Raw genomic sequence first — 144,179 nt, forward strand, 5'->3', positions numbered from 1 at the left:
CCGCCGGCGGCGCTCGGACACTCGCTTTGTAAGGCGCTATGGGATTAGTTTGGGCATTTAGTACTTGTTTCGGTGGTTATTGGATTAAGAACTGTAATATTGAAGGTCATGTCCTCAGCGGGACCGCTATGTAATTGAGTAAGTGTGTTTACATATTTGAAGATATGTTTCGCGAATGGTGATGTTAAGTTGATGGTGCAGTTTAGCTACCACTGTAAAAAAAATAGCTGTCTGCTGCTGAAAGAAAGAAAGAAAGGGATGACCTTGCCCCCAGACCTGATGGATGAGTTATTAGATAAGAGCAAGTGATAGTTGAATGATGGTACGTGTTCGAATATAGGAGTCTCTAAATGGCGGGGCGAGATTTTTTTTATGTGGAAATTTATGCAATCTATAGATAGTGATATTCGACCGCTAGTGACAACAGTTAAGAGTGGAAAAATAGGTACAAATCGAGCGCTGACAGAATGTTGTGGCAATGGTAATAATATTTAATTGAAGGTGGAGGTCATAAATATGGACCAGGCCTTGAATATTGGTGTGAGTGTCGTATGTGCTTGATGCTCTGTATAAAAGTTTGACTGTTTAATTGCGTTTGGTATTTCTGGGTGTGTGTAAAATTAATTTTACTGTTGAAAGTGCGAGAAAGATAAGTTGATTGGTGTTTAGATAGAGGCTACGTTTGTAATTCGAAAAGAGGGGATGAGAATGGTAAATTGATTGATGGGCATGGTTTGTGGAGTGATATATGAGTGTCAAGATAGGGTTGAGGACGTTTGCGTATGTTGATTGTGGGATGGGTGTGAGTTTAGGTGCGGTGGGAGGTGTAAATTAGATCTTATTTTAAAAAAAAAAATGTTGTAAAGTAAGAATAATATTGAGAAGGTTTTAGGTGGCTGGTCACGCGACGAGGCGAGAGCAGGGATGTGTAATTATGTTTAGTTAAAGGACCGTGTAATGTCATGTGAGGAGCAATGCGCAGTGTGCTACAGGGTCATAGAGGTAAAGACATGTGCTGCTATGATGTGTCTAGCGTATGGAGGCTGTGCTTTGATAATTGTGCTACGTTGATATAAAGTTGACTTTCACCCGCATTCGGTGGTAGCGGCTCGGGATCGTGGTTCTGGACGGACGTATGTGTGTGCTTTGACCGCTGACGAGCGCATTGACCGCGCCAACTCACACTTGCGAAAGCCGAGCAGGGGCTGTGCGAGGTCTGAAATGAGACGGATGGGTGACTTCACCATCCTGTGGGCAGGGTGCCGAGTGGGGGGTACCTGCGCACGTCTGCTGAGTTATTTTGCGAGCGGATCTGCAGGCTCTGCTATGCGTTATTAGGATAGTTTAGGAGTACTGAGCGTATCTACACATCTGTGTGAGGAATTATTTAGTAGCAGTTTGCTATAGTGTGTACTGAAATTATGATTTGGTGCGTGTCTGTGGGCCGTGCAACATGGCCCAGGGCACATCTGGGATTGGTGTTTTGTGATAGCGTGATAGATACACTGTATGGTTAAATAAGTTGTTCGAAAAAATAAATAGAGTGTTCTCAATGATTACACGTGTCTGCAGCGCAGATCAGAGTAATTGGTTTTCCGTCACCATCTCGGTTGCATGCGAGTAGTAAATGTTTTCCCGGCCGCATTAATCGAGTGTGTCAACGAGCTATGAGCTATTCTGACAATAGACGTGAAGGCAGGTCCAGACCTGAGACGCCGGCGGTATACATGAGAAGCTTTCACATGTGTCGGCTGTGACGGGCGCTCGGAAGCTGAACTCGGCTGGAGACTCTGGAACCCCCTTCCCCGCCGACCGCACGCGCGCGCGGCCTGCCTTGGAGCGTAATCTAAGGTGCATAGGCGATATCAATTTCTCCGGTGTTGGGTGCGAATGCGACTGTGTTGAGGTCATGTTTGGGGGAGGCCGAGCAGAGACTTTCGGTCGGTTTGGCAGCTGAGGGTGTTTGGGCGCGTCTGTTGCACTATTTTGTGAGCATGTCTGTGCAGTGTGCGGTGCATTATTTGGAGAGTTTAAGAGTACAGAGTTCGTCTGCTGATATTGTGTACTGCATTATTTGAGAGCTGTTTGCTATTGTGTGGTGAAATTAGGAGTTGTTTACGTGTTTGTGGCCTGTGTCAGATGACCACAGCCGGATCAGTGTGAGTGTTTTGTGACAAATATACTCAACGACTAAATAAAAGGGCTCCAAATAAATAGAGTGCAGCCCTTCCTTACTTCCCTGAGCAGCAGAGCGCAGTCTGAGTGGTTTTTGGGCAAAAACTGCAATCTGGTCAGACTGTGAGTGAGTCAACAAATAACTGGACAAATTTATCTGTAGAGGAGTTAGAGGTCTGGATTGGAATGAATATCCTGGTGGGTGTGGTTGTGTTGCCACGTATAGCGCACTACTGGAGTTCAGAAACTGCCTTATGTCAGCCTTACATATCGAAACCTATGAGAAGCAAAAGTTTCAAAAAGATATGTCACAAATAAATAAAGTACACTCGTTCCTCCTTCGATCAGCCTATGCTCTGAAATTATTGTAGAAAATTAGCGGTTGTTTGGCTATTTGGACGTAACTGTTTTGCATAATTTACGAGTGGTTCGCATGTCTGTAGGCTGTGCTATGAGCTATTTTTAACTGCTTACAATTAGCAAGCGTGTGCCTAGAGCATTATAAATGAATTATGTAGGAGTGTTTTGCAGGTCTGTATGGTGTGGAACATGTCGGTGTGATACATACACTCCATTCCTAAATAAAGTAAATTGGTTCCTCCATCCATGGGACTAGTGCAGGGTGAGTCCTTTTAGCCGAAACGTGTAGGAAGAGGTTGAGAGCTGGTGGCTTAGTTTGAAACAATTTTCTTAGGTTGGTGGCAGAAGCGCAAGTGAGCTTTGCTTACTTGCAGATTTCAAACTTGGCGCTGGTTCCTAGGAGGAGGAGGTGGCGGTCTGGTCCTCGAAAAGTAGTTGAAATTAGAGAGTTGAACACGTTTGCATACATTGTAAAGTGACTGGTGAGCTTCGCTGCGTTCCTTAGTGAAGTTTTACAGTGCATTATAAGTGACGAAGAGGTTCCTGGCCCATCGCGGGCAACGCCAAATACTCCATCCACTCCTCAGAGAAGAGCAAAGGGTAGCACACTACGGAGTCGAGAAAGAAATATAATTAGTAATGTCGCTAAATGCTGCGAAGAAGAGAGCAAAAATAAAAAAATTGCTCCACCCTCTTTCGCAGCCAATAACACGAACAGTTACTTATACAGTTCCGTGAAAAGAATACGTAGATTTTCTAAAGACAACCCTAGAAAATCACCAGAAACTCCCGACAAAAAAAGGTAAATTTCAGTTCAAATTTTTCAGTTCGACATTGCTTTGAATCTGCCTTACCGTTTGTCTGAATTACTGTAGTCGTTTTGTTTGTATGGTGTGAAAGAATTTCTTGTCCTCCAATGGGTATGTTAAATTGATTCTAAAGCTGTAAATTAGTCATCTCTACGTAATTTGCTTTGTAGCATAGCGGTTATGGTGCTTGATTGCTGTACCAAAGGTGTCGGACACAAATCCTGTTACAATTTTTTTAATATTAATAGCAAGGACTGTTATAATCATTTTCACTCAATTCAGTTAAATGTGACTGCATAGTACGACACCAGGGGCCATAACCTACTACACTAACTAACACTACTCTATAAGTGTTTTAAAAAAGTAGATTCTTCACCTGGAAACGTCACCTTGTTACTTCTAACTACACATTCTTACAGTCTGATTCTCTAACCCTGTTTTAAATTCTCTTTTATTTAGGCCAAGATCTACTGGAAAAATCCAGTTAGATAATTTCGACAGGACTGTCGTAAAACAAACAATCGAAGAGTTTTATATGGTACAGAAGATTGCTCCCAGTCTGAGAACACTTCGTCCTGTACTACAAGAAAAGATCGCCTGGACGTGGGGTATTACTTCACTGCGGAATATTTTGTTATCCGTGGGATTCTCATGGCAGAAAGTACAAAATAAGCGGTCTTTACTGCTAGAGTGTGGAGACATTGTTGATTGGCGGTCGCGTTTCATTGTGCAAATGAAACATCTGAGGGAAGCAGCCACAGAAATATTCTGTTTGGACGAAACGTGGATCGAGAACAATATGACAGTAGGTAAATGTTGGCAGAAGAGTGATACTGTCGGCGTTGTGTGTTGGGGAACGCCCTCCAAAAGACTGATTATTGGAAGCGTTGGATCAAGGAAGGGATTTGTCAGGGAAGCAACTGGAATCACTCAATAGAGGAAAGTCCACTGGACCTGACGGGATACCAATTCGATTCTACACAGAGTACGCGAAAGAACTAGCCCCCCTTCTAACAGCCGTGTACCGCAAGTCTCTAGAGGAACGGAGGGTTCCAAATGATTGGAAAAGAGCACAGATAGTCCCAGTCTTCAAGAAGGGTCGTCGAGCAGATGCGCAAAACTATAGACCTATATCTCTTACGTCGATCTCTTGTAGAATTTTAGAACATGTTTTTTGCTCGCGTATCATGTCATTTCTGGAAACCCAGAATCTACTATGTAGGAATCAACATGGATTCCGGAAACAGCGATCGTGTGAGACCCAACTCGCCTTATTTGTTCATGAGACCCAGAAAATATTAGATACAGGCTCCCAGGTAGATGCTATTTTTCTTGACTTCCGGAAGGCGTTCGATACAGTTCCGCACTGTCGCCTGATAAACAAAGTAAGAGCCTACGGAATATCAGACCAGCTGTGTGGCTGGATTGAAGAGTTTTTAGCAAACAGAACACAGCATGTTGTTATCAATGGAGAGACGTCTACAGACGTTAAAGTAACCTCTGGCGTGCCACAGGGGAGTGTTATGGGACCATTGCTTTTCACAATATATATAAATGACTTAGTAGATAGTGTCGGAAGTTCCATGCGGCTTTTCGCGGATGATGCTGTAGTATACAGAGAAGTTGCTGCATTAGAAAATTGTAGCGAAATACAGGAAGATCTGCAGCGGATAGGCACTTGGTGCAGGGAGTGGCAACTGACCCTTAACATAGACAAATGTAATGTATTGCGAATACATAGAAAGAAGGATCCTTTATTGTATGATTATGTGATAGCGGAACAAACACTGGTAGCAGTTACTTCTGTAAAATATCTGGGAGTATGCGTACGGAACGATTTGAAGTGGAATGATCATATAAAACTAATTGTTGGTAAGGCGGGTACCAGGTTGAGATTCATTGGGAGAGTGCTTAGAAAATGTAGTCCATCAACAAAGGAGGTGGCTTACAAAACACTCGTTCGACCTATACTTGAGTATTGCTCATCAGTGTGGGATCCGTACCAGGTCGGGTTGACGGAGGAGATAGAGAAGATCCAAAGAAGAGCGGCGCGTTTCGTCACTGGGTTATTTGGTAACCGTGATAGCGTTACGGAGATGTTTAATAAACTCAAGTGGCAGACTCTGCAAGAGAGGCGCTCTGCATCGCGGTGTAGCTTGCTCGCCAGGTTTCGAGAGGGTGCGTTTCTGGATGAGGTATCGAATATATTGCTTCCCCCTACTTATACTTCCCGAGGAGATCACGAATGTAAAATTAGAGAGATTAGAGCGCGCACGGAGGCTTTCAGACAGTCGTTCTTCCCGCGAACCATACGCGACTGGAACAGGAAAGGGAGGTAATGACAGTGGCACGTAAAGTGCCCTCCGCCACACACCGTTGGGTGGCTTGCGGAGTATCAATGTAGATGTAGATGTAGATGAAGCGGAACTAAAATTTTGGGCTAAATCAACTAAAGGTGACCACCATGGTCAGATGAATTCAGGAAATTTTGAAAGGTGGTTTTCAAGCATGGTGCTCCCGAAACTTCCTCCGAAGTCGGTAATTGTGATGGACAACGCTCCATACCATAACAGACAGGTTGTGAAAACACCCACACGGTGTGACACCAAAGTGAGGATGTTGGAATGGCTTCCAAATAGGCGTGTCACCTGTAATGAGAGCATGAGAAAGCAGGTTCTGTTCTCTTTAATACAAGAGCATAGACCTGCTAAAAAAACATATGTTATTGACGAAATGGCGAAAGAGAAAGGCCACATGGTTGTACGCTTGCCTCCCTACAATTGTGATTTGAGTGCGGTAGAACTGGCATGGACGAAATTAAAACGGTTGTTTAGGAAGCGCAACATTTCAGGGGACATGTCGAAAGTTAACCCTTTTGCGACAGCAAGTGAATCCCTTTTGTCTGTAACTGCCGATGACTGGGAAGGGTACTGCAGGAAGGTCCAACAACTAGAAGAAGAATATTGGACGCATGGTGGTTGTGTTGAACTAGCAATAGACGATATCATTATTAACACTGCCGAAACGGACAGTAAAGACGAACATGAAGCACACACAGAAGAGGAATACAATGAAAGTGATTCTGAGTGATGTATTTGAGTGTACAATACAGCGTAACAATTGTCAATAAATTTTCCAAATTTATTGCTTCGCTTTTTATTGCCACAATGTAAGTTTTTCTACTAGTTCTGTATAATGCCAAATTGTCCAAGAGAATTGTTACGACATTAGTAGCAATAGGCAGCATCATTCAATATGGAACTTTCGATTTCACTTCATGACGGTCAGCCGTCGAAATTGGAATATTGGGTTTTACACATAAATAATTTCACGTATCCTGCAATCTTTTATTATGCCGCTGTCTGCTTTTGTTCTAGTATATGCGCAACATTAACAGTTGCTACTGCAGCTAATACATGGCATTGTGTATACCGCTTGGAGCACAACTTTTATGTGGACGCCACAGTGTTGCTAGCACTGCATAGTGGTAGCGCGACTTATTACCCCACCAATATGCTGTGTGCCGGTGGGCGGAGCTTACCTCCTCTATACCCTGCACCACCCCCCCCCCCCCTCAGAATTAGCTCTTCTCTTTGTGAACAAGCAGTAGTGCATGTGGCGGGCCACTGAGGCAAGGTAAGGGGTCCATGTTACACGAAACACTGAATTGTGCATGTAAATTGGACACAACTGGAACACCACGTGAGGGGAACAGATCTGGCGTGGTTTGTAGTAATGGCGGCGTTGAACACGGCTTGACAGTAACTGATGTAACATGCTGGTGGGTAGCTAAACATGTGTTTGAATGGAGATCACTTTGTTCTTGAAACACTCGATTTGAAGAGACACAATTCTAAATATTGTTCAGTTCACATTTCACTGTCAGATGGGCATTATCCGGTGACACAAAGCCTGAGTCCATCGTTCGCTCTAATGGCGTAGTTGTCGACCATTGAAAACTAATGAGGTTAGCACATGGCATTGGTTGAGAACGCGAATCACTGTGCGTAAATGACAAATATGCCGTTGCGAAGAAACGATGAAACTCGGAGAGCGGAGTTGTGCTTCCACATCTTCAAACAAGGCCTTGTTTGGCATGATCATTGCGTAGTGCATATAACCTGTTGCATAAACACCGGCATGGAAGACGCAAAACATGAACAAACTGCGGGGTCGCCACTATGGGAAAAGTTTCGGTAATAGGGATATGGAAAACTTGGATGTGTTATGTTTGCTCACGTAGTGTTAACAGAGAAATTTTTTGTCAGGAAAGTCAGTGTTTCCTGTTGATTGGGATTACAGTTGTGGTTCATTTGTACTCGTATATTACTGCAACAGCACAAGGTTAGAAAGGTATCATGGCTAGTTGCTTGTCTGTCATCAAAGAAAGTTCATATGACTGATCATAAAATGTTAAGCAGTACCATCTGAGGATCCCCATTGGAATTCTTATTTGAATCTTATAAAAATTTATGGCATGTTTGAGAATGCTGATTTTACACCATATCACAAAAATCCACCATACTGCTAATCTTCGTGAACACTGGCTTAGCCAGTGCAGATAAAGTTTATAGGCAGTAATGGAACCCATTGAGAATGTAGTAGATGCAACAACAATATGTAACTATTTGTGAACATTTTGATTTGCCTGCCAACTTGAGATGTTTCAAGATTAGAAACATACATTATAATATTGCTCACAAGGGAACCTCCCCATCGAACCCCCCTCAGATTTACTTATAAGTTGGCACAGTGGATAGGCCTTGATAAACTGAACACAGATCAATTGAGAAAACAGGAAGAAGTTGTGTGGAACTGTAAAAAAATAAGCAAAATGTACAAACTGAGTAGTCCATGGGCCACATAGGCAACATCATGGACAATATGAGCTGAGGAGTGCCGTGGTCCCGTGGTAGCGTGAGCAGCTGCAGAATGAGAGGTCCTTGGTTCAATTCTTCCCTCGAGTGAAAATTTTATTTTCTTTATTTTTGCATAGTTATTATCTGTCCATTCGTTCATTGACGTCTCTGTTCACTGTAATAAGTTTAGTGTCTGTGTTTTGCGACTGCATCGCAAAACCGTGCGATTAGTAGACGAAAGGACTTGCCTCTCCAATGGGAACCGAAAACATTTGATCGCAAGGTCATAGGTCAACCGATTCCTCCACAGGAAAACAGATCTGATATATTCTATACAACACTGGTGATGGCATGTGCGTCACATGACAGGAATATGTTGTCGACCCACCTAACTTGTACACTTGGCGAATGGGTAAAAAGATTCTTCTACCTTGCCCGATTTAGGTTTTCTTGTGGATGTGATAATCACTCCCAAAAAAGTGATGAAAACATAAGAGTTTGTCACATAAACTGAAAATAAAAAATTAAACTTTTCACTCGATGGAAGATTTGAACCAAGGACCTTTCGTTCCGCAGCTTTTCACGTTACCACGAGACCACAGCGTTCCCGTGTTCCTACTCTCCTTGATGTTGCATATCTTCCCATGAACTACTCAGTTTGTATATTTTGCTTATTTTTTTCACAGTTCGACACAACTTCTTCCTGTTTTCTCAATTGATCTGTGTTCAGTTTTTCAAGGCCTATCCACTGTGCCAACTTATAACTAAATCTGAGGGGGGTGCGATGGGGAGGTTCCCTTGTCAGTAACAGGATCACCAGTGCACTCCAAATTTTATTTATTTAATCGTATGGTTAGGGACCCCCATTGGGCAGAACGTTCGCCAGGTGCTGGCCTTTCAATTTAACGCAGTTTCGGCGACCTGCAGTCAATGAGGATGATAGGATGATGATGACAGTACAACACCTAGTCCCTGGGCAGAGAAAATTCCCTGACCCAGCGGGAATCAAACCCGGGCCCAGAGGATTGACAATCCGTCACACTGACCATTCAGCTACCGGGGGCAAACAGCACTCCAAATGAAAATACGGTACTGGTAATTTGCAAACTTACAAACTTATAACAAACTACACACACACACACACAGACAAAATTAGATGCCTCTCTGAGTTGATGCTTTGACATAAAGATGTTATTCCACATCGGCATGTTTGTCACAAAATATCTTTCGGCAGGAACACTGTTCCATTAACTAGTATATTTAAACATTTACTTATAGCAACATTGATGACCTGTGGTATAAATTGTCTATTTCCAGTTATTCCTGCAAGGCACTACAGTAATTCTATACACAATATTACATTCAGTGTTATGAAAAATGAGCTGTTAAGAAAAACTTTTAAGGTCATAATACATTTACTCTTCATGATTAGCACTGAGAGTTCTATGTTGTGCAGGTATGAATTTAAATACAGAGCCCCTAGGTATAATATTTACTAAATTATGGGAACAAGTTAGCACTAATCACTGTAACTATGAACTTTGTAATGTTTAGTACACCAAACTGAATTCAGAATTTTTTTTTATTTTTATGATATATGTATAAGCTTAGTCCATTTCCTGTTCAAGCCCAGGCTTACAGAACTTCTCTTAGAACATGACTCTGCCAAAATTAGCTTGTCATGTTTTTGTTTTGGGATCATTCTCCAATATTCCACATGCTGCCTTCTGATCCAGTTTTGTAATTTTGATTTCACTGTCTCATTACAAGGAAACATCACCAACTCGACCTCATATTTTAAGGAGAAAAGTGCATACTTGCAACATATCAGCCCCAGCAATCAATCCCGTGAAAAAATTAGGACCATAATTCCGAAAGTATGCAGTTACCACCTTCTGAATGTATAGATTTTAAACTCCACGTGCACCGGCTGTTTGTCTGTCACTTCACTCAACTGTAGCTGCCTAATGCTTGTGTGTAAGGTATTGTAACTAGCGTGGAGTAAAAGGTTCATGATTATAATGTCAAGGAACAAATAAGACAGTGATAGTGCTTTGTTTATTGCGTCAAAGCACTCAGTTTCTAAACTGTAGTTTGTGCCAGAGATCTATTTGCTTTAAACACTTTTATGTCATGATTCAGAAATGCAGTGTTAAGTAATGAAATGAATGTGTCATTAAAGAAGTAGTGTAGCACTATTTAATGCATTGGCTGCCACATGCATCACAGGGATACGCAAGGCAACTTCACTGGCAGGCCATGCGTATCAAACTGACACACATATTCCTGGCCATCTGTAAAAATTGTATACATGGCTACGCTTGATTCAAATGGATATACAGGGGAAGGTTGCCTATATTGCAATTACCTAGGTACACTACCCACAGGTTACAACCACTTGCTAAACCCCTTCAACCCCACTTCATTCAAGCCCAGGACAAGTGGTTATGTGAAATACCCCAGGTATTTATTAAGTATCTAATTGAAACAAAATGTACTGCACAAAAAGCTACGTGTTGCACTCATTCATCAGGTGGTTTTATATTTTGAATAAACACATTTCATAAACAGGCATCATTTCAAATTTATAAATGTGTAAATGGTCTGAGTCAGGAAACGGTTTGCTTAAATTGGACCAGATCATAAAAATAATGAGTAAGAAGTAAATAATAACTGTAATATATTAAATAAAGCTTCAGTTCAACATATTTATTAAACAAACATATTATTCAGGTACTTAGGCTGTATTATACAGAACAAAGAGCTTTGAAATATTCAGTATCATTAAGATGTTTACATTATGAAATTACTGAAATAACTTTCATACTCATAATTATAATTGCTTCAAATCAAACTAAAAATTAACTAGGCCAACTTTGAGCTTGACAACATGTTAAGTGTCCTGTAATATATGTTAAAGACATAAAATCTAATACTTGAAAGACGCATAGAATGCTGAAACCTGGATTGTCCTTAAATAAACAATAAAACAGACAAATGACAGTGTGTTCCTTTAAAAAATATTGTATGACTGTTGCTCAGCAACATCAAATGTCTTCTGAAGAAGATTCCTCTCTAAATGTTTGTAGAATTGGGTTTCTCTAGAAAATTATCGTCACTTTTCAAGCAATCAACTGGTGAAATATTATGATCTGAAAACACATGCCTATTCACAGACCAAATTCCTGCTGAGCAGAAGGCACTCACTGCTATTCAAGCAGTTGGTGCTCAGCCATAGGCTTCATTCAACAGTCCAGACACCTGAAACTGTGTTATAGTTCTACCTATGGTTTCACATAACCACTTGTCATGGGCTTGAATGAAGTAGGTTTGAAGATGTTTATCAAGTGGATGTAACCTGTGGGTAGTGTACCCAGGTAATTACAACATTATAATACCATTATCATGAGTGTGCTGAACAGCCTGTAGATTTCTGCCGTGTGTTTTGTGACCATCAAGTAGCTGGAGCATAGGCAAATGCTTGCTACAGTTCACATGGTTTAATGTTTGAGCCATAACACAGAAAACTCACAATTCATGTAGCCAGTGTCTGAGATGTTAACTACACTTGCTAGTGGAACACTGATTTCAGGTTCTTGCTGCCTCCTCTTACACCAGACTATAATCATACGTGGAATAAAGTATCCAGCAGCACTGACAGCACAAATAACTGTGGTGTTAACTCCTAGCTCCCCACCTGTGACAGATCCCACTTGGTGCTTGCCTTTTGGCGTAATGGCATCTTGTTGCCTTTTTTTGAATCATTGTAAATCCAGATTTAATGATGTTAAATATAGTGTTAACTGTAAGTCTGTTCTCATTGTTTTTTCACTGAGGTCAAAGAACTGATTCACATCTTCTCCATTAAGCCCATTTGCTGCAGCAATTGCTGTTCTTTCTGGCTGGTGGTGGGAAAGCTGTGGATTTTGTCTCATAAATGAATAAAACCATTTTGTACCCACCATTTTCTTTTCTCTGCTGAAAGAATGAGATGGTTCATATGTCTCCGGTATGTCAAATGCAAGTTTATGAACACCTTTGATAGTAAATCCAAAAACCCTCTCTTCAAATAAAAGGAGGTGATGTTCGAGAAATATTTCCATCTCAGACTTAAAAGTTGATTGCTTTCTGAATAGCTTAACTTCATTTGAAAATGTGTTTTTACTATCAGCATATCTCTTTATTGTAGCTCTGGGTACACTCGTTAGGTCCATGCTCACTGTTTCTGTATGCTGCCATAGTGACCTGAGCTCTTCTTCTGTCCATTTCCTGTACATTCCCCTTTTTGTCATCTTGAAAACCTATTACTCATTGTAGAAGTTTTGGCATCTTGAAAATCTAAAAAGATTACCCCTACCTATTACTTACTGTGAAAATGCGCTTACATATTGTTTGTTATCAATGTCTCCGAATCTGGAACGGATCAGATTAGGAAACAGGCATTAGTCCAACTTCGGCAACTGGATGCCATATAAGTAAACATAATGCTACAGGAACACACAAAATTAAACTCTAGTTTTACAATGTTTAATTATTAATGAATGAAAGGTACTTATGAACTATACTGCAGATAATTTATTTACCTATTTGTACTATAGAGGTTGGTTGGTTGATTTAGGGGAGGTGACCAAACAGCGAGGTCATCAGTCCCATCGGATTAGATAAGGATGGAGAAGGAAGTCAGCTCTGCCCATCCCAGCATTTGCCTGAAGCAGTTTAGGGAAAGCATGGAAAATCTAAATCAGGATGGCTGGGTGCGAATTTGAACCGTCGTCCTCCCGAATGCAAGTCCAGTGTGCTAACTACTGCACCACCTCACTTGGTTTGTTCTGTACAGAAAAGCTTATGATTTGTAGCACAACACTTGCAGCAAGAATGAAAAAAATATAATAATGGCAACCGTTCTCGCTTCAATAGCTATTCCACTCAGGGGGCTCGTGGTTCTTTTGTGAGTTCATGCATGGCACACATGGGACCCCGAGCCATTGCAGCCCATTCTTCCTTCCCTGGCTGCATTTCCTTCACTCACATGTCTCAAGATGACTGCGTGTTTGTGTTGTTCTCATCATTTCATCATCATTCATGAAAGTGGCGAGTTTGGACTGAGCAAGGGTTGGGAATTTGTATGGGCGCTGATAACTGTGCAGTTACATCATCATCATCATCATCATCATCATCATCATCATTTCTTTCAGCCTGCCCATCCCTCCCTATCCTTGATCCTTCCCTGCTGCTCCCTCCTTCCCCTCTCTGTGTTCTGATTTATGTCGACCTGATGATCCAGCTGGCTCCCTCTATTGCTTTCAGTTTTCTTCCTCCTGCCTGTTCTCTTTCATCCTTTCTGGCGTTTTAGGTGCCTGCTTGAGGTTTGCGCTCCACTTCTAAATTTTCTGTTTTTAGTGTGAGCCACTTGGGGGGAGAACTCCCTCCCTAGCATCTATGGCATGGATTTCCCTCCCCCCTTCCTTCCCCTCTTCCTTCCTCACTGTATCCCCCCTCCAACCCGCTAGGTAACAAACACGTGTAGCCAGTCCATGTGGTGGGGCTATTATGTACCCATCTGGCAGAACCCCCTGACAACAAAGGAGTCACTCTACTGATACCTGAGCTATTACCTCCCCACACATGCCAAGTAGTGGTTGCTTTTCTTCCTGGAGCATCGGAATTCCTGGCAATGGCCATTGTACCAGGTAGCCCTTGCTGTGGATGGGTGGTGCCCATGGGGAGAGCCCCTGATCAGAGTGGGTGGTAGCAGGGTGTATGCTTGGTGCATGAAGCGTATCAAGCTGCAAAAATCTGTCCATTCTCAAATGGCTGTCTCTTCAAATGGTGAATTATCGAATGCTGCTTCATATGATGTGGCAGCCTTCCCGTCCCTGGCTACACCATGGAAGGAGGGCCAGGTTTGTCGTCTTGGGAGGAAATCCTTTCCCTGCTACCTCATCTGCTCTAGGGCAGAGGGGGACACATTCACTGCCCCAAAGCCATTGTTTTTTTGTGGAGAATATCAAGGACAAGTATGGTGAAGTGGAGTCTCTCAGTAAGATGAGGTCGGGCTCCCTGTTGATAAAAGCTTTTTCTGCCGCCCAATCTGCAGCTCTTTAGGCTTGTGATCATCTTGGCAATGTCCCAGTGTCTATTACCCTTCACCAGTCTCTGAATATGATCCAGGGAGGGAATTTTCATATGGACCCCATCCTGCAAACTGATGAGGAACTCCAGGCTAATCTGGAGCAACACAACATTCATATTGTTCGACATGTGCAGGAGTGTCATAAAGACAACCACACCAATTCTGGATTTTTCATTCTGGCTTTCAAAGAGGATGCCCTCCCAGTGTAGGTCAAGGTTATGTGCTACAGATGTGATGCGTGTACGTCCCACCACCCATGAGATGCTTTTGGTGCTTGCGGTTTTAGCATCTGTCTTCTCGCTGTACGGTGGACACTCTGTATGGTGACTGTGAACACCCACTCCATGAGGGAATGCCCTGTTTACCAACTCCTGTGTGTGTCAACTGTCATGACCACCACTCTCCTTGTTCACCAGATTGCCCAGTGTACAAGAGAGAAAAGGAGATCCAAGAGAACAAGTCCCTGAATAACTTGTCTTATGATGAGGCTAGCCAGAAATATGACAGACTCCATCTGGTGTCACTTCGTTGAACTTTTGCCTCTGTTACATTCTTTCCCTCCTTCCTCTTCCTTACCCCATCACTGTCCCCTCTCCCCTCCCCTTTCCCTGTAGTTCCCACACCCTCCCCTCTAGAAGCCCCTCCCCCTCTCTGGCCAAAGAAGTGCCCCCCTTCTTCAGCACCTGCTGGTGATGAGGCTCGCCCCTGGGCCCCCTCTCTGTGGTTTTTTTCAGCCCAGAAGCCTACTACCACAACTTGACCATGAGACACACTGTGCGCCCCAAGGTAGCTTGCCCTCTTTTGGTTCTGGATCTTGCAGAAGCCTGTACTCCCTCTGTGCCCTGCCCTCCTCCACCTCCAAACCAGGAGAAGAAGAAGAAGAAGAAGAAGAAGAAGAAGAACAAGAAGAAGAAGAAACTTAAGTCCCAGAAAAAGCTCCCCCCCCCCCCCCGGTCACACCCCCCTCCCCCTGGTGCCCTTGGAGGAGCCATCTTCGCCCTTGCAACCTGAGTCTGATATCTTATTTATGGATGTCACCCCACACTTGTCAGTGAGGACCACTGACTGAGTGACATGACCTCTCCTTGGCTTCTTTATGTCTAACCTGGACTCTTGCCACATGATACTATTGTCACCTACCAGAAATATAACGCCTTGTTACCTCCTATTCTGCGTTCTGTCTTGCTCTTCATGAAATGCACATCTGTGATGACCACTCTCCAACATTTCGCAGCTACTGGGTGTTCTTTCAGAACTCTGCCAGCCCCAGGATAGCATCTGGAGGGTTCTGCACTTTGGTTTGCTCCAAAGTCATTAGTGACTGGATCCCTTTTCATACCAGCCTGGAAGCAATAGTGGTTAGAGAGCAAACAACTCCAGTAATCACCATTTGCAATGTCTTCCTCCCTCCAAGTAGGCCACTTCCTTATCTTGAATTGTCTACTTTAGTACAGCAATTCCCCCTACCATTTCTCCCCTTGGGACTTAAATACACACCACCCCCTGTGGGAGAGTCCCACTTCAAGGGTAGTGATCTCCTAACTGACCAACTTATTACAGACTTTGATTTGTGTCTCCTCAATGATGATTCCCCAAACCACTTCAGTACCGCTCACAGCACATTTACTGCTATCAATCTCACAATCTCCTCCCTTGCTCTCGTGGCATCCCTACATTGATCACCCTATGATGATCTTTGTGACAGTGATCACTTTCTGGTGATTCTATCATTCACTTGCCACCGTCAGGCAGCCAGAATGCCATGTTGGGCATTCCACAGGGCAAATTGGCCTTTATATAAGTATGCTGTGCACTTCGACACTTCTCTTTCTAATTGCACTGATGCGGTTGTGCAAGGCATCTCTGCCATTATTACTCATGCTGCTGGCACTGCTGTCTCCCTATCCACAGGTCCCCCTTGTCATCGACTGGTACCATGGAGGACCAAGGATGTAGCAGTCACTGTCCACGTCCACCGACAAGTGCTACGGCAATTTCAACAACACCTTTCACAGATCAACCTCCTCACTTTTAAGCGTCTCCATGCAAAGGATCATTACCTCATTAATCAGAGTAAAAAGGAATGCTGGGAGTGCTATGTTTCCTCTCTGGGGATGTATTCCTCTTGTACATTTTGTCCAAGCTCCGTGGCCTTCTGGGCTGCCAGCGACCGTCAGCTGTCCAGGGTCTTGTACTCCAAGGTGCTCTGTGTACTGATAAATTGGTCCTTGCTGAACACCTTGTGACACGCTTCACGATGGTATTGTGGTCCTCTTCCTGTCCCACCACCTTTCTCCAGCAGAAGTGCCGAGTTGAACAGACCTCCCTCTGTTTCAACCCCCATCATGCTGAACCCTATAATGAACCCTTCACTGAATGGGAATTCTTGCAGGCTCTTAACTATTCACATGACATGGTCCCAGGCCCACATTCCATCCACAACCAGATGATTCAACACTTGAAGGTTCCCAGAGGCAACATCTACTCAGGGTCTTCAACTGCATTTGGCTCACGGGTGCTTTCCCATTGCAGTGGCATGACAGTATAGTTATCCCCATCCTTAAGCCCGTGAAGAACCCAGCATTTCTTGACAGCTACCACCCGATTATCCTGATGAACGTACTGTGTAAACTGCATGAGATAATGGTTAGCTTCTGATTATTTTGGGTACTCGAATCTCGGGACATTTTGTAACCGTGTCAGTATGGCTTTTGAAAAGGACAATCTACAACTGACCATTTACTCAGATTGGAAACACCAATCCAACAGGCTTTTACTAACTATCAACACCTTGTTGCAGTCTTCTTTGACCTACATAAGGCACACTACATAGCTTGGCACCATCACATTTTAGTTTCCCTCCATGACTGGAGCTTTCACGGCACCCTTCACACTTTTATCCGTAAGCTTTTATCCCACCAGCTCTTCCGGGTTACAGCTGACACTTCACTCAGATCCAGGTGAACAGTATCCCACAGGGTACTGTGTTAAGTGTCACACTCTTCCTCACAGCCATCAATGGGCCTGTAACCTCTGTTGGGCCTGCAGTTACCTTGGCATTGTATGTCGACAATTTTTTGCATCTGGTGCAGCTCCCATTTGGTAGCGTCTGCTGAACGCCGGGTCCAAGGCGCCATCCGATGGACCTCTGTGTGGACCACCTCCAATGGCTTCCAGTTTTCTCCCTTCAAAACGTGAGTAATGCATTTATGTTGTTGACCCACATTACACCCTGACCCAGAACTTTGTTTAGGTGACCAGCTCTTAGATGTTGCAACACAGTCCTGTTTCTTGTGCCTTATTTTTGATAGAAAGCTGATGTGGCTGCCCCATATTTGCCACCTGAAGACTACATCTGCGTGGAAGCTTAATGCTCTTTGCCTCCAGGGCCACACATATTGGGGTGCAGACCATGCTATTTTTCATATTTACAGTGCTCTGGTCTTGTCCAGACTAGACTGTGGTTATCAGGTTTATGGCTCAGTGGCTCCTTCCACTATGAAAATACTTGACCCTGTTCGCCACGGTGGGTTGCACCTGGCTATTGGTGCCTTTCACATTAGTCCCATTGACAGTCTCCTTGCAGAAGCAGGGATTTCCCCACTACAAATAGGACTGTACCATCTCCAGGTTTCTTATGCAATTGCCATTTGCCGATTCCCTGACCATCCCGTGTACCCTATCCTCCCTGCAAATGAGGAATGTCTTGTTGTGGCGTAGTAAGACAGCCACGCCATGGAAGTAGCCGAAAGGCACACGCTAAGCTCACGCAGATGGGCGTGAGGTCTGAAACAGGATACGTAACGAATGCTATAAAGAAAAGTACGTAGCTTCTGGAATACTTAACTTTAATCCATCCTTGGTACATCGCTATTGACGATACAAGTGAGACTCTATAGTTTCAGACAATATACTGCTAATGGCGCCTTGCTAGGTCGTAGCCATTGACTTAGCTGAAGGCTATTCTAACTATCTGCTTGGCAAAGGAGCGAGGCTTTGTCAGTGTAGTCGCTAGCAAAGTCGTCCGTACAACTGGGGCGAGTGCTAGTCCGTATCTCGAGACCTGCCTTGTGGTGGTGCTCGGTCTGCGATCACACAGTGGCGACACGCGGGTCCGACATGTACTAATGGTCCGCGGCCGATTTAAAACTACCACCTAGCAAGTGTGGTGTCTGGCGGTGACACCACATGTCTCGCTCCTGATAACTGCCCATGAGTGAAATTGCCAGTTGGAATGCATCTCATTTCCCTTCATTAGGATCTCCATCTCCACCCACTGGAAAGTGCACCGTGTATTTCCTCCCACACTCCTCCTTGGATGGTGTCTAGACCACGGATTAGGAGCGACCTATTCCAAGTTCCTAAGGTCTCTGTCGCCCCTAAGGTATTCCTGCATCTTGTACATTCCACCCTTGCAGCATTCCAGTATGCCATGATCTTCTACACTGATGGTTCTATGACAATAGGTAAGGCGGAATAGGCTTTCACGTCTTCTACTGGTTTAGAACACCATTTGTTGCTGGGACCATGTAGTGTGTTCACAGCAGAGTTGCTAGCCATCCACAGGGCCCTCCTTTCTGTTACTCAGGCTTCCTCCACAGAGTTTTAATATGTACTAACTCAATGAGGCTATTGACCAATGCTACTCTTGTCACCCTTTGGTCTCTGCTATTAATGATCTTCTCTCTGCCCTTGGCCGTGCCACCTACTCAGTTGTCTTTCTCTGGGTCCCAAGTCATGTAGGCATCCCATGGAATGAAGTGGCTGACCATTTGGCTAGAGAAACAGATACTTACCCCCCCCCCCCAATTCCATTTCATGATTCCAGTTGTGGATCTATGTCAGATACCTCTTTACCCAAAAGTGGAATGACATCTGGTGCACTACTGCTCTCAGTGATAAACTCTGCACAATCCAGGATTCTACTGTGGTTTGGCACTCTTCCTCCCACTCCTCTCGGGAGGAGTCTACTGTCTTGTGCCATCTACACATTGGTCATACCAGGCTCACACATTGTTTCCTCTTGCATAATGAACCACCCTCACAATGTGGTTGTGGAGCCAGACTTATGGTCTCCTAAATATTGGTGAAATGTCCCCTTCTTTTGGTCCTTTGCACTAAGTATAGTCTTCCACATTCCTTAGTTTTAATATTGGCAGACGATTCACAGATGGTTGAACTGGTCCTCAGTTTCCTCTGTGAAAGTGGTTTTTATTTTCAGATATAAAGTTTTGCTTTACTCCTGGATCAGGAGTAGGGTGGTTGTGGTTGGGGCCTCTCTTCATGTTTCCTCGGACTGGGACCCATGTCATTCCCCCCTTGCAAAGACTGCTCTTTATTCCTCTGTTTTCCAAGTTTTTAGATTTGGACTACCCTTTTATACCTTCTACTGTGAGGGTTTTAACTTTATCAGTTTATAGTTTGACTCCTCTGACTGGATCTGTCCACTTTTAGCGGACTCTCTCTCTCTTCCACGTGTAACTTTGGAATTGTGGAATTGATGACCTCACCATTTAGTCCCATACACCCCCTCAATTAATCAATCAATCAGTGGCTATTGTTGACTGCCCGCTATGCCATGTGATCTCAACAACATTTCTCACCAGCAGAGCCAACTTAAACAGTTTAAGTTACCAACACACAGTGTGGTGTACGGGAAGGTGTTGTCGTTGAGTGACTGTAGGAGGATACAAGATGACTTGGACAGGATTTGTGATTGGTGTAAAGAATGGCAGCTAACTTTAAATATAGAAAAATGTAAAATAATGCACATGAATAGGAAAAAGAATCCGGTAATGTTTGAATACTCCATTAGCAGTGTAGCGCTTGACACAGTCACGTCGATTAAATATTTGGGTGTAACACTGCAGAGCGATATGAAGTGGGACAAGCATTTAATGGCAGTTGTGGGGAAGGCGGATAGTCGTCTTCGGTTCACTGGTAGAATTTTGGGAAGATGTGGTTCATCTGTAAAGGAGACCACTTATAAAACAGTAATACGACCTATTCTTGAGTACAGCTCGAGTGTTTGGGATCCCTATCAGGTCGGATTGAGGAAGGACCTAGAAGCAATTCAGAGGCGGGCTGCTAGATTTGTTACTGGTAGGTTTGATCATCACGCGAGTGTTATGGAAATGGTTCAAGAACTCGGGGTGGGAGTCTCTGGAGGAAAGGAGGCGTTCTTTTCGTGAATCGCTACAGAGGAAATTTAGAGAACCAGCATTTGAGGCTGACTGCAGTACAATTTTACTGCCGCCAGCTTACGTTTCGTGGAAAGACCACAAAGATAAGATAAGAGAGATTAGGGCTCGTACAGAGGCATATAGGTAGTCATTTTTCCCTCATTCTGTTTGGGAGTGGAACAGGGAGAGAAGTTGCTAGTTGTGATACGAGGTACCCTCCGCCATGCACCGTATGGTGGATTGCGGAGTATGTATGTATATGTAGATGTAATAAAAAGGTGGTCCAACTTAGACAACAGTCAGACTTTGGCAACTCTCCCCTAATTTCCCTGGTCACTTTCGAAATTTGTTGGCGGACAATGTGCAGTAGAATCTTGTAGTTTGCCCCAGAGTCAACTGTTTCCTTGCATTTTCGACCTCTATTACACTCACGGTAGCTCACACAGTAACATTGCTAGACATTATGTACGTTTGAAGTTGTTTCCATGAATACTTCACCTTATTTTCTTGTGAATTTGTGACAATGTGTGGCACAGAGAAAGTTGTGGGTTGGTTGGACGAGGAAAGAAAATTCAGTGAGTGTGTGTCCAGTAATACTCTCACGAGAGTTCTGATAGTGTTTCCAATGATTCTGTTGCAGGTGGACTGAGGAGAGGAAAAAGATCAGCTATTGGGGAATCAGCCTGCCAGAACCGTCACCGAAGTTACTTGGTACAATGTAACTGGAAATACGAATGATTTTACCACAGCATTTAATGAGGGAATTGCTGATCATGTTAAGACAGAAGTGAATGGAAGAAGCGTTGAATTGGATTTTTATAAATTGTTCTTTGATGATCCAGTTTTGGAAATGATTGTCACCAAGATAAATCATTATGCTGAGCAGCTATGTATGAAAAAATGTACAGAATGCAGACCGCCACACTGTGAAGACACAAATAATGAAATGCTATGGTTTTTTACATTTGTTTCGTGGATTGGTTTGGATCAAAAACCTACATTCAAAAACCATTGGTCAAAGAATGTATGGTACAAAAATGAAGTAAGTAAGGCTTATCTCACAACAGATTTGAGGTGTTTTTGAATATGCTACATTATTTGGACAATTCTGGTACAAACAAAGGCAAACTGTACAAAACTATTAGTTGATCTAGTAAATGACAAATTTCACAAAGTGTATTGTCCTTATGAGAAACTGTGCATTGATGAAACTACAGCACCATTCAGAGGAAGACTGAAGTTTCACCAGTGTATTGCGGGAAAACATCATAAATGCGATCTCAAGCTATTCGAGCTGTGTATTCAGGAAGGCCATTCCTGGCATGTGAAAGGGTATGCTGGAAAGGAGATCACTCCTGCATAAAAAGTATTCCCATGTCGGGATCGAGACGATGGGAACATTATTGAATGTTGGACACTCTTTGTATATGGACAATTACTACACAAGTGTTGTCTTAGCCCGTAAGTTCAACGAACATTCAATCCAACTTGTTGTTACATTGAGGAATAACAGAAAGTACAGTCTGATGACCATAGTAAAAGGAAAGTTCAAGAAAGATGAAATAATGTGCATCCAGAGTAACACACATGTTATAGCAGGAAAATGGAAGGACAAAAGAGATGACTTGTTTCTGACCACTAAAGAAGTTTCAGGACTGGTAGCAACCACTTCAAGAAAAGGAATAGCCAAAAGAAACAATTCACTATTTTGAAATATAATGTCACAAAATCATTCATAGGTGTGCCACACGAAATAGCATCTTATGCCTCAGCTTTACAAAATGAAGTGAAATGGTACTGCAAGACTGTATTCGAGCTCCTCACAAATATGGCAGTTGTCAATGCTCATGCTATCTACAAGCGTGTAACTGACAAAAATGTCTGTGTAACTGAATTTCAAGAGAGAGTTGCTCTCGCATTGATAAATATTGAAAACCTGAAAGATGAACTGCTATCTGACACCTGCAGGGGTCACGGGCGTCATTCAGATGTTCGTGATTTGTTGATAATGTCACAAAAAATACAATTTGGATTGTAAAATGCATATTCTTAAGAAGGAAAAAGGAAACTGGATTCATTTGAAATTATATTTACTTTAAATGCGCATTTTTAAGATTGACTCTGATAGAGGTCGTCAATTTAGTGGCATGTTTGTTCCTGGTGTGAGAGAATTAGCGGTCTACGTTTATCATAGACGCCCAGGGGATGCCCGGATGTGTAGAAATTAGTAAGCGAAACACTTTTCCTGCTGCTTTTCACATTGGAAGGTCCATTAACTGCCATTACGAACAATATATGTTCGATAACTGACCCCACAAAACAAAAGTTTACACGCTTTGATGCTAGCTTAGACGCTGCAACTAGACTGAGTAATCGGACAGTGAGCGCGGACGCTTATAAGTGTCAGCCGCACTGGCTCCTGGCTTGTTGTGACACTTATAAACGTCAGCTGCAGCGAAAGTGTTAATGAAGTTCTGACTTCAAATAAGTGTGAAGAGATGTCTTTCATATAAAAGTCCCAGTCTATTTTTCTAGAATTCCTACAGGCCACGATATGTTTAACACTCATTTCAACCTCAAATTTAACATACGTGTGGTCAGCAAAAGATAGCTCCAATGCCACATGCCACTGTTTGACACAGTTACCCATTAGAATGGATTCAAAAGTTATCTCAATTACTTCTTCCCTTCTTATATTCCTGAACATAGGTTTCCTTCCCCTATTCAGAATCTCCAGGATATTTTCAAGTAAAAATTCAACAACCTACCATGCTTACCTCTGCTGTGAACAACTGTCTACAAATCTCCTCACTTCCTGTGAAGGATTCTGTCCTCATAAGGAAGGTAAGCTGAGGCCAATACAATTTCCCTCATGCTCCCTTCCTTACACTGTTCCATCCTAATAGTCATTAAATCACTGGAACAGAAGTCTGTCATTGGCATGAATGAAATTCCATTTTTATCATAAATGAATGTTCTGGAGTTCTGTAAATTCCTACCATAAATCAACTCCAATTCTTCTGAGGCTTAAAACTCCCCCTTTGTATAGATATGGTTCTTAGATCAGGCTGAAATCCACCACCTGTCTTTCTAGAAGATGACACTGAGTGACAGTTGCCCGTGTTGCAAGTTTTTCTGCAACACTTGCAGCCTTCAACTTGCTGCCACAGCTGCTTGTGATATCTTCAATTACCCTGTCAAGACCTTCTAGTTATGCACCCATACCTTATACTGTACATATAGGAGGTGTTAGGGGTATAAGTGTACATATTGTGATCATTGGTACCCTAATATGTACCCACTGAAAATGTAATAGTTGTTTTTCTCTCTGTGTCTAACTGTCTTCTCACAGACATGTAATATTACTGCCTGATGTTTTCTGCACAGTCGTAACTGCACCACTAAGTGGACTATGCCTCTCAGTATAAACTAACCATTTTGTGTCATTGCAGCCACACATCAACACACCACCTGCTGCCCAGGGGAAAATAAGCAATAATGGCTTGCTCTTACCGCATGTACTTCGAGATACTAACCAACTTAAAAACATTCTGCTCCTAATCACTAAATTATTAGTCTGCAAATTAGGTAAATATCAAGAAACAGCAAGTTTCACAACAGACTGGTGTGTCTCAGGGTTCACATTCAGAAAGTGTTGCCCAGTGCATGCCTTAAATTCAGCTACATTCTTAATTGGAGCACTGAACACATCTTTCGGATAACTCCACAGCCGCAGTCAAACAGATCAACATCAGATGATCTGGATGACCAGACTGTAGGGAAAGGATGGCTGATAATCCTAGCATCTCCAAAATCCCTCTGCAGCAGCTGCTTCACTGACTGTGCAATGTGCAGAGGAGTGCCATCTTGCATCCTGCCCTCACATCCATGTTGCTGAATGATTGGAATGAGATTTGTATGCAAAAGACTCTCATAGCACTTACCAGTGACAGTACAGGTAATAGGAGCTGCAGGACTCATCTTCTTGAAAAAATACAGCCATATCATAAATGGTGCCATCAACCCACCCCACAGAGTCACCTTTGCAGAATGAAGTGGCATCTGTTGATGTGAGTGCAGATTTTCCGTTGCCCATATTCTGCAGTTCTGTGTATTGACATGTCCTTGGAGATGGGCATGGGCTTCATCTGTTCCACAGCCATTCGTTGTTCATTTCTATGCGATCAAGAAATTACGAAGCGAACGCTTGTCTTGCTGGCGGGTCAGCAGCAAGCAGCTTCTGAACACTGGTGATTTTGTACAGATAGCAAAGCAGGATGTTTCGTATGACTATACCAATTACTCACAGGCATGTCCAATGTTCGGGCAGTTCACAATGCACTGCAAGTTTGCACACCACTGCTCGATCTCTCCTGCAATGCTTTGGCCACATTTTCAACAGACATCGGATCAACTACTTTCCTCCCTCTGCCACACAGCACTTCAAAATAACGTTTTTTCAAATTCTGTAATCATTTTCTCCAGACCCTTAGAAGACATCGAGCCAATGCCTTTTTTCATACCCGTGAGTGCCCAGAACTTCTGCAGGGCTACTGGTGTGCAGTCACCATTCTTGTAAAGAGCTTTATCAACAGTACACGATCCTTCATGGAGACAGTCATGTTGGATATTTTGGGCACAAACTGAGGAACAGCCATATGCGTCTGTTGGTGTGTATATTCTGACACTTACAACGCCATATATTGATCAAATCTTCATTCAATTTTCTTTTGTTCCATGATGTTTCCACCTGCATCAGTGATATGCTATTCAAATTTGATATTCTGAGCAGTGGTTCTTTTTCTACAGTGTTTTGAAACTAAAACTTTTAATTGGAAATATCCTGTACATCTCCTAAAACAGTTTTCAAGTTATGACATTTATTTATCTTTTGTTATTAACAAAAACAGTATTGGAAAATGATCTCTTACTGAAACTGGAAATATAATTCAAAATAAATTATCCAGCATCTACATGTTACAATACGTCATTTCTACGATTTTTGAAAGCTGTGGAACATAATCAACACAAACTATTTTGTACTATGAGAAGTTACTCCAGTAGGTGAACAATACTGACAACTGACACCTTCAGTAGTTTCTAAACCAATGAGTATATTAACCTCTTCTTTAGTGCAGAATAATTACAGGTCGTTGTCCTGCAGTCAAAGCGATTTTTGTGCAACTGACAAAGGGCCACCACAATTTTGTCCATGATTTTGTATAAAGAGAAGAGAGAGACAAGAATTGAGTTGCCACTCTGTTACATACTTGTGTATAATACCTTGAAAGGCACTCAGACAACTGAAGAACTATGGTATACAATCATACCTCATCTGCCCAGTGGCAGCAAGATTGATTATAATTCCACGTCAGACAAAAAACATACACAGCAAGCATGTCTTGAAGAAACAGACGGGGAAGACAACTGATCAGACTATACCAACTGGTGTAGTCCAGGACACGATCAATGTGTTCATTTTAAATTTATGGTGTTTCATGAAAATCCATCTGATTTTACAAGACCATTTCTTCTCCACAAAATAACATAATAACTTTGGTTGCATTTTAACTTATGCATCAAAACTAAGGTGTCCCACGAGAAGTGGTTAATATTCACGGAGATGACAGGAACACTAATTTTAAGCAGAAAACATATGTCCTATTCTGAATGGTTTCTGAGATAGAACACATTTTATGAACATTTGTTTTAGAGCTAGTGGTGTGCACCTGTGTGTCTTACCCACCCAACCTCCTTGACATTTTATTCAAGTCCCACCTACCTCATTGCTTTCAACCTCTTCACTCTGGATATCTTTCTGCCATTAAATTAGCCTGTTATGGTAGATGTGCAGCTGTCCATGGTGTATTGTGAGGGAAGCAATGCAAGGGATTGCAAGTGTATCAAAGAAATCATTGGTTAACTGTGTTTGGACACATGCTGGCCAAAATACAACACATCCACACTAATGAATATGCAGGTGTGGTGTACATTTATGGTTTCTGCAATGGTAGTGCTCCTGCTGGTGTTGAAGAATACCATCAGCACTTGAATTCCTGATCATAGAGTGTTTACCCGTTTTCTGCATGTTGTGTGAAACAGGTATTCTTCCAAATTTCCATCGTTCTTCTGAAGGCGTAGTTCAACAACCTATGATGGAACAACAAGACATTGGTGAAATGGTGCAGTGTTGTCCTACTTACCAGCACATGGCAACTTTCTGCATGTGTCAGTGTTCATTGTGATCCTTACATGCAGATAACTTGTACCCTTTCACATACAGCACGTCCGCAATTCCACATAGACAACACTGCCACTCAACTCAAATTTTGTCACAGGTTACATGACAATTGCCATTTGCTTCCATTAATGCTAATCACTGATGCAGTCATGTTTACACAGAATGAAATCAAGAACACACGCAATAATCAGCAATGGCCACAGGAAAATCCACACGCTACAGTGGAAACAAATTTCGAGGTTCATTTTTTGCTTAGTGTTTGGTGTGTCATAATCAGCAATATATTGATGGTTCAGTCATTTTAGAAGAGTGAATGATGGAGCAGAAATATTTGTATTTTTTGGAAAATTCATTTGCTAAACACCTTGAGAATGTTGCTTTGGCCACATGGACTGCAATGTACTTCCAGCATGATGGAGTCCCTCCACATTTTATGTGAGGGACCATCTGAACCACACTTACCCTAATCACGGGTTTGGTCATGGCAGTACAATTAACTGGCCACAAAGATCACCAGATCTTATGCCATTAAATTTTTATTTATGGGGTTGGATGAAATCTGAAGTGTACCATCAAAAGGTGAATGCTCTATATGAACTCCTTGGCTGCATCATGGACACTGCTGCCCTAATTTGGGAGCATACACGGGCACTCAAGACAAGCAATGCAACATGCTCTCCTAAGAGTGGACAAATCCAATGAAGTTATGGTGTGATATTCTAACATTTGTTGTGTGCTGTACAACAGCTGTATTGTGACAGGTACAGTAATGGTTAGAGATGAATGTGTTAAAAATACGTATTTATCAATCATTACTTTGTAAAATGCATGTTGTACATGTGTAAACCTGACAAGGTATTGCATAATAATGAAAATAAAAACAAACAATCCTGTTGGAAGAACATCCACTACTGAGCATTACAGCAGAGGTTGAAAATACTGCTTCAGTGGTAAATTACTTTATTTTCACGTGACCGGTTTTGGACTGTTATAAGCCCATCCTAAGGTGTCATAGTTGTGCTGTGGTCCCTGGAGTGCCGCATGTAACAGGCACCGTGTGCTGCCTATGAGCACAGAACAGGGAGTCCCTGTTCTGTGCTCATAGGCACCACACCGTGCCTGGTACACGCAGCACTCGAGGACCACAGCACAGCTACCACACCTGAAGATGGGCTTATAACAGTTCGAAACTGGTCGTGTAAAAATAAAGTAATTTACAACTGAAGCGCTATTTTCAACCTCTGCGAAAATAAAAACAATGTACAGTAAATGTGTTCTATCACGGAAATCTTTTGGAATAGGGTAGATGTCCGTATGAAGTTTTCTGCTTCAAATGATCATTCCTGAATATTGACTACTGCCCCTGGGACATCCTCCACAAGGAGATTTTCGAATTTCAGTTTGCGAGAGACTGTGTGTCAGATAGGTTAATTCTAAACTCTAGATTTTTATTTTACGGCTCATGTCATTTTTGCATAATCTTTCAGTGCTAGTGTCAATACTCATGTGTATTACGATATACTGTGTATTTTCGAACATTTGCGACTGACAGAAAAAAATTGTACTGTATCAATTAAAAAGTTTATTTATACTTTTTAGAAACTTTTGGTAACAGTATCCTCATTTAAAAACCTGCTGCCTAATTTTATTGTATATTTATGTGAAAAGAAGGTTTATTTTTGAGAATTTTCATACACTTGCAAACGTTTGTGCTTTGTACAACTTTAGCAGTAGCATCCTTGTTGAAACGGAAACTACATGTGACATTTTTAGGACTAGACTCATTATCAGAGTTGGGTGTAAACATGTAACTGGATCCTTCTACTGACCACCAGACTCACCCTAAGGTGTAAATGAAAAGTTTACAGAAAACCACAGTTGGCTAGTAATTAAAAGTTCCCCCAATCATACTGTGATCACTGGAGGAGGCGATCAACTGGGATAATTGTAATTTTGTTAGTTATTGGTGTGACAAGACATCCTGTGAAACATTACTACATGCCTTCTCTGAAAACTACCTAAACAAATAGTTTGAAACATCACATCTAAAAGCAACAAACAGACCTGACCTCTTTGAAGATATCCACATTGACCACGAGGCAGCTGCAAATGTAAACATCACTCAGGGATTAGGCCTTAGGCCTGTTCCAACTGCTGCCTACTAGACAGTACAAGGAGTGATCTACGATTGTTGGACATGTCATCAGCATATCGCTAATCCCTCCAGCTGTTATTGCTAGTACATAAATCCTGATGATGCCACTGGTCTCACAAGGCTGACTGAAGCCCATTCCAGAGCTCGCCCCATCAGAAAAAATTTGAAGGGGTACCAGCAATTAAACCAAAATCTTTCCACAATAGAGGCAGCGACGCTAATCATTCGGCCATGGAGTTGGTCTGAGGCAGTTATAGCAACAATAATTGCCAAAGTACAAAGGGCAACTGAAACAGGTAGGAAGTTATATATTTTCACCAAAGTAGATAAAACGCCAGTAGGGTCATATGTTGATGAGGAACTTGAAACATTTAGTTCAGGATACTAGCATGTAGAAATATGGCTGAAGTTTAAAAGCACAGTTGACCAGGGATAGAAACATAACTAATAGAACAGCTCATGGTGGCACAGACCTTCCATGGTCCAGTGTTCTTGAGAAGAAATTCTAAAGAAACAGACTGCAGCATAATAAGTGTAAAACAAAGCATAAGATTATCAATAGAGATGTACTGAACGAAACCCATTTGGCTGTCACAAGGACAATGTGCGAAGCCTTCAACTAACACAGGAGAATATTATCAAGACATCGCTCACAAGACCCAAAGAAATTCTTGTCATGTGTAAATGCTGTTAGTGGTACCAAAATTAGTGTCCAGGCATTAATAGATGAGACAGAAATTGAAATAAGGATAGCAAACCAAAAGCATAAACACTGAACTCCATTTTCAAATGTTCCTTTACAATGGAAATACCAAGTGTATTGCCCCAATTTAATTCTTGCACCACTGCAAAGATGAGCAATCTACATATTAGTTTCAATGATGTGGAGGGGGAAAAAATGATGAAACCACATAGTTGAATAAAGCTCCAGTGTCCAATGAAATCACTGTCAGATATTATACTGAATTTGTGGCTGAATTAACACTTCTTTAACCATACTAAACAGTTGATATCTTGAACAAAAAACAATCCCACTGTTGGAAGAAACCACAAGTCACACCTATCTAAACCAAGGGTAGGCAGTAGACACCATCCCTAAAACTCTCATTCAATATTTTTGACATCCATTTGTTGCAGAATCTTAGAACATATTATGAGCTCATGTCTCATGAGGTATCTTGAAGAGAATAACCTCCTCCATGCCAACCAGTGTGGATACCGAAAAGCTGTTAATCAAAGCAGTAAGGTAGATGCTGTGTTTCTTGACTTACTAAAGGCATTTGACTCAGTACCACACATACACAAATTATTTGAAGTACTATCGTATGGAATACCAAGCAAGATTGGTAACAGAATTTATGATTTCTTGTTAGGAAGGATGCAGAATATTTTCTTGGATGGAGTGTCATCAAGAGATACTGAAGTAACTTTGTATGTGCCCAGGAAACATTATTGGTACCATTGCTGTTCATGTTGTATATTAATGACCTTGCGGACAATATTAACAGTAACCTCAGAATTTCCACAGTGATGTAGTTATCTATAATGGAGTACTGCCTGAGAAAAGCTGCACAAATACTCAGGCAGACATTAATAAGATTTCATAGTGGTGCAAAGACTGCCAACTTGCTTTAAATGTTCAGAAATGTAAAATTTTGCACTTCACAAAATAAAAAAAAACTTAGTATTCTATGACTACAGTATCAATGAGTCTTAGTTGAAATCAGTCAACTTATACAAATACCTGGGTGTGACAGTTTGCAGGGCTATGAAAATCAGTTGGTAGACTGATTTTCATTATAGAACACTAGGGTTGGTTGGTTGGTTTGTGGGATTGAAGGGACCAGACTACAAGGGCCATTGGTCTCAAACACTAGGAAAATGCCATCGGTCTTCAAAGGAGACTACATAAAGAACACTTAAGTGACCCATCCTAGAATAGTTCACTAGTGTGTCTGACCTGCACCAAATATAACAGGGGATATTTAATGTATGCAAGGAAGGACAGCTAGGTTTGTGTGATGAAGGGGAAAGTGTCACAGAGATGATGAAAGAACTTAACTGACCAATATCTAATGATAGAAGCAAACTATCATGAGTTGGCTACCTACAAAGTTTCAAGAACGAACTTCAAATGATGAATGTAGGAATACACTACAGTCTCCTATGTATCAATTCTGTAGTTATCACAAGGACAAGATTACATTAACTACAGTGCATAGAGAGAGACATTTAAGCAATCATTTTCCCTGCACTCCATAAATGAATGGCACAGAAAAAAAGCCCTAATCACTGGTATAATGCGAAGTATGTTCTGGCATGCAAGTCACAATGGTTTGCTGAGTATGGATGTAAATGTATGTGATATTCTTTTTGTAGGGTTTGTGAAAGGCTCTGTCTGTGTGACTCTCCTTCCAACAGCTTTGTGTGAACTACAATGTCACATAGCAACAGCTGTGAATGCAGTAACTCGAGACTTGGATGTGAAACTATGGTATGAGTTTGATGTTGGTCTGGATGTTTGTCGTGCATCTGATGGAGATAAAATTGAACATTTGTGAATGGTAAATGAAAATTTATATCCTAAATGTCACTGAAAAAGTGCTCTAACTTTGGATGGGCACACACACAAAATATTTAGTCTTATAAAATCGGACACTTTTTTTTGAAAACAAAAACTTTATAGTCCCATGCATAAATTACACAGTCTTGAAAAACCTTGTATAACAAAACAAAACTGTGTCCTTGAATACCTAGGCTTCTTGTATACCTGTAAGTCAAACATTATTATGGACCATTAGAGGATGCAGGATAGGACATATTGCCGTCTTCAGATAATAATATTAATCAGTTTCACTCGAAGTACTGTGAAGGTCCTGTCTTACACGATTTCTCATTCCCTTCATTCCTTTAAAATGATTTGTGAAGAAGCAGCATTATGGTATGGCACTGATCATAGCGAAAAAAAGATACTTCATGTAACATGTATGTTGCAGAGCTGCTACCAGACGATGAGTTGTATCTCACCAGCTTCATCCTCTAGGCTGGCTATAAAGCTGGTCTAGCTGCCTGTTGTCTGCTGTCAGCCTAAAACCCTTCATGGTTAATAGCATCTATGATCTACAAAAATAAATTATTCATTAATACTAAAAGTCATAAAAATGGGCCCAATTTTGTATGTCCTGCTTCTTGGAAACAATTTTATTCTTTCAAATTTGAAAACCGCATCATACAGCTGGGAAAATGTTAGTTCCACTTTGCTCTGAGAGCACTTGGAAATGTATGCAATATCAATTAGCCATAGATAAACCTATTATTTTTATTACTACTATTTTTACAAACATTGCACATCACATCTTAACAGTTAAGAGAAAAACACAATTTCCTTTCCACAGAAAAGGGCAATTATTTTGTTTGCTTTTTTTCTTTTTCTTTTTCAGAAAGAAGTTTTTCTTCCGAAGTTTGGAAAACAAATTCTTTCATGACATCCTTAAGATTCATTTTCCCACCCTGTCTTGATGAAGGCGGCATCTAGACACTGACACTGTCGATTCGACTTAAATTTAAAGTTGTCACAAAACAATGAATGGCCTCTACGAGGACAATGATATTTGAACCGTCATTACCAGAATGATCAGGCAAATAACTCTCTGAAACAATTCTTTAACCCTACCACACTCAAGTTATAAGCTGTCTTTCAATAGATGATGCAATACATGATTGTACATCAGTAATTATGGTTCACAGTATTTTCAACTGCACATGAAGTCTGCTACGTATACTCCAAGCAACTATTACAAACATTGTATAGATGGAGAGTTAGTTCGTTTGTTGTTGTTGTTGTCTTCAGTCCTGAGACTGGTTTGATGCAGCTCTCCATGCTACTCTATCCTGTGCAAGCTTCTTCATCTCCCAGTACTTACTGCAACCGACATCCTTCTGAATCTGCTTAGTGTATTCATTTCATGGTCTCCCTCTACGATTTTTACCCTCCACACTGCCCTCCAATGCTAAATTTGTGATCCCTTGATGCCTCAGAACATGTCCTACCAATCGGTCCCTTCATCTTGTCAAGTTGTGCCACAAACTCCTCTTCTCCCCAATTCTATTCAATACCTCCTCATTAGTTATGTGATCTACCCATCTAATCTTCAGCATTCTTCTGTAGCACCACATTTCAAAAGCTTCTATTCTCTTCTTGTCCAAACTATTTATCGTCCATGTTTCACTTCCATACATGGCTACACTCCATACAAATACTTTCAGAAATGACTTCCTGACACTTAAATCTATACTCGATGTCAACAAATTTCTCTTCTTCAGAAACACTTTCCTTGCCATTGCCATTCTAAATTTTATATCCTCTCTACTTCGACCATCGTCAGTTATTTTGCTCCCCAAATAACAAAACTCCTTTACTACTTTAAGTCTCTCATTTCCTAATCTAATTCCCTCAGCATCACCAGACTTAATTTGACTACATTCCATTATCCTCGTTTTGCTTTTGTTGATGTTCATCTTATATCCTCCTTTCAAGACACTGTCCATTCAGTTCAACTGCTCTTCCACGTCCTTTGCTGTCTCTGACAGAATTACAATGTCATCGGCGAACCTCAACGTTTTTATTTCTTCTCCATGAATTTTAATACCTACTCCGAATTTTTCTTTTGTTTCCTTTACTGCTTGCTCAATATACAGATTGAATAACATCGGGGATAGGCTACAACCCTGTCTCACTCCCTTCCCAACCGCTGCTTCCCTTTCATGTCCCTCGACTCTTATAACTGCCATCTGGTTTCTGTACAAATTGTAAATAGCCTTTCGCTCCCTGTATTTTACCCCTTCCACCTTTCGAATTTGAAAGAGAGTATTCCAGTCAACATTGTCAAAAGCTTTCTCTAAGTCTACAAATGCTAGAAATGTAGGTTTGCCTTTCCTTAATCTATTTTCTAAGATAAGTCGTGGGGTCAGTATTGCCTCACGTGTTCCAACATTTCTGCAGAATCCAAACTGATCTTCGCCGAGGTCGGCTTCTACCAGTTTTTACATTCGTCTGTAAAGAATTCGCGTTAGTATTTTGCAGCTGTGACTCATTAAACTGATAGTTCGCTAATTTTCATATCTGTCAACACCTGCTTTCTTTGGGATTGGAATTATTATATTCTTCTTGAAGTCTGAGTGTATTTCGCCTGTCTCATACCTCTTGCTCACCAGATGATAAGAGTTTTGTCCGGACTGGCTCTCCCAAGGCTGATACAGACATACAGCTTCTAGATACAGACATAGTTTTCACTGAAACGTTTAAAAGATTTTAACATTACAGGCCCTCAGGCCGGACAAAATGGTACCAGTGACTGAACTATCGGATTTAGATTACATCGCCTGCATTTGCAATTCCGGAATTATGTCTTTCACAGTTATGAAGACATTATGCAATTGATCACAGCATCTCGAAACTTCCCCCAGAGCAAGATCGAAACAATCATTTCTGCAGTGGGTATAACAGTTCTTGAAGAAAGATTTCTATATTCTTGTTCTACCCAAACATATTAGCTGCATCATTGAAACAATGGACACGTAGGAACTCCATGTTCCTAGTGAGAGTCTTATGAGAATCTTTTTAACAATATTTGACATCATTTGTGCTCTGAACTATCTCAGATTGAATAAACCCAGAAAAAATTCTTTTACTCTGAATGTTTAAGGGTCAATGCAACATACACAGAGAGATCTTGCTTCCGGCCAGCTATGCCCATCATTGAATCCAATACAATTCTGTAAATTAGAGAATCTTATTTGCTGCACAATGTGTCTGTGGATCACATGGACAATAATTTCAGTGTTGCAAGGCTTCAGCCAGATCTTCAGTTCTGGTAAATAGGTCTTCCTCACATCTACAAGTGTTACGAGGTTTCCAGTGATCATTTCATTTCATGTCCTCTCAGTGTTTGTCCTGTCCACCACAGGAGCCTAAGTTAACTGATAAATTCTAGTAATGCAGTTCTAACTTTCTCCTGACCAGCCAGCAGAAGCAACATGGCTTGAGTTATCACAGGTGTATCTTATCTAAACACTTTTTGTTGAAGGGAGTTAAGGGGCACTGGCTGAAAAATGGGATGAAGGGAGGAGGAGGACAGAATAAAATGTAGCTGGAGTTACAAGACATTTAACATAGTTGGTAGCTTCAAGGACGTGACTGTTTCATTCAGTCATAACCAAGATTTGCTGTCAAACAAGTGAATTTGGGGAAAATGGGGGAAAGGGGGGAGGGGGGCATGGCAATGGCAAAACTGCAACTTGCTCATTCCCCCTTCCCGGACTTTTAAGTGGAATGGTATAAGTGGCTCCTCCTACACCGGTTGTTACAGCATTGGATCTTAAGGTAGGTTGGCCCTGCTACCCTATACACTCTCCATCTACAATCTAGCTAGGCTCCACAGATGATTTTTAGAAGTGGAGCTGCAGTGTTTTGTCTGCTCGTCGAGATCAGTGAAAGAGGCATTTTAGTATCTTAAATTGTTTGAACATTTTCAGTCTACACAGCATACCATACTTGGTACCTAAAACAATTTTGATTCCAGTTCTCAGAAAAAAATGAGCATTTCTATACTATGTTGGTGGAACTGATGTGCCAAGTGCTCTATTCTACAGCACTTTCAGGATAGTTTCTTATCCAATCAACACTGAAAAAAATATTTCACTGTTGTCTGGGCTGTGTGTCTGCCTTACTGTGTGAAAGCCATTTTCAGTATTGCAACAATGAGTAGCACATCTTCCAGAAATTCTCACTATGACTCCAATATTTATGTGGTAGAAGTTGACCTAGTTTAGGAACTTCCACAAACGTTTCTTTTACTCTTTATTGGGTGTTTTATAATCAGCCAAAAAGCTATAACGTTCACTGCAATGGTCTGCATTCTAACCAACATAGCTTCACTCACTTATATTTCATTACAGAATGACACCATGTGTCACAAAGATCTGGCTGACTTCTACGATTTCTAGAGGACTGTAAATTGATCACACAGTGTCTTGTAGAATTTTGTTTCTAATATTGTTCACTATGTCCTGAACATACAGTCTGTAGTCCAATGTAACTAGCGGAAAAGGGTCCAGTTAGTCATAACTTACCTCTTTTTAAGACTGCTTCACCTGAGAAATGGCTGTACATCTACTTCTACATGTGTACACTGCGAGCCACTGTATAGTGCATAATAGAAGGTTCTTCATAAAAATATTTGTAACTTTGTTTTATTCCATTACCAAGTGGAATGAGTGAAACATGGCTACTTTAGTATGTGTAATAGCTACTCAATCTTCTTCATATTCTCTCTCCACAATATATGACCGAGGCATATGTTCTCTAAATTTACCAAATTTTTCACAACAACAACAACAACATTATTGTACCTCCAAAGAAGGCCAAGTTCCAAGATTGCCTCTGCCTCACTTTTGTAGGGCTAAATTGACCTCTTATGATTCTCACAGCACATCTGGATATGTTTGAACTCATTCTATAAAATTTCGGTAGTCCAGCCAGATACATTCCACTACTTCTGATATTTCGGCTGTATACCATCCAGCACAAGCCAGGTGACTGACGTTCCAGCACTTGCTCCGTCCTTTTAAACCTGCAGACTGTGCAACTGCACACACAGTCACATATACATAAGGTGCCACCTGATTTCTTTTACAAACGCACTGCACTTTTGTAGGACCCTAACAAACTAAAGACTTATTTTTGCCGTCACATCCACAGCTTTCACATGTTCATCACATTTCATATAGCATCTTAGTACTAACCCTAGATAATTACACAACCCCAGGAGTTTACCATTTGTCTTGTAATGAGATACTATAAAGTTATCTCTGTTATTGGCATTGTCTTGCATTTAATGCCATTTATTATAAGAGAACTCCTATTCAGTAAAATAAAGAGAATTATTATCAAACACATTTTCTTTCCTTGGAATCATCCAGTGTTAATACTTTCCTATAGACAATAAACTCACCAGCGGGTAGAGTTGTGCTCTGCCAAAGCTTAGGTTTGGCAACACACACAAATAACATATAAATGGCAAAATTAGCTGTAGTAGTATTGGTAGAGTCGGTAGGGAAAGAAACATAAATGAATGTTTGAGGGAGAAACTGTTAGCCAATAACATCTTTCTTTTTGTTTGTTTTGCATGTAATTACAACTGCAGATCATTCCGTGTTAGTCCATTCTGTGTTTTATATAAATTGCATTTTATAAGCAATAACAATTAGTTGCTCAAGAAACTCTGCACTTTTACATAACCAGATCAATTACTTTTGATGCAAGTACAGTTTACATGCATAAACATAAACAATCAGTATAATTATGGTTGTTATTCCTCATGTTCAAAGGCAAGAATTTATTGTTATTACTGGTAAGTGCAAAAGTAGTTTATAACTAACAGAAACATGTTTTACATACGTTCAGTGAAGTATTGAAGTGATGTTTGACTTTCTTTTATTTCACCTTATTTGAGGAAATTGCATTTGCTAGCACTATATGATAAATCTCTTTTTTATTATTATTTTTACTGCAACATCCCTATGTTTCATATTACAAATCAACAATTTTTTAATAAAAGCTTAATTAAACATTGACAATTTCAATTTTGCTATAAATACTGTTTTTGTTAAGAAACAGAGAAGAGGATAACTATGTAGAACAAAAATCTTCCATAGCTTACGCAGCCCTTTATATAACCTCATTCAGTTTTTAGATGGTTAACAGCTTCCTGTTTCTAGGTGAATTTAGTAAACCACTGGTCACATACACAAATAAAGTGAATGAAATTAGGTCTAGGAAAACTACCATAGTTCATGCTTACTTATGATAGTCTATGGTAGCCTACTGCAGTTTTACAACTCTTCTCAGTGAGCAATCAGAGTGTGCTGTTGAACTCATCTGATAAATTATGTTGAGGGCATTAGCAACATTCTTACATGTCCTTGCGGCACATCAAATGCTACTTTTGTTTTTACTGAGAGTCTTCAAGACTTTTTGAAGATATGATTATGTAGATCTTCATTATCAATTATTGGAAATGTGGTACACTTTAGAACACATTTCAAAAGTCCAAGATGGAATATACCAGTTGATTTGCATGGTTCTGTGTTTGAGAAATCATGAAGTTGAAACTAGTTCATTAACTTTCAAGGTCTGTCACATTGTGCATTTTAATACATGTCAATCCCCCCCCCACATTGGTAGCACTTAACCAGTATCACTCTTGGACACACATGAAGAGTGATATTGATACTGGTGCAGGTACTGCCATTGTATGTGTGGAGGGGTAGGGGTGGGGTGGGGTGGGGGGGGGGGGGATGGGGATGGGAAGGAAACTGAACTGTCTAGCGAGGAATTTAATATTTTGATTTTCTGTCTTATCTCTTCAGTTTCAAAACTAAGCTGACCAATGAGATACTGGGTGGAAGGTTTGTATGCTTATTGACTAAGTCCAATTCTCCCAATAATTTTCTGATAAATCCTTTACACCAGAATCTGTCAAAACAGTTGTAAGCTTTGTGCACAGACCTCCCTGCAGATGCATAAGTTGTCCTTATGGGATTTTTTCCCCCCTTACATTCTCTTTTGCAGCATGGACAGCACAACACTATTTTCAACATTCTCTAAAATGGTACCATTAAACCAATGTCATTATTTCCTGTCTTATTACCTTACTTGGTGTGTATTTACCTACAGCATGATTTGTGTGTTGCAATTTTAACTATAATTATTCTACATCTGGACTAAATATTAGTGACTGTATTACTTCTACCAAACCATTACATTACTATGAAATAAATCTAGCTTTTTTTATCTTTTTATAAATACCTAACATCCAGATTTATTTTACAGATATAAAATCCAAATGCTGAAAATTTTCCTACTTTCTACTTCAGGTTTTAATCAAGTCCAAGTTCCTAGTATCATATGAGAGTGACTTCACCAAGAGTAATGTGTTCGGGGACTTTGCCACCAATACTGCAACAGTTAACAACCGATATTTTAATATTCACTTTCTAAATTAGGTATCTACACAATTTTAATAATTTTTTTCCAAGACTTAAGTTTTTTTTCTGGGCACCTGAGTTCTGTCTAACCTAAGAACAACCTCCAAGCATTCTACACCCACTCTTCCACACCAGTGGCCAGTCGTGGAATATAGTGCAGACCTGACTATCCTATCAAGTCACCAACTTGTGTGGATTTGCAGTAGAGCAGCTGACCTGAGCTGATCGCTGCACTCTGCATATGGCGTAGCTGCTGGTAGATTGCTCTACAGAGTGGTCACAAATAAGCTAAGGCACAACTGCCGTTCGTGAACATCTACTGACACTCAAGTGCAGAGCAGATAATAGTCGGCAACTCCGAACTTCTGTAACTCTTGTTGCACTCTTCCCCGGCGGGACTCTCCTGGCCTTAGTTAGGGACTTCGAAGACAGTACCAGGGACCCATTTACATAGGTCATCGCCATGTGCTGCAGGCCTTCTTTCTTCCTCCTGTGCATCCTTCAAGCACCGCGCGTTGCACAATGTGCGGACAGGTCATAGGGACTTGCCACTTGCGTAAGGCACATATTAAAAATTGTTTTCTTTTCCAAAAAAAGCAAAAGGTGGCAGATCACTCCCTACCTAATAAAATTCCTTGCACTGGGGAGATGTTGGACCACCCTCCCCGGTGGATCCCACCCAATTACCTGCAGCAGGGCTGCAGCATAAGCGGCAGAGATGCTGGCTGACCCTGCCAGTGTCTCAGTTGCACTCGCCACATTCCAGGTGGCAGTTGCCTTGAAAGATCGGCAGATCACCGAGCAGCAAGAGCTGATCAAGCTTCACACAAAAACATGCACCACATACATAAGCACCTGCTACAAGTACCCTTACACATGCCCTCTTATCACCTCCAGTGGCTCAGGCACTGAAAAAGCTAGAGGTGGAGCTGACAGAGGACACACACAATACAGAAGAGGAAATGTGGTGGCAGGTCAGTCCATGCCACAAACACTGCGAAGACACACAGACAAGTGAGCCCACAAACTCACAAGACAACTGCCAAGTGCTGTTGCCAACTCCGTCAGAGTCAAGTAGTAACACCAACAACACAGGTAACAACACAAACAAACCTGCGACTGCATCACACCCAAGTACACATGAAGCTACGCAGAACCTAAAACATCCTCGGCTGACTTCCCACCAGTCATTGTACACAACTACGGAGACCTTAGTCTCCTAAACAAAGAATTTACCAAAAAACACAACCCCACAACATATTATTCAAAACGCAATGGGGTCCATACCACACTGTATGTGGCGAAGAAGACAGATTATACGAATCTACTGAACTTTCTGAAAGAAAGGAAAATGGAACACTTCACATATAGAACCATATTGGAAAAGGCACAGCAATATGTGATCAAGGGGGTAGATGCTCGAACCCTGACCAAAACAGTACACAATGAACTGGGAATGTATTCACATAAATCAAATGAGTGAGTCTGGCACAGTTAGATCAGTCAAATCACACAACCTGCTGAAGATGAAGTTATTTCTTATATGGTAGTAAATGTAGAGATCCACAACATGCTGCACCCCCCCCCCCCCCCCCCGAATTGCTATTGTGAAGGAGACATTACTTACGCCTCAAAAACACCTAAATATCCCAGGTTACTGCATCTATCATACCAACCAACAGATGGCAGGAAGGGGGGCGGCACAGCCATCATCATACACAAAGACAAAGGACACACAAACATCAAGTTCCCTGCACTTAACAGACTAGACTGGAGGCTACAGCCATCAGGGTGAAGTTGGATGGATGGATGGTTATTAGTCTTTAACGTCCCGTCGACAACGAGGTCATTAGAGACGGAGCGCAAGCTCGGGTGAGGGAAGGATGGGGAAGGAAATCGGCCGTGCCCTTCCAAAGGAACCATCCCGGCATTTGCCTGAAGCGATTTAGGGAAATCACGGAAAACCTAAATCAGGATGGCTGGAGACGGGATTGAACCATCGTCCTCCCGAATGCGAGTCCAGTGTGCTAACCACTGCGCCACCTCGCTCGGTCCAGGGTGAAGTTCAACAGAGCTAACACCACACTGGTATCACTATACAACCCACCTAAAAACATAGCAACACATGATATCAGTACAATTTTCAACAGAGCACTGCAAGCAATTGTCACTGGAGATTTAAATGCATAACACCCCAACTGGAATTCATGAATACGCACATCCGACTGCAAGAAACTATACGAACATGTACTACGTCTAAATTACATTATACTGCGACAGGACGTTCCCTTGTACATGCCCGCACTGGCCCAACTCAGGCCATATGTGTTCGGCATAGCTCTCATCAAGGGCATCACATACACATTCAACCTGTAGCTGAAAATGATCTAGACTCAGACAACATGCCTGTAATACTTTACATAGAAGAAACACTGTAGGACACTGAGCTACAAGCGCACAAATGGACCATGTTCAAGGAAACACTTGATAGTCATATTTCAGACACTCACGAAATTAACAACATACAACAAATTGATGAGGCAGTGGGGGTCGTTACTGCTGCTGTCCAAGACGCAATGTCTTATGCCATTTCATGCACACCACCACAACAGCACTCGACAGACCTGCCCCAGGAAATCCTGGATCTTATCTCACTGAGGAACCACCTCAGGTGATACTGGCAGCGTCCCGGGCATCCGTTCTACGAACTGTATGTTAACAGACTCCAGGGACTATTACAGGAGAAAATACAAACATTTAGAAATGATCAATGGGGGGCAGAAATACACAGGGCTAGATGCCACATGTGCTGGTATATGGAAGCTAGCCAGACACTTCACCAGAGAGAAACAATATATTCCTACTCTACAATGCCCAAATGGCCCTGCATATTCTGCGAAGGGATAGGTAGAGTTTATGGCCACAACACTTGCAGTATCCTTCATGCTGAATCTGCCTCCTTCAGACCCAGTATTCATGCTTGAAACGGACCAGGAGGTTACAAGACTTGCAGCCCAGCCCATATGCAATGAAACCAGATGTACTAGCACAAACAAAATAACTTGAGCTATCCTGCATTCCAATGCTAAGAAAGCCCCTGGTCCCAATGGCATTCAAAATGTGTCCTCCAGGGATTCACGCATAGAGCCATAGAATACACACACAACTAATGCCATATTACAACACCAACACTTCCCTGACTTTTGGGAGTCGGCCAAGGTCCTAATGTTCAGGTAGCTAAGAGAAAACCACTTCCACCCACAAAATTACCGATCAATCAGTCTGCTGTGCTCTCTCAGCAACATTGGTGAGATAGGAATACTAAAACGCATCACTAGGCACTACATCACCAACGACATTATAAGGCCACAGCAATTCGGCTTTGAGAATCACCACTCAACACAACAACTCCTCCATGTAGCTGAACATGTAACACATGACTACAACACGAACAAAGTCACAGGGGCTGTGTTCATGGACATCTAAAAAGCTTTTGACCATCTCTGGTACAACAGTCTCATATGCAAACTAAGCCATGCTGGTTTCCCCAATGGGCTCATATGTCTCATACTCTTCTATCTCACGAACAAATGTTTCAACACTGGCAGGCAGACAATCAATCAACACAACACAGTATCCAAGCTGGAGTACCCCAGGAAAGCATACTGGGGTCCATCTTGTTCAACCTCTACATTAGTGATCTCCCTGTTATGCAAAACATGATGTTGGGCATCTAAGCAGGTGACACGGCCATCCTTGTGCAAGATTGGAAACTGTAGAACATAAATTCACAATTACAGACAGCACTCAGAACTGCCGAGACTTGGTCAGAACAATGGCATATTAAAGTAAACATCGACAAATGTGAAGCAGTTCTGTTCACACGAAGACCAAAACTAGTGCACAAACATCAACATTATATGCAGGTAACTCTACGTGCATGCCCAACACATTTCTGAGAGAAAGTTAGATACCTTGGTGTCTGGCTGGGCTGCAAACTTACATGGAGGGACAACATAGAATACATCGCCAATGGAGTGCACATGAGGCTAAAAAAACTCTACCTAAGGCTCAACAGGTAAAGCACACTGAATAGGAGGGTATCTAGGTGCATATACATGACAATAATCAGACCACTGATGACGTACACAGCTCCCGTCTGGGGATATGCAGCTCCTACATGCATGCACTGCCTGCAGATCATACAGAAGGTGCTACGCATCATTAGCAATGTTCCACACTACACTCACACCGTGAATCTTCACAATGAATACCAGCTTGAAACCCTCAAGGAAGTATTCTAAAAACTCATCATATAACTATGTGGGAACTCTAGACACACTAAAAGTCCTTTCATCCTATCTCTGGGGATCTATGATCACAACCATAGGTGCATGCATAAATGACCAAAGACACTACCAGCTAGGGTATAACCACTTATGGCAAACACACACACACACACACACACACACACACACACACACACACACACAAGCGACAACATCGGCAAGCCTTTGCATATCAGCAATACTGACTGGTTATGCCAGCTACTATCACAACCGACCAACAGCCAACAGCAGGGAAGCCGACAACCTCACGCACTACTAACACACAAACAAACCACCAACACTACCCTGCACTATGAATCCAGTATATGACCTATCTGACACTAACCAATGATCAACCCAACTGTTACAGGTATGCTGATGCCCGTCGAGAAGTCAACACCGTTACCCAGCTGCAGCCGCCGAGTAACAATGCCTCACAACAAAGGTATCTGCCTGCATGATACCCACGACTAACTGCCTAACCCTTGCATGACCTGTCACAGATAGAAACCAATCCATTACTGCTCTTACTACCTGACACTACTTTTGCAGAAGTTTTCTCCCTTGGCTCTTGCCTTGGCCTTTTTTTTCCTCTGCACTTCAAACCACTACCCTTCATCAGAGAAGCCACTGCTCATTCATGTAAATCTTCTCAAAGCTTGTTATACGGTACAGAGACTAGTGTAGGTAAAGCAACACTACCACTGAGGGTTCAAAATGTGTGAAAAACATATCTGGACTGATGAGCTGTGATACAAGCTAATGACAGTAAAAGTAAATACTACCTCCTTCCCAAAAGAGCACCATTCGGGGCAGGTGGTGGAGCTAGTTTGGAGTGGAGAATGTTTAGACATATTTCCAGCAAATGGTACAGGAATCTACTATATGATAATGTGCAGTTGTTTGTTCACACACAGCACCCTCTAGGCAACTTTTACTTTCAGCAAGACAGCAGAACAGCCCTGTTTTCATGCACAGTGTTAAAAAGGTTTCATAAATACTCGAAAGGACATGAGCACACTTGTGTGACCCCCCCCCCCCCCCCCCCCCCCAATTCCCCACTTTGTCAACTGATTTCAGTCACACTGAGCACAACTGAGATACCATTGTCTTCTAGATGTGCACATCTTGCATGCACCTGACCGCTCTCTCTGTCTGTAGTAACAATCTGAGCAGCCATTGGTAAGAAATTCTCCTCCACATTTTAGGTGTCTCATTGAGTCTCAGTGATTGTGTGCCATCACTGTCATCCAAGCAAGAAAGGATGATCTACAAAAGTAGGTATGCATCTATTATTCAACTGTTAATGAGTGTATCACTGAAGGTTCTAATGGCTCATCACATTTTAGACTGTGTTCCAATAATATATGATCAAAGCAGCCATTTACTAGAAACAGCTTTTTTATATTGTTTAGAAGTGTGAGCAGTATCGTTCGTTAGCTGCATATCTCCAATGCCGATGCTGACACATCTATATGCTGTATGCTACATAAATCACCAATTAGTTTTTCAGAATAGGTAAAGGTAACATATATTTATCATGAAAGTCTTTTCAACACGTACACATTCATTAGAAGTCTCACTAACAAGTCCAATACTACTAGAAAATATTAAGCTATATGTTGTGGAATTCAGCATAAGATGATATGATCTGCTGAATTCTCATCTGGATAAAAATATATGAACAATTAGCCCTGCCTCACTACATAAGTCTTTGATACTGAATTGGATGAAAAACTATATACAATATAATCAGAACAAACACATCAATGGAAACGGTCACTGCACATTTCTTTCCAATATCACATTCCAATGATTAACCAGACAAGTGTTATGATGCTGATTGTGTCATTTGTGCAAAAGTGACATGAAATCCACTGAAATGTACACAATGGGCTCAGAAAGGAGTGAAGTGGTGAAAGCAGGATTCACTAGAGCATAATGAATATCACTATTCCTTCCAGTGCTATATTTTTCAATAGCACTGTTGTTCTAAAATTGGCTGGATTCCTACTTACAAATTTCTTCATAAGATAAAGGTGCTATTATATTGTTTGGTGTCTTCTAAACTGTTTAAACAAATGTCTGTAAGATGATGTTTGAAACCCATACAGTGATTACTTTCTTCTGAGCAATAAATACATTTTGCTTTAGTTTAGAAACATACCACACTATTACACTGAAGGATAGCAATGGATGAAACTATGTAACATTAAGTTAACATACTCATTTATGTTTTGATGAAGTCAACATTATTATCTGGTAAATGTTGCAGAACCTAGCATTTTGTAAAATCTAAAAGATGATTAGCAAGTTTATTTCTCATGGATATGTAGCAGAACATTCTACCCTGGCTAATTACTTACACTATGTTTACTGACTAATGTCTTGTTTCTTTTTGCTTGTTTTCAAAGTTTCACAAAATGTCTTTTCAGAACAGCGGCCAAGTTCATCTGCAGAAAATTATTTACCAAGTTTCACAAAACTGTCATTAACAATTTTTACAAAATAATAATCACTGATCTTCTATGTTCGGCCAAAATGTGCTAACAATAGAACTAGCATCATCAGGAAAAATAACTAATTCTGTCTCTTGTTTCAAATAAGTCAATACGTCATTCACATGCAGAAAAATACAGGGGAAATCTTTTTGGAACATCTTTTTAATTTCTTCTAGGTGGAATAGATGGCCTATCAACAGGTTATTAGGTTTATATAGCATAGCCTTCTGCATCCATTTTCTTAGATAAGATGTAAATCAATCATTTTGTGCAATTAATACCATAGAAAACACACTTCCCTCATGCACAAACATTCTGAATAAGACAAACTTCACCTACCAATACACTCTCGTTAAAACATTTAGTTCATGGTCAGTAAACGTTTATATAGCTGTCCTGGTAGAATCACCCTTTAAAAATTGAAAATGTAACTTGCTCAGCATTTCACTATCATAAAGGTGGGTAACAACCCTTGAACACATTACCTATGCAGAAAATTCTGTAGTTTGCTAGCTGAAATTTGCATTTAACCTAAAAACAGATGTCTGCTGGAAGCTAACAGCAAGATGCATTCCTCTTCACATTATGGTGTTAGTCCTTCAGTACTCCCTAATAATACATATTCATAATAGTTACAACAGCCATAAAATCTCTCTCACATTTATCTCTCCTTTCAAGTATAGGATAGTGAGTTTCGTATACCCCAATCAGCTGGAGCAGCATCAATATGAAATTTTTACAGCTGCCAGAGTCCATACAGCTGTGTTTCCATGTCTTGCAGCAAAATTGACCTGGGGTCTGTCATGCACCATGAAATTTCCACGAAACTTACATCTGTCTTTCACTAAGTGCTACTATTTGATACATTTCACACCTAACATTAAAATCATAACTGAAAGCTATCAAACACACATACACATTAACATTACATTCCTGAATATGCTACAGTATTTTCATTATAATATTTAAAAGCTGTGAGCGTATTTAGTTTTAGCAAATAGTCAATCCTTAAATAACATAAGCAGGATTTTATTAAACAGAAAAACATTCACTACGTCTTTCAGGTATACTCCTGTAATCGAGACAATATCATTATTAATGATGATCCATCTTCGATTCTCCTTATACTCTGTACTACCCCAGATGACTACCTAATTTCAGAGATAAATTATCAGTATTATTCATTGTCAAATATTTTGACATTCCAACCACACAGACTCCAATAATCAAAATACACTGTTTTCAATAACATTTTTATTGATTAACAAAAAGCTAAAAAATTAAAATGCAATAAGTATTGCTCAATATAACATTAACCCTTTGCGCATACATTTCCTGCAAGTAACTTACTCTGGACAACTGGGACGTCAGTAATGTTATGAAGAGATTAAATGTAACAGCCCACAGTAACCTTAGTAAAGGTCTAAAAAAAATTTAAACCCTTAGTACAGACAAAAAGGTTTTTTGTCTAACACAGTGGTGATACTGTGATTAGAATCTTTTAAATGCTATAAAAAAGAAAACAATACATTTTATTTCATTTCAACAAAGTTAAAAATCATAACATATCCTGTCACGTAAAGAAAACAAACTAAACAATATATGCTCAGTAACTGCATTCAGTCAGCTGAATATATTCATTCATGTTAACTCCTTCCCATATTAATTATAGCTAAGGAAATCACAATTCTCTGCAAGCCTATTATTTCTCAGTGAACGCATAAAGCCTTAAGCACTATATGTGAGGACTACCATATCATTACCAAGAAAGATGGATACTAATCGTGTACCAGAGGAGACCTGTAGTTCACTGTAAACACCATCATCTACGTGCAGCTCCATCTTAATGTTACCTGCAAAGAAAAAAATGTAATTGAACAACAGTCTGCTGATATTCATACACTATGTTATTTCCTTCAAGAGAAAAGAACTGTGAAAGAGAGAGCAGTGAAATACGCTTGTCAGGATAGTGACTAAAATATTCAGAAATATGAATAGAAACTGTGTTAGAGTGAGTATTTTGAGAGAGAAGAGCATTACTGTGCAAAATAATTCTGTCTCAGATAGATACAGACTTCTCTTTCTAAGAAAAATTAATTGCTGTAAAACTTGGTTTGCCACAATTATGTGAAAAGAATATCTCCAACTAAATGTTTATAAATATAATAGAAGGAAACATTCCACGTGGGAAAAATTATATATAAAAACAAAGATGAGGTGACTTACCGAACGAAAGCGCTGGCAGGTCGATAGACACACAAACAAACACAAACATACACACAAAATTCAAGCTTTCGCAACAAACTGTTGCCTCATCAGGAAAGAGGGAAGGAGGAGGGAAGACGAAAGGAAGTGGGTTTTAAGGGAGAGGGTAAGGAGTCATTCCAATCCCGGGAGCGGAAAGACTTACCTTAGGGGGAAAAAAGGACAGGTATACACTCGCACACACGCACATATCCATCCACACATACAGACACAAGCAGACATATTTAAATATGTCTGCTTGTGTCTGTATGTGTGGATGGATATGTGCGTGTGTGCGAGTGTATACCTGTCCTTTTTTCCCCCTAAGGTAAGTCTTTCCGCTCCCGGGATTGGAATGACTCCTTACCCTCTCCCTTAAAACCCACTTCCTTTCGTCTTCCCTCCTCCTTCCCTCTTTCCTGATGAGGCAACAGTTTGTTGCGAAAGCTTGAATTTTGTGTGTGTGTTTGTGTTTGTTTGTGTGTCTATCGACCTGCCAGCGCTTTCGTTCGGTAAGTCACCTCATCTTTGTTTTTATATATAAATGTTTATAAAACAAGACATGATGTTGGACACCACCTATACAGTAGCTAGTGTTCTGTAGTACTCACCACTTCAACCAGGAACAACTTTGATGGATTTAAGAAACTAAATTAAGTGCAGCTGAAGTCAAAACAAACAACTCAGTGTATGATCCAAAAGAGGCTAACAGCTCTTAGTATATTTAATATTTCACTATGAGAATCATTAACAATGAGTATTCCTGTTCAAATGTGAACCAGGATAAAAGATGCTAAAATACACTATTGTCCATAATTAAAGATATGGGACATATAAAAACAGGCAGTAGAAGGGGAAACAGAAAATCAAGGGTAAATATCTTTAGAAGCTTTTCTGTTGTCTTCATACCACATAAGGTAAGGTTATATTTCCTGCTTTATTTTGAAAAAAGAACTTAAGTATTTGGTATTATCTCTAGCAATATAGCTGTGACGGAAATCTCACGGGAAGACACGCCACAGCACATCAGTAGCATGAGCTTTCTAGGCCTGCACGTCTCAACCTTGCAACAACACAACCACAATCTCCAAGTACTCTTGCAAGTTCCTGAACTGGGCTTCTGGTACATCACAGGTTGCATGAAATTACCGATTCCCTTGGCTGGAATTTGAATGTTTCCCTCATGTTTTACAGTAAATGGCTTCTGCAATACTGAAAGTAATACAATACATATTTTTGAACTTTCAGTTAAGTAACTGCTGTAAACAACACAAAATTCTTTCCAATTAGAGCATTTATTTCATTATTCTTATCATTGTGTAAGTAATGCAAAAAGAATTTTAAATATACTCTGAAGTTTCTATCCAGATGAAATCACAGAAACACACAAATATTTCAGCAGCATACTGTAATAGCATCATCAGTTTATTGGATGCACTGCACATAAAACACCCGTTTGTTGCCACATAGTATGTTGGTGAAATGTCTTGCAATTTCTACAGTTTCATCTTGTTGAACATTTGAAAACTAATGGCTCTGTGATGACTGCATATTGCTTCCATTTAGATAATGCAATTCTATGAATGGAATTAAAGAAAGAAAAAGTTTCTTTAACTACCATAAGCAGTTATTACATTTTTATGTCAGTAACACACCTGTAATAAAGCAACTTTAAATTGCTTTCCTAACCGATAGGCTGGACATTGATTCATTTCAATTTGATATCTATCCAAAAGCTAGCAAGTTTTAATTTTTGTTAGCAAGTTTTCTTTGTTTTTTGTGTACACCTGTCAACAACTCCATGCTTCTGCTTTTCAATGAGTGGTCTCCTTTGCTCCTAAAGTATTTATATTCCACCAGAACTTCCCTACTGTAATTAAAACTCAACATTTGCTTAAGGTATATTAGGTACAGCAGCATGATGTTACAGTATGTTTTCAGCCTGCATTGAGACGATGTTTGCCAAAACTTTTAATTACTCTTTGTTAGGTGGTTGGAGTGGGAAATTACTAATATCAAAAGTTACAGAATAGAACATGTAGCATACATAATTCATTACGGCAGAATCATCTTGTACTCAGTGAACCCTTTCATAAGCCACTGCAATTTATTTACCCATTTTTTGTTAAATAATGAAGGAACTTCCTGCACAGGGCTTGCTTTTTCCCCAACAATGAAGAACTATTAGCCAAATGTGCATCAATGACAGATTTTTCAATGCACAATTGAGTGCCAAAACTACAGTGAGGTAACTGGAGTAAACAGATATCAAATGTAACATGTTTGTTTCCAAACAACACAAAAGTAACTTTAATTTTTTACTAATAAAATGATATAAGTAATCCAAGGTGGTCAGGTAACTACTGACCCAATAGTTTAATTACCGAGTTGTTGACAGTCACATAACCTAGGCAGAACTTCTGCCTGCTAGCTTTCCAATGAACCTTATAATGTTCTCAGCACTGTTTATGTGTCAACTGATGACTTTGCAATTTGACTATTTCGTGAATTGCTACCTTTATTTCTTAAATTATTTATATCCCATCAAGGATTTTCCATTACCATTTTTAGATTACAATTTTGCTTACTTTTGTGTGTGCACTTACATAAAGATTTTGAACTTAACAATACCATGTAGCTTTTGCTTCTTATTGATGTAATTAATGTAATTTTTCAAATGCATTTTGATTTTTGTACTGGACTCAATTATGTTTCAAAGTAGCAGCAGATTTTATACTTTTCTGGAACAATATTACAGGTGTTCATTTTTTATTAATAATATATAGTAAGAGTGAATGTGTGTGCGCGTGTGTGTGTGTGTGAGAGAGAGAGAGAGAGAGAGAGAGAGAGAGAGAGAGAGAGGGGGGGGGGGGATTTAGAATTTAAGCAGCTCTATTAGTAATAGGTTTTGCTGTGTTATCTTACTAGTGGATTTATTAAGCTTAACATAGTGACGATATGGCTGTTCTTTGCTGTACACTATTGGGTACTCTAAACAATTACACACTTATTTGAAGTATTAGCAGGCATGTGAAACAAATAACCTAAGTTTCCACATTTTGATGACAAAATCTGAGAATCTAGCCACTTATCACTGCCGTGATGTTAGCTATATTTTATCTAACTTTAACTACTTCCTAGCCATCAAAATAAAGAAAATCTCTCATACTTAAAACAGATATTTCAGCTACATATAATGTTAGCATTTCACAAATATTTTGAAATATAATGCCTAATGGCAAGCAAAGTGGGACAAATTATTCTCTGTGTAATTATTTACAAAGTTCTATACTACATTCTCCTCTTTATTACAACTGTAGCTGATTCTCCTGCTCCACCTCCTCCTCCTGTTCTTTCTCCACCACCTTTTTCCCCATCCATTTAAGGGGTCAGCATCGTTATATAGGTTGAAGCAATGTTACTGTAAGTGCATGGCCAGATAACCTTCCTAATGCCACCACTCCACCCAGGACAGAATTTTGTGTATGCAATCTGCCAATGTTTAGAGTAAATCGATGTTCAAGCGTGACAATATTTTTCTAAATGTTTGCTTAGTGTGTGGCTGAGGCAGGATATAGGTGATGTTTGTACCAGATTGGTATTCACCAAGTTGGATGTGGGAAACCACACAAACAACCCCTTCCCTGCTGGCCAGCTCACCAGCCCTCATCGTTAATCTGTGAGGTAGATTTGATCTGGGGCAGGTTCACCTCCCTGCACCCTGGAAGCAGTACATTAACTGCTCAGCTATTCAGATGGGTCCATTTGTAGTAGATTAACTGGCCATTTTTTTCCTTTCTTTCTGCTATACTAGGAACAACCTTTTTTACAATAAAATTTTAATAACTGTGTTCACAAGTGCTAAGTGAAGAAAATACACTTTCTTTTTCACTGGCACTCAAAATGTTCTTTGGAACATGGCAAAATCCTTGAGCAGTTGGAGATCAGTGGTATACAAACATTTTTAAGTAAGTAAAAAGTAAATATTGTACATTGCTATACGAAAAATTCCACCAGACAAGCAATGAAAATTAATATAAAATCAGAAAAAAAAAAAATCAGGGGCAAGTAAGCACATATGTCAAAATCAGCATCCCCCGAAACTAATACTGCACCTCTAGTACATGTATGTATTACTGAAGAGATGATATTGTTGTGACAATCAACATGACAACAGCTAATCCAGAATCTGAGACAGCTGTAGTTCTGCAAATTGTGTATTTTAAATGTATGTAAGGATGTAGATATCGACCTTGTGCATACCCATTACCACCTGTTTACCTGAACCTGAATGTATTACGAGCTGTTTCCTCGTTTTCCACTTCCAGATGAATGTGACGAGCTGTAAAGGAAAGCCATATAGTTTATATTATAGAATCAAAGGTTCATTTTTCCACTTTGCAATATATCCACACAGAATTACCTTGAACTTGATCTTGATTTAGTTTTGTGGCTCTTTCCCTCATTTGTGGGAGATCTGGAACGGGAACGTGACTTTGAATGACCCCGCCTCGTTTTTGGGCGATTTTCTTTGTCCTTTTTTTGTTGTTCAGAATCAGCATCACTGTCATCACCCCAACCAACTAAGTCATATTTGGACAGATCAGCATCATCCTATAATAGAACAGGACACTTAAAACATTTGAAATATCTAATTTTCATGCAGCCATGGGACAAATGTTAAAGGTATGAAAATAAATGGCTCCTACTGCCTTCTGTTTTACTAAAAATAATAATGGCAAGAAATTAATATGCATTTAATGACTTATTATTCTGAGAAGATTAAAGATTACTCATTTTACTGTTCAGATGTGTACTGACAAAACAATCTGGAACACAGTAAGGGATGCATGTCACTGCTACAGACAAAGTCCATTCCGTTCGGGAGAGAAAAAGAAAATGTAGAGCTGACAAGAATTCTCAATGATAGCATCACAAAATCATTTTTTCTATGTTAACGTTTCCAAATATTTACTTTAGTCTCAACACTTATCATTCCACTTCTCTACTTGAAATTAAACACAATAAACCTGCTGATTAGATAATATTTATTAGCTACTAGGTCTAGTTTGTGACCATCATCTAGTAGATACAACACATATAAGCTGGGATGGTTCCTTAATCAAGACCACAGCTGACCATGTGTCCTATCCTCACAAAGCATGTTTTGTACGCTGTGTGTGTGTGTGTGTGTGTGTGTGTGTGTGTGTGTGTGTGTTTTTTTTTTTTTTTTTACACTGACAAACCCTATATCATGAGTGATCCTTGGTTGAATAAAGATAATTAAATAAAATAAATCATTACAACAAATACTTCCTTAAGATATTCCACAGTGGCAATATATTATCACAAAGTTGACTGCGTCGTTGTCATTACGTGTAGTCATATTCATGATAATGACATTTTTTATATAAGCATTACCTATAATGATGAAATATCCTGCCAAGTGATCAGTCATATGAGTAAAACTACCAGATAATAGACATTATTATGTGAACAATAGCTTTGTGTGGCTTATTATGGCATTTTTGAGATACATTCCAGATGCAGACCACTGTCTCCATAAAATTTCCCTACTTTCTTCCACCACAAATTGCTGTGGCCACACTGAAATTTCCTTTAACAAAAAGGAAACTTCCAGGCAGAGTCCCACACTACGTGATCTACATATTCTTGAGTTTCCTTTACAAATATGACACTGTTTAAGAATTATCACATATAACAATTGGTGTACAATTTTTTAATACTGCTATAATTACTTTTTTATAAAGTTTGTTATATTCACCTTTCACTTTTATACTAAATTTCATTTCTTCAAAATACTTTCCAATGGTTTATTATAACTATATTAGGCCTTTCTGGTTGTTTCCCTTGACTGGTCAACAGTTAACAGAACAGTGTGCCAACATTAGCATAAAATGCCTTTGACATATTAATCTTCTATTATTTACGCCAACATATATGCATCAACTGACTGACTAAGAAGAGCTATGTTCTTTGCATATTTCACATCATCAACATTTATATGCCACTGTGTCCATTCATACAGATAAACATGAGCTTTAAATAAAGATCAGGAGGCAATGAATTGCTGTCTGTTACCTCAAAAAGGGAGTAGCGCTCTTTCATTTCAGCAAAAATTGACATTACAAACAAGTTCCTCTTTGAAACTCCCTACTAGATTAAAACTGTGTGCTGGATTGTGGATCAGAACTGGAACCTTGCCTCTTAACAACATAACCTTCCACCTTTATACACTGACTCCATACTAATTACAACAAAAAGCTAAGCATTTGCAATATCCACAACTATACTTTATTCAGAACAATATTCACGAGGGCATTGTGTGTGCAATTTCAGCAAACATTCTTGTGACATTAATAAACAAGGACTGCATTGATACTAAAATAATAATAATTAATTATTACTAGTGAAATAATTTAATTTTCTGTGAAAATTATACCTCAGACAATACTCATGGAAAAGATAATGGAAATCTTCATCTTTTGTTATCTACGATACTTCTAGAACAATCTTTCTTCTTGTTCGAACTATTGTAGTGATCCGACGTGACTGATGACTTGTAGAACTGAGGTCGGTAAAAAACTGTATTATGTTGCTAAGTAATATTTGAAAAATAGAGTTTCTGTGTCATTGAAATCAATACATGTGTTTGAACTTTTATTTTAATATGATTCTTGCCCTACATAAATGTTAAGTTTTCTGTTAAGCTACAATGGAGCGCAGCCATTAGCGCCATTGATCTACAGCGCGGATTATTGGTAAAGTCCTCAATAATGAGTTATTAACATGCAGAAATACTTTTAAATGTTAATGAATACAGTTAACGTGTGTTTCTCAAATCAACAAAGATCTTCTGAAATTAATGAGATGGATAGCTAAAATGACCATTAATATGTCAGCCTTGGATAGAAAAAGTACACGAAAGGATAAAACCCGCTACAAAGGAAGGAAAAACAACATAAAGTGGGGGGGGGGGGGGAGGGGAGTATGGAGGCAGGGAACATCCCAAAGCCCTCTGGGGCATATAAAGTGGTTAGAGGCTGTCGTTCCTTGTCTGACTGGCAGGTTCTTGGTCATTATGAAAGTCTAGTGACAAGAGTTAGGTCAATAAAATGGTGGAGCACATAAAGTAACACCCTTAGATTAAAATGATGAGAGATGTAGAACGATAAATGAATTACAAGGTGGGATCAGGCCAACCTACCACCCACAGGCAGCCCAAGATACTCTGGGGGTGGGGGCTGAGACTACAGCAGTTGGTGATCAGCTACCCCACACCCATAGACTGGTAAAGGCCATATTATCTGATCTCGAAATAAAATTGAACAAGCCACACTATTGGATAAGGTGTAAAATCAGGTTTGATGGTTTGACATCAATAGGTAATATTGAGGGTAATAAGTCAGCTAGTTCAGTGTTTGCTTTATAGTGGTGAAAGTGGGTCTCTTATTTAAATGTGCACCAGTGATATAGGACCACTGGAACTACAATGACACAGAGCGGCTTGTTTAATAATGTATGCCTGGGTCAGTCTAGGGTGGTCAGTGTGGAGTTGGCAGTGAATTGTAGAATCCTGGCAGGACGTTCTGTATGAATATATCCATGCAGTTAGTCAGGTCCTGGTATCTTTCATTATAGGGCACCCATTTTAGTAGCCTCTTTGGCCAAATAATCTGTGAATTCGATTCCTAATATTCTGACTTTGTTAGGGGTACAGATAAATATAATCAGTTTTTTGATATTTTGGAACTCAAATACAAGGTCTTGACTGGAGAAAACCAGTACATGTCAGGGGTAGTGATTATGACTTCTAAGCTGCTCACACGGTCACGGAAAATTGCAAAAGACTCGTGTGAGCAGGTACAAATGTATCTAAGAGCTCACAAAATAGACTACTACTTCTGCAATAAAAACACTATGTTACTTCTGTGGTAGTGCATATTGTTCACTGCCACCTTAGTGTGTGAAGGCATAACCCATTGGCCATTGACACATGACCCATCATAATAGATTTGCAAACATACTGGAATGTTTCACCATAAAAAGACACTCGCTACATCCTTTGGCCCTGAAGGATGGCTTTAGACAAAGTTGTGGGGAACAGATCTTCCCAGGGGGCTGTTCACGAGAATGATCATGAGAGAAGGTTCACAGAAATGTCACATATAGCTAAGAGAACTTGGATTGTAGATACACCAGACCAAGGGCATTTCTGTGGAGGTCCCGTCCTTCTATCCAGGAACACCATTTGTGATTGTGGCAACCCTCATTACAAGTGTTTTGGAAGTAGTGCACTAGAAACTACTAGTAACAGGTCAAGATTGGGCTTTCCTTATGGTGCCCTGTAGTTGGCTCGAACTTACAATGAAGAACTGTGACACATGCTGAAGTTTTACAGGTGTAGGGAATGTGAAACTGTAGGGCCCATGGCTTCTGTAAGTTCATTAATTGCTGTTAGGAAAAATGTTACTTTTATTTGTGAGACTCCATTTTTCTGGGTATAGGGAAGATTTTGAGAAGTGCCTACTTGATCACAGGAGGACCAATGAGAGAAAAATTTCCACACAAAAATTGGGAGGGCATGTATAAAGCCCCACCCATATATAGTAGCAAGAATAGGGTGCTGTATTACATTTGTCACAATGTGGAGTGAAGAAAAACACTAATAGTGAGATGTTAGTAATGAGTGAACACCATTCTGATAGCGGATTTCAAGTGAATTAGGTGGCTGTTGGTATATTGGCTCTACCAAAATCCACTTCCATATTTGGTTATACAATAAAACACTTTGTTAATGCACCTCTGGGGACCCAAATATTTTTTCCTTATATGGAAGTTTTGCGTAGGTATACAAAAACATTGACTCAGAATCATAACCCAAGGATTCACTGTCACCGTTGTTGTCCCCCCCCTCCCCCCAACAACAACAACAACAACAACAACAACCACCACCACCACCACCACCACCACCTTACTGTTCCTTAACGAGCATACCACACATCATTCATAAAGGCATGCTGGAAAGTAATGTCTCTGAATTTTTTATTCTGGACTCAATATCGGCTGAGGTATTACATGTTATGCATATTACTAGGCTGTCTTTATTGCTTCAATGATACAAGTTGTAATCCTTTGGCATTAGAGGGCTCTGAATTGTAGCATGTAACATGGCGGTGTGTAATATAAGTATGCCAGTGCATGAGAAACACTATGTTACAATAAAGTTCCAACCATTGAAAACTGAAAGCATGAATTCAAAGAGTACATCCATGTGTGGAGCACCCTCCCCTTCAGCACACAATGACAGACAAATTAGAAGTACTGCGACATCTGCAACAATCGAATGCCTTGTGTTCACAGTCACTGATAATCCTCCATACTTGGCCCCATCTGATTTTCATCCGTTTCCAAAACTTAAAGAACACCTTCGGGGACTTCATTTTGATAGTGATAAAGTGGTACAGGTAAGGTTGTGGCTCCATCAGCAAAGTCAAACATTCTACAGTGAAGGCATCAACAAACTGGTCTCTCGTTTGGTGAAATATATTTGTCGCCAGTGTGATAATGTTAAGAAAAAAAATGAAGATTTTGGATGGTTTGTTTTATTTAAAATGCTTTTAAGAGCTTTGACATAAAAAATTAGAGACATTACTTTTCAGACTGTCCTCATGCGTCGATCTTGTGTGTGTAGGTCAGAACTTTGTCATCACAAGAAACAAAATCCTGGAAATGCACAGTTTCAGGAACACCCGGGATTCTACTCCATTCTTTCTGGACCAATGTTGTCCTTGACAGCAACTGATGTACCACAACCAGCCTTCATGAAACAATTTGACACAGTCTGTTGTTTATACAACAACAACAGCAACAACAAGAAACAAGCACAGCGTGTAGAATGGCAAGTCATCACTTCCTTACTTTCAAGGAATCTAATTTACTTCTGGACATTTGCTACTCCGTATTTGGCTTTAACAGTGTATTATGCCTAGGTCAAGAGGCTGCAGATAACTTGTGCTGTTTGGTGGAAGGAACACAACATTTACAGTCCTTGGAATGTACAGGCCATCATTCAATAGTAAGTACTATTTTTCTTCCTGTTGCACCCCTTTTGGCACCTAAAAGCCTTCTGACATCTTCTGGGCAAAGCTGTTGTACTCTTAAGTACAAGGTAGCATTTTTACATTTATAAAACAACTGTGAGTTTTGAATTTTTCTATTACTAGTGGACACAACATTTCACATCACTAGTTACACATAATAGCACAGTCACACTTTCTTTCCTTTTTTCATCTCTGTGACATTTTTCTCGCTGAACAGAATACATTTTGCAGGAAGTAAATTGCGAAAGGCACCTGTTTCACCTGCGTTGAAATTGGCTGGGCTTATAACCCTATATCAATTGTGGCAATGTAATTTTCTTCCAACTTTCTATTACCACAGACTCACTTTCTCCACTTTCAATCTGAAATGCAAGATTATCATGCTTTTTATATTGCTCTAACCAGTCGTTTGGTGCACTGAAATTTTCAACATGCATCTTTAGGATGATTTCATGAGCCTTCTCTTGCAGCATGTTTCTGCTGATAGGAATGCTGCCACTCCTCATTTCTTCAGACCATTAAAAAAAAATTTCCAAATCACGGAATGCTAACACTCGAATGTTCTTCCTTCTGCATCCAGAGGAACCACTAACTTCTGCATTTAACAGTGCTCCATTGCTGCTCGAGTAGGCCACTGAACAAAGATGGCACCAAATCTTACTTTTTTGCCATGTCCAAAACCTTTACGTACGAACGTCTTCATTACCATGGAAGATCAGCTTTTGCTAAATTGTATGCTTTCTACATTTACATGCAGTAAATACATAAACGTAAAGTGTACAACTAAAATATAGATGTGTGTTGATCAAAAAGAATCGATTACCATATGACACCATCACACAACTTTAAGTACAAGCTGTGTAAAAATGAAAGGAATCGGAAACTCATTTGGTCACATTAGGAAATGCATAAAAAATGGATTTTTATTTGCAGAATGTTCTATGTGTATTACTTAAAGTTGAAACTTTCTTAAAGCTGGGTTCATTAAAAGCAGGTAGGAGTAAAATCATTCCGATGGGAGTTCTGCATGGTGATTCGAGCACCACTATTCGATTATGAGTTGAGCCTCTTAACCACTGCATTAACCTCACAAAATATCTCATTTCCATCACATTTCCCTTTTCTCATCAAGCTCTCTCCATAAATAACTATAAATAACCTCAATAACCCTTCTGCTCTCATTAGGTGAGTGTAACACTTGAGTTTATGGCCAACTCTCACTGTCCACTTAACAGGCTCACACATCACTACCGACAATATCATATGACAATCCGAATCCGAATCTCTATTGCCAGCAAAATGTGTGTACTTCTGGGTATGAAACAAATTTGCACCATAGCCATTCTGTGACGTATCACATATCTGGAGGCTATTGCTAAAATCACTGCTGCCCTGATTATCTGGTCTCAACAAGAAATAACCAAATGTTGCCTGTACAACTTTGAACTAATTTGAAGATTCTGACCTTCATTTCCAGGTCATCTTTAACTCTCAACCTTCATATTTAATATAAACCCTTCCAGATGGATCTTAATTTCAGCCAGAGATGTGGTGTTGTCTGCATACTGAGAACTGTTTATGTTCTTGCCTACAATTTTTTAATCCTCTTCTGATAAATTTCACATGCTTTCTCTTGGAGGGGGGGAGTCGAAATATTGATGCACACCCAAATTTGTCTCTAAAGTCAGCAAGATATTTTTCCAGGCAGTTACCATGTCTTTGTTTACAGATGTGGCCTAACCAAAGATATTTTGTTAAACAATTTCAGCACATCCCTTAAACCTACAAAACCAACCAGTAAATGCAATAAAACTTTATCTTTTCATCTTTCTCTCACTTTCTAGAGCCATTGCTAGAATTACTGGTCCTTTTACAGGAATGGACACATCAGAGGGCAGTACATCTTATGAAGGAGAGTTACACTTTAAACAGGAAATTCTTTATACAGTATACTCTCTTATGGAAGTTCTTGGGTGACTGGAGTCAAGGACCATTTTATACAGGAAAGCATTTTAGGAAGGAAGATTAGGTTTAACGTCCCATCAACATTGAGGTCATTAGAGATGGGGAATGGTCTCAGGTTGGGTCAAGGAAGGGGAAGGAAATTGTCCATGCCCTTTCAAAGGAACCATCCCAGCATTTGCCTTGAGTGACCTAAGGATACCACAGAAAACCTAAATCTGGATGGTCAGATGCAGGATTGAACCATAGTCCTCCCGAATGTGCGTCCTGTGTGAAAACCACTGGGCCACCCTGCTTGGTAAAGCATTTTAGACACAGGCATCTTAATAACTGTATAACCTAAATTTTTTATTTAGCATACATCATCCTCTTCATCATCATCCTCTTCTTCATCTTCTTCATCACGGTCTACATCCAGTTTTGCTACTCTGCGTGATTTTTCTGGAATTGACTCTCCATTCTTTTTCTTCTTTTTTCTTCCAAACTGCAAGAACACAACACACAAAATCAAGTCAGAATAAAGTAACTTCATTCTATCTTTGATGATGGGGTAATCAGTGACATTAGCTTAGTATTAGCCATGTTCACATGACTTAAGCTATGTTACAGGAGTGAGTCAGAAATCTTTTTTCCAAAATACTGTCTGTGATTTTGTCTCTGTATGTACACTTGCCATACAAGTGAATCCGTAAATGAATGCAAACACACGTATATCCCAATGCCTACACTGTTTTGCCAAACAATTTGTTAAATATGTGAACGATTTTCAGGTATATACAGTTTATTCTATTTGTCAATCACGGTATAATATATTAGTGTGAATGGTAACCTATTTTCATGCCATAGCATCTATTAAATTTTATGTTATGCAGAAAATCCCATGTGAATATTTCAATGTATCAACAGAAGTTCCTGATATTACTTAAACTTCGTAACATACTGTAAAAGAAACAACAACAATTGCTGATTAAATATGAGCTTATAACAGCAAATCCAAGCTGCTAATAATGTGTGCAGGGTTTTCTCACTCCAGTGACATAACTATGGTCAATATTACTTTACAATTCTTAATTTCACATACGACAAGGCAAATAAAATCTTCACAAAAAAATATAACAAATGAACTAAAAGTATTTTGAGTAAGGTACCACATCATAATGTGAAAAACTATACTGGAGAAACCAACGTTTTGTCCACTGTTCAGTGACCTCCTCCTAAGTTTACTGTCACCAGGTTTTTCGAGTATAGTTCCCCCCCCCCCCCCCTCCACATTATGATGAAGTACCATCCTCAGAAAACTTTTGTAAACTGACTCTAGCTGTGGAAGCCTATGCAAATATAACATGTTTATGGGGTAGTATGTGCTGGCCAAACTGTAATACTTTACATACAGCAAACATTAAAGTTTCAAATAAACTAAGGTAACTGCTACACAAGATACCAATGTATGTTGAAGGGGAAGCGTATTTCACTAACTGGGGGGGAACAGCCACCTAGGCTCTAAAGTTATTTTAACCACCTTTAATTTATGTACATACACAGCTATTAATATTCTAGTAAAAAAATAAATTAACAGATAGAGGACCCACGCTCAGAATGACATCAAATTTGAACAGAATATTACCAAATAAAGGGGAAATGGTATGGAAACAAATTTAATGCAAATCTTACCACTAGGTGGCAGTTGTCCAGAATATGCAAAATATAAGACGTGAGGTACACAGCGATCCCTCAGTTCACGCCTAAGACACTCGTCATGACTGTCTCACTGCCAAAATTGTGTGCTGCTGGTACAGCCCTTTTAAAAGAATGTTAACTATGGACAAGTAGTTCTGCAGAAGTTTTGGACACACAACAGTATGAAAAAAAAGTATTGGCCTAATGTCTGTCGGAGAAAATGATGAAATTCTGAAAGACAGGTCTTTTCTAGTGCAATTTAGCAGAGGGAGGAAAATAATTGATCCAACATCAGTAGAAGATGTAGCCACAGCACTGCAGCAGGGATCAAGCAATGGTTTGCAGACATGCACTGGACGAGGAACAGCCTGAACTTTGGATGCGCCTGTGAGCAAGGTGCATAAAATTCTGCAAAACATCCTGTATTGTTAGCCATACATAATTACCCATGTTCACGAGTTGCTTCATGCTGACCTGCCACTAAGACGAACATTTATCCTAGAATTTCTTGCTTGCATGGAAGTGAACAATGAATGGCCATGGAACATTCTGTAGACACAGCCAATTTTTATCTCAAGAGCCAACACACAGAACTCCAGAATATGGGCAACAGAAAATCTGTTCGCCCATCAGCTGGTGCTGCTTCATTCTGCAAAGGTGACTGTGGTGCGGGCTGACGGCATAGTTTATCGTAGGACCATATTTTTTCGAGGAGATGGGTCCCATGGGTCCAGTGGCCTGTACCGTCACTCATAACTGTTAAGAGTCTTTAGCGCACCAGTGTCATTCCAACCCTTCACAGCATGGCTGTGTGGGCAGGGCCATTTTTACACAAGATGGTGCTCCTCTGCACAATGCACAGCCAGCAACGCAGCTGCTGCACAAGCATTTTGGAATTGCTAGAATTATCAGCCATTATTTCCTTACAGCCTGACTGTCCAGATCACCTGATCATAACTGCGCTACTTCTGGCTGTGGGTTTATCTGAAAGGTGCTGTGTTCACTGCTCTGATTGCTGAATTGAAGGCACATACTGTGCAACGCATTCCAAATGTGACTCCTGAATACACTATGACCTGTTGTAGAACACTGTTTCTTGATTTAAACTTGGGGCAGAAAATGGTGGACAGCATATTGAAAATATCTTGTGCCAGTCTCACGACAATTAAAAACCACTGTCATTGTTGCTTTTTATGCGGGTTTTGGCCTCAGGACAATTAAAAATCAATTTTTTCCATTTAATATGACATGACCTTGCCACGATGATTGAGCTTATCTAACTAACAGTGCCACAATTGTTGAATGCCAAATTCCTGTGGTCATGCACATTGTACAGTATGGGTGGTTTAATGTGCAACTCACACCATAGCCATCATATTGTGAGTCGTCTGTCATTTGTAGCCAAACCCATTTACATTATGAAGCTTACAGCACCATTTAGTGGGAAAGTTTTCATTTTTTTTTTTTTTTTTTGCGTTCTCATAACATTCAAATGTGGCAGGCAAGTTTGTATGCCAGTTTCATTGAAAATAAGATTATTTCTGTAATTAGAGGATTACATCAGACCAGATACCATAGGAATGTCATACAGAAACGCAGTAACTGTAAATTCTTGGCTCCAATAACCTCATTTCCTTTTTCATTTAACGCAGTGATGGCCTCACTTGTTTGCAGATAATTTTTGTTTACGTGAGAAGGCACAGACATTGGATGTGAGACAGGAAGGACAGGGGATGAGGTGAAAAAATAGGTCTTTGCAGAGAGAGGATGCCAGTGGGTCAGGTGTTGACTTCACGGAAGCGAGGATGCCAGAGTACGGCATGGGTGGCAGCTACCTCCCATTGCCCAGCAGCCGTAAAGGAGAGCACTGCATTTTCATGTTTTTCAGAGGGCCTTTGTAGATAGCCATCTGACACTGTTTGGAAGAAAACACGGCCCGCAGAAATAATGGCTTAGCCTCGTAGGATGCTCTCAGAATTTGGGTAGATTGTGATGTGTTATATCTGGCAGGATGCCATATGTACAAAAAGCCTCAATATTGGATCACTGTTTTCTGCATTTTTTGCTATTGATGAGAATGCATGGTTTGGCAGTAAAAGGTGGCTGGACATAAGAATCTACCAAAAAGTTGAAACTTCAAAAGATATGGAAGTGTTTGGACGTAAGACATGGTAGAGTTCGCACAGAGATTTATATGAGCAGACGTAACCAGCATGGATCTTGAGTTATTACAGACACTGATCTGTGTGCACCCTGCGCATGTCGGCTACACATGTAGCAGCAGATCACCGCACCTTAGCAGATGAGCAGGGAATGCAGTCACAGCAATAGCAGTGCACCCTCACTTTCAATTGAGAGTTATTTACACGATGGTAGCATTCATCACGGCATTTGTGCGTCATTACAGTGAGCATATATAGTACTGGTGTGTTAGTATTTCCTTGGGCCAAACTGGCATTTCTGTACAAGAACCTGTTTCAGATTCAATCTAGGCTTGTTGAATTTGACCGTTTCGCAGTTAGTCACCTCGTCTACAGTCACTGTTTTCCATGCAGAATTCACAAGCTTTGCAAGTCACTTTTTGATTGATATTACCACCAGCAGGGTCTATTTTTTTGTTCTACTGAGTAACATCACTCATCAATTAAAGCCGCTAATTCAATTTCAAAGATGTGTGTTTGTAAATCATTGCACATTCTTATAATTCATGCATGTGATTGATGTTTTTAGTGAATAAAACATGGGTTTAAATGACTTACTATTTCTATTAGACACCTTTCCATTAAATTAGTAATTCTTTGTGTAAATCTCTACTTTAGGATCTACAGTTTGGGCCATTAAATGTTAGTGTCATACAATTAAATTATACTCATTGAACTCATATTAGGTGTTAAGGGCATGGTCCCATTCACAATTTTCTGAGGTAGGATAACTTTCAAAGGTCAGGGATATTGCAACATTTCCCCTACTTCGATAATATTCCATTCAAACTTGATGTCATTCTGAGCTGTGGTTATTTTTTTATACAGCATTTCGAAACTGGAACTCTAATTATAATCACCCTAAATATCTCACAAGTGACCCCACTCTGGCTTCACAAAGGTAGCACAATCTGTGGCTAGACAGCTTGTCTGACATAGTGGCAATAAATTATATACACATACCTTCCTCATGAATCGTTTCGTCAATTAGTGAAAACTGAATCAAAATCCATACAGTAGTTTCTAAGATCAGCCTTCACTTATGGACAGAAAATGTGATATGCCAAATGGCTCAGCATGTACATGTCAGGCCAGAAGTCTGAGATCTAGAATTCAATCCTCTGTAGGTCTTATCTTTTTAACACTGAACACTTCTTGCACATCTGGAAATGCTGTACACATGTGGAAAATGCCATGTTAACAAAGGGAATAAATTTCCATTAGGAATTAGTGATCACTGAGAATATTTTATACATAAAACCATCTAGACTGCTTAATATATTTCTTTACTTTTTATGCTGTTTTGTCTACTACCATCATTGGATTAAAACTCAGAACTTCTAAAACATGAACCTTCCTTATTTTGTACATCTTAAGTTTTGATCAGATGACAACAGTAGCTGAAACAGCATACAAAATAAAGTTACATATTGAGCAATGTTGTGAGTTTTATTAACAAAAAATGCCTTTTTCCACTATGATTTTAGAGTCAGTAGTGTCACTAGGCAGAAACTTCACATCAGCAATGAATCAGCTTTGTGAGGCCCGTTTCACTTTCCAGTAAGAAAGAAAATTGTTTTTTAGTTTTTATTTCTGTGACAATGATTTTATATCAGCTGGTCTGCCTCATGTAACGTTATATCGAAATGATTTATACATGTTAAGCTACATTCAGGTACATGGTACTGTACTAAGAGTAATGTATATAGTGTATCTCATGTAAGCCCTCCCTCAAACCTGTCGTGTTGCACCTTCAAAGATCTGATGATGGCGCCTCTAGTGTGTTGAAACCGGTCATTTAGTAAATAGGATTTAAGCGATCTTGGCTTTTGAATTATTTCTGCAACAGTGATCGCCCCACAACACACTGTGTGTTCACTGCAAAATAGTTTTTATAAGATCCCAATGCTTCCTTGTTTTGTAAAAAGCATGATCATCATTGATGAAGCCGAAAAATGTTTTAGCTGTTGAAGTGTTAGTGGCAAGTTCCAAAAATGGCATCAGCATGGCATGAACAAAGTTCATTGATTAATACTGAGTATTGTTGTTCTCACACCTATATTAATGTAAACCATATTGGCTGTGTTATCATACCCCTGTCCTTGACAGTTTTGGATGTCTAGGGTATTATTTTCTAGTTCCTTTAAATGGCATTTGTTAAATACTCTCCCATTGTTTCTGCAATGGCAATAAACACAACGAAATGCTCCTCTATCTCTGCAGTTGAGGAATTACAAAATCTTAATTTTATGATCATTTGTTCCACATGGATCGAATCCCTGGTACAATCTAGCATGAAGGCATAATATTTTGCTTGTTTGACTGTTTATAATTTCGTTCATAACAGATTTGGACATTAATGCAATTAATTCATTTTGTCTGTCATGGCTCAGATAATGCTGACAAAGTTGCTTTTTGCTAATATGTTGCAAGTTCTCTTTTAGTGTTAGATCATATTTGGAACAATTTAAATAGGTCTATAAAATTTTCATTGTTTCCACTATCGTTCAGGTTAACAGATTCTCGAGGCCCTCTAAACACCAGATTGTGCGAAGCTAAGTATTTTATAATATCGATCAATCTTTCAAGCAAATTATACCAATACTTTCGTCATTCCCTACTCAGTCTCTCGTTTTCCTTATCTACTGTTTTTCTGTATTTGATTCCTTTACAGAATTCCATCCATCTAATCGTCACACCATGTGTCCTTGACTTTGTTCATGCCTTTGCAATATCCTACTCAGATCTTTCCAGCCACAACATCCTTTTACCCTCTGTCTCTGCAAATGCGAAAAAAGTCAACACAGAAAGCAATAAACTTTGTCTTGAGATATGGAGTAAGCTATCCATCTGTGATGTTGCTTTTCACTATTACTCAGTTTCCCAGTAAAATGAAATTTAGTAAAATGTCTTATTTGCATCTTTGGGGTAACTTGGCAGATTTCTCTAGGTTTTGTTGAGGACCATTTTGAGTTAAATCATGACACTACAAATCTGTTTCTGGAAATGCCCACTTTCCCAGATCTAATTCTATAAGTGACTCTCTTATATGAATGGTTTACTCTTGATTATCACTTTTGAAGTCCTTATTCTGCTTACAGTCTTGGATCACAGCAGTTTCACCCAACTCTGATGCTGTATCAGAAAAGGTAACAGATTCATTTGATCCTGGGGCAGATTCTGTTTCATAAATTAAAGACATTTGGATAAGAGCTTCATTGGAACTCTCTGGAGCAGTTACACCTGAAGTTTTTTTTTTTTTAAGAAATTTCATCACACTTTAACACACAGCTTGGTTGGATGTACTCGTCTCAGCCTTTCCTTTTTCTTTTTTAATGCACCGGATTTCAATTTTGTCCCTATGTCTCTGTCTCTTGAGGGTCCTCCACACATGATGATCTAAAAGACATTTTGTGCTAAGTACATTGATAAGTACAGTGGGCTCTTAAGGCACTCAATGTCATAGTATAGAGCGAATAGGTTGTGTGATTATCATACATGGAAGAATTTTTTTTTTTATATATATCCTGTCATGTATGATAGCAGCCAAATAAATTCGCCAAGACTGTATTTGTATACTGACTTACCATAGTACGGGGTTCCTTGAGTATTTATGACTGAAATTGGTACAACCACCCCTTCAGAGATAAAAGACTTGTTCACTTATACAGTTCAATAACTTGAAAAATGAGTGAAGTGTCACTTGGTAGGATTGGTTTCAGAGAGCTGCCATTAATGGCCAAGACAGTTCTCCTGCCTGCATTGTCTCTTCCACAGAGCATTGTTGCATTTCCTTGTTATTTGCTCAAAGTGTCAATTCCAGAAAACTGTGCATACAAAGTGGGCTGTCAATATGGTATTAAAAAAAGGTAAGTATTTTCCATTTAACATGCACCTGTCTTTAATATGGCGATCAGCTTCCTCTCCAAGTATGTAATTTAATAATTTATTTTACAAATTTTTTTTTGTCTGTATGAATGGCTTTATAACAACAGTCTTCTTTGAGTTCCATGCATTACTGCAGTCTAGTGCACACGCGCTGATTCATGACAGGTATATCCCGTGTGAATCCTGTAATGTAATAGGTCTACCAGAACCAGTCTGCAATCCCAAACTTGTACCCTTGGTGTGCTGCCGCATAGGTGTACACCATAACTGCATTTTGTAATGGGGTTGCCAGACGGCCCTACATAAATACTACCACGTTAGTACAGAAATAGACAGACAACTAAGTAGCTAAAATTTTAACAGCTTGAATAACTTTTTTTGCGAGGCACCCACAGGCTTGGGGCTGTCAGCAGTCGCCGACGCCTAACGCCACCACTGTTCAGAGTCCATGTGAAACTGTAGAGCCCACTATAATTGGTTGGAAAGACAATTTGAAGGTTGGGCAAAGACAGGGGTCATACTACCTTCAAAAGGGCCATGCCTAGTAAAGCATTATAAGTGTCCAAACCAACCTACAGGTAGTGGACAGCTGTACAATACATAAAGTGCAATCTGCCATGTAGATTTGCGAAGTGAAATGCATAGTCTTAAATTTCCTTTCTTAAGTACTATGCACTAAAATGGTTGGAAATTCCTTACATACCTGGCATTTTAAGTATTAAGCAGAGGCTATTTCAGGACATCTATTATGCAGAGGCTATTTCAGGACATTGTAACAAGTCAAAATACACCAGCACTTATATGTGCTAAATGTGAAAAAAGATGGTTATCTTTGGATTATAAAGGAAATAAATTTTGTGTAACTGACAAAAAAAGATAGTTTGAGATTTTTCCCTATACTTGTGATTCCCCTCACATAAACTATGGACCTTGCCGTGGTGGTCTGAGTTGTGTACCAGAAAAATGTTTGGTTCCTGAAGGGGCAGCAGTTTTTTCCGTAGCTGCAGGAGCAACTGTATGGGTGACTGACTGATCTGGACTTGTAACATCAGTCAACATGGTCTTGCTGAGCTGGTACTGTGAATGACTGAAAACAAGGGGAAACTATAGCTTTACTTTTCCCGAGGGCCTGCAGCTCTACTATATGGTTAAATGATGATGGAATACTCTAGGGTAAAATATACCAGAGGTAAAATAGTCCCCCCTTTCAGATCTTGGGTTGGGACCATTCAGGAGGATGTCATCATTAGGAAAAACAAAATTGGAATTCTACAGAATGGAGTGTGGAATGCTAGATCCCTTAAATCAGGCAGGCAGGTTCAAAAATTTAAATATGGAAATGGATAGGTTGAAGTTAGATGTAGGGGCAATTCTGGCCAGGCACGTACACAGTTATAAATACAAAATCAAACTCAGAAGTAGGTCTAGTAAAGAATAAGAGAAGCTATCAGCATAGTGAATGCATTAATCTAGCCAAGATAGACACAAAGCCAATACCCACAGCAGTACAAGTTTATGTGCCAACTATCTCTGCAGATGAAGGGTGTGAAGAAATGTATTATGAGATAAAAGAAATTATTCTGATAGTTAAGGTAAACAAAAATTCAATTGTGATTGGGGACTGGAATTCAATAGTACAAAGTGGAAGAAAAAGAAACACAGTAGGAGGATACTGATTCGGGGGAAGGGAATGAAAGAGGAAACACCTGGTAGAATTTTGCACAGAGCATAATTTAACCATAATTAACATTTGGTTTAAGAAACCTGAAAGAAAGTTGTATAAATGGAGGGGATTGAGAACCTCAGATGTTAAGTCCCATAGTTCTCAGAGCCATTTGAACCATTTTTGTGTAAATGGTGACCTGGGGGCACTGGAAGGTTTCAGACTGATTATATAATGGTAAGACAGAGATTTCGAAACCAGATCTTAAACTGTAAGACATTTCCAGGGGCAGATGTGAAATATAGATTAAAACTAAAGAAACTGCAAAAAAGTAGGAAATTATGGAGATGGGATCTGGATATGTTTTAAAAAAACACAGATTGTATAGTGTTTAAAAGAGCACATTACACAATGATTGACTGAAACAAGGGAAAGGAAAACAGAAGGTGGCAAATGGTAGGCATTTAGAGATGAAATAGTGAAAGTAACAAGGATTAAATACATAAAAAGACAAGGTAGAGCAGAAAACCTCTGACATCACAGGAGATTCTGGATTTAATTGATGAAAGGAGAAAATATAAAATGTAGCAAATGAAGCAGGGGAAAGGGAATACAAACATCTAAACAACAAGACAGGAAGTGCCTAATGACTAAGTAGGAATGGCTGGAGGACAAATCTAAGGCTAAAGAAGCATGAATCACTTGAGTCATTCCATGTCAAATCAACACAGAAAAGTACAATTTTCAACCTGACACTCTTTGATTTGTATAAAATTTGGTGTGTTCACTGCACATTACAAGAGAATTAGATATCCAAATTACAGAATTTTAACACAAGTAAGACAAGAGTAATGCCCACTCAAGTTCTAAAAACATGCGGAAAATTTGACGAGCACTGCTGACAAATATGGCTGTAACTTCTGTTCTAATAACGAAAGAGCAGTGAACCAGGTAATTTTGGAAAGGCCGTGAAACAAGCTTTGCACGGATATCCAATTTTGTCACATTTGAAGAATGTACACAATTCAGGTCAGTGACCTTGACTATCTCAACATATGTCACCTCTGAAATCGCCGAAAAAAATATATTTGCTTCTCCATGTTACACTATACACCATAGTAAAAAAAATCATATATCTAAAAACAAAGATGATGTGACTTACCAAACGAAAGCGCTGGCACGTCGATAGACACACAAACAAACACAAACATACACACAAAATTCTAGCTTTCACAACCAACGGTTGCTTTGTCAGGAAAGAGGGAAGGAGAGGGAAAGACGAAAGGATGTGGGTTTTAAGGGAGAGGGTAAGGAGTCATTCCAATCCCGGGAGCGGAATGACTTACTTTAGGGGGAAAAAAGGACTGGTACACACACACACACACACACACACACACACACACACACACACACACACACACACATATACAGACACAAGCAGACATATTCAAAGGCAAAGAGTTTGGGCAGAGATGTCAGTCGAGACGGAAGTGCAGAGGCAAAGATGTTGTTGAATGACAGGTGAGGTATGAGTGGCGGCAACTTGAAATTATCGGAGATTGAGGCCTGGTGGATAACAGGAAGAGAGGGTATATTGAAGAGCAAGTCCCCATCTCCGGAGTTCGGATAGGTTGGTGTTAGTGGGAAGTATCCAGATAACACGGACGGTGTAACACTGTGCCAAGATGTGCTGGCCGTGCACCAAGGCATGTTTAGCCACAGGGTGATCCTCATTACCAACAAACACTGTCTGCCTGTGTCCATTCAACCAGGCCTCAATCTCCGCTAATTTCAAGTTGCAGTCACTTATACCTCACCTGTCATTCAACAACATCTTTGCCTCTGCACTTCCGCCTCGACTGGCATCTCTGCCCAAACTCTTTGCCTTTGAATATGTCTGCTTGTGTCTGTATATGTGTGGATGGATATGTGTGTGTGTGTGTGTGTGTGTGTGTGTGTGTGTGTGTGCACGCGAGTGTATACCCGTCCTTTTTTCCCCTCTAAGGTAAGTCTTTCCGCTCCCGGGATTGGAATGACTCCTTACCCTCTCCCTTAAAACCCACATCCTTTCGTCTTTCCCTCTCCTTCCCTCTTTCCTGATGAAGCAACCGTTGGTTGCGAAAGCTAGAATTTTGTGTGTACGTTTGTGTTTGTGTTTCTATCGACGTGCCAGCGCTTTCGTTTGGTAAGTCACATCATCTTTGTTTTTAGATATATTTTTCCCACGTGGAATGTTTCCCTCTATTATATTCATAGTAAAAAATCAATTTGGGATGACATTGTGATTAAGAGATATCTTTTATTACGTACAGAAATGTGCTGCATTAATGCAAAATAAACTGTATTCATACCCCAATAGTATCTTGCAAAGCACTGAAAAACATGTTTATTGTTAAAAAGGTGGTGCCATAACAATGCACAGAAAGGTAACGATGTAGGCAGGCCAATATCAAGCTATAAAATACTGGATGGCAGTGTGGCTGTTACATGTACACAGATAGTTGCTGCAAAAGGTGGTGTGTGTTAAAATTATACAAATCTACATTGAAGACTGAGTTTGAAGAGATCATGTATTGCTGTAATCCAGTCAGGGAAGATGGACACAACAGATACAAGAAAAAACTACATAAAGTGCAAATGTGGATGGTTGATATGATCGGTGGCATAATGAGAGACTACAGAATATGTGATAAATGCAGAAAAAAAATTAACTCACGGGCAAGTGCCTGTGACTGACTTAACTACATTGAAACAAGTGGAAACCACAAACCTGCATAGCTTCTCAGACTAGTCAGACACAAAAATTGCTTTAGATGCATTAAATGGTAGTTTGGTATGTCTTGCCGAGTACCCAGTGAAACAGAAGACTGGGAGTGAAAATGAACGTGCAAAAATATTTCAACAAGTGTCTGAAGTATTATGAAGTAAATACGTAACTGTTGTGGAAGAAAATGCAAATATGATACAAACGTTGAATCTGAAATGATAATGCAATTGAAAGGGAAATTCAGTACCAACAACACAAGCAATGAGAAGATCCAAATTCTTACACTTCTTCCAAAATGTTGGAGCATTTGAAGAACTCAAAATGAATTCAGAGCCTCTAACTATTTAGCAAGAGAAGCAAAACAGTTAGTCAAAGAACGTGTTATCTTAGCAACTCCCAATCCAAGACCTAAATGTGCCTTAGATGAACAAATTGTAAATGGTGCCATAGAAATCTACAGAGATTATGTAAGCCACTGTTTTTCTGGGAAGAAATATTTTGTTTCTGTCATGGAAAATAGTTCCAGAATTCATAAACAAGAATGACTAGTGCTGAGAAACTTTTATCAACAGTATCAGAAATTCAGTACCAACAACACAAGTTGGAAGGGTCCAGATTAAAACAGATCATGCATGATGCAGACTATCAACTTAGCACCTGCAAACAGTGTCTTGCTGGGATCGTTTGTCATCCTGCACACTCAAAATGCTATACATCCACATGTGAAAACTGCCCAGGTATATATTCTATCATGACAGACCTGTAAGAGTTGTTTGATGAAAATGGAAATGATAAAACATCTAAACTGTGGACATGTACAGACAAAACAACTCTCCGGCTGTATGTATCATGCGGAAAACTTCTTGGAAAACCTTGCAGACAATTAAAAAAGCTTCTGCTGCATTCCTTCGTAGCCACCAACAGTCTGAATTTCTACAACAGCTGAAAGAGACACCTGGTGACAATGAATACATTTAATATGTGACTTTTCATAACATTATCCATTTGTCCTTCAGGATGAGGTGCAGGGGTTTCATTGGAACAATGCACAGGCATTCACTTGTTGTTCATTATAGACACCAATGAAACCATGCAATCACATTTTTTTAAATTTCAGAATGCCTTAAATACGACACAGTGAATGGTCATATTTTTCAGCGTCACTTTGTTAGCTTCACGAGACACTATTTCCAAGGAACACCCAAATATGTGTAGTACTTCTCGGATGGTACTGCAGCCCAGTATAAGAACTGCAAGAATTTTGCCAACACTATTTTTCATTGGTCTGATTTCAGTGTGTCTGCAGAGTGATATTTCTTTGCCACATCACACGGCAAAGGACCATGTGATGGTATTGCTAATAATCAAGAAACTTGCTGACCATGCAAGTCTGTAATGCATCTACAGCTTATATAACATTACAATAACGTCGATGGTCAGTGGCAGACATCATAGAAGCTCTTTGAAATAATGCAAAGATACTATTTCCACATGTTGGTTATTTTTGCAGGAAATCAGTATGCTTACATAGTGTATGCAAGCACCACATACCTTACAAGGATTTTCCACAGTATTAAAATACAATAGTTATATTTGTTCAAGAGCAGTGACATTTAGCCATAGAAAATAGTTTTACAATGCCAGAATGTGGAAAAGTTGTAGAAATCTCTGTTATTTTGAACGGACAACTTTGTGTGTCTGAACGTGGTGAAAGCAGTGCAAGTGGTGAGGGGCCCCATGTTGCTTGGGGTCTTTACCATTGGGGCAGTGCTGGAGTGTGGACGTGACCACTTAACAAGAAAACAGTGATTTTTATTAGCCCAACCACCTGCATTAAGGGAACAAATATCACATAATGCTAGTATTGGTAAGATGCTAAGCAAAATCGTCCCTAGATAGAGCCAATAGGTTAACAGAAAACAACGATGAGATTTTTCGTAGTGAGTAGGGCTGTTTAGTGTTACAAAATGGGGGCTCGTCCAGGATGTCTGAATTATACCAGACTGCATGAAGGCAGCATTGGTTGTGACAAGAAGCAGTGAAGAAGGATTAAACAACGATTTGGTGCTTCAACGGGGGTTTGGCGGCAAATAAAGGAGTGGAAACCATGCAGACGGCAGAGACAAGCAGCAGGAACCATGGGTACAGCAGCAGTGCAGTACAACACAAGACAATGGCAGATACGTTGCGGCAGCAAATTCTGGCACTACGAAGTGCAATAGCGGAGATGAAAACTTCAAAAGTAAAGTAAATCTGCATGTGTGTACTATGTGTAACATTTATAGTAGTGTAGTGCAAACATTTGTGTGTGTTTTCTTTGCTTGTCATAATGGGGGAACCAACAACTGTGAATAATGCTGCAAGTGATGTGGACTCAACAGATGAAAATATTTTTGTTCCAATAGACATTACTGATGTAAATACGTTCAAAGAAATTTTGATCCCTCTTGCTCAATTGTAGAAAAGTGTAAATGATGTTCAAAATAGGGTGCAAGCATAAGAAGTGCCATTAAAAACCCAAGGAAGCTAAATGAACAAACAGTCAAAAGGAGTTACGAGTAGTATGAATGAAATAAAAAACAGTATACAGTCTGTGGAGGAGAGATTTAATCAGGGGCTGTCAGAAATGGAAGGAAAGCTTAGATTAGAAATAGAAATGAACAGGAATGTGTCAGATTAAATGCAGAGGTAAGGGACAAAATTGTTAAGTTGGATGAAAATTGCACAGCTGAAAATTCCAAATTGGAAGGACGGCTGAAAGACGAATTGGAAAGGAATTATATTGGTATAATAGAAAAGGTTAGTGAAGTAAATAGTAAAGTGAGTAAATAAAGCTTGATGTCAGTACTGTGGTATCAAAGAAAATCGAAAAGAGAGTCAAAGGCAGCTAAGATGGAACATGGAAATGTTAGCAACATTGTAAATATGCTGCCCATACATAATGTTCAGAATATTTTCCATGTCATCCAGCCAATTTTGTTGAATATTGTAGAGATCGATTTGTGGATGGAATGATTGATTTGCAAAAGATGAAGTTTATGAGAGGGTTATTAGAAGGGGAAGCTTTGTCACGTGCAAACCAAATTCGGAACAATTTTATGACTTCTGAAGACTTTGAGAAGGGATTTTTAAATAAATAGTGGGGAGAGGTAAAACAATCCAGAACCCTTTTTTTTATGGGGTTGTATATAGCCCAGGGGAAGGTAAATATGCGAGATTTTTGTAAGACGGAAAGAAAAATTAGCATTGATCATCATTTCCACTTTAAAGAGGAGACTACCTGATGATGAACAATAGTATCTCATAAATGCTCCAGGAGATGAGGTACACTTATTCCTTGATTATGTTGGGAACAGAAAAAATTTCCATAATGACAGAAATCATGATGGAAGGGACAAGAGGAATTACAAGGATGACTACAGAAACTCCCACAAAGATTCCAGGAATGATGGTAGGAGAAACTCAGGATCAAATGATTGAAGGGATAACAATAGGCCACAATATGATCATGTTGAAGGGACAGCTCGGGGGGGTCAGCCATATCTCACAACTGGGGAAATGAGTAGATATCCCACCTGAGGCCCAAGTTAGGATAAAGACTGACAATGCTTGGAAAAAGACAAAGAGAGAAAGGCAGTTTAATTCATTTCATATGGAGAGGATTTTGGATGAAGGTGAATTTTGGGGAAAATTTTTTGAATGTGCTGGATAGAAATGGAAGGGGGAGAGAGAATTCAAAGAAAAGAGTGTCAATGAAAATATAAGCGATTTTTTTTCAATGGGCTGAATCAAGTGATGGAATGAATGGTGAAGATACAAATATTTATAACGATGGAAATACTAGTCCGACAATTTTGAGATATCATAGTTCTGTTTGTTCTGATACTGTAGCTGACAATAGAAAAGTTGAGTGTGTGTGTATTAATACTACTGAGCAGCACAGTTGTGTTTCTATGCATGCAGAAGTTGGAAGGGTGGATCCTTTAAGTACTAATATTCCCCATGCTGGTTCTATATGTGATATTTCAAATGTTGTTGATGGTGATGGGAATTTTGAATCTTGTGTCAAGAAAGTTGCTGCTGATGTATGTGCTTTTGCCAATGTTGATGCTAGTGTAGAGGACGCAGTAAATTGGCAGTGGAAGCAGATTCACCTAATAATATTAATGGTATAAGCAGTATTACTAGAGATCTTTATGAAGCAATTAACGGGAGCAATGCCTCAGATACCTATTATAGTAACCAATAGTGCTGCAGAGGCACATCCTGTATGCAATGTAGATGTTATTGGTGTAAATAGTTATTCATGCACAGAAGACAAACTTTATGGCAGACAGGGGCACTAGCATGTATATAATGCAGATGCAAATGTAGAGGTAGCAATAAGTAAGTACATGAGTGAAAATTGTAAACAAATTGGAATTTCATCTTTTTGGGTACCAAAGTCAGGGCTAGATGAAATTAGTGAAGAATTTATAAACGTAGTCAGTAGTTTAGAGCAACAAGAAAAGACCAGGTCACCAGAAACACTAAAGCACGGTGGATAAAAAAAAAAATTCATCACATGGAAAATGAAAAATATGAAATTACTGGCAGCTACTGAGGAACTTCTTGATGAAACTGGTGTGATAGACAGCTATGTTTTGCACTGTGTCGTCAATTCAGCTGGGGGATACAAATAGTACAGATGTAAATGTGGAAGTCGACTGTGTTAAATTAAAATGTAATATTAGTTCTGGGAGCAGCAATAAGGCAATAAATCACATAGAGGGAGGATTCAACATTACGACAATGGAAGCTGCTATAGATGAATTTCAAAGCATTGAGAATAATCTGCTTGATGAAGAACCTTTTAGAAGTAATAAGGTAGTAAGATTACAACCAGAAATTAAAGTGAGTGTTGGAGGGTTTGAGACTGAAGCACTTCTTGTTTCAAACAGTGAGATTAGTGGGATCTCTGAAATGTTTTATGAACATCTGAAATCCATTATACAAGTTATGGAATTGCCAGTCATTGGAATGTGGATTACAGGTGTGACTAGCAGGTTAAGCAAACCTGGTAGGACCCAGGTAATGCTGTGATTTAAGATAGGTGACATTGAATTTAGTTACAACTGTACGGTTATTCCAGAACTCTGTATGAATTTTATTATTGGGATGGATTGGATGACCAATTTAGGAACTGTTCTAGACTGTAAAATCCGTTAAAGATAGATGAAAGTGGGGCTAATTTAGTAACAGACTAAAACAAGTCATTAACAGGGAAAATAATGATAGAATCACTTGTAGTGGACCAAAGGGCAAAAGAAAACAGCGAACAGCAGCAGGGGGGAGGGGAAGCCACAGAGAGCTGAAGAAGACAATGTCAGAGATTAAACACAACATTGATAATATTGAAGGGATGAGCTGAAGAAGACAATGTCAGAGATTAAACACAACATTGATAATATTGAAGGGATAAGTTAAGGACACAGGAAGGACCTGCATGATCTGCTGTGTAAATAACCATTCATGCAGAGACCATACCACATAGCTGCTGCACTAAGGAACGCAGTTGAAATTGCCCTGGAAAGAATGCTGCAGATAGGGATAATAGAGAGAAGCAATAGTTAATACAATAACCCACTAGTTGTCGTCAAGAAGAGCGATAAACCAGTGAGGCTTGTGTTGGATGCTAGAAAGGTGAATCCCATAATCTGTAGGGAAATAGGCCATCCAGAAAATATGGATGATCTGCTCTATCAGTTCTATCATGCCAAAATGATGTCACATGTGGATCTGACATTGTTTCTGGCACATTCCCTTAGCCAATAAGAGTAGGCAGTATACTGCTGTCTTATATGGTGGTTCCTTTTGGTCTCAATGCTCCTGTGACTATTTTTATAAGGGCATTAGATCATGTTTTACATAGAGAGCTTTTGAGCAAACTGACATTCTATGTAAATGACACATAGATGGCATCTGTAAACTGGGGAAGTCACTGCCATCTATTGAGGGAAGTGTTAGCTGTCCTTAAAAGGGGAGACATGAAGCTAAAACTAAGCAAGTGTGAGTTTGCCAGGAAGGAAATAGAATTCTTGGGACATGTTATCATGCCCACAGGAAAGATACCAAAGAAAGACAGGATAGAGGCTTTAGCTAAGTGTCCAATTGCTTATAACAAGAAGCAATTCAAATCCTTTTAGGAATGTGTAATTTCTATTGAAAGTTTATCAGGAACCAGAGTCCAAACTCACCAAACCTAACCAAGTTACTAAAGAAACATGCAACTTGGATGTGGACACAAGATTGCACCAAAGATTTTCAGGAAATAAAGGATAGTTTAAATAGCATTGGAGTACTATACCACCTGGATCCAACCCTGCCTTAGTGTTTGTGCACTGACAGTAGTGATTATGCTTTGGGAGTGGCACTGTCACGGAAAAAAGTGGTAGGTGTACACAAAGAACTGAGGAGTATAGCTTTTGCATTTAGAACTCTTTCCAAACATGAGCGGAGTTACGGGATCACTGGAAATGAGCTGTTAGCAGTTGTGTGGGCATTCACCAAGTTAAGAAATTATCTACTGGGTCATGAAGTGATTGTTTTCACTGATCATAGAGCATTGAGCTATTTATGTGAATGTAAATTGTTGAACAGCAGATTAACGAGGTGGGCTATGTTCCTGCAGCAATTTAATTAAAGCACCCAGTACATAAAGGGAACTGAAAATGTTGGGGCAGATGCTTTCTCAAGATTACCAGTGGGAACCAGGGATATGCTAAGATAGGAAGACAATGGAAATACAGAATTTGAAATGCTATACATAAAGGGTTTGCCGAGCGAGAAAAATATCAGAGGCGTATGTAGGGACATGAGAAGATCACAGGATCAGGATCCCAAGCTACAACAGATAAAGAGGCACCTGGGAACTAGAGAGGAGAAAAATTTGAATAAATATTACAAAATACATAAGGGAATTTTGTTCAGAAGGGCAAACAAAAACAAGTGATGAATGGATGTTATGTTTTCCAGAGGACTATGTCAATGACTTAATTCAACAAGTGCACCTGTGCTTTGGACACTATGGACCTCAAAAACGCACTGAAATAATGAAGCAAAATGTTGGGCTGGAAGATGGAAATACATTTTTGTAATAGCAGATGTATTTTGTAAATATATCAAGTTGTCTGCAATCAAATGGGCAACCACTAAGACTCTGATTTCCAAGTTCACACAAGAGTATTTTCCTTTGATTAGTGTACCTAAAGCTATTTGAAGTGACAATGAATCCCAATTCACTAGTAATGATCAGATTAAGTTTACAGACACTGCAAAGATAAAGCATACAAGAATCTCGGTACATCATCCCTTGAGCAATCTGGCAGAACAATATATGAGAGAACTGGGACAGCTCTGCAGGACGTACTGTAACAATAAACAAAGCTCTTGGGTGCAATATCTGAAAGATTTTGAAACTGTAATGAACTGTGTGAAGCACAGCTCAATGGGGTTTTCAACATGGGAGGTGGAGTTCAACACAAAGCCACAAAATCTGACCTCATACCATGTTGATTCCCTGTATAATGAGTTGAGAAGAGTTGGAAACCTTTGTAAGGGAGAACATGGAGAGAAGAGCAATGCAAAGAAATGACAGAAAGCTGAATGTGACAGAGATAAGAGTTGGGGATCTGGTGTTGGTGAGGACAAAAGAGAAGTCAAGTGAGCACAACAAGGAGACAAAGAAATTTTTTGAATTATATCATGGGCCTTTTGTGGTGATGGCAACTCCACATCCAAATGCATGCTGTTTGGTTTGCCCACAGACAAACAAAATACTTGTGCTGAGGAAATATAAATGAGATAAGGAAGGAGGAACATGATGGAATATGTTGAAGTGAGTGAGACTAGAGAGTGGTGTGTGTGTGTGTGTGTGTGTGTGTGTGTGTGTGTGTGTGTGTGAGAGAGAGAGAGAGAGAGAGAGAGAGAGAGCACATTTTAAATAGTTTTTTTAAATGTATTTTTAATAGTTAGTTTCAAGTGTACCTAAGTATTAGTTGATCAGTGACTTTGTAATAACACTTTGTGTAATTTTATCAAATGCACATTTAAAGATATTTGTTAAGGCTTATGGTTGTTATACACAAGCAGGAGGGTAAAACGAGCCATTTAATTTATGGGGGAAATAGTTGGGGAGATTAATTTTCTTATCAGATATTGTATTGGACTTTGTTTCATTGATGCTGAGAGGATGCTATGATATTATAGCTGGGAATTATTTTGCATTTTTCATGTTACTTTGAGAATTGAATCCCAAACTGAAGGTCTGATTTGTGCATTTCTTAAGCTTTGTTTTGTTTTCTTTGATGAGTTATCACAGTAACGTTTCAGTGAATGTGAGTGTCATTAGAATCTATTAGCTTGTTTCACATGAAAATGAAATGTCGTGTGACTAGTGCCTCCCGTCGGGTAGACCGTTCGCCTGGTGCAAGTCTTTCGATTTGACGCCACTTCAGCTACTTGCGTGTCGATGGGAATGAAATGATAATGATGATGATGATGATGATGATGATGATGATTAGGACAACACAACACCCAGTCCCTGAGCGGAGATAATCTCCGACCCAGCCGGGAATCGAACCCGGGCCCTTTGGATTGACAGTCTGTCGCGCTGACCACTCAGCTACCGGGGGCGGGTCTAAGTAGGTATATGAAGGAGGATGGATGGGCCACAGACTGAAATGGATACTGTGCTCATTCTTTTGTTATGCAGCACATTTTGCTCATGGGTGCAGTGGGTGACACTGACTGTTAATGAAATGGACTCAGGATTGGACATATGGACTCAGCTGTTGCAAGAAACAAGACTGATGAAACCTAATGTTTAAGTGAGTGTTTAAAGTTTGTGCTGTGGATAACAAAAGAGAAAGCAGAGTACACAAAAGAGTGCAAAATGTGCTTCAGTGGTGTAAAGTTCACACATATGTATATGTTTTACAGGAAAAGGAAAGAGCTCATTTGCAAAATTGACATGTCACATGTTGTTGTTGGAGATATTCTGTGTGGCATAAGAGTAAATTAATTTTAAGGCATTTTATTGCATATTTGTAAATCTTGAGCATTTCAAATACAAATTTGGATGTTTGTATTTAACATGGAATGGAAAGTAATTTTAAGCATTTTTCACATTTCTGGCATACAACAGGTAATATTACCTGTATATTTTGTAAATATATGTTTCCATTGTCACTTTTAGTCTTATGTATTGTTTACTATCTATTTATTTATTTAACACTGGAATGCCCACTGAGAACATGTGTTTTCATTCAGTGGGATTGTTTACGTACTGTTTCGAACCATAAGTAAATAGCCATTTTAAATTGCATCTCCCTCAGACCAACCATTAAGAGATTTTGTCCTTCAGTTGTGATTTGGCCAAAATCTCTTGGGGAGGGGGAATTATAACATTACATTAACACCGATGGTCAGTGGCAGACATATTTCCACATGTTGGTTATTTCTGCAGGAAATCAGTATGCTTACATAGTGTATCCGTGTGCCATACGTCTTACAAGAATTTTCCACAGAATCAAAATACAATAGTTATATTTGTTCAAGAACAGTGACATTTAGCCATAGAAAATAGTTTTACAATGCCAGAATGTGGGAAAGTTGTAGAAATCTCTGTTATTTTGGATGGACATCTTTGTGTATCTGAACGTGATGGATGCAGTGCAAGTGGTAAGGGGCCCCATGTTGTTTGGGGTCTTTAATGTTGGGGCAGCACTGGAGAGTGGATGTGACCACTTAAAAGGAAAACAGCAATTTTTATTAGCACAACCACCTGCATTAAGGGAACAAATATCATGTAATGCTAATACTGTAAAGATGCTAAGCGAAATCACCCCTAGAGAGAACCAATAAGTTCACAGAAAACAATGACAAGATTTTTCGTAATGAGCAGGGCCGTTTAGCATTACAAGCTCTCAGGTAATGACACCCAGACAGTTGTTTGAATGGTACTCTAAGAACATTGCAGTGTGTCACTTTCATTATTCAACAGTGAGTATGAAGCTGAAAAATATCTCCTTTGAGAGATTCACACAATTGCAGGTACCCACAAGTTACACTGTGTTATTCCCACTGGCCATTACAATATGTAAATGAAAGTTTTCACTAATTCACCAGACATCAGAAATGAATCTCTAACTAGGATCCACATTCTTTAATTAACTTTGAAATATCAACAAAGTTAATTAAAGAATGTGATTCTGAGCTAAGTAACATATTAAGCTATCTGTGTAACCAGTCGTTTATCAGTGGAATATTTCCCGAATGGCTGAAATATGCTGAAGTTAAGCCACTGTATAAGAAGGGAGATAAAGAAATAGCATCAAATTTCCGTCCAATTTCACTGTTGCCAGCATTCTCAAAAATTTTCGAAAAAGTAATGTACAGTCGTCTTTATAACCATCTTATCTCAAATAACATACTGTCAAAGTCACAGTTCGGATTTCTAAAAGGTTCTGATATTGAGAAGGCTATCTACACTTACAGTGAAAATGTACTTAATTCATTAGACAAAAAATTGCAGGCAACTGGTATATTTTGTGATCTGTCAAAGGCATTTGACTGTGTAAATCACAATATCCTTTTAAGTAAACTAGAATATTATAGTGTAACAGGAAATGCTGCAAAATGGTTCAAATCTTATATCTCTGGCAGGAAACAAAGGGTGTTATTAGGAAAGAGACATGTATCAAGCTATCAGGCATCATCCAACTGGGAACTAATTACATGTGGGGTCCCACAAGGTTCCATTTTGGGGCCCTTACTTTTTCTTGTGTATATCAATGACCTTTCATCAGTAACATTACCAGATGCCAAGTTTGTTTTGTTTGCTGATGATACAAACATTGCAATAAATAGCAAATCAAGTGTAGTCTTAGAAAGATCAGCCAATAAAATATTTGTAGACATTAATCACTGGTTCCTAGCCAATTCTTTGTCACTAAACTTTGAAAAAACACACTACATGCAGTTCAGAACTTGTAAGGGGTGTCCCAAGAGTATATGTCTAACATATGATGACAAGAAGATAGAAGAAGTGGACGGTGTTAAATTCTTGGGATTACAGCTTGATAATAAATTCAACTGGGAGGAGCACACCACAGAACTGCTGAAGCGTCTTAACAAATCTCTGTTTGCAATGCGAATTTTGTCAGACATAGGGGATATAAAAATGAAAAAGCTGGCATACTATGCTTACTTTCATTCCATAATGTCATATGGGATTATTTTCTGGGGTAATTCATCAAGCCAAGCTAAAGTTTTCCGGGCACAAAAACGTGCAGTAAGAATTATATGTGGTGTGAACTCAAGAACATCCTGCAGAAGCCTGTTTAGGGAACTAGGGATACTAACTACAGCTTCCCAATATATTTATTCCTTAATGAAATTTGTCATTAAAAATATATCACTTTTTCAAACCAACAGCTCAATTCATGGAATCAATACTAGAAATAAGAATAATCTTCACAAGGATTTAAAGTCACTTAGTCTTGTACAAAAAGGTGTGCATTATTCAGGAACACACATTTTCAATAACTTGCCAGCAGCCATAAAAAGCTTAACAACCAATGAAATTCAGTTTAAGAGAAGCCTAAAGGATTTATTGGTGGCCAACTCCTTCTACTCCATTGATGAATTTCTGAGGAAAACCAACTGATTTGTATATAAGTACAACATAACTTCTGCACAATTTCAGTGCAGTAATGTGTTCACTGAAAATTTGTGTGTGTGTGTGTGTGTGTGTGTGTGTGTGTGTGTGTGTGTGTGTAAGTATAATCTAACTTCTGCACCATTTCAGTGCAGTAATGTGTTCATTGTAAATAAGTATTACAGTAGTTGTATTACATGTTTCTTACCTTATAAATAAATAAAAAACTTTTTTATTTTAAATTCAGTGCAATAGTATTTGTAAAATGACTCTTAGTGTTCATTAAAAAATGACGATCATTCCACTTGGGACCTGTGGAATGGTACATTAGCTTATTTGTTTTAGTTTAAATATTTGTCATGTATTGTTGTTTTTCTGACATGTTCCACATCCTGGAGGACCTCCTCACTACGGATCAATTGGAATGAAAGTAAATCTAATCTAATCTAATCTAATGAGACTCATACCTTAGTGATATCACAGGGTTTGTTGCATGCATGTACGAAGATGTGTTTTCAATGTTAATGAAGATATGAATGATGTTTCAATTAGCTTCCTACATGCCTCCATGTATATACCCTGCAAAACCTGACATCTTAACTGTGGACAAGAAGGACATTCTTGTGAAGACTGATGTGAATAGCAACAGGATGAACGTATTTCCTTTCATGAAAAGCTGCACAAACAGTGTTATATATCACTTCCTAGTATTGAGGCATAGTAAGTCTAGTTGATACATTTGTCATATTTGTTTCTGTAAATCTGAACCTGTTTACAATGCCTTCCAAGCATGTGTTTGGCTGGCATGGCTATATTATGTTTGTCGGATGGCTATATCGTGCATTACTGAAGGCCAGATGTCATGTGCAATGAGCACACCAAATTTTATGAAAATCGAAGAGGGTCTGGGTTGGCACCTGCATTGATTTGACATGGAACGAGTCACTTGGGGGAAGATAGGTACCACCTACATGAAAATTAGAGAGATCTTTGGAGAAAAGAGAAGCAGCTGTAGGAATATTACGAGTGCAGATGGGAAATCAGTGCTAAGCAAAGAACTGAAAGCTGAAAGGCAAATGTAGAGTGGCTACGCAAGGAAAATGAACTTTAAAGCAATCACACTGGGAGTGGGTATGTTTGAGTTCAAGAGATCCATCTCGTCCTACAAGCAGTTAGGGAAATACAGGTCCACTCAGACATAGCCCCACTTTCCTGAGGAAGCCTTATACAACTGAGATGCAGCATGTTCTTCTGAGCTTGCCTGCTGATGATGGTTCTCCCTTAACAGCAATAACGTTTCATCAGCATGCAGCACACATTGAGATTAAGGGGTTTCTTATAGAGGTTTTGACCACCCTCGCACTCCAGGTAGCTAACCCAAGATCCCTGGTCCCTGTGCCACACAATGTTCCATCATCACACTGTGTGGTAGTTGCTGAAGCATCCCCATAGGTTACCGTTGCAGAGGACTGGCAGTGTTTACCAATCACCAGCTCAGGAAACTTGGGTTCACCAAATGCTGGGCTCCCAGAGGTGCTCACCATTTAGCACAACATGGGGGCCATGTATGACTTATCAGATGCCACAGACGCACGACCTACCCTCCTGCTTTGAGAAGAATTTGACAGAGTTGAAAAAGCTAAGTTGAAGCACAGCCACTAAATAGATGACATTAAATCAGAACTACTGATATCCTTGGGAGAGCCATCAATGACAAAACAATTCCACCTTGTGTGCAAGATGTATGAGACTGGCAGACTGCCCTCAGATATAAAAAAGAATGGTATAATTCCAATCCCAAAGTAATCAGGTGCTGAGAGTTGTGAATATTACTAAAGTGTCAGTTTAGTAAGTCCAAGTTGCAAAGTACTAACAAGAATTATTTACAGAAGAATGTAAAAACTTATAGAAGCTGACCTCAGGGAAGATCAGTATGGAGTCCAGAGAAATATAGGAAAATGAGAGGTGTTAGTGACCCCTATGACTTCTCTTAGAAAATAGTTGTGGTAAGAAAAGGCAAATCTACATTTACAGCAAAGGAAGCAGTGGTTGAGAAGGGAATGAGATATGGTTGTAACCTGCCCTCAATGTTATTCAATCTGTACATTGAACAAGCAATAAAGGAAACCTCAATCTGTACACTGAACAAGCAATAAAGGAAACCAAAGAAAAATTTGGAGACGGAATTAAAGTTCAGGGAGAATAAATAAAAATTTTATGGTTTACAATGATTTTGTAATTCTATCAGTGACAGCAGAGACTTATAAGAGCAGTTGAACAGAATGGACAGTGTTTTGAAAGGAGGATGGGGTTATATGTAATTAAAATGTGAGATTGAACGTGGTATCAGAGCTCATCCCCCCTCTCCCCCGTAATTTACAGGAATGAGGTGAGTTGTGTGTTCGGATGTGGTGTCAATTCTCTCCAGCGACCTACCAAGGCCTCATTGCTTCCATGCCAGTGTGTCGCGACTTATCTGTGTCAAAGTTGGATATACCAACTATTAGATTCATGGTCATAATGTTCTGACTGATCAGGGTATGTCTACATACATAGTGATTGCATGGAGTCCAACACTAAAAACACAAATTAATGTGCACTAATGAGTGACACACAAATTCAAATTCATAAATATTACGATAGTAAAGGAATATAAACAAGAATATACTGATCTGTGCACCTACTGCACAGAATTACTCCATTACCTCATCATATTCATCATCCGAGTCCGAACGGCGTACATATTCCACAACGCCACGGTCATTGTAACCTCCCCCATAACCAGTACGTTCTTCAACCTCACCATACTTTGGAGCATTGCACATGTTACACGACTGTCGGCGGGCCCAGTTGACATTCCCACACCTAACAACCATTATAAAATAATCAGAATCAGAGGAAGAAAAAACAGAAAATATGAACAATTACAGCAATCTACATGTTCAAGGTCATCATTAAACAGTAATCCACCACCAGTGTAGCCAAAGCTAACAAACTTGAAATATAGCTTCATGACAATTTCAATTTGTTTCCTCTAAGGAAATTTTGAATTCTTACCTGTTTTCACATGGCTAAGCCTAAGACAATGACAGAATTTAAACCATCTATTAATAAGGACATTCCATGACAAGTGGTCTAGGAAGTTCCCACATGACCATCACGGATTTTGATGAAATTTTATATGAACATGCGCACATGTTCCTGATAAATATTGGTAAAGTTTCATAATCACTAATTCAATACTTCTGGAGGTAAGAGTCCTTCGCTTGACCATATAGCACAGCTACCAACAGTGCACCCATCAGTTTTGAGCAACTTTGAAACATGATATCTCTGCCAGTATTTTCATGGAAGAAACAAAACTAGGTCATATTGTACATTTTACATTCTCTTAAGCAGAATAATAAAAAAGATTTCCTGGGCAATTTTTTTATGGTTACTTTGAAGCAAAGCTTACAGAAAAATTAAATACTTGGAAAAATGTGAAATTTCACTTTTTATATTTCTGGAAGTAATTGTGGGATCAACCCGAAAAATTGAACAGTAAAACATAAAATTTCGTTCTCCTACTGTTTTCCAATAGTTTACATATTGCAGGTAAAATTGACAATTTACCAAAAAAATGCTATTTTTGGCCCACTTTTACGAAAAAGAGACTTCCATAAACTCTTTTAAATGATTTTCATTTGAAACATCTTGTGTTAAACCACCTAAAAAACTGTATTTGGTTTTGCAATGGGACTGAATAAAGCCCTAAAAATCAACAAGGTGGGGGTGCATTCAAAGCAGGCCCATATTCTGTTGATACTCAAATCTGATATCTCTTATCATGTTCTACGATTGTTTAGCAAAGAGGTGCCATTTGTCATGACTCATTGTGACATATTTCAGTTTGTTTTTCTGCTACAACTACAAAATCAAACTGGTTATAAACTTCACAATGTAGCGGTGCATTACCAAGTCAGTGGAGCTAATGGTAGCAAAATAGCACACATTGTATAAATAGCCTGCAGGTTTTACACCACTGTCACACTGCATAGTAGTCTGCCTGACTTTTTTTGGAATGGATTCATGTTGTAGAGAATTATTGGTATGCCTTCTTATTGTGTAATGTGATTGATGTGTTAGTTTAATTCCAGTTTAAGGTATAGAGTACTTTGTGTTAGTGTAGCCTGTAGTTTTGGTGGAAAGGTGTACTGATGAAAAATTGTATAAACCTGTTGCTGTGGCCCATGGTTGCTTAACCACTGCTGTTTCATTTTAAAGTGAGAAAACCAGCATCCCCCAGTTCCATAGGGGCGCACCTGATAGCTGTAAGACAGCAGCCATGGGCGTGTTTCTTTATAGCAAGTTCTCAAGCCTGATAAGAGTTTCTTTACACAGGATCCCAAGCCTGATGATTCATTTCTAATAAGCCTCACAGGCCTAAATTGAAAAAGGTCTCTTTTAGGATAATAAGCACATGTTTATTTCAAACTACTTTATTTTTTACAGGTTGCATTAATTTACTGTAGAATATCATGAGGGAAAACTATACTGTTGGCCATATGATGTTACTGATGGGAATGTTTTGATAAGACAGAACCCAAAAAATTACCTTTTCCAGTTTGATTGCCTCAAATTATTAGAGATTATAAGAGCCACAAAAATGAAAGAGACTTCTTCTTGTTCATCCTCATTCAATTTCATTGTTTATAAAATGAATTCTGTACAGCTGAATGTTGTAGAGATGTCTAAAACTAGAAAAAAGATTCTATATTTGCTATTGTTCTGGCTCAACCTCATTTCCTAGTAATCAGGACTTAATATTATCTTCCAAAGAGAGTACTAAACAACTATAGAACATGACAAAAGATGTCAGATTCAGATCAAGTACCAGCGGAATGTGCGCCCAATTTTCAATGCACCTTCACTTTGTCAACTTTTTTAGGGCCTTATAAGCTTTCATCGCAAAACCAAATCTAGCTCTGAGGTGGTTTAGAACATGGTCTTTCTGATGAAAATGGTTTAAAAGTGTTTGCAGAAGACTTTTTTGTAAAAACTGGATAAAAATACTGATTTTTGGTGTTCTTAGGAAAATCATCAAGTTTTCTCAATCTGCAAACGATTGGAAAGCAGTAAGAGAATGAAATTTTATATTCTACGATCTTTTATTGGCAAGTTATTATGTGTCAATTTTCAGGTTTATCCTGCAATTACTTCCAGAGATATAAAAAGATAACCTTCACATTTTTTTCAAGTGTGTATTTTTTGGCAGATTTTGCATCAAATTATCCATATGAAAATTGACCAGGAAATCTTTTTTAATATGTGGGGTCCTGCCCACTCATCGCTTATAGGGTGCATATAGGATGCTGCGTTCTTGGAATGCTGTACAACAATTCAAACAAAATCACATTAATAGTTTTTATTACAAATAAGAAGAATGACAATACTTAACTTGTATTTACAATGAGTGGTCGCAAGCGATGGGTGACATGCAAGTTAGTGTCCTTCGCTATATACAATGTACATGCAAGCAATTGATATAGATCACGTGTCACTGCTATCTTAACACTCTCTGCTAGGCTGTGCTAATACTGTCCGAATACTGAGCGAATAGTGAGCAGCCAAGGCTGAAAGGAGCACCGCTTATATTCTCCTCTTGTAGAGGCCGCTCCTGTTGTTGTGCGGTCCTAATCAGCGAACCATTAGCCAACATTGTTTCACCGCCTTCTTTTCTCTTGCGTTCTTCATCTACATTCCAGTGCTTGTGGTTACACCAGAACATAATATTTCGCTTACAAGAGTGCAAAGTGTTGTACAAGATGGCCTAGCCCCCCCCCCCCCCTCCCCCTTTTCAAGAAAATGCTGCCGGAGATATTATGTCTCAAAGTTGACAAAAATTTACGAATTCACTGTTGGTAGCTGCGCTATGTGGTCAAACAAATAACTATATCTCCAGAAGTTTTGAATTGGTGATTGTGAAACTTTACCAATGTTTACTGGGAACATGTGCGAAAGTTCACACAAAATTTCAGTAAAATCTGTGGTGGTCATGTGGGACCTTTTTCGAAACTACATCACTTGGCATCCTCGGCGGCGGCGGCATCGTCATCGTCGTCGTCCAGTCTGAAGCCTGCTTTGACGCAGCTCTCCATGCTAGCCTATCCAGTGCAAGCCTTTTTATCTCTGCATAACTACTGCAACCTGCATACATTTGAACCTATTTACCGTATAGATCCCTTTGTCTTCAACAATTTTTGCTCCAACACTTCCCTCCATTACCAAACTGACAATTCCTTGATGTCTCAGAATGGGTCCTACCAATTGCTCCCTTCTTTCACTCAAGTTGTGACATAAGTTTCGTTTTCCCCCCAATTCAATTTGGTGTCACCTCATTAGTTACTTGACATATCCTTCTAAACTTCAATATTTTTCTGTAGCAACACATTTCAAAAGCTTCTGTTCTCTTCTTGTCTGAAGTACTCACTTCCATATCTCTCACTTCCATAGGAGGCTACACTCTACACAAATAGCATCAGAAAAGAATTCTTAATACTTAAATTTATATTAGATGATAAATTGCTCTTTTTCAGAAATGCTTTTCTTACTATAGCCAGTCCACAGCTTATATCCTCTCTACGTTGGCCATCATCAGTTACTTTGTTATCCAAATAGCCCATCTACTACTTTTACTCTCTCATTTCTTAAACTCCCTCAGCATCGGTCATTATTTACACTGTAGTTTTGTTGATGTTCATCTTATAACTTCTTCTGATCAGCTGCTCTTCCTAGCACTTTGCTGCTTCTGACAGAATTGCACTGTTGCCAGTTCATCTTAAATGTTTATATTTCTTCTCCCTGCACATTAATTCCTTCTCCAAATTTCTCCTTCGCTCCTTCAACATCTTGCTCAATGTACAAACTGAATAACATTGTTGCTGGGATACAACCTTGTCTCATTCCCTCCTCAATCTTTACTTTCCTTTCATGTCCTTTGACTCATAATTGCATTCTGCTTTCTATACAAGTTGCAAATAACCTTCTGTTCCTAGTATTTTATCACTGCTACCTTCTGACTTTCAGAGTGCATCACAGTCAACATTGATTAAAGTTTTCTTTAAATCTACAAATGCTATGAACTTTCTTCTAAGGTACGTCATAGGGTCATTATGGCTTCGTGTGTTCCTACACTTCTGCACGAACCAAATATCTTCCCCAAAGTCTGCTTCTACCAGTTCTTCCATTCCCAGTCTTCTGCAAATAATTTGTCTCAATATTTGGCAAGCATGACTTATTAAGCTTATAGTTTGGTAATACACTTGTTCAGAACCAACACATCTTCTTTGGAATTACTACACTCTTCTTGAAATCTGAGGGTATTTCACGTATCTCATATATCTTGCACAACAGATGGGATAGTTTTTTCATGGCTGGTCCTCCCAAGGCTCTTACTGATTATGAAGAAATGATGTCTAGTCATAATGTCTAGTTCATGGGTATCGTTTTAACTTAGATCTTTCGGCGCTCTGTCAAGATCTTTTCGTAGTATCGTATCTCCCATCTCCACTTACTTCATCTCCCTTTCTAAATATCTTCAAGTTCATTGCCCTCATATAGCCCTTCCATATACACTACTGGCCATTAAAATTGCTACACCATGAAGATGATGTGCTACAGACGCGAAATTTAACTGACAGGAAGAAGATGCTGTGATATATAAACGATTAGCTTTTCAGAGCATTCAAACAAGGTTGGCACCGGTGCCGACACCTACAACGTGCTGACATGAGGAAAGTTTCCAACCAATTTCTCATACACAAACAGCAGTTGACCAGTTTTGCCTGGTGAAACGTTGTTGTGATGCCTCGTGTAAGGAGGAGAAATGCATACCATCACGTTTCCAACTTTGATAAAGGTCGGATCGCAGCCTATCACAATTGCAGTTTATCGTATCGCGACATTGCTGCTTGCGCTGGTCAAGATCCAATGACTGTTAGCAGAATATGGAATCGGTGGGTTCAGGAGGGTAATACGGAATGCCGTGCTGGATCCAAATGGCCTTGTATCACTAGCATTTGAGATGACAGGCATCTTATCCGCATGGCTGTAACAGATCGTGCAGCTACGTCTCGAACCCTGAGTCAACAGATGGGGACGTTTGCAAGACAACAACCATTCGCACGAACAGTTCGACGACGTTTGCAGCGGCATGGACTATCTACTCGGAGACCACGGCTGCGGTTACCCTTGACGCTGCACCACAGACAGGAGCACCTGCGATAGTGTACTCAACGACGAACCTGGGTGCATGAGTGGCAAAACGTCATTTTTTCGGTTGAATCTAGGTTCTGTTTACAGCATCATGATGGTCGCATCCATGTTTGGCTACATTGCGGTGATCGCACATTGGAAGCGTGCATTCGTCATCGTCATACTGGCGTATCACCCGGCGTGACGGTATGGGGTGCCATTGGTAACACGTCTCTGTCACTTTTTGTTCGCATTGATGGCACTTTTAACAGTGGACGTTACATTTCAGATGTGTTACGACCCGTGGCTCTACCCTTCATTCGATCCCTGTGACACCCTACACTTCAGCAGGATAATGCACAACCGCATTTGCAGGTCCTGTATGGGCCTTTCTGGATACAGAAAATGTTCGACTGCTGCCCTGGCCAGCACATTCTCCAGACCTCTCACCAATTGAAAACGTCTGGTCAATGGTGGCCAAGCAACTGGCTCGTCACAACACGCCAGTCACTACTCTTGATGAACTGTGGTATCATGTTGAAGCTGCAAGGGCAGCTGTACCTGTACACGCCATCCAAGCTCTGTTTGACTCAATGCCCAGGCGTATCAAGGCCGTTATTATGGTCAGAGATGGTTGTTCTGGGTACTGATTTCTCAGGATCTATGCACCCAAATTGCGTGAAAATGTAATCACATGTCAGTTCTAGTATTATACATTTGTCCAATGAATACCCGTTTATCATCTGCATTTCTTCTTGGTGTAGCAATTTTAATGGCCAGTAGCGTATATACCCAGAGTAATAAAAGGGCTACACACAGTGATATAACCATGTGCTGGCAAAGGATGCCTTACAACATTTTGTGTCATACAGGACCACAAAAATTGTGTGTATTGTCCCTAATTTGACAAGAGTCTCCCAACAATGCTTTTCCTAAAGCACTAGGCGGTAGTATGTGAACGTGTAGCATACAGACCAAATACAATGAATTACATTCTGGTGGATGTAAGTACTGTTCCACCGGAGTTGTTATTCTGTCAATTATAAACCCAAATTTGTGACAGTATCATGTATCTTTATGTACAATGAGTAATTTAACTATGTCACAGATGAACTACAAACCACAGTGAATGGGGTCAGTACCTTTGAACTGTAGATGTCCTTGTAACATATATTCAATTTAACATGTTACATTTTCTCATTAATGTTCCCTTCTTTGATTTTTTTTCCTCTCAGAGAGAGCTGGTAGGGCCTACACCACAACAGCTCCCACCAATGATGGGACAACTGCTGTGTCACACACAGAAAAAACAATACATCCCAAATTTCTAAGTGCCTATGCTACATTTTCCACAGTTCATCTGGCATATTCAAGTAGTATCATCAAACTGGTGAAATTTAAAGCTTCATGTCATGATCAGTATATAGTGCTGCACCTAAGGTCAGATGAACTATGCTACAAAACAATATTGCAATGCCTGTGTTGTTAAGAAGTATGATGCACTGTTCCTTCGGACATGCATGCACGGTTGAAGGAACACTGCAATATCACATTTATCCACCAATACCAAGCAGCAACTTTCAATTAAAATCTCTCTCACCTGTATGGGAATTACATTACATGTACAAGTGCATATTGTGACGCATGGACGGTAAGACATGAATGTTTGGATCTGGTCAAGGGTCATGCTTGGATAGCCAAAGTGGATAAGGCCACCACTCACAAAAAGCAGGAAATCCAGGTTCGAGTCCAGCTCCGGCACCAATTTTTATTGTCACCATTCCATTATATAGCTGATTGTTGTCCATATACACAACTGCAAATACATTTCATGCATGCTACAACAGTGCCTGGATGTCAGATACACACACGGAGAAAATTCTGTTTTCACTTGCTGGCAAAAAATAATTTGTTCAGTTCATCATAATGATCAACATTGTCTTAACAGCCATTTGGCATCCTGTGCTGAATTAAGCACACCTCTGGCCTCAATGATGCATTACGATCTTTGTATACACACATCCATGTTTCTTCCAGGGAGAACTATAATAATACATTTACACACTGTGTGATCTCTTCACGAGCCCCTGAGCGTGATTCAATAAATACACTGCTGGCCATTAAAATATTTTGTGTATATGATATAGTAGGAAGAAAAAAAAGATTAAATTTGTATATGATTTGGGGCTATACAGGATGCAAAATTTATCAAAGAGTTGCCACCAATGGTAGCACAGCTGGGCATCAGGTTCAACTGAACTTGGATGACAGGTGTGCGTAAGTCATTCTGTGCTGCCTGAACTATGCCAGAGTTCATCAACCATACTGGCTGGTGACTGGTGGCATAACCGGTCTTTCAACAACCCATGACCAGTGGCTTTCAGTGGGGTAGAGATCTAGAGAACATGCTGACCAAAGCAGCTAACACCCTGTTTATCACAGTAGGTCAAGACAGCAGAGGCAATACATTGTCTTCTGTTATCTCACTAAAGATAACATCACAGAGATCTCGAAGGATTGGCAGTCACTGGCTTTGACATGTCAGAAATGTAACTGCCACTGTTCAAATTAGAAGCTAAGTGAACTGGGGGTGATCGTGCTGTACACCAAATTGCAACCCATTTCATCACATGAAGTGATGGAATCAAATGATGATGAATGCATTACGGCATCTTTCATTCTCCCCAGATGCTCCTCACACAGATATGTGTATTGTGATGCTGTATGCTGAGCCTGGATTCATCTGGAAAGATGATATGGAGCCACTCCTGTGTCCAGTGTTGTTGCTACTGGCCACACCACTTTTGCCATACCTCTCCCCTCTGGTGCATGAAGAAAAACCACAACAATGATCACCATGCTGATAGCAGTGATCCCCATATCATCTTACTGACCCTGTGGAAACTTAACTTGTGGTAAACAAGTTCGTTAGCTGACTCTAGGTAATGACATAGCTGTGAGATCCTGCACAGCCGAGTGAACAACATTACTGTCCTCTAGAGTGCTATTGTGTGGGACAGCTGAGATTCTGATGGCACTGAGTATGGCCCTCCTAGACCCATCGACTCTACATTAGCATGACAGTTGCAAGATACTGATCAAGGCAAACAGCAATTTTAAGGAATTATAAATCGAAGTCTCTAAAGGTAATCATCCTGTCACAGCCTTTCTCCTTACTCAAGGAGTAACATGATCTCACACAAATAAATCAAAATTGAAATGTAATTTAGAATGGCATTACTCCTACCTACTTTGTTGGGTTGCCCTGTAATACTAACGATTTGCATATCCAGGTATGTAGTACATTTCATGTCAATTTGACATTTGTTGAATACCACCTTTATTGTGTTGAAATTTTAATGGCCAGTGGGATAGAGTGTGTGAGGCTGTTTCCAGATGATGATGATGATGATTATTATTATTATTATCATTTCTTTCTTGTCTCAGACGTTATGTCTGGTTAAAAATGGAAGGTGACGTGGACATTATTATTATTATTATTATTATTATTATTATTATTATTATTATTATTATTATTATTATGTATATAGGAAAGAAAACTAGTGAAATGTACGAAGACCAGTATGGTATCAACACTTGGAACATGGTCTCATTTGAGTCAAGGTAAATACATTGCAATGGACTGCATTAATAGGTGGAAAGTTCCACTACAATCTGATTACATAATTAGCTACAAACAACTGGGAAAATTAACATCTGTAAAATTTCTAGGAGCAGAAGTACAGAATAACTAAGTGAAATGACCACATAAAACTAGTTTTAAAAATCCAGATGCCAGGCTGTAACTCATTTGAAGAAATCTTAGGAAATGTAACACACCTACAAAAGAAATAGCCTCCAAAATCCTTGTTCAACTTTTTCTCCAGCACTGTCTGACAGACGCCATTACAAAGTAGGATTAACAGAGACGATCTCAAGAAGAGTGTAGTATTTTGTCATGGGTTTGTTTGGTATGTTCAAGTTTGTTATTGACTGTCTCGTCCAATTCTAATGGCAAACACTACAGGAGAGACACTGGGCATCACTCAGAATTATTGTTAAAATTCTGACTGCACTTACATTTCAAGAGTTAGGCAAAAATTGTTCCTCCCACATACACATCATGAAATGACAAAAGAAAACATGAGATATTAAAAGTCATATGGTGACTTCCCGGTAGCAGTTTTTCCTGTGCAACAGATACAAATAACACAGTAAAAAGTGATGGATTGGTGGGCTGGCGGGGAGGAGTGATTGTAGTGGTGTCAAAAGTATCTTCCACCACACACCATAAAGTGGCTTTTGGAGTATCACTGTAGAAAACATTAAGTTCATTTTATTTTGTATCTTATCCATTAGCATTTTTGTGGTAAGATGCCATTATAGACAAAGCAGTTTATAATTTTTTAAGCTGTTAGGCTTATGCTACCAGTTTTGTGTTAATTAGTGTATAATGATCATAGCCACATTTTCAATAATTTTTTCCGTATGTGTGACTACCATGCTGTAAAATAATTAATCATTCCAGTAACTATTTCTGGTGGCCAGAAATTACTTTTTACCATTACACAATTATACAAGAATTTTGTTGAATTATTATTGCTTGCGTGTTTCATTTATCTCTGTTGAATAAGTCACATTACACAGTATGAAGAAATATGCAACGTTTTCAAATCGGAATTCCCTCTCTCTGTTCAGTTGCACTATGTTACAGAATTCAGTTTATGATTTTGTACTAAAATCCATAAATCTTAAAAGATCTAACAAAATCCATTTTTCAGAGTGGGAAAGACAACTGACTGTAAACATAACTTACTTATTACACTGCCAATCATCTGCACTGAAAAGCCCACGGCTCTTCTCTGCAGCAGCTTTACCAATTTCATGGCCTAACTTCTTCTTTTTCAAGCTTTCCACTTTTTCTGCAATGAGATTAACAACAGCAAAAAACCATTAGTAACATAAGATTAAAAGTCTGCATTAAAAAAAATTCTGAATACAAAGATTCAGTGACTTGCAAAATGATAACACTGGTGAGAAGAAAAAAAGACAAATGAAATATATGAGGACAGGACATTAGATCTAGCACACTCAGTGCAGCAGTCTTCAGCACCCCTGTTTAATATATTTATGTATATATGTAACTGGCAATATTTGATTGAAATATATTAGCAGGTTATTTGAGAATGTGTGGCAATGCAACTTAAGGGGAGGCATGAATGCCCACTTCTCCACCACAGACTTGCACAGAGGCCTACACTGCCCTCAATCCCTGAAATGCTTCCAGAGCCTGCTCACCTGCTGTTTTAAATTGGTGCCATTTTGAAGTGCTCTCTTGAGAAAGCTAGTAGTGAGGCAAGAATGATGTCATAAATGATTACATTAAATCTTTTATAAAGAAATTAAATTACCATGTCACTGTGAACTTGGGATTAACGAAGAAGTGACTCCCTTAATTACATTTTTATGAAATAATGTAACTACTGTTAAAGCCTGAGATTTTGAAACAGACATATATGGGTCATTATTGATGGAATTAGATCTATCTGTTAATAGTATTACAATTAAAATATTTGTACAATTGTCAGCAGTTGTTTTGTATTGTGGTTAGGGTGCCTAACAGAAATGTTACAAAATCCACTAATTACAAATTACATTGGAAAGTTCATGCGGAATGCATAAAAGGTTATTTAAATTTATTATTATTATTATTATTATTATTATTATTATTATTAAATTTAAATTTAAAATAATATATACATTAGAAAAATAATAAAAACATGTGTAAATGTCATCACGAATGCTCACACACATCCTCTCACAGTTAAACAAAATTTTGACCACCTCGCTAAGAGAAATCCCCTCAAATTTGAAGATGAAAGCTCCAGTGTCAACCTTGTTGCCCCGTGAGTCTCGACACACACAATGTATGAAATGGATCCCATGCTTCTCCAATAGCTCATGTAGTTCTTCATCAGTATGTCTTGTAGAAAAATTATACATTGTACCACGTTTCGACTCTTATCGGGCATTACGGTAATGGGTACATCATTCAGTTATTTGCGAAGTATCGCCTGGCACTGGGTAGGATTCGCCATTTTAATTATGATTGAACCATTTCATAATTTACTGAAGGAAGTGATTTCTCAAAATATGTTCAAAGAACACGGGCTTAATAGAGAGGAAGGACCCTTCATATGCACAAGTGCAAACCAGCAATTGGAGAGTAAGTTTCTGCAAGCCACTTTGTTTCAATTTCTTCCCATAGCATGGTCAATGAGGTAAAGTTCCTATGGTCATAATGACCTGCACTGAAGACTTCTGGTCTGCCTAAAGAGAGAACCAGAGCCACACAGGCACCAGGTGATAGCTTAGGCCTTTCACATTGACAGACATCTGCCATGATGCTGACTACCCCAAATGATGGCTCTCCCCTTGGGCACCACTCTGCCAGAACAAGGGTCACTTGGCTTGATGACCATGGCCCAGAGGACCCGGACAGGCACCTACTTCTTGCATCCACAAGGAAGTAACAGCCTGGCATCAATAGTGCATTCCCTGCACAGTCAGACGGCTACCACTCTATAGGTACCTCACGACCTCCTCATGGACTGGCTGCTACAGTCAGAATAAGATTACAGCAAATGAAAGGAAGAACAGCTGCAATAGCTTGGGAACCCATGCCCACCAGAGTCCAGAAGCCTTAAGATGAACTCTCAGTTCAATATGGTGTGGCCCATTCATGACCAGAACGGTACAACTGTTTCCTTCAGAGAGGCTTGGTAAGAAGTATCACATGCCTTTATTGAGGTTGTAGCAGCCCATAATTCCTTATACTACATATTCAAAATCTGGTGCTTCAGTTGTGATTTCCCAGTATGCCCAGTTGGTTTGGTGTCCAAATGAATGTCATGCTGGTTCCCGCACTGTAGGTTCAAATAAAATGTCTTGTATGTTAAGAGAACAAAACGTTTCAGAGATAGCACTAGCATTTATTTTTTGTGGGCATCACTACAAATCACAAAGGTCTTGGCTGAGGGAGATCTTATTTAATGCAAGGTTAGACATATGGCTACCAACCCTGTCATATATACATAAAGCATGCACTCTGAGAACACTGCTTGTGAACCTCTCCTGGGCTGTGTACACAAAAATAACTAACCTAGTCACGAATTCTGGATCCGTCTGTGTGGGCGAATCCATATTTAGGTTGGCTGGTTGATTGGTTGGTTGGATTAAAAGAGGGGCAAAGGGACCAAATTATGAGTTCGTCAGTCCCTTATTCCGAATAAAAGAATGCCACAAGTGTGAAAATAAAACAAACGACTGGCAACTCAAAATGCAATGAAAGGAAAAATCACAAGAACGATGAAGGGCAACAAACATATAAATGGACAAAAGAGGACAAGAAAAACAACAGAAACGTAAGAAACGGGACGAAGAGATTAAAACAACAAAGCAGATTACCATGGCTGGCTGACCATGAGAATAAAAAAAGGAGAAACCAGCCACTCTGCAACACATTAACACGTCCACCCTAGAAGCACTACGGTGGAGGACACAGAGGGACAAAGGACATCCGCTAAAACTTAGATCAAATGATAAAACACACTCTCATGAATAAAACTTAATCAGCCGATGAGGCTTTGTCAGATAAAATTAGCAGCAACAAGTAGGGTAACCCAAGATTTTGTCGCAGGGCTGTCAAGTGGGGCAGTGCACCAGAATATGGGCCACTGTCAACCGGGCGCCACACCGACACTCAAGCGGGTCTTCATGGCACAAGAGGTAACTGTGGGTCACTCAGGCATGGCCAATGCGGAGCCAGCAGAGGACAACTGATTCCCTGCGAGAGGCCCACATGAAAGACTTCCTCACATTCATAGTCTCCTTAACAACACGCAGTTTGTTGTGTATACTGTTATGCCATTCCATCTCCCAATGCCAAAAAACCCTACAGTGTAACTCAGAACACAGGTGAGGTTCAGAAATGCCCATCTCCAGAAGCGGTTTCCGCATAGCCTGTTTAGCGAGCCCGTCGGCAAGTTCGTTGCCTGGAATTCCGATGTGACATGGAGTGCAGACAAACACCAATGAACGATGGGACCGTTCCACAGCATAGATGGACTCCTGAATGGACACCACCACAGGATGGCGAGGGTAGCACTGGTCGATAGCTTGTAAGCTGCTCAAGGAGTTAGTACACAGGAGAAATGACTCACCTGGGCATAAGTGGACGGGCTCAAGAGCACGAGATATGGCTGCCAGCTCTGCAATGAAAACACTGCAACCATCTGGCAAGGAGAGGTGTTCTATATGTCCTCCATGAACATCGGCAAAGTCAGTGTGACCATCAGCCATCGATCCATTGGTGTAAACCACTTCATGGCCCTTGTACATGTCACCGAGAGGAAGTGCCAGGGGAGAATCGCAGGGTTAACTGAGTGCTTAGGGTCATGTGAAAGGTCCAGGCGAAGCCGTGGGCTAGGTGTATACCATGGAAGTGTTCATGAATGAACCTCAAGTATAGGTGGTAAAGGCAAGGACTCCAGTTTGGAGAGAAGGGATCGCACACGAACTGCAATTGTAAGCTCTGACGTGGGCCGCCGATGCGGGAGATGAATCACCATGGACGGGAAAAGGAGATTGTAATTCAGATGCGCAGGAGAACTATGAATGTGTACAACATATCTGGAGAGCAATTGCGCATGCCTGACCTGCAATGGAGGGACTCCGACCTCCACCAGTACACATCACCGGACTCATCCTAAAAGCTCCTGCTGCTAGGCGAACGCCACAGTGGTGCACTGGGGCTGAGGGTGCCACTGAACCATAAACCAGACACCCATAGTCAAGGCGGGATTGAACAAGGGCTCTGTAGAGCTGCAGCAGCGTAGAGCTATCTGCACCCCAGTTGGTGTTGCTCAGGCAGCAGAGGGCATTGAGGTGCTGCCAGCACTTCCGCTTAAGCTGACAGAGATGAGGAAGCCAAGTCAATTGGGTGTCAAAAACCAGTCCTAAGAATCGATATGTCTTCACTACAGTGAGTGCACTGTCATTAAGGCAAAGTTCTGGTTCCGGATGAACGGTACAACGCCGACAGAAGTGCCTAACACACAACTTTGCAGCCGAAAACTGGAAACCGTGGGCTAGAGCCCATGACTGCGCCTTGTGGATGGCTCCCTGTAGGTGCCACTCAGCAACACCAGTACTGGTGAAGCAGTACGAAATGCAGAAGTTGTCTGCATACAGAGATGGTGAAGCGGCCCTACAGCAGCTGCTAGACCATTAATGCCCACTAAAAATAGAGACACACTCCATACAGACCCCTGCGGGACCCAATTCTCCTGGGTATGTAGCAAAATATGGGAGGCACCAACTTTGACATGAAAAGTATGAAGCGACAGGAAATTCTGGATAAAAAAATCGGGAGTGGGCCTTGGGGACCCCACTTGTATAAAGGATATGATGTCGCCAGGTGCTGTCATACACTTTTCGTAAGTAAAAAAAGACAACAACCAGGTGTTGGCGTCTGGAAAAGGCTGTTCGGATGGCAGACTTGAGGGACACTAGATTATCAGTGGTAAAGCGATCCTGTCAGAAACCACCCTGACATGGAGCCAGTACGCCACATGACTCCAGCACCCAACCCAAATGCCGACACACCATACGTTCCAACAGCTCACAAAAAACGTTGGCGAGGCTTATGGGCCAATAGCTATCCACATCAAGTGGGTTTTTACTGGGTTTAAGCACCGGAATGATGGTGCTGTGCCGCCATTGTGATGGAAAGATGCCTTCACACAAGATCTGGTTGAAGATGATGAGGAGATGTCGCTTGTAGTCAGATGAGAGATGTTTAATCATCTGACCATGGATCCGATCTGGCCCAGGAGCTGTGTTGGGGCAATGTGAAAGGGCAATGAGGAGCTCCCACTCTGTAAATGGGCCATTATAGGGTTCACTGTGGCCCGAACGAGAGGACTTTCCTCTCCATCCTCTGCTTGAGGGTGCGAAAGGCTGGGGGGTAGTTCCCCAATGAAGAGGCTCAAGCATAGTGCTCAGTAGTCACGTTTGCATCGGTAGACAACACGCCATTGATATTAATGCCAAGGACACCTGTTGAGGTCTGGTGCCCAAGACGACGTCAGATCTTCATCCAGACTTGGGAAGGTGACGTATGGCAACCAATCGTCGAGACATATCTCTCCCAGCATTCCTGCTTCCGTCGTTTGATAAGTTGGTGAACGCGGGTACGGAGCTGTTTAAAGGCTATGAGGTGCTCCAGGGAAGGGTGCCGCTTACACTGCTGTAGAGCTCACCGATGCTCCTTAATTGCCTCAGTGACTTCCGGCGACCAACAAGGGACCGCCTTCGCTGGGGGCACCCCAAAGAGCGAGGGACCACATTTACGATTGTTGCAGTCACCTGCTCAACGATCACATCGATGCTACCACGTGTGGAACAATCAACAGTGACCGCAGAGGTGAAAGTTTCCCAGTATGCCTTGTTGAGAGCCCATCTGGGCAAGCATCTGTGGGCCTGAAGCCGAGGCAGTGACAGGAAGATGGGGAAATGGTCACTACCACACAGGTTGTCACGTCCTCTCCAGGGGATAGACGGGAGAAGTCCTGGGCTGCAAATGGATAAATCAATGGCCAAGTAGCTACTAGGAGCCACACTGAAATGTGTGGCGGCCCCAGTATTTAAGAGGCAGAGGTCGAACTGAGACAGTAAAGTTTCGACATCTCTGCCTCGGCCAGTAACCACGGTGCCACCCTACAAGGGGTTATGGGCGTTAAAATCTCCCGAAAATAGGAAAGGTTTAGGGAGTTGGTCAATCAGTGCAGCTAATACCTTCAGGGGTACTGCACCACCTGGAGGAAGATATAAATTGCAGACAGTTATTTCCTGTGTCGTCCTTATTCTGACAGCCACAGCTTCAAGAGGGGTTTGAAGGGCCACAATTGCACTACAGACTGAGTTTAGGACATAAACGCAAACTTCACTTGACACTCGATTATAGTTGCTGGAGTTCCTGTAATATCCCTAATAGCCATGGAGGGCAGCGGTCCACATTGCCAGGAACCACGTTTCTTGGAGGGCAATGCAGAAAGCAGGTGTAAGGCTTAACAGTTGCCACAGCTCAGCCAGGAGGTGGAAAAAACCGCTGCAATTCCACTGGAGGATGACATCTTGAGACGGCGAAGGCATGGAACATTCAATGAGGCAGACTACGCCTCAGGGCCATCTGCTGCCACCGACTTATTGCCTGAGCAGTCTATATTCATTGTGTCTGAGGGTCTACATCTACATCCATACTCTGCAAGCCACCTGACGGTGTGTGGCGGAGGGTACCTTCAGTACCTCTACCGGTTCTCCCTTCTATTCCAGTCTCGTATTGTTCGTGGAAAGAAGGATTGTCGGTATGCCTCTGTGTGGGCTCTAATCTCTCTGATTCTATCCTCATGGTATCTTCGCAAGATATACGTGGGAGGGAGCAATATACTGCTTGACTCCTCGGTGAAGGTATGTTCTCGAAACTTCAACAAAAACCCGTACAGAGCTACTGAGCGTCTCTCCTACAGAGTATTCCACTGGAATTTATCTATCATCTCCATAATGCTTTCGCAATTACTAAATGATCCTGTAACGAAGCACGCTGCTCTCCGTTGGATCTTCTCTATCTCTTCTATCAACCCTATCTGATAAGGATCCCACACAGCTGAGCAGTATTCAAGCAGTGGGCGAACAAGCGTACTGTAACCTACTTCCTTTGTTTTCGGATTGCATTTCCTTAGGATTCTTCCAATGAATCTCAGTCTGCCATCTGCTTTACCGATGATCAACTTTATATGATCATTCCATTTTAAATCACTCCTAATGCCTACTCCCAGATAATTTATGGAATTAACTGCTTCCAGTTGCCGACCTGCTATATTGTAGCTAAATGATAAGGGATCTTTCTTTCTATGTATTCACAGCACATTACACTTGTCTACACTGAGATTCAATTGCCATTCCCTGCACCATGCATCAATTCGCTGCAGATCCTCCTGCATTTCAGTACTATTTTCCATTGTTACAACCTCTCGATATACCACAGCATCATCCGCAAAAAGCCTCAGTGAACTTGCGATGTCATCCACAAGGTCATTTACGTACATTGTGAATAGCAACGGTCCTATGACACTCCCCTACAGCACATCTGAAATCACTCTTACTTCGGAAGACTTCTCTCCATTGAGAATGACATGCTGCGTTCTGTTATCTAGAAACTCTTCAATCCAATCACACAATTGGTCTGATAGTCCATATGCTGTTACTTTGTTCATTAAACGACTGGGGAACTGTATCGAACGCCTTGCGGAAATCAATAAACATGGCATCTACCTGGGAACCCATGTCTATGGCCCTCTGAGTCTCATGGACGAACAGCGCGAGCTGGCTTTCACACAATCGTCTTTTTTGAAGCCCATGCTGATTCCTACAGAGTAGATTTCTAGTCTCCAGAAAAGTCATTATACTCAAACATAATACATGTTCCAAAATTCTACAACTGATAGACGTTAGAGATATAGGTCTATAGTTCTACACATCTGCTTGACGTCCCTTCTTGAAAACGGGGATGACCTGTGCCCTTTTCCAAACCTTTGGAACACTACGCTCTTCTAGAGACCTACAGTACACCGCTGCAAGAAGTGGGGGGGGGGGGGGGGGGTGGCAAGTTCCTTCACGTACTCTGTGTAAAATCAAACTGGTATCCCATCAGGTCCAGCGGCCTTTCCTCTTTTGAGCGATTTTAATTGTTTTTCTATCCCTCTGTTATCTATTTCGATATCTACCATTTTGACATCTGTGCGATAATCTAGAGAAGGAACTACAATGCAGTCTTCCTCTGTGAAACAGTTTTGGAAAAAGACATTTGGTACTTCGGCCTTTAGTTTGTCATCCTCTGTTTCAGTACCATTTTGGTCACAGAGTGTCTGGACATTTTGTTTTGATCCACCTACCGCTTTGAAATAAGACCAAAATTTCTTAGGATTTTCTGCCAAGTCAGTATATAGAACTTTACTTTCGAATTCATTGAACGCCTCTCGCATGGCCCTCCTCACACTACCTTTAGCTTCGCGTAATTTTTGTTTGTCTGCAAGGCTTTTGCTATGTTTATGTTTGCTGTGAAGTTCCCTTTGCTTCCGCAGCAGCTTTCTAATGCGGTTGTTGTACCACAGTGGCTCTTTTCCATCTCTTACGATCTTGCTTGGCACATACTCATCTAACACATTTTGTACGATGGTTTTGAACTTTGTCCACTGATCCTCAACACTACCTGTACTTAAGACAAATCTTTTGTGTTGAGCCATCAGGTAGTCTGAAATCTTCCTACCTTTTTTAATATTTCTATTTAGGGCTGAAATCATCGATGCAGTAACCGCTTTATGATCGCTGATTCCCTGTTCTGCGTTAACTGTTTCAAATAGTTATGGTCTGTTAGTCACCAGAAGGTCTAATATGTTATCGACACGAGTCGGTTCTCTGTTTAACTGCTCAAGGTAGTTTAAGAAAATTTCACTGGATTCTTTGTCCCTGCCACCCGGCAAATTAAAATCTCCACCCACAACTATAACATGGTGGAGAAATCTACTCGAAATATTTTCCAAATTATCCTTCAGGGGGCCTCCCCACGGGCGCCACCCAGCTGCAGCAAAGTCCACCTGGCAGGATGGCCACTGCCGGGAGTCCCAATGCCCCAGGGTGACAGGCATTTATTCCTTGGCATATGTGGGGAGTTAATGGCACAGGCATCTGCAGAGCGATCCCTGTGTTGTCAGGGGGCTACAGCCAACATGGTACATGGTGGCCCCACCGCAACGTGCTGGTTATCAGGTGCAAACAAGCCCATGGTCATCATCGTCACAGAAAGCGACACTGGCATAGTGTATGTTGGAAAATGCAACCAGGAAGGTGTCCTCATCCAAGAGATGGAGAATGAGCGGGACTTCAATGCGACAACGAAAAAGCGAGCTACAGATCTCAAGGCATGATGGACACAATGCACCATGTAAGGCGCTGGGCTCGCTCTTCGGAAAATTTTGAAGAATAGAGGTCAAACCCTACAGGGCACCATTACATAAAGGCCGAAACATGAGAGACTCCTTTTAGACACCTCTTACAACAGGCAGGAATACCTCAGGCCTATTCTTACCCCTGGACCTGCAGAGGTTCCATATTTAGGGTACTCATGGAGTGCTGAATGGCACATAGTACATTCCAATCATATCGCAATTGTTCTAGGCTGGTTTGTAAACAGTCTGAACTGTTGGTTGTGAAACAAGAGTGGAGTAACATGAGTGGTTCACAGTCTGCAAGTATAATCTGTTACGAGTTGCTGGTTTCTTACCTCGATACTCATTTCCATCAGGAGACACACACACACACACACACACACACACACACACACACACACACACACACACACACACACACACGAGTGTACGCTTGTGCACGTGTAATAAATGCTGTGTCAAATTGCAGATAAGATGTTGCTAAGAAATCTGATGCTATTAAATTTCATCATAGAATCTGCATTTAGCTAGCATTTGAGAGGTAACACCGTTAACTTAGTGTCAAACAAAAGGTCTAAAAATCTAACATTTTCAATCCCTTGAAGTAACTAGTTACCTAGTAAATCTCTGGGTGAGACTGCACAGTCTGAAGTCAGCAAAAAGGTCATGTGGCAAGTTTTCATAGGACAAAAGGGGTAACCCTAATCCACAGCCCAGTTTTGTGTTTTCCACATGGCTCCATGAAGCTGTCACTGTGGTGTGCAATGATGTGGAACTATAGTGCAGACCAAAGTCCTTCAGATACAGGAATGGTAAAACTATGGGCATCATGGAGGCCACTACACCATTAATTGCAATGGTGTAGACAGTAACACTGAAAACTGAATCCTGAAGGACTCCATTCTCCTATATAAACTAATTGCTGATGACTGAACCTGCCAGCCCAGAACAGTCAATGGGCTACTAAGTTACGTACAAAAATCTGTAATCAAACATGAAAACCCCTGTTTGTTGAAGTTTTAGGATTGCAGCTGGATGATGTTGATTTCTTGCCACGATATTTCTGTTGACAGCCATTCTGCCATCTTCAGGTGAGAATATCCAATTTACAACTGAAGTGGAGAAGGTTGGCTGGCTTTGTTTCTAGATGTTTTGCTAAGTCAGAAAGTTGATTGATCATTGGGACATTCCATTTACTGTAAGCCCACACATACACTCCTGTATTTGTAGGCATCTAGCTGCCACCATCCATCACAAGCTACGGGTGTCCTTCGAACTTTGGTGCGCCTGGCACATAGTGTGTCTAACAGAGACAGCCTTGCAAAGGAGTTGAAACACTTACACTGTGTTCACAAATAATGGATGTCCTCCACATTGGATCAGCACAGCTCTGAAGAGCAAGAAATGTGACCACCGATGAGAGCAAGACGAGGAGTGGTTCAAATCCACGGTGTTCCTTCCATATGTCATCAATACTTCATCAAAATTAGGTGAATCCTAAGGAAACATAAAGCAATCTTCTGGCCGCCTACAAAGACTTGTTCTCTTCTCAGCTCAGTGAAAGATGATATGGGATTGCGGAGGGCTGGAAACTACAGAATATCTTCACAGCACGGCAAAGTCTACATTGTTCAGAGAACACACAGAGTATGTGAAAGATGCATTGAACATTAATGCCACACTCGCCTTTCGTAGCCCTGTATCTCCACAGGAAATTCTATAGATTATTCTGCCACAGAAATCCTGGCCTCAGCAAGATCCTTTAAGGATTCAATTATTACAATCTCAATCTGATTATGTCTATTTTGTCGCTCTCTGCTAGATAAAATTAAATAGGTTTTTCTAATATTGCAGCAAGCAAAATAAGCGAGACTTTTATTGCAAAAATGGTCATTTTTATGTACTTTGTTTACACAAATAACATGACATAATATAAGTCACGAAGTGCCAATATCAAATGCCTATTAGGTTTACTACAGACAATAGAATCAAGCAACTGCTAGCCGAGGACTGTACAACTGGTCTTTAATAGTGCAGCGCTCTGGCAAAAATTTGTCAAAATTTCATTTTCTTGGATACACCAAGAAGATATTATGTAATCTTTCTTACTTGTCATTCCTGTTAATCATTTATTTTCACTCTGCTAGATGGAATCTATGGATTTTGTTAATAATTATAACAATGCTGATCTTTCGCACACCCAGTCAACCACATAAGCAAACAGTATTGACATTCACTCATTCGGGTTTATTCGGCTCAGCTCGTATAGCCCTATCTCCTCTTTGTCTGCAGGAAAGCTTTTTATTTGTAGATGAGATGGCTATTCCCCTGGCAGAAACATCACATACACTATGCATGCATTCAAAAATCAACTTATAACGCATTCAGAAAACAACTTAGAATGTGTTCAAAAACCAACAAGAATGCATTACAAAATCATATGAATAATCAATAGACCAATGTGCACTGAATACAGCAGGTCATCAGCAGTGCATTTGTGAAACAAGTACTTTTTTTTCCTTCAAGAATATGAATTTAGAACCCCTGAAATTCCCACCTGGGGCAGATACCCAGTCTGCAATGATTGAGGAATCAGTATATTTCTGTGCACGGGGAATGGGCTCTCATTGATCATACATAGTGTTCCCAGCACTCCAGATTATTCTTGTTTATTAAAAATTGTACCCTTACTCAATGTACCTTAAACGCAATTAAATGTTCCACAGAAGGAATGCTCTCCAATAGCTGCAGGTATTTCTTTTTGCCCACCGGGGCACAGGTTTCTCGAGTGGTGGGAGGGCACAATGAATAGAGGATTCTTGCTTCCACAGCATGTACAGTATAATTTTGTCAATAGCATCCTTTATCACTCTTTCGATTTCCTTCTGTTGACTGGTTTCAGATATTGCTTTCGAGGTGTAAGCTTGCCAGTTGGCTTTTCTAAATGATTAGCACGGTCAAATTCTGCTGATCAATAGTCTGGGAAGATAAAGACGTGTGTCCAACAGCAAGTTGACTTCTTGAAGTCAGTTGTAGAAGCTATTTCTACTAGTCCTTTTATGTGGAAACATCCCCAGAAAGTGTACTTTTGCAAGTTTCATCAACTTCCATTAGCAGTTTCTGCAGGTTCATGGAAACAGTTTCTTGCATCTTGTGTTTAACAGCAGTGTGGTGTCAAGAAGCGAGAAATACGTGCAGACCAGTGAAAGAACCCAACTTTTTATCAGGAAAGTTGAGTGCTTTCCTATATTGTGGGATGTAAATGGCTAAGTACTATGGGACTTAACATCTGAGGTCATCAGTCCCCTAGACTGAGAACTACTTAAACCTAACTAACCTAAGGACACCACACACATCCATGCCCGAGGCAGGATTCGAACCTGCGACCGTAGCAGCAGTGCAGTTCTCGACTGAAGTGCCTAGAACTGCTCAGCCAAAGCAGCCAGCTGTGGGATGTGCATATAGATTTGAAGAATAGGGTTAAAGGTATGCTGCACTATAAAATATTGTAGCAGAATTATTTTGATACAACAGATAACGCAATATGTAAAAAAAAAGTTCACAATTTGCAGGCTCTGTATGGGCAATAAATTAATCAAGTGTTTCCTGTAATCTTAAATATGTATGCCTCAGTATCCTTTCCTTTACAGGATCAATTTTTGCCCAAGCAACTTGCACAAGCGAATTTGTACAAGTTTTTATACTAATGTAAATATCTCTGCAAGTTCTTGTGGAAGGTACTTGCTAATGGACACACACTGATAAGAAAATGGTCAGTGTGGCAATGGATGTCCCACCAGATTGGGGGAGCTGTTCAGGCTACAGATTGTAATATCTATGGTGAAATACGATCAACATGTGTGATGAAGTGTGAATTCTGTCAGCTCAACTCTGGCTCAGAAATTAATAGCTCTGTTGACTGACCCTTACTGGATGTGGTTTTTGTTGCCAACACATTGTTGTGGGTATTTCAGTCCCCCAGTGGCAAGAAAGGCGGAGACATTAGTTCTACTAGGTCTGCCAGCTTGTGATATGGTATGTTTCTATCTGGGAGAAGTAGATATTAGATACTGTTCCCTTTAATGGACAAATGGACTTGCACTGCCACAGCTTACAATCCATAGGTTAGTGGCACTTGCTCACTGATGGTGTCCGACTGTATCAGTATGTAGGGACTTCCAGATGTCGTCTTGCTGTTAGTGTGAATATAACAATAGATGTTGTAGTCATCATCACTTGGGAATGTGATTTCTGAATACCATATCTCGTGTACTGTCATACAGACAGCAGGGTAAGTAGCCATCTGTTAACAGAATTCGGCCAGCTGGAGAGTCTCTTGATGGTACATCAGATTTGGTTTTGTGAATGCAGTGAAGGGGAAGGTAGTACAAGTTATGTTAATAGTGGCTTGTGTACAATCTGAGGATGCATTTCTTCTTCAGTTTTCATAGGTCAACATCAGGGACGATTGAGCTGGATTGGCTGGTACTGCCAAATTTAGTTTGATTTTCAATTTTTTCCTTCCTGTCACTGCGAGACTTCTGCTTCTGTGAGCACTTTCCTGTCACGACTTCTGGGATGGAAGATGATTATTTCTTTCTATTACTTGCAGTCTGTGGCTCTTTCAACCACTGGTTGTTAGTCTGGTGATATATTTCATTCTGAAAGGGGGAGAGGGTGAATTGGCATGTGATGCTTGAGGAAAATTAGGTGTGTGTGGTTCCACTAATGACGTCATTGCCACCAATGCTATGAGTTTGAGGTCAAGGGAGGTCGCATCCTCTCATTCAGTTAGACAACATTCTTTGATGTGCAACTAGAGCAAGGAGTTAAAGCTTTGAGATTTAGTACTCTGTCATACTAGGTGCAGATTTTGTCAATATGTCTGCAAAATTTGATGTCATATTGATAAGGTGGGGCCATTCAAATGTTTCCCTTGAATTTCAATACAATATTCGATTCAGTGTTTTATATTCTAGGATCATCATATTATTCTAGACATGAAATGGAATGTGAAACTGATAAAGCAAAAAAAGAAAAATCCGACAATACGGATAAAATTTGAGTTTCCAATAACTGGCAAATAGGCTATAAAATTTCCTAACATACTGCCAATGTCAATTTTGTCTGATTACATATTTTAAATGTACGATAAGTTTTTAAGACTTTTTCCCTTGTAATGAAAGTACCTTCTTCTTCTATAATGTCATTGACCACCCCTCATATTGCATTTCTTCTAAGCTATTAAAACAAATGAATTTTGCAGAAGAACTTTACACACTTACAAGAAAATAAAATCAACAAAGACTAAAAAACACCGCCGAAGGCACAAACTATATGAGTCATAAAAAATGAGCACAAGAAATGACACAAAATGGCTGCTATGCACTTGGGAGAAAACTAGCAGTTTGAGGAAAATTCTCAAACTAATTTCCTCACTGTTGCCAACCGTGTGTGTATGGCTTTTTAGCCACTGCTTAAATAGTGTATTGTTTGTCAGAAACCGAAGCCTGATGTACACTGTGTAATGGAACTGTCTCCTGCATAATATGATGACGATTTCCAATTTCAGCTACTGCTACTTTCTGTGCTGTCAGGTGTACAGCTCGGATGCTCATTTTTATGAGCACACACATGATGAATTCTCACTGCTGCTCGAACAGACCTAATACTCACTCAGTGTTCGAAACTTTGATGCAACAAGCTCAGACATGTCTTGTACAAAATTTACATTAAAAAATATCTTAATACTGTAAAACAGTGAACTACTGTAGTGTTTCTTATGCAGAGATAGATTTTCAATCCACAAAACCAATTCTCCATAAGAACACTATTTTCAAATTTGTGTGTACACTTACCCTTATCACACCGATTACAGGTGTCCCGCCTCGCAAAGTTAATATTGCCACACCTGAAAAATTCAGACAGAATATAATACACACTTAACAGAAATTCAGAAGAGTAAGACTCTAATGCTTGTACCAATGATAAAGAAAGTACATAAATAGCTGTAAACTACTTCAGGTGGACTACAGCTAAGTGTGTAATAGGTCACTGAAGTCGGGGAGCTTCATATAACATTTTGTAGATGCCAGACCACACTGATGTATCCATCTATCAATTTGGATGAACCCTAACTAAAACACAGACATCACTTTTCACAATTTCAGCAATGTCTCCCAGTAAACTGAATCTTCTCATTCCTTGCAAGAGAACATTAAATAGCATTCACAGCATAGGCCAGATAAAGAGAAATATTCAATACGAGTCATGAGCTTTGACCAGTGACAGGAAATGTGACAAATGCCTTAAACAACATAGCAACTGTAATGCGATATCAGTGGTGCCGTTTTTTTTTTTCTCTCCTTTCTGTATAATAATTACAGAAAGGTAATTTGAGTGCCGACTGGCTTTCTCCCTTGTGTTTACAGTCAGACTGACATTTCTTGTTAGTTGAAATTTCACACCTTGGAACTGATTTCTTCCAATAAGAGCTCTCAATGTCTTACACAAATTGCCCACTGTTGCCAATGTGCTATAACCCATCAATGAACTCGTAGCTTAGTGTTTGAATCATGCATAGTAGCTAATACATTCAGTAGCCAGCAGTCTGTATGACTATCATTAATGTCGGTGTACAAGAGCAGGACTACATACTTGCTGTTTGCTGAAGCCATAACCGATGAGATGGACTGCTGATAGTCATAGCAGCAATACTGCAATGGCGCATGGAAGATCTCACCCAACAAGTGTTTTTAATTAGACCATGGCATGTGAATACCACAGGGTCACAAGTTTACAGGGGTCATGAAAAATTACATAAAGGAGTATATATACAGGGATGGAAGCATTTGAAGTTTTAAACAGATGAACAATGTATTATGTGAGACACACATTTAATCACATACTTCGAAACTAACTTGTTTCTGAGCCAAAAATATTACATGTGACTGACTGACAACAAAATATGGCAATTCACCGGAGTGTGAAAACAATTTTGATTGTAAAAGTGGTAGAATTAAAACTGTTTTGAATTAAGAACACTCTAGAATTTTCTAATTCATTTTAGGACTAAGAATATAGAATCTTCAACTTAACTGATTATTTGAAATAACTGTCATTCTCAAAAGACTTTCATTTCATTGTTATTAGGTCTTAAATGTATTACCAACATAGATGCTATTAAAGACTGGGCATTGCCTCAAAGTACAAGCAAGCATGAGTAATCACTCATGATTACTTAAATAATGAATTACTGAGCAGTGCATAGCACGTAATAGTGAATGACGTGTGTGTTGTGCTTTGTTTCCAAGTTGTTTTTAGGTACCTTAATGTGTCATTTGACATTAACTGAATGTGTGAGGCTGTCACTGGACAAGTTTGCACCAGTTTGATAGTGAGTTACTTTGATTTTGCCTATTGTGGGAGATGGATTCATGCACAAGTTTAGTATTATTAGTGCTGTATGTTTCTTATGGTCAGCAATTTAATAGTGTTTTCCTTTTTTGATGGTAAAGATAGAAAAGATAAATCTAAGAATATGTTATTGCATGTTGCAATTCGCGCAGATATGGTGTGTATGAATAGTTCTTTACGTATATCAAAATAGTGGATGATGCAAGATTCCCAAGTGTTTTTCTTGTTACAGTTTGGTAATTTTGTTGCACTGTGGTTTATCGACATTGATTTACCATTGTTTGTTAGGTTATGTTTTTGATATTAGTTATGCGAATGAGTTTTGGCTTGTTGTACTGTTGACTCCATTTTAGATGGGTAGGGCAGATGAAGGTTTGGATAATGGGTCTGACAAGTTGTATGTATTGGCTTTTGGTACTGTGGCCTTCGTGTTAGCTGCCATAGAGGTCAAGGGAAATTTGCAATATCAGATTTTGGAGTTCTGTGAGAGTTCTTGGTATGAAGGGCTGCACATGAGCTGTATGGGTCAAGACGAAATTTGCAGTACCGGGTTTTAAACTGTATGTGCATTCCTTCCATCAAGAGCAGAGTTTCAGCTAGATATATCAAGCAAAATGTACGATACCAATGGTTTCGTTTTGCATTTTTAGGTTCTGCTGAAAGTTGAGAATATAGTGTTGTCAATTTTTGGTTACTATTTGTTTTGGAATGGTGTCATCATTCTTACTGTAGTAATATTCCATCTGTCTTCCCCCCCCCCCCCCCCCCACCTTCTCAAAACTTCTACTTCCTTCAGTAGGCCTGTTTGTTTCATTTCACTGTGAAGGTTAAATATTTCAGTGTTCTATGTTTATTCACAAGTGTTATGAGTCATGCTATGCTCGCCATACTATATATGCCTTTAATAGGAGTGTCCGTCATCTGGGATTACGGAAGTGTCCGATTCCACCTGTCCGCTTTGACGCATGACGTCGTCAATATGGCGGAAATGGCTATTCTAAGAGTCCCAATATGGCGCCTATGATGTCACTACACACACACACACAGCAACAAACACAATAATACACATAAATAAGACAATAACATCTTCCTCCTAAAATACAATCAAAATAACAGGACAAATGTGGGAAATGGGTTTTTTTTGGGAGGGGACAAGCTAAATATAACAGTAAAAAAAAAAAACCGTAATCCCAAAGCACACAAAAAGGCAAACACAAAAATAATTACAATATCTATAGGAATCGAACACTTCCCTTGACCTATATAGGTCAACCGCAGCTGACGATACCAAAACACCAATGCCTACAGCAAAAACTACGGAAATTGGAATCAGACACTGCTGATGATACCAAAACACCAGTACCTACATATAAAACTACAAAAAATGGAATCGGTAATTTCCCTTGACCTTCATAGGTCAACCACAACTACTGATACGAAAAAAACCAACACCTACAACTTCGAAAAACAAAAACAAAACCACAACACCTCAAAAATTCAAAAGTTAAACATCCCTACTGAAATTAAAAGACATCCAATACACAATAAATACACAGAACATTACAACAAACAGGCCCAAAAAAACAATTACTTATCACCAACAGATACAAGATGACATCAACAAACACAACCAACTCAAACTCCGCAATGACGACGTCATACACAACACCCTTACGTCATGGGTCAAAGCAGATGGGTGGAATTGGATTCTTTCGACAGCCATTTTGCTACCACTAACTTGACATCATCTGCAAGCGCTTTAGACTGAGATTTAAATCGTGCTCTTCCTAGACACTAAATGTTCTAAAACACAGAAGCACATATCCCTGGGTTAACATCTACAGTACTATAAGCTCTTACCTCATTGAGAATCCATAAAACTAATTTTCTATCAGTAATAAGCCTGCACTAATTTGGAATGCAGATTTTAATACTACAATTGGTGCATTTTGAAGACTGACAAACAATCCAGTGCTGCACCACTAGTATGGTTACATATCAACTAAAATGAACAGGATATATGAGAATTTTTATGTAAAAAAAAATCAATGTCACAAGAAATCAAGTTAGTATGTGTTAGCCCTTGCTTTTGTGGAAAACTACTTATACACTCTACAGGGCAATGGATAAAGTGTTCTGAGTATTATCCAGGTGGATCCTTACTCATGATAATTATGGGCTTGTGGGGCACTCAACTTCACGGTCATCAGCGCCCTTACAACATCCCAATTTTTCAAAGTCCAAGTTTTACACAATCCCATCTAGCCACTGCCACAAATGAGGATGATGATGATGAAATGATGTGGACAACACAAACACCCAGTCCCCAGGCAGAGAAGATCCCTAACCTGGCTGGGAATAGAACCCGGGAGCCCGTGATCCAGAGGTAGCAGCGCTAGCCACTAGACCACAAGCTGCGGATGGATCCTCCGTGGGCAAGCAGATCATCATCTTCGGCTATAGCCTGCTACAGTCGCCTCCAGGGAATTAGAGAGAAATTTTTGACAGTAATATCAGTTGCGAAAATTCATGATCACTGAGTGAGGAAAAAAATGACAGGAGTAAGCAACCATATCATTTAAAACAACCATCATAGTATTCGGTGGTGGTAATTCAGGACTACTTAGAAAAGCTAAATCTGGACGATGATACATAAACTAATTCCACTCTGTCAAATGCAGAAATAGGAGGAAAACACCGTGGTTCACCAGTATTTATGTTTGCTGCAGTTAGTTATCCACTACAGACGTCATCAGTTACTTTTGCACATACATACATAGTTAAGTGTGTGTAGAGCATAAATTTTTTAGTTACGTATGTTTCTAAAGACAAAGACAAAAGAGAAGTTTGATCCGTGTATGAGGAAGCCGTATTATTCTGTACAGCATACTTTAAGAATTATACTATTCCAACTAGTCCGACTTAATCATCTTAAAATACAGATGTTCGTATTTAGAACATTTCTTACATTTCGTTTGACGATATAATAAATAGATCAAGTGTTTTGCATCTGAAAATTCCGTTACAGCACAGTGTAGTTACTGAAACAACCCAAATATAAAACAACACAACGTTTGACTAAAATCGGAATTTAACTAATGAATCTACACAATACCGGTCTCCAGCTCACAACAGAGTAGACGTTGTAGAGATTTGAGTACCATTGGAAATACGTATTTAATACGATTTCAACGTTTGTACGCTCACAAATATTCGTATGTGATGAAACTTAAATTTCAGTATGAGTATTCTCATTTAAGATCCACGATAAAGTATAGTACTGCAAAGAATAAGCTTACACACATTTCAAAGAAAGAACATTAGGCTAAATCTCAGACCCTCGAGTTGTGAATGGATCTGTATAGGGTAAACACTAATTGGCGGAAACTACTGTCCATTGGTGTGTCTTTTACGGATGGATGAACAGATCTCTGCGATTTCTCTTCGAAGGTCACGCAATGCAACACCAAATGACGATTATCGGGTATTTCCTAGATTAGTTTATCCTGCGCTGCGATTTGGAATTTAATCCAGGCACTGATCGGTGCCGAGGTAAACAATCACTATAGAATAAACAGGATTGAGAGGGGGGGGGGGGGGGGGGGGAGGGAGGGACATGTTTTACCCGCGTCAAAATTAAATGACGAGAGTTTTGCTTCTAAATCGATGGCGGTAAATAGTTTGAAATACCAACAAATGAACCATGAATATTAACGATGACAAAAGGCAGAGGGAATAGTTAACACACTACCTCAGTGTTGTTTTACTTACTGAGGATCACTGCATATCCAATCACCTTCGCTCATTTTAAATCGACTGTTACCCGATGCCGTGTCCATACTTTGTCTCAAATCGTTACGACGGAATAGAAATTTTTAAGATTTTAATTTGTGTTGCTAAATTTAGTCGTATATCAAAGAAATCCCCACTCTTCTCTTCCCAAACAATCACCACAAAATTCCATTCCGTGCCCCTTCCACCTACAATTAATGAAACAACGATTAAATCTGGCAACACTGGTTTCATAGATATATTTTTTGGCCCACAGCTGAAATTGCTGTCACAGTACCTTTTTATGATAGTATGTTTTTTGCGTTTGTTGGTTCCGATAATTGTATTGTCCTCAATGTATTTTATGTTTTATATGTAAGAATTACGGAGTAAAATTTAAGCTTACTTTTTATTGCAACATAAATCAGCAGCTTCAATGCAACGACATTTTCATTTTTCTTCAAGTTTAGTGAAAACTCAGCATTCGTCTAATGGTTTATCACCCGTTTGGCACAGTAAATGTGACGACAACCTTTCTTTTTCCCAAACGATGTAGGATTAAATTCTCGTTAACATAAGGAAAGCTAATATCGGGGGCAACTCCGATGCTGTGTTATTGTTCAGATTTAAAGTTATAAATATGCGAACGGCAGTAGAGCTAGGTGCAAACATTCATAAATATATTAAATGAGATGTTAATAATTGATTACCACTTTAGTTATTAAAATATTCTTCGAAAGTTCTGAAAAATGTAACTGACGAACATTATTATTGCGAAGATGGACAAATGTTCTTGAATACTTCACAATTTATATTCCATAAGAACACTCCACTGAGATCTATATTACTAAGTGACTATCCAGGAACTGAATGCCAGTTGCATGTTGCCTGTCTAACGGATTCCAGGGGCAACAAGAATTTAATTTTCAATATTTCACGTAATTATTGACGGAATTCAAAAATTTAAAATATTGTCGCTGTCTACTCACTAAGAGCTATGATATTAAAAGTTTAACACGAGGCAAGTATTGTAGTGAAAAACTGTATTTGTCTTGAGGCAGCATAGCTGATGGCATGCAAATACCTGGACTTTATTCATCTAGCATTTGAGAATGACAGCACTTAGCGAATGTACCTGCAAAATCAAATCATTGTGTGCCACAAAGTTTAAGAGATATGACATCACCGACATTTAGGTGTGTGAAAAACTAGGTTCTGCTTAAAATCGCCCACAGTAAAACTTTAACATCAGGCATGACGTTTTAATAAATTACTTGACAGAGGCTATTCATCACACATTTTGCAGACAGTGACTACATATATTACTCAATGTACCTTCCAAATTATATCATTGTACGACACATAGTTCAGAATATATAACATCATAATCACTGAGATGTGTGAAAAACTTGCTTTTACTTAAAATGGAGCGAAATTTACCTAACCTATATTCATCCATTGTTTTATAACAAGAGTACTATGTGTATCATTTCAAACCTTTTGTAACCTTTTTCTCATTTACACACTTAACATCAAGTATTTAACACATTAAATCATTTGTAAAGTAATCAGACACTTGAAGCTGTTTTATACAGGTGAGTTCTATTCTTTAAAGAATTGGGGGTCTACTGGTTGCTGTCTAAAGACAAACTCCTATGAACTAAGACATCTTATTATCTACATGAAGACAACTCATAGAGCGATTCATAACATTATCTTGGAAAAATTTTAACTCCATAATACTGACAGAACAGTTATTAAATGATATAATTTATATTCAAACAGCAGGAAACAGCGAGTTGTCATTAGTAGTTTCATTAATTTCTGTCTTTGTTTAGAAGCTGCTGGTGTACCATACACTCCTATATTGGGTCTACTTGTGTTGTTTTTGTGTGTAACTGAAATTCACTCATAAATTGGCCAGGCAAAAATTATGTATCATAATGGATGTATCATAATGAGGCAATCAAAACTTTTGCTACCAAACAAAATTGTACCAAAAGTTATTGACTGGTATTTTGTGCCTAATCTTATATTTAGCGTAAAAATAACAAAGTAACTACAGTTCTTTGTAAAGCTAGATGTAGCTTCATTAAAACAGTGGTTTTGGGGGGAAAAGTAATAAATCTCCTACCTACACGACCAAAGTCCCCCTCTTTGGTTTCTGTCTGTATGTTCAGGCTAATCTCAGGAACTACTGTGGGATTTTGAAACAGTTTTACTAATAGATAGATGGAATCTCAATGAAGATTTGTGTGTACACATTTTAAATACACTCCTGGAAATTGAAATAAGAACACCGTGAATTCATTGTCCCAGGAAGGGGAAACTTTATTGACACATTCCTGGGGTCAGATACATCACATGATCACACTGACAGAACCACAGGCACATAGACACAGGCAACAGAGCATGCACAATGTCGGCACTAGTACAGTGTATATCCACCTTTCGCAGCAATGCAGGCTGCTATTCTCCCATGGAGACGATCGTAGAGATGCTGGATGTAGTCCTGTGGAACGGCTTGCCATGCCATTTCCACCTGGCGCCTCAGTTGGACCAGCGTTCGTGCTGGACGTGCAGACCGCGTGAGACGACGCTTCATCCAGTCCCAAACATGCTCAATGGGGGACAGATCCGGAGATCTTGCTGGCCAGGGTAGTTGACTTACACCTTCTAGAGCACGTTGGGTGGCACGGGATACATGCGGACGTGCATTGTCCTGTTGGAACAGCAAGTTCCCTTGCCGGTCTAGGAATGGTAGAACGATGGGTTCGATGACGGTTTGGATGTACCGTGCGCTATTCAGTGTCCCCTCGACGATCACCAGTGGTGTACGGCCAGTGTAGGAGATCGCTCCCCACACCATGATGCCGGGTGTTGGCCCTGTGTGCCTCGGTCGTATGCAGTCCTGATTGTGGCGCTCACCTGCACGGCGCCAAACACGCATACGACCATCATTGGCACCAAGGCAGAAGCGACTCTCATCGCTGAAGACGACACGTCTCCATTCGTCCCTCCATTCACGCCTGTCGCAACACCACTGGAGGCGGGCTGCACGATGTTGGGGCGTGAGCGGAAGACGACCTAACGGTGTGCGGGACCGTAGCCCAGCTTCATGGAGACGGTTGCGAATGGTCCTCGCCGATACCCCAGGAGCAACAGTGTCCCTAATTTGCTGGGAAGTGGCGGTGCGGTCCCCTACGGCACTGCGTAGGATCCTACGGTCTTGGCGTGCATCCGTGCGTCGCTGCGGTCCGGTCCCAGGTCGACGGGCACGTGCACCTTCCGCCGACCACTGGCGACAACATCGATGTACTGTGGAGACCTCACGCCCCACGTGTTGAGCAATTCGGCGGTACGTCCACCCGGCCTCCCGCATGCCCACTATACGCCCTCGCTCAAAGTCCGTCAACTGCACATACGGTTCACGTCCACGCTGTCACGGCATGCTACCAGTGTTAAAGACTGCGATGGAGCTCCGTATGCCACGGCAAACTGGCTGACACTGACGGCGGCGGTGCACAAATGCTGCGCAGCTAGCGCCATTCGACGGCCAACACCACGGTTCCTGCTGTGTCCGCTGTGCCGTGCGTGTGATCATTGCTTGTACAGCCCTCTCGCAGTGTCCGGAGCAAGTATGGTGGGTCTGACACACCGGTGTCAATGTGTTCTTTTTTCCATTTCCAGGAGTGTAATTCATACAAATTGGCTGAACTTTGATGAATTAGTCACCTACCATTGCCACCTTGTGATGAATGGCAGAACTGCTTTCAGTCATCCGTGTGGTTCAGGGTGTATCAAATATTATGCTGATAAGAACAGATTTGGTGGTACAGAGTTAATATTGAAGTGGTGTGAAGGGAAATGTGAGAACGGGTAGCATATAAAAAGAACCTTGTGCATATTGATAAAAGTTTTCTATTGTTATGATCACAGTTGTTTACTACTCAGTTTAGATTATGCACAAATGTAGACTAAAGTAGCATAGACTCATATTATGAGTGCCATTATTGCTGTGATACCATAGGGAATTCCACTTTCAACACACACACATAACAAATGCAGTCACAAAATATAGAGTTTCATGGATGCCTTGATATGTAGTCCAACCATGGTGAAGTTTATAATATTATCTCTCTAGGAAGCGCCTACAACAACAGGTGCTGAATGCTATCGTACTATAGTTAACGTACTTGAATCATACGCAGATGAACAGAGATTCAGATTCCCACGTGATCAGCTTAGGTTTTTCGAGAGTCCCCTAAGGATTTCAGGCCAATTCTAGCATTTATCATTTCAAGAGGGCAGGAACAGATAACATTTGTGCCTCATGATAAATTTGCTGGTATGTACTGCTTAAATCATTGAATATATATGTAAAAAATGATGACATTCAGTTACCTAACGCTGTTCTCTGAATTTTGATCAGAACTGTACACAGTGGCCTGTAAACAAAATTAATGTTATGCCAGAACAATCGTCCTTAGTGCTGCCCATGCAAAATTGGGGCAGGCTGTTATTGTATCATATAATCACTCACCACTCATGTAAACGGTCAGCATAGATCAATGTGTTCCCTGGGTTATTTGTTTATTAATCAATCTACAGATTCCACAATATAGTCAAACATTCTGGGCATCATTAGCGGAATGTGTAAGCAAATTACTTTGTCTCTGACATCTTGAAAAATATAACAGCTTAAAGCCAATTCACACCCAATGGAACAGAATGGAACATCATGTCAAAACATTACACAGTGCATTTCAAATGGCGGCATTCACACAAGCTGTCACTGGCACAGGACAGCATAGATCAGAATGGGACATTACAGTCAAAGTTTCTTGGGAAGAAAGTTTTGATGTTGAGATTGGGTTGAAGGTGGGGGGAACTGTGTCGTCGTCTGCTACTGTCAGAAGTTAACCTATTTTCACAGCAGTCACTAATGTAGATTTCGTGCTTTTGCATTTACTTAGCTTTTATTTTATTATGCTGCTTTGTTTTTGTGACAAATTGATGTGTTCCATGACGATTGGATACTTTTTCCATTGATTGTTCGTCTATAAAAGAGGCCAGGTATCTGAAAGTGAAAATCGACTTTGGTTTTACAATAACTGAAAAGATCTGATTACTACACTGTGTATCAATAAGAACATAAACTTATGAAGCAATTTTTATTAAATAACCTTTTATTAAGTGAGAAAGTCGGTTCAATTGAAGGAAAAAAATACAGTTGTTCATAACATTATTTGCTATGTAGGAAAAAGGAACATAAGAGATAAGGCAAATAGGTACCATATATTCCCTTATAATATTGTTTCATAAGTTTGTATGTATAAATTTTCTGTAGCAAATAAATGCCGAAGTTTTGAAATGTTGTTTCACTTCTTAGCAATTTACCATACAAAATCAGTCAAGCATATTAATTATGAATTTTGTTTTGGCCATTATTTAACTTTATCATTGCTGGTTTCTTAATCCTGATATTATACTCTGACTTTTTGCATTGTGGATTGTATCTCATAACCTAACTTTCACCATTTGGTAATGAGCTAAGCAAACTGACGTCATGTTGAATTTCTGTCTACAGTGGCCATTAAGAAAATAGATGACTCGAAGTCACACCAACTACATGCAATCTCTAGGTGCAAAGCACTGTGACTCATCCACCTGACAGCTCTGCTACCATGTATACATTGTAGCAGTGAAGTATGTTAGTACCAGCTAAATGTTCAATGTTCCTGCACAACGTCACATGTTTACGTGTGGTTTCAATCTTCTGTGAAAAGGTGCATTGACTTGTGTGCAAGGGCCTATGTGTAGCACTACACTGGTTGGCGTGCGCAAAGGACGAGAAGACATTCGAAAACAAACTGAAATTATCATATCGAATGTGCTAAAGTTTTTCACTGATCTGGCCAATGGTGAAGAACCAAGTGTGAATATAAATTTGACACAAATTCGTAAAGTGATAGCTAAGGCTTGTGGTACTTCGGAGCTGACTATAGGTCATATTAACAGAGCACTAATATCGGTGGGGTCTACAGATCTGAACATATACTTCAATCTCCAAGAAAGGGATAAAAATGAGATTGGAAATCTGTAGCGTTTGACAATTTTAACAGCGAGCTCGTGTGTAGATCTGTACTTGGTTACTACGTCAGAGAAGAGTATCTGACACTTAGACAAATATAGGGTGATCTATGTGGTAAAATAAATTATACTGGCTCAGAGATTTCCATTCTGTATGGAATGCAGAGACATTGCAGCAGCAAGAGCGAAGTTTTTACACACAATGCACTTACTGTGAGCTGAGGATAATAGGTCTGTAGGATATTTAGAAGAAACTTGGGTATCACAAAAACATAGAAGTACCGTATATATGACATGTCTGCAAAGGAAACGTTGGTTTGAAAGTGCCTACTGGTAGAGGTGGCCGACTTATCATCGTTCTTGTTGTTCATTGAACCTAGGAACCGTACTAGAACCCAAAACTGTTTTTATGGTGGTAAAAGTTCTTGCCATTTCGATTATCATTTGCAAATGAACAGAGAAATTTTTAAGAATTTGTTTATTCGACTGTTGCTAACTTCACACTGGTGACCAACGTCTTGGATGAGGGCTATATCCGTCGAGTTGATGAGCAACTACAGATCTTCCTAGTGGACAGAAATGAATATGATGTCATCGAACCGTTCACAGAGGAACTTCGCTCGCTGAGCCCCAGGAAAGCAAGAGGCAGCGATGGAGGCAACAACTACCGGCTGATAACCTTCTGCTGGGAGTCCATCGGCACTCAGCCGACGTCTTCAACTAGATACTCTGCTCAGGCGGCTACCCTTCAGCATGGAAACACGCTGGAGCTGTGGCCATACTGAAGACCAGCAAAGATCCAAACCAGATAACCAACTACCGACCCATCGGTCTACTCCTGTATCTCTCGAAAGTTTTCGAGTGACTGTATACGAAGAGGCTGATTAAACACATCACCCTGGGGGAATGTCATTCCTAACAAGCAATTCGGTTTTTGATGCGGTCCACTTAACTTCTCACCAGCTCCTAAGAATGATAGAGCCTGTGATGAGAGCACCGCCAACAAGGGAATATCTTGGAGCAGTTTTCCTCAATGTTTCCAGCGTCTTTGATTCCATTTGGCACGACCGCCTCGTGTATAGCCTCGTGTATAGCCTCTTTGTTGTCAGGTGCCGACGTCGTACCTATCCAAGCGAACTTTCCACATGAGGGCAGACGATGGTACGTCTACAGATCGGCATATACGTGCAGGAGTGCCTCAGGAGTCGGTACTCGGCCCCTTACCGTGCTCCCTGTATACTGAAGATATACCACGGATGACACACGTTGAATTGGTGCTCTACGCCGATAATACAGCGCCGTTTATCCGCAGCAGACGTCGGCACGTAATGAGACGTCGCCACCAGCTCGTGTGTGACACTTTGGGTTCATGGTAGACGAAGTGGCAGTTGAAATTCAATGCAGCGAAGAGCCAGGCAGTGATCTTCACCTGAAGAATGCTGCCGCCAGATCTTCTGTGAGCTGAAAAACTGGGAGCACCTATCCTATGGAACAGGGTGGCAAAGTATCTAGGTGTCATTATAGAACAAATATTCTCTAGAGCCCCTCACATTTGTGGCGTCAGAGGCAGTGCCATAGGGCACCTTCAGACTCTATATCTGCTGCTCAACCTATAGTCGACATTTCCACCACATTATGGTGTCACACTGTACAGAACTCTGGTCTAATCAGTGTTACAATATGCATCCATGATGTCGGTAAAGGCCGCAGATTCACTCATCACAATGCTGCAGAAGGTTCAAAGCATAGACTTCAAGGCCGCTCTGCATTTTTGGAGTGGAAACTGTCCAAGATGATGATGACTCCACTTGTCCACAGCATGGGGCCAGTGGCATCCCGCTCCTGCTGGACAGATTCCAGATTACCATGAGGTCCTTCTATGAGAAGGCAGTACAATCCCGCAACTGGCTTGTCCATGAACTGAGCCATCAATTACATCATAGGCCCACCATGCATTGGCCTGACCTACTGAGAGAGTAATTATTTCTCATATCAGACACAAGGAATCGTCACCACATTACCACAGGCCGATTCATAAAGGTAAGGTTTTGTTTTCTTTCTTCCCCACACGAACAGCATATGTATGCTTATACTGCTCAACATGCCAAGTAAGTAAAGCTCACCAGTGGATCGTCAAGCTCAGCAAAGTGACCAGTCTTGGGGAACAGCTGGTGAAGATGCCAAGATACGAAGTCGAAAAATCTTGTTGGGAAGATGAGGACCACTGGCAGTGCATATGATTCTACAAAAAGAAAATCAGTTGCTGAGAAGATCTAAGAAACTATGATGATTTTAGTATTGCATTGTTTACATGCCAAAAAAAAATTTATAATTAGAAATGTTTTGTCAATCAATATAGCATGACATCTCTGTGGACTTAGTCCATTTGGTATGAATAAGGTAATGTGAAAGACAGCTTTTGCTTTCAAGTTTTACTTTTCTTTTTCTGGACAATTAAATGCAGTTTTCTCCCACCTCTAAGCTACCTCTCCACCAATTTTCAGCCAAATCGGTCCAGCCGTTCTTGAGTTATAAATAGTGTAACAAACATGACTTTCTTATATATATACTTTTCTTTTTCTGGACAATTAAATTCAGTTTTCTCCCACCTTGCAGCATATATATATGCTGCAATGTGGGAGAAAACTGCATTTAATTGTCCAGAAAAAGAATATACATATATATATATATATATATATATATATATAAGAAAGTCGTGTTAGTAACACTATTTATAACTCAAGAACGGCTGGACCGATTTGGCTGAAAATTGGTGAAGAGGTAGCTTAGAACCAGGAGACGGACATAGGATACTTTTTATCCTGTTCAACCGCTATAAAACGTGGTATAACAAAAACGCATCTGGCATGGAATAACAAAATGCAAATGACAGCTAAAGGTCTATGGTTAAGTATCAGTATATATCATTAACTAGCTGATACAGCGAAATCTGTTCCACCTTAAAGCCAATAAATAATCAGATTTTGGATGTTAAGTTCAATTTTTTATTAGGAAATACAAATAAAAATTAAGTATTTTAATGATTCTTTAATCTTTATATTTTTTGATGCATAGCTTCCACTCTTCAATTAAGTACCTTGTGATACACGACATTTTTTGTTTTATTATCAGGTGCAAGAACAAACAATGCAGATGGTCTTCCAACCTGTGAACATGCCACATATAACTGACCATGTGAAAAACATGTGTGTTCCAGATTTAAGCCACAGACTTTCAAGGATTGGCCTTGTGATTTGTTAATGGTCATGGCGAATGCAATACGGATCGGAAATTGAAGTATTTTAAACTCAAACGGCATATTGGTTGGGGTCATTGGGATCCTCGGAATGAGAACTTCCTCACCTTCGATTTTTCCTCTGAGTATCGTCACGTAAATAACATTGTTCATCAATTTACTTACCACCAAATGCATACTGTTGCACAGTTTTGGTTGGTTTATGTTTCGAAGGATGATTACTTCAGAGCCAACTCTTAGGTATAAATTGTGTGGTGGTAAGACAGGCACATCCAAGGAGTTTAAAAATTCAATTGGATAGTTGGTGGCTTCATCTTCGTTTGTTACACAGTCAATGGATCTGAATGAATGCATTTTACCAATGATCTCATTCTGAATTGTGTAGTTTAGGTCATCTACATCGTTATTCTTAGCTGCTAAAATTGCTTGCTCACTCAACCATTCATTACTTTTGTAGTTAGTAATGATGCTTGGGAATACTTTGTTGATAAGTTCGTCTTTTGATGAGACAAAGTTACATAAATTATGAGGAAATTAAATCAATCCGCTCGATTCTTCTAAAGGTACTCGACCATTGCCGATAGTCAGCAATTGCTCAGAGAAATCTTCAGCATATGTATCATTAAGAAATGCAACTCCCATGTTTGTTGTCAGCTGAAGTTTCTTTACATAGCGCCATAGATTCGATGATTTGAGGCAAGCATTTATTTCGTCTGCAGCCATTGATCTTGGAAGTACTGGCAGTGTTGGGCGGAAATCGCCAGACAGTAAAACCATTGCTCCTCCAAATCATCTTGAGTCATTGCGTAGATCTTTCAATGTTCGGTTAAATGCCTCTAATGCACGTTTATACGCCACAGTGCATTCGTCCCAGATGATGATCTTGGATACTGATAAAACTTTGCCCATTGCTGAGTTTCTTGTAATATTACTTGTTGGTTCTTCAATAGCTTGATTATTTAACGCTCGTCGGAGTGGCCGAGCGGTTCTAGGCGCTACAGTCTGGAACCGCACGGCCGCTATGGTCGCAGGTTCGAATCCTGCCTCGGGCATGGATGTGTGTGATGTCCTTAGTTTAGTTAGGTTTCAGTAGTTCTAAGTTCTATGGCACTGATGACCTAAGAAGTTAAGTCCCATAGTGCTCAGAGCCATTTGAAGATTTAACGGTAATTTTACTGCTGAATGAGCTGTACAGCATCCTTCTAACGATGTGGCTGCTATTCCAGAAGAAGCAACTGCAACCGCAATGTTGGATCTCATCGAAAATTATCTACATGTTGATCTCTGTTGTTCGCTCGACGATTTTGCGTTGCCAACCGAGCTGTTTCATGAGCTGCCTCACTTTGCTCTTGTGATTGAGAAGCACACAGTCCATCTCTTTTTTTAGATGCAACGTTTTCCAATTTTACTTTTTCAAAATTATGTCGTAGCGTATCAGGAAACTGATATCTGGACAAAGACACTTTCAAACTCCATAAATATACATGACGTAAATCTAACAGGGCCAGTCCATAAGTTCCCCTTGTCATATAAAAGTTCATACACCAAAAGAGCCGCCCTCTGCTTTCCTTTCTGCATACTCTATATATTCTGTGCCCCTACTCCTAAATAACGAGGGGGAGGGGATCACAAAGTACCCTGCCCCTTCAAAGTCGGCGCCTCTTAGTATGGTTTCAAGATAATGTCTGTCATGAATAAGGACACAGAATTACTAACTTAGACATTTTTGGATCGGAAGAGATAGTGATTTGATTGGATTTTCATGAAAACAGTAGCGCTGTGTCAGCTGTAAACACGTGTGCTCCATTTGACCACGCACAACATTCTATATATCCATATTTGTAAAATTTTTCCCCATGGTCCGAAAGCTTTTCGATAGATGGTAGCACCAGCCAGGTATGGGTTAGAGACATCGCAATGCAGAAAACTACATATCACTTTAGTGGGACATATTATGTCCCATCAGCTATGAATGAGTAAACATCAGACACTCTTTAACCAAGATAGTCATTCACTGAATAAAGCATTTTTTCTGCAGCAGTCGGTTAGATGGTCTAATGTTTTGTTTCGTTTTAATTAGGTCCACAGAATGAAAGAGGCGTGAATAATCTACATCAGTTTATTGGCTGAATGGAATTGCACCTTTGTTTGCTTGAGAACATAAATCTAATTTGGTGAAATTTATGTTTGTTACCCTGGAAACATGCTTTAAATATTTTAAAGTAGATTTCAAATTGTTGTGATATGAAATTATATTAACTCTTGAGTATTACAGAGGTCAGGACAGAATTCTTCTAAGCTCTTTAATAGAAGCAGTGTTGATTGACACCAGACTTCCTGAAGTGTTTACACGTGCAACCCTCCACCACTACCCTTACTTAGCGTTTCCACACGCCGAATTTGGAAACACTACTTACACAACTTTACAGATGGTCACAAGTGAAGTATTGTGGGGAGAAACTTATATCAGCCAAAGTCAATCAGTAAGCTTTAGGTAAAACTCGCTTCTCCCATATTCGTATGTGAGTTAATGGGTGTCTATCAGAAACCATTTGGACATCCAACAAGCTAATAAGGGAGCTATAGGAAGAAAATCATTTTCGAATGTAAAACCAATTCTGAATTCCTTTTGAGTCACCATTCTGGCTCTACACAAAAATCTAATATTGTACACGCAAACAAAGTTGACACTTGGCGCGTTGGCTGATGGGAGCGACTGCAAAGACATTTCCCATTTACAGCCGCTCCCTCAGCCAGCGTGCCGAGTGTCAACTTTGTTTGCACGTTTAATACACATATGTGAGGTGCCGCACCACCTCACACTAAATTACAAGTGACATTGCGATATCTGGCAGCTGGAGACACTATCATCACTGCAATACACTTCCCGCATTCTGAAGAGCGTTATTTATAAATTTTTGTGTTAAGTATTTGGATGTCATCTACACCACACTAAAGATAGAGTGGAAAGTAAAATTTTGTTTTAAGAGTTTTGCTTTGTTTTTATTTTTGGAGTTAGCCAACATTCTGATAGATACAGAAATATAACGTTTTATTAATCATTACAGTATTTTATTTTGCAACCAAACTTCTTACTACTGTGCAGAATAGTCATTATTTAATGACTGCACCAATACAGACATTGTTGTATTTATATAAGATTTTAATTGGGGTCAAGAGTAGCTTTAAATTTCTAAAGGCACAAATAAATATTGTATTTCTACTTCACCATAATATTTACACTCAATCACAAAAGCAAAAAATTATTATCATTGTATAGAAATAAAAAATACCCATATAATATTGACTGTTGTGCTGTAATATGAACCTCAACAAGTCCACTCACTCAGTTATAGTATTTTTCGAGTCCCTGAGTCACATCAAACGATACTGTATGATTTTATTGCAAATAAGTGATTATAAGGATTTGCTAAATTCTAGAATGAGATTCCCATCTCATGGTTTAAGAACACAGTGCAACTTTATGAAGTTTTTACTTGTTTACTGAAGACCAAGCCATTATTTTATCACTAACTACTCATGTGCATAAACAAACCATTCAAGACAAATACTGTCCAACAACAACAAACAAGGGTAAAATGAGAGCAGCTCAAACTAGTGGCAGTTACTGAAGTTCATATGTGATGGCAGGGGAAATGATATTGTGCAAGAAAGTTAAATGCCTTTTAACTTTCGCAGCTTATGTGTAAGCTGACATGACAGTGTGCAAATAGGATGCTTCCACACGTAAACTGCCTTACATGAGTGGTGGTGAAGGCATGCACATGTAAGTAATTCATGCCTGTGGAAACCAAGCTTCAGATAATGATATGTATGTGTCAGTGTAACCCTGGTAAACTGGTTCTTTCAGTTGTCGAATTTTCATTCAGGCGCACATCAAAATATTGCAACTTGTTTTCTTTCTCTGTGTGTATTGTAAACCTGATGATTATATATGTGTAATTCCTGTGGTCAAAGTGCATCCAGTTAAGTGCTTCAGTTTAAAAAGGTGTTGTCTTTATGTCCATAGAAACAAGTTGTATGAAGATGCGCAGAGTTTAAAGCTTTTTCTGTAAAATCTCCTATTGAAAAATTAGCAATGATTGGCACCAATGGAGATCCAAGTGCTGTTTCATGTACCATACTTCCCACTGCAGAGAAACTAAGTAATATTCATATATGATAGAAGAATTTCGTAATTGCAGCTCTAAAGCAGGAAGTTGAAAGATCTGACATGTCTGTTTTCAGTAAGTTGGTACGTCAAGATGCCATTTCCAGCCTCACAATAATATTGTTCTGTACTAGCTGTATGTCTTTGGTAGCAGGTATGACTATCAAAGTGAAAGATATAATAGTTACAGAGATGGACCTAAGGGGACAGTAGCTTGGCAACATAGTTCTTACACCATTCTTGGTTAAACTTCACTAAGTTTTCTTGTCCCATTAGATTTAAGAGATAACTGAAGCTTTTGATTACTTCCTTTGTTGTTATTATCAGGAGCCAGATAAAGTGTGTGTTAGGCAGAAAAAGACAGACTTAAGAGACAAAGGAATTACAGACATTAGCTACGAGTAGGCGTTGATTTAAGTGAATGGGGAAAGTTGAAGATTTGTGCCAGTCCGAGATTCGATCACGGGTCTCCTGCTACTATCAGATACTCCGAGCACTAACCCATCAGGACACAGTGGTCATCACATTTCCATGAAATACCCTAGTATGCCTCAACTTATCCACACACTACTACTGTAGTGCCCCTTGTCCATTTCCCTCATTACCTGCAGCATTTCGCCAATTCTTGTGAGGGTTCAAGCCTCGTGTGCATCAGCACTGCAGATATCACTGTCCATCTTCACCTTATTTATGTATATGTTGTGCCTGTTATTTCAGACATGCACACCAGGCTCGAGCTTTGACGAAAATAGGCGAAGTGCCACGAGTAATGAGGATAATGGCCAAAGGGCACTGCAGTAATTGTGTGTGGATAAGTCGAGAATTTGGGGCAGATGAGAAGTGTGCTAGGGTAGTCCATGCAGTTACGATGACAACTGTGTCTAGATGGCTTAGTGGTCAGAGCATCTGCCTAGTAATTGGAGACCATGGTTTGAATCCCAGTCCGGTACAAAGTTTCAACTTTCCCCACTGATTTAAATCAATGCCCACTCACAGCTAATGTCTGTATTCCTTTGTGACTTAATTCACAGTCTCTAAATCAGTTGATGTCAAGCACAGCTTCAAACACAAGTATGGAACTATTTTTGATACGATAAAAATCTTTCTCCATCCATCAACCAATTTGGTTTATGTCACCAGGAAAACCATTGAGATTAGATTGTGCAACAACTATTTTTGTTAGTACAGGGTCTACACTCTTAGTAGTGTATGGTAGTGCACTCTTGGTACTTGGAAGATATAAACTTTATTCCAATGAGATCTGTCTTCTATTACAGATATAAACATAATCTCTGGTAGCAAAGGTAAATATCTTGTCCTCTGCATGACATCTCCAAGACACAATTTGGTGGAGTGCCACATATAAAATACTATGACAGCATGATTGATGACATGTCAGCACATGATGATGTTAATGGAGGAAGTCACTGAAAGCTAGATTTATCATTTAAACCTAACGCTGTAAATGAACTGAGAGATGTTATCGAAACTTAGTATGAAATTTTGTTAATCTATAAGTGAGGCACCTAACAGCACTGACCTCACTGTCAATGGGTCGTTAAACTCTAATCTTCCTTCTTTTCTTCAGTAATTTCTGAGGGATCAATTTCATCAAATTTAGCTCCTCTGAAAAATGAAATGATTTTTCTTGTGACAACAATCGCCAATCAAAGATTATTTTGAGAACTGTAATTGGCAATATCCTTTAGACAAACCCTCATTCCTTGGCATTATTTCATAGTATTTATTGTAAATTTCCAGTTGCAGTTATTTTATTGATCAGGAATTCAATAACATTCTCCTGCACTTGTGCTGTGGTCAAAAGATTTTACTGAGTTTTGTTTCTATAACTCTACCTTGCATTGGCAACACTGATTGCTCTGTTAAGGCTGACTCATGCTAGATGAATATCAGACATCACTGTCAGATGGTGAAGGAGGGTTCACATTATAGTGGCTGGCACGAAAATAGAGGTTGAAGGTCATTCCGTCCACACACAGTGTTGCAACTTTGTAAAAATTTTAAGTTCACTTCTAAGAATTAAAAAAAATGGTAGAGAATACTGCTTTACAAAATTCACTAGTTGATGTACTTATAAACTGCAAAACTTACTTCTTTATCACAATAAAATTAAAAACCAGTGTAGATTAGAGCTGTAATGGAAACGTTACTATTTACTTCAACCAGGACAAAATATCATAATGTTTCACAGAATCGAGTTGAAAAAAATTAAAAGACTTTCTGAAGGTTTCTGTTGAACTTCAACAGATAGTAAATATATAAAATGTGAAAGAAAATGTCATAAAAATGTAATATGAAGAGTTTTGGCAACAGTTTTCAAATATGTTGGTTAAAAGCCAATTCACACAGCCATCATGTCATGGTACCATTACATGAGGGTGTATTTGCGCTGTCCTTCACATCCTATCACATCGGTTCACTTAGACCAGTACCAAATGGTGAAAATAAGGTTATGAGTTACCATCTATGATACAAAAAGTATGAGTATGTTATCAGAACTGAGGAATTAACAATTATGAAATTCACTAATGGCCAAAAAAACTTGATAACGTATGTTCTTGATCAATTTTTTGTGGAAAAGTCCTGAGAAGTGAAATAACATTTCAAAACATCGACATTTATTGCTAGCGAAAATATGTACAGACAAATACACAAAACAATATTTATAAGGGAAAAAATAGAGACTGTTTACCTCCTCCATATTTTTTCTAATACATAACTAATAACACAATAAAAAGGTGTATTTTTCTACTTCAGTGGAACTCTCTTTTTTATTTCAAATGTTCGTTAATGAAAATTGCTATCAACTTGTGTTCTTATTGGAAGCCCATTCTAAATGGGCTGAAGACCAAAAGTAATGTACTGAGATACAACAAAAAGCAATACTGCATAACATATGAAATTAGCACACACGTTTTTATAGCATATAAACTACTAGCAGACTCAGCGAACTCTGTTCTGCCTTAAACCAATAAATAATCAGATTTTGGATGTTAAGTTCAATTTTTTATTAGGAAATACAATTAAAAATTAAGTGTTTTAGTGATTCTTTATTCTTTACGTTTTTCGGTGCATAGCTTCCACTCTTCAATTAAGTACCTTGTGATACACGACATTTTTTGTTTTATTATCAGGCGCAAGAACAAACAATGCAGATGGTCTTCCAACCTGTGAACATGCCACATATAACTGACCATGTGAAAAACATGTGTGTTCCAGACATAAACCACAGACTTTCAGGGATTGGCCTTGTGATTTGTTAATGGTGATGGCGAATGCAAGACGGATCGGAAATTGAGTATTTTAAACTTAAATGGCATATTGGATGGGGTCATTGGGATCCTCAGTATGAGAACTTCCTCACCTTCGATTTTTCCTCTGAGTATCGTCGCGTAAATAACATTGTTCATCAATTTACTTACCACCAAATGCATACTGTTGCACAGTTTTGGTTGGTTTATGTTTCGAAGGATGATTACTATGGAGCCAACTCTTAGGTATAAATTGTGTGGTGGTAAGACAGGCACATCCAAGGAGTTTAAAAATTCAATTGGCTTCATCTTCGTTTGTTACACAGTCAATAGATTTGAATGAATGCATTTTACCAATGATCTCATTCTGAATTATGTAGTTTAGGTCATCTACATCGTTATTCTTAGCCGCTAAAATTGTTTGCTCACTCAACCATTCATTACTTTTGTAGTTAGTAATGATGTTTGGGAATACTTTGTTGATGAGTTCGTCTTTTGATGAGACAAAGTTACATAATTTATGAGGAAATTAAATCAATCCGCTCAATTCTTCTAAGGGTACTCGACCATTGCCGATAGTCAGCAATTGCTCAGAGAAATCTTCAGCATATGTATCATTAAGCAATGCAACTCTCATGTTTGTTGTCAGCTGAAGTTTCTTTACATAGCGCCATAGATTCGATGATTTGAGGCAAGCATTTATTTCGTCTGCAGCCATTGATCTTGGAAGTACTAGCAGTGTTGGGCGGTAATCGCCAGACAGTAAAACCATTGCTCCTCCAAAACATCTTGAGTCATTGCGTAGATCTTTCAATGTTCGGTTAAGTGCCTCTAATGCACGTTTATGCGCCACAATGCTTTCGTCCCAGATGATGATCTTGGATACTGATAAAACTCTGCCCATTGCTGAGTTTTTTGTAATATTACATGTTGGTTCTTCAACAGCTTGAAGATTTAACGGTAATTTTACTGCTGAATGAGCTGTACAGCATCCTTCTAACAATGTGGCTGCTATTCCAGAAGAGGCAACTGCAACCGCAATGTTGGATCTCGTCGAAAATTATCTACATGTTGATCTTTGTTGTTCGCTCGACGATTTCGCATTGCCAACTCAGCCATTTCATGGGCTGCCTCCCTTTGCTCTTGTGACTGAGAAGCACGAAGTCTGTTAAGTACCAAAATATTCACCAAAGAGTAAGGTATGGCAGTAGCGGAATGAGTAACGTTTAAGTCAGGATATCACAGGATCTCAAGATCGAAAAACCTACATAAAACTTTTTTTACTTTTATTTAAGTCCTATATTTGTTTCAAGTGGAAATAATAGTAAACAAATATTGAATAATAAACTTCTAAAGAAAATAACATCACTTTATTTTCAAGTATGGGTCACATGAAACAAATTAAAATTTGATAGAGACCTGTGAAATGACGTATACAGAGTGAACATTAATAAAATCAACAAACTGCAGGGGCATATTCCCTACTGAAAATTGAGGTAAAAAGGTCCTATGAAGATGGGTCCAGAAATGCATCGTTGCGACAGTAGATGGCACTGACGAATGAGTGTTCCTCTGACCACGTCCCGTGTGTTTCTTGTGTGTCGCAGGCCGTGTGAGTGACGAACCGTACTGTAAGCAGCAGAATGGTACGGCATTCATGCCGCAAACAAGTCGAAATGGTGTTTGCATATGGGCAAGCAGATGGAAACGGTCGAGAGGCAGCAGGGATATACCAAAAGAAGTGTCCTAACAGACAACAACCACATCAAACAACATTTTGAGCCGTTTTTGGGGCATTTCTGTGATCATGGGTCCTTTCAGACAGACAAACGTGGAGGGAGGCGGTGGACTGTGCGTACACCAGATTTGTAAGACCAGTTTCTTGTATACACAGAGTTCGCTGCCTCTCTGCACGTTCGTCTGCTTAAAAAAAACCATGATCACACAAACGCCCAAAAAGGGCTTGAAATATTGTGTGATGTGGTTGGTGTCTGTGAGGGTACTCGTTTTGGTATTGCTGGGCTGCCTCTCGGCTGTTACCATCTGCTTGGCCGAACACAAACACCATCTCAGCTTGTTCCTGTCATGAATATCAGACCATTTTGCTGCTTACGGTACTCTGTGTTAATCACACAGCCTTATACACACAAGGAACACATGGCATGTGGTCAGAGGAGCTGTCATTCGTCAGCGCCACCAACTGTGGCAACGATGCATTTCCAGACACATGTTCACAGGTCCTTTTTCCTCCATATCAAGACAGAAATCAGACCCTACACTTTATAGGTTTTATTAATGTTTACGCTGTATACATCAATAATACAGTGATACATGAATTTTCACTCTGCAGCGGAGTATGAAACGGAACTTCCACGCAGAATAAAATCATATCAGCATGCTGGGAAGCTCCATCAATAAGACTGGTGCATTTTGTATGCTTGTTGCTCCACGGAACGAAGAAATTAGTGGGCATTGGCAATAAATAGAGGAGATGTAGGATGTCCAGGAAAAGATTCATTTGCAGTTGACCAGCACATCTGTCTGTACATACAGTCCAGCGTTTGGAATTTTTACTTTCTAGAGTCTACTAGACGACTACTGTTTTTCTTTTCGTATTTGCAGTTGGTGTCTATAGCACTGTTTACTGTAAATAAACGTCCGCTTGATCATATTTTTCTGAACAAATCGGACTGAAAATACTTCAGATTGTACAAGTTATAGTCTCATGACATATCAAACATGCAAATTTACTGTTTGACTTCGTGGACTTTACGTGGAAAACAAATCTTAAAACACCTAAATTTGTAGTCTATGCTCTTGTTAGTTCAGTGATTTGTCTCCTGGAGTAGATTCAAATCAAAAATACGTAGCTACATAAATATGTTTTTCATTCACTGTGTGTAATTTCGTATACTGTTAGCATAAATAACGCTCAGGAGATTTATTACAAGTCTAGTAAGCATAAAATAGCTCAAAACAAGTTTACTAGTGTATTGTCCTTAATTTTACTTTGGGTTTTTGCCTCAGTGCCAGAGATATAACAGCAGAGTTCGCACTCGGCAATGTCCATTCGCACGTGCTGCGGCAGATAGGTAGAAATATGACTACCTTAAGAGTAGTGACGTTCACCTAGTGGTAGCACTAGGTAGCTCTGGCATGACGGCAAGAGCCACGATCCTAGAAAATTTAGGATTTAACGTCGAGTTAAGCTTCAGATAACAATGGAGCTACATCGTTTTATAAATATCGTTTTTTCCTTTCAGAAATTTTATTTTACTTCTTAATTTATATTTTCTGGGATTTTGAGCTGATACATCAACCTCACTTCTAATAGAAACAGCTGTTAGGTGACACATGGCGAGAGTCTCAGTTTTCATATCAGAGCTGTAATTTTCATTCATGTTTTCAACCTGAAAATAACACATATGTATTATTTATTCGCATGTCTGGATGAAAAGTCATTAATGGCGATTTACAGCCTTCTTAAGCCAATTAGAAACAGCTAGAGGTGCACTGACAGCGGCATTGATAGCTGGCACGGTAGCTCGGCGTGTTCTGTCAGTGGGTTAGTTATTCTCTGAAACAAAACAACGAGTGAATGGATCAACGAAGAACCCAAACGGGTGTCATGGGACGTCCGCCCCGAACAAATTCAACAAACAATATAGAACAAAATGAGGTCAACAATAAAAAAAAAAGATTACGGCAACCGCCCACGATAAGCGGGAAATTCCGGTTCGAATACGTGCATAGTATAAATTTTCACATGTTACTAATGCAGTCAGCGAATTTATTTCGAATGAACGTAGGTATTACTTTAAAAGGAGACAACAGACTTCATTAAAACGTAATCTGTACAATTTTTTGAATTAAACCCAGACCTGTAGGTTCATTCATCGATTAATAAATGACTACTGATAAGTGTCGCAAAGAAACTTCTGCAAACTTTGTTCTAAATATGAGATGTGTTTCAGCTTTTCCGTTTAATTTCACATAAAGTTGTTTCTGTTCGGTGTGAGTGGGGTGAGTGGACAGCTGTGGCCTGTTGTAGGATTTTGAACCACTGAGGGTTATGGTGGGACGAAGCCTCTCCGTTGCTTCTAGGTCCCCGGTTTAACACACAACACACACACACACAATACATACTGGGTTTTCGCACAAACTGCACCTTCTACTCCCAGGGAAGTCAGTTTCTTTTTTTCTTTCTTCGCAGCAGTCTTCTACTGTGGCTAGCTATGAAGTTCTATCCTATGTTAACTTCTTCATCTCAGAGGAGCACTTGCACTCTACGCCCTCAGTTATCAGTTGGACATATCCAGATCTTTGGCTACCATCAACAGCTCCTTCTGGTACCATGGAAGTTATTCTATGATGTCATAACACATGTCCCGTCATCCTGCCCTCATATGTTCGTTTCTTCGAGTCTGTGGGGAACCTCATGATTCTTTATCCTATCAGTTCACATAATTTTCAATATTATTCTGTAGACCCACATCTCAAACACTTCGATTCTCTTCTGTGCCGGTTTTCTCACTGCCCATGATTCAGTACCATACAATGCTGTGCAACAATCGTACATCCTCTGAAATTTCTTCTTCAAATTAAGACCTATGTTTGATACCAGAAGCCTTTTCACAGCCAGGAATGCTCTCTTCACCTGTGTTAGTCTGCTTTTTATGTTGCACCTTGCTACGTCTGGCATTGATAATTTTGCTCCCAGGGTAGCAGAATTCCTTAACTTCGTCTACTTCATGATAACCAATTTGGGAGTTAAATTTATCACTATTTTCATTTTGGCTAGTATCATTATATTTGCTTTTTGCTGTTTACTCTCAATCCAGAATCTGTACTCATTAGATTGTTCATTTCATTCAACAGATCCCATCACTCTAACTCATTTTCACTGAGGACAGCACTGTCATAGCGAATACTATCATTGATATTCTTTAACCCTGAATTTAAATCTCACTGTTGGAATTTTTATTTTATTTTCGTCATTAGATAGAACACTAGGGGTGAAAGACTGCATTCCTGTCTTACACCCTTTTTAATCTGAGTAATTCGTTCTTGGTCTTCCATTGTTATTGTTCTCTCTTTGTTCTTGTACATATTGTGTACCACCCGTCTTTCCCTATAGCTTACTTATATTTTTCTCAGAATTTCGAACATCTTACACCATTTTAAACTGTCGACCGCTTTTTCTAGATCTACGAACCTTATGAGCGTTTCTTGATTTTTCGTCAGCCGTACTGCCACTAATAAGCACAATGTCAGAACTGCCCATCTGGTGTTTTTAACTTTCCTAAAGCGAAACTGATCATCGTCTAACAGATCATCAATTTTCTTTTCCACTCTTCTGAATATTATTCTTGACAGCAGATTGGTTCATGAGCTGTTAAGCCCATTGAGCGATAGTTTTCGCATGTATCTCTCCTTGCTATCTTCAGAATTATGTTGATGATATTTTTCCAAAAGTTTGATAGTATGTCGCCAGTCTCATAGATTATACATACTGCAAGTTAATGTGTGATAACAATTATTGCAGTAAGATACACTGAAGTACAGCCCGCAGTATTGAAGCTGGCGGCTGTGAAGGAGACTGCAAGTTGTATAAATTATATACACCTGCTGCTACTGCAGTATGAGAACAGGTCCTCTGTCACCTGCAACCTATGAACCTAGATAAATGATATTAAATATTATTCAATCATTTTCAAAATCGGTGCACTACATTTTGTTATTTCGGAGTAGATTGTACGAAAATTTCAACATTGTAACTATCATAGTCTCGGAGATAAAAAAAACTGCTAAAAGAGTCAAAAACCGACACTTTGTGAACTAAATTCAGTTAAGAAATATCATAGTTTGTCTTTTGGAAATATTGGAATCCCAACAAAAATTGTCGTTTGTGTATAATTTTACCACTGTAGCCAATATGATTATTGTGCCTGAAGTTTGTAGCACTTCACCTGATTGCATAAATAGGTATTAAGTTAAAGCTATTTTAACTTGTCAAAATCGGATTTATGTACCACGTGAAGTATTTATTCCAACAAATGTATCTGACACCTCAAAACAACAACTCCAAATCCCTAAAAATTTATTCTGTAGTAATGTTATTAGAACATATATTCGTTGTACTTTGTGATAATATTTTTTCTTCTGCTATACGATTCATGCACCCAATAGTTTCCGACGCCATATTTGTTTACTAAATATGACAGTATACATGTTTTGTGTTACTACTGTGAACAGAACCTGTGACCACTGGAGGTACTTTATTTTACTTAGTTTATGTTTACCATTAGATACACATTTAATTTTTTGTCAATAGAAACTCAAAACCATACTCAGAAATGGTGTTTTGTTTCTCCAGATGACAGTGCCACAATTTCCTACAAAAAATCGTTACACAACACATACACAAATGTCATACTAACAAGTGTAAATCCACCTGATGATGGAGGTTTAAACCTCTGCAGTGCATCGTGGAGATAAATAAACAGTGACTAGTAACAGTAAACTTGTTGTTTCATTTAATGGAATCGTTAATAATACCATCTGCTGTTAATTCAGGATTTTTAATTCATTTTAATAATAAACTTTCAAAATCTGCATAAATAACAAATGGAAATTTTTATGTATATTGTTATTTTTAAAATTTTATGTATTCATCTGTTTTGTGTACAAATTTACCACTGCAGCCAATATGATAATTGTATCTGAAGTTTGTAACATTTCACCTGATTGAGCAAACGAGTATGAAGTTTAAGTTACTTTAACTTGCCAAAATCGGATTTATAGACCACGTGAAGTATTTATTCCAACAAATGTATTTGACACTTCAAAACAACACATCCAAATCCTTTAAAATTTATTCTGTAATAATGTTGTTTGGATGTATATTCTTTGTAGCTTGTGACAATGTTTTTCCTTCTGCTATACGATTCATGCACCCAATAGTTTCCAACGCCATATTTGTTTACCAAATATGACAGTATACATGTGATGTGTTATGACAGTGAAAGGAACCTGTGACCACAGGAAGTACTTTATTTTACCTAGGTAACGTTTACTGTTAGATACACATTTAATTTTTTGTCAAAAGAAACCCAACACCATGCTCTGAAATAATGTTTTGTTTCTCCTCTAGACAGTGCCACAAGTTCCTACAAAAAATTGTAACACAGTACACACAAATGTCATACTAGCAAATGTAAATCTACCTGATGATGGAGGTTTAAACCTTTGAAATGTGTCGTGGAGATAAACAAGCAGTGACTAGTAACAGTAAACTTGTTGTTTCATCTAATGTCAACAACAGTCACAGTAAAGCCTGCATTTAAAATTAGCGATTTCTATAGAGAATAATTAAAAGATGGATATAAACTCAATAATGAACAAATAAATCAAACTAAGTTAAAATTAAATTAAATAACCAACCCTTTTCTATAAAACATCGAAAACATGAACCAAGTGGCTTTTGTTATTATATGAAATGTATAAATGCACATTATATAGATCCAGTTGAATGCAGAGGACCAAACTGCCAAAAAATTCATTGAATGTATGAAAAAAGAAATACAAAGAATTTATTCAGAAGAAAAAGATATGAAACCTTTGACTTCTGAAGGTTAGTCTAGGTATAATAAATCTCAAATTCGTTATTTGTGTAGAAAAATTATACAAACAACAATAAATCCACTATTCATTAATTATAATTTATAACTAAAAATACCGAGTTCTGTACAATTTGATTTATATAACTTTATCTGGTTATTGTTCTCATTTACTTGTAAGAGAACTTGATAATGATGAAAAAGAAATAAATTTAATATCAGATAATGAAAAGAGATATATCAGTTTTTGTACAGAAATTGAAAATATAAAAATGAGATTTATTGATACCTTTAAATTTATGGCTTCAAGATTTGATAAATTTGCTTCAAATTTAAAAAAAGAAAGGATAGAAAAATATAGAAAAAAATTCCCAGAAGATATTATGAATTTATTAACTAAAAAATCCTTCATCAATATGATTGGTTGGAAAATATTAGCGAAGAAGATTATAAATATGCTAAATTAATTTAGGAAAATTTTAAGATAAAAAATTTAGCAAAATATCACGATTTACATATAAATACAGATATTTCCTATAGTTAGGTGATGTTGTCGAAAATTTTAGAAAAAGTTGTATAAAAGCTTATGATTAACACCCTTATTGGTATTTTACTGCTCTAGGTTTATCTTTATATTCAATGGTAAAAATGAGAGAACAAACACTTGAATTATTAGATGATTATCATATAAAGTTAATGATTGAAAAAGTTATAAGAAGGTTACATCACAATGTTGTAAAAGATATATTAAAGCAAATAATAATCAAATGAAACATAATGATAAGACTAGGATACAGAGTTTTTAAATATATTTAGGTACAAATAATATATATAATTGGACTGAAAGTCAGTATTTACCTTATGCACGTTTTGAATGGTTTCAACCAGCTTCGTTTGATTAAAAAAAATTAAAATTTCAGACATTTCTAAAATAGGTTATATTATTGAAGCAGATTTAAAAAACTCAAAAAAATTATATTTCGACATAAAAATCTACTTCTTTCCCGGAAAATAAAACAATGCCAGGAGCAAAAGAAAAAATTATTAACATCTGTATATAATAAACATAATTACTTTTTCCCTATAGAAATCTTGAACAAAATTTATTTCTAGGGATGAAATTAACAAATATACATAAAGTTTTAAAACTGAAACAATCTCATTGGTTAGAAAGGGATATAGATTTAGATATAGAAACGAAAATTAAAGCGAAAAATTATTTCGAAGAAGATTTCTACATATTAACCATTTTGTGGGTCATGGGGGATATACTTCCCATTAAACATATTTCCTTGCAGCATTTATGGTAATATGTATTACCACCTCTGTATGGTCCTGGTGCCTAGTGGCAGTCTTCTGCACCAGGTATTGTTTCCGTTTTTTGTGAAATATAGCATTTAGGACTTTTTTAATTTATTATTATTATTATTTCGTTTGGCATCAAAGATACATTACTTGAATTGAACAGCAATGATGTTACTGGTAGCACAATATGCATATACTACAAATAAAATAGGTCACATTCATTTATGGTAATAAAAGTCTTAGATTAGACCGATAAATCAATAATATACATATGGATAAAAACACTAGGATGAGTTACATGTAAAAGAGAAAATGTGGTTTTTATAAAAGTAATATTGACAAACAGACTTCAAGTTGTAATAAAAACTATAGGTTAATATCTTAAGTATCGAGCCAGGAGATTGCTTCCTCAGAGACTCATGTATGCTGGTCAGAGTTCCAGCATATTTCCATAGGGGACACTCTGTGACTATGTGGTGTATTGTTTGTCGTTGGTGTCCGCAGTCACACTTGGCACTTTCAGCGATTCCCCACTTATGCTTCAAGTCCTGGCATCTTCCGTGCTTGGTGCGTATGCTATTTAGCGTGGTCCACGACCTCCTAGGTAAGTGGAGTCCAGGAGGGACTTGTGTAGGATCAGCAATGAGAGCTGCAGAATCGGGATTGGCTGCAAACCATTCTTCCCGCCATGCTGTTTCTGGTTGGAATCCTTCAGAAGTAAGCCTTTTTCCAAGTCTCCAGGAGGGTTTCCTGGACTTAAGACGTTTCCTTTGAGTGGCATCACAGTCCTGGTGTAGCGGTAACTTGGGATTCTTGGAGCATTTCTCCCATTCCCTTTTCAACGCTGCTTGACGTCGTAACTTTGGTGGTGCAATATTAGACAGAACAGGTAGCCATTCTGTGGGTGTGGATTTTATTGTCCCGGATATGCTTCTCATGGCTAAATTCAGCTGCGTGTCTA

At 39.6% G+C, this 144,179-nt stretch overlaps 1 protein-coding gene across 4 annotated transcripts; it reads right to left on the reverse strand.

Moving 5' to 3' along the window:
* Nucleotides 1-47,029: 47,029 nt before the first annotated feature.
* On the reverse strand, nt 47,030-117,737 carry LOC124721582 (zinc finger Ran-binding domain-containing protein 2). 4 transcript variants are annotated; one of them, XM_047246627.1, is made up of 8 exons: nt 117,503-117,737; nt 112,174-112,226; nt 97,066-97,171; nt 86,720-86,879; nt 60,482-60,604; nt 52,458-52,648; nt 52,322-52,376; nt 47,030-47,643 (listed from the first exon to the last, which is right to left on the reverse strand). In XM_047246627.1, the coding sequence occupies exons 1-7, from the start codon at nt 117,568-117,570 to the stop codon at nt 52,331-52,333; spliced, it is 747 nt and encodes a 248-aa protein (XP_047102583.1). In that variant the 5' UTR covers nt 117,571-117,737; the 3' UTR covers nt 47,030-47,643; nt 52,322-52,330. The 4 variants fall into 4 exon arrangements, with proteins under 4 accessions (XP_047102583.1, XP_047102582.1, XP_047102585.1 ...); XM_047246626.1 differs by having other exon boundaries at nt 52,316-52,376; XM_047246629.1 differs by lacking the exon at nt 117,503-117,737 and adding an exon at nt 117,035-117,191 and having other exon boundaries at nt 52,316-52,376.
* Nucleotides 117,738-144,179: the final 26,442 nt, after the last annotated feature.

The sequence above is a fragment of the Schistocerca piceifrons genome, chromosome X (assembly GCF_021461385.2).
Source record: "Schistocerca piceifrons isolate TAMUIC-IGC-003096 chromosome X, iqSchPice1.1, whole genome shotgun sequence".
NCBI lineage: Eukaryota > Metazoa > Arthropoda > Insecta > Orthoptera > Acrididae > Schistocerca > Schistocerca piceifrons.

Excerpts from the sequence above, each read along its gene's own strand:
- LOC124721582 (XM_047246627.1), bottom strand. The coding sequence starts at position 117,570 with ATGGACACGGCATCGGGTAACAGTCGATTTAAAATGAGCGAAGGTGAT. Across the intron at positions 86,880-97,065 it reads GATGATTGGCAGTGTAATAA|GTGTGGGAATGTCAACTGGG; the intron begins GTAAGTTATGTT and ends AATGGTTGTTAG. Across the intron at positions 52,649-60,481 it reads ATGATGATGAAGAGGATGAT|GATGATGCTGATCTGTCCAA; the intron begins GTATGCTAAATA and ends GTTCTATTATAG.